This window comes from Camelus dromedarius, chromosome 25 (assembly GCF_036321535.1).
Source record: "Camelus dromedarius isolate mCamDro1 chromosome 25, mCamDro1.pat, whole genome shotgun sequence".
Classification (NCBI taxonomy): Eukaryota; Metazoa; Chordata; class Mammalia; order Artiodactyla; family Camelidae; genus Camelus; species Camelus dromedarius.
The window spans coordinates 29,226,545-29,369,586 of record NC_087460.1 but is presented as its reverse complement, the minus strand read 5'-3'; positions in this window follow the sequence as shown (position 1 = coordinate 29,369,586).

Genomic DNA, 143,042 nt, shown 5'->3' with positions numbered 1-143,042 from the left:
TCTGTCCAGGTGGAGGCACTAGATTCTACGTGCATTTCCAGCCCAACCCCCGCATTTCCCAGGAAGCCCGCACAGGGAGGGACCCGGGGAAAACACGCGAAGGGCTCCTAGGGGTTCCCGGGTGCTGCAGACAGAAGACGGAACCTCCCCACACTCAGAAATCCGGAACACGGCTGACAGTGTGGGGTAGGATTGGGGCCAACCTCCACACAGCTGCCTGGTGTCACAGGTTTTCCCTGGCAAGGGGAAGTCCGCTAATTAACTTCCCTGTCCAGGGAGAGGCACTAGATGCTACCAGAATTTCCAGCAAAACCCCCGCCTTTCCCCGACATCCCGCAATGTTAGGCACTGGGGAACACAAGCAAATGGCTCCTAGGAGATCCGGGGTGCTGCAGAAAGAAGACCGAAACTCCACAAACTCAGAATTCCGGACATGGATGACTGTGTGGGGGAGGTTTGTGCCGCCCTCCACGCAGCTGCCTGTTTTCACAGGAGTTCCCCGGCAGGGCTAATTCCGCTAAAAACCTCCCCAATCCAGGGAGAGGCACTAGATGCTACCTGCATTTCCAGCCCAACCCCAGCCTTTCCCCGGCAGCCCGCACAGAGAGGCACTCGGGGAAGACACGCGAATGGCTCCTAGGAGATCCCGGGTGCTGCAGAAAGAATACGGGACCTCCGCACACTCAGAATTCCGGAACACGTCTGACTGTGTGGGGAAGTTTTGGGGCCGCCCTCCACAAAGCTGCCTGGTGTCACATGTGTTCCCTGGCAGGGGGAATTCCGCTAATTACCTCCCCTCTCCAGGGGGAGGCACTAGATGCTACCTGCATTTCCAGCACAACCCCCGACTTTCCCCGGCAGCCCGCACTGGGAGGCACACGGGGAAGACACGCGAATGGCTCCTACGAGATCCCGGGTGCTGCAGACTGAAGATGGAACCTCCCCACACTCAGAATTCCGGGACACGGCTGACTGTGTGGGGGAGGTTTGGGGCCGCCCTCCACGAACTTGCCTGTTTTCAAAGGTGTTCCCTTCCAGGGGAATGTCCGCTAATTACCTCCTCGGTCCACGGGCAGGCAATAGATGCTACCTGCATTTCCAGCCCAATCCCCGAATTTCCCCTGCAGCCCGCAATGGGAGGCATTCGGGGAAGACACGCGAAGCGTTCCTAGGAGATCCCGGGTGCTGCAGACAGAAGACGGAACCTCCCCACACTCAGAATTCCGGAACACGGCTGACTGTGTGGCGGATGTTTGGGGCCGCCCTCCACGCATCTGCCTGTTTTCACTGGTGTTCCCTGGCAAGGGGTAGTCCGCTAATTACCTCCCCTGTCCAGGGGGAGGCACTAGATTGTACCTGCATTTCCAGCCCAACCTCCGCCATTCCCCGGCAGCTCGCAAAGTGAAGCACTCGGGGAAGACACGCGAAGGGCTCCAAGGAGATCCCGGGTGCTGCAGACTGAAGATGGAACCTCCCAACCCTCAGAATTCTGGAACACAGCTGACTGTGTGGGGGAGGTTTGGGGCTGCCCTCCACGCACCTGCCTGTTTTCAAAGGTGTTCCCTGGCAGGGGGAAGTCCGATAATTACCTCCCCTTTCCAGGGGGAGGCACTAGATGCTACCTGCATTTCCAGCCCAACCCCCGCATTTCCCTGGCAGTCCGCACTGGGAGGCACTCGGTGAAGACACGCGAATGGCTCCAAGGAGATCCCGGGTGCTGCAGACAGAAGACGGAACCTCCCCACAATCAGAATTCCGGAACACGGCTGATAGTGTGGGGGAGCTTTGGGGCCGCACTCCAAGCAGCTGCATGGTGTCACAGGTGTTCCCTGGATGGGGGAATTCTGCAAATTACCTCCCCTGTCCAGGGGGAGGCACTAGATGCTACCTGCATTTCCAGCCCAACCCCCGCTTTTCCCCGGAAGCCCGCACTGGGAGGGACTCGGGGAAGACACGCGAAGAGCTTTTAGGAGATCCCGGGTGCTGCAGCCAGAAGACGGAACCTCCCCACACTCAGAATTCCGGAACACGGCTGACAGTGTGGGGGAGGTGTGGGGCCGCCCTCCACGCAGGTGCCTTGTGTCATAGGTGTACGCTGGTAGGGGAAATACCGCTAATTACCTCCCCTGTCCAGGGGGAGGAACTAGATGCTACCTGCATTTCCAGCCCAACCCCCGCCTTTCCCCGGCAGCCCGCACTGGGAGGCACACGGGGAAGACACGCGAAGGGCTCCTAGGAGATCCCGGGTGCTGCAGACAGAAGACGGAACCTCCGCACACTGAGAATTCCGGAACACGGCTGACTGTGTGGGGTAGGTTTGGGGCCGCCTTCCACGCAGCTGCCTGTTTTCACAGGTGTTCCCTGGCAAGGGGAATTCCGCTAATTACCTCCCCTGTACAGGGGGAGGCACTAGATGGTACCTGCATTTCCAGCCCAACCCACGACATTCCCCGGCATCCCGCAAAGGGAGGCACTCGGGGAAGACACGCGAAGGGCTCCTAGGATATCCCGGGTGCTGCAGACAGAAGACGGATCCTCCACACACTCAGAATTCCGGAACACGTCTGACTGTGTGGGTGAGTTTTGGGGCCGCCCTCCACACAGCTGCCTGGTGTCACAGGTGTTCCCTGGCAGGGGGAAGTACGCTAATTACCTCCATTGTCCAGGGTCAGGCACTAGATGCTACCAGAATTTCCAGCAAAACCCCCGCCTTTCCCCGACATCCCGCAATGGGAGGCACTGGGGAACACACGAAAATGGCTCCTAGGAGATCCGGGGTGCTGCAGACAGAAGACCGAAACTTCACAAACTCAGAATTCCGGACATGGATGACTGTGTGGGGGAGGTTTGTGGCCGCCCTCCACGCAGCTGCCTGTTTTCACAGGAGTTCCCCGGCAGGGGGAATTCCGCTAAATACCTCCCCAATCCAGGGAGAGGCACTAGATGCTACCTGCATTTCCAGCCCAACCCCAGCGTTTCCCCGGAAGCCCGCACAGAGATGCACTCGGGGAAGACACGCGAATGGCTCCTAGAAGATCCCGGGTGCTGCAGAAAGAATACGGGTCCTCCGCACACTCCGAATTCCGGAACACGTCTGAGTGTGTGGGTGAGTTTTGTGGCCGACCTCCACACAGCTGCCTGGTGTCACAGGTGCTCCCTGGCAGGGAGAAGTCCGCTAATTACCTCCCCTGTCCAGGGGGAGGAACTAGATGCTACCTGCATTTCCAGCCCAACCCCCGCCTTTCCTCGGCAGCCCGCACTGGGAGGCACACGGGGAAGACACGCGAAGGGCTCCTAGGAGATCCCGGGTGCTGCAGACAGAAGACGGAACCTCCGCACACTGAGAATTCCGGAACACGGCTGACTGTGTGGGGTAGGTTTGGGGCAGCCTTCCACGCAGCTGCCTGTTTTCACAGGTGTTCCCTGGCAAGGGGAATTCCGCTAATTACCTCCCCTGTACAGGGGGAGGCACTAGATGGTACCTGCATTTCCAGCCCAACCCACGACATTCCCCGGCATCCCGCAAAGGGAGGCACTCGGGGAAGACACGCGAAGGGCTCCTAGGATATCCCGGGTGCTGCAGACAGAAGACGGATCCTCCACACACTCAGAATTCCGGAACACGTCTGACTGTGTGGGTGAGTTTTGGGGCCGCCCTCCACACAGCTGCCTGGTGTCACAGGTGTTCCCTGGCAGGGGGAAGTACGCTAATTACCTCCCGTGTCCAGGGTCAGGCACTAGATGCTACCAGAATTTCCAGCAAAACCCCCGCCTTTCCCCGACATCCCGCAATGGGAGGCACTGGGGAACACACGAAAATGGCTCCTAGGAGATCCGGGGTGCTGCAGACAGAAGACCGAAACTTCACAAACTCAGAATTCCGGACATGGATGACTGTGTGGGGGAGGTTTGTGGCCGCCCTCCACGCAGCTGCCTGTTTTCACAGGAGTTCCCCGGCAGGGGGAATTCCGCTAAATACCTCCCCAATCCAGGGAGAGGCACTAGATGCTACCTGCATTTCCAGCCCAACCCCAGCGTTTCCCCGGAAGCCCGCACAGAGAGGCACTCGGGGAAGACACGCGAATGGCTCCTAGAAGATCCCGGGTGCTGCAGAAAGAATACGGGTCCTCCGCACACTCCGAATTCCGGAACACGTCTGAGTGTGTGGGTGAGTTTTGTGGCCGACCTCCACACAGCTGCCTGGTGTCACAGGTGTTCCCTGGCAGGGAGAAGTCCGCTAATTACCTCCCCTGTCCAGGGGGAGGAACTAGATGCTACCTGCATTTCCAGCCCAACCCCCGCCGTTCCGCGGCAGCCCGCACTGGGAGGCTCTCGGGGAAGACACGCAAAAGGCTCCTAGGAGATCCCGGTTGCTGCGGACAGTAGACGGAACCTCCACACACTCAGAATTCTGGAACACGGCTGACTGTGTGGGGGAGGTTTGGGGCCGCCCTCCACGCAGCTGCCTGTTTTCACAGGTGTTCCCTAGCAGGGGGATTTCCGCTAATTACCTCCCCTGTCCAGGGGGAGGCACTAGATGCTACCTGCATTTTCAGCCCACCCCCAGGTTTTCCCCGGCAGCCCGCAAAGGGAGGCACTCGGGGAAGACACGCAAAGGGCTCCCAGGAGATCCCGGGTGCTGCAGACAGAAGACGGAACCTCCCCACACTCAGAATTCCGTAACACGTCTGACTGTGTGGGGGAGATTTGGGGCCGCCCTCCACACAGCTGCCTAGTGTCACAGGTGTTCCCTGGCAGGGGGAAATCCGCTAATTACCTCCCCTGTCCAGGGGGAGGCACTAGATGCTACCAGCATTTCCAGGAAAACCCCCGACTTTCCCCGACAGCCCGCAATGGGATGCACAGGGGAACACACCGAATGGCTCCTAGGAGATCCGGGGTGCTGCAGACATAAGACGGAAACTCCACAAACGCAGAATTCCGGACAAGGCTGACAGTATGGGGGAGTTTTGGGGCCGCCCTCCACGCATCTGCCTGTTTTCACAGGAGTTCCCTGGCAGGGGGAATTCCGCTAAATACCTCCCATGTCCAGTGGGACGCACTAGATGCTACCTGCATTTCCAGCCCAACCCCCGCATTTCCCCTGCAGCCCGCACTGGGAGGCACTCGGCGAAGACACGCGAAGGGCTCCAAGGAGATCCCGGGTGCTGCAGACAGAAGACGGAACCTCCCCACAATCAGAATTCCGGAACACGTCTGATAGTGTGGGGGAGCTTTGGGGCCGCACTCCAAGCAGCTGCATGGTGTCACAGGTGTTCCCTTGATGGGGGAATTCTGCAAATTACCTCCCCTGTCCAGGGGGAGGCACTAGATGCTACCTGCATTTCCAGCCCAACCCCCGCCTTTCCCCTGAAGCCCGCACTGGGAGGGACTCGGGGAAGACACGCGAAGAGCTTTTAGGAGATCCCGGGTGCTGCAGACAGAAGACGGAACCTCCCCACACTCAGAATTCCGGAACACGGCTGACAGTGTGGGGGAGGTGTGGGGCCGCCCTCCACGCAGGTGCCTGGTGTCATAGGTGTACGCTGGTAGGGGAAATACCGCTAATTACCTCCCCTGTCCAGGGGGAGGCACTAGATGCTACATGCATTTCCAGCCAAACCCCCGCCTTTCCCCCGCAGCCAGCACTGGGAGGCACTTAAGGAAGACTTGCGAATTGCTCCTAGGAGTTCCCGGGTGCTGCAGACCGAAGACGGAATCTCCCCACACTCAGAATTCTCGAACACGGCTGACTGTTTGGGGGAGGTTTGGGGCCGCCCTCCACGCAGCTGCCTGTTTTCACAGGTGTTCCCTGGCAGGAGGAAGTCCGCTAATTACCTCCCCTGTCCAGCGGCAGGCACTAATGCTACCTGCATTTCCAGCCCAACCCCCGAATTTTTCCGGCAGCCCGCACTGTGATGCACTCGGTGAAGACAAGCAATGGGCTCCTAGGAGATCCCGGGTGCTGCAGACAGAAGACAGATCCTCCCCACACTCAGAATTCCGGGACACGGCTGACTGAGTGGGGGAGGTTTGGTGCCGCCCCCCTCGCAGCTGCCTGTTTTCACAGGTGTTCCCTGGCAGGGGGATGTCCGCTAATTACCTCCTCTGTCCAGGTGGAGGCACTAGATGCTACGTGCATTTCCAGCCCAACCCCCGCATTTCCCAGGCAGCCCGCACTGGGAGGGACCCGGGGAAAACACGCGAAGGGCTCCTAGGGGTTCCCGGGTGCTGCAGACAGATGATGGAACCTCCCACCACTCAGAATTCCGGAACAAGGCTGATAGTGTTGGGGAGTATTCGGGCCGCACTCCACGCAGCTGCCTGGTGTCACAGGTTTTCCCTGGCAGGAGGAAGTTCGCTAATTACCTCCCCTGTCCAGGGGGAGGCAATAGATGCTACCCACATTTCCATCACAACCCCCGCATTTCCCCGGCAGCCCGCACTGGGAGGCACTAGGGGAAGACACGTGAAGGGCTCCTAGGAGATCCCGGGTGCTGCAGACCGAAGACGGAACCTCCCCACACTCAGAATTCCGGAACACAGCTGACAGTGTGGGGGAGTTTTGGGGCCGCACTCCAAGCAGCTGCATGGTGTCACAGGTGTTCCCTGGCTGGGGGAATTCTGCAAATTACCTCCCCTGTCCAGGGGGAGGCACTAGATGCTACGTGCATTTCCAGAAGAACCCCCGCCTTTCCCCGGCAGCCCGCACGGGGAGGCACTCAAGGAAGACACGCGAAGGGCTCCTAGGAGATCCCGGGAGCTGCAGATAGAAGACGGATCCTCCCCACACTCAGAATTCCGGAACACGGTTGACTGTGTGGCGGAGTTTTGGGGCCCGCCTCCACAAAGCTGCCTGGTGTCACAGGTGTTCCCTGGCAGGGGGAATTCCGCTAATTACCTCCCCTGTCCAGTGGGAGGCACTAGATGCTACCTGCATTTCCAGCCCAACCCCCACATTTCCCCGGCAGTCCGCACTGGGAGGCACTCGGGGAAGACACGCGAATGGCTCCTAGGAGATCCCGGGTGCTGCAGACAGATGAAGGAACCTCCCCACACTCAGAAATCCGGAACACGGCTGACAGTGTGGGGGAGGTTTGGGGCCGCCCTCCACGCAGCTGCCTGGTGTCACAGGTGTTCCCTGGCTGGGGGAAGTCCGCTAATTACCTCCCCTGTCCAGGGGGAGGCACTAGATGCTACGTGCAATTCCAGAAAAACCCCCGCTTTCCCCGTCAACCCGCACTGGGAGGCACTCAAGGAAGACACGCGAAGGGCTCCTAGGAGATCCCGGGTGCTGCAGACAGAAGACGGATCCTCCCCACACTCAGAATTCCGGAACACGACTGACAGTGTGTTGGAGTTTTGGTGCCGCCCTCCACGCAGCTGCCTGGTGTCACAGGTGTTCCCTGGCAGGGGGAATTCCGCTAATTACCTCCCCTGTCCAGTGGGAGGCACTAGATGCTACCTGCATTTCCAGCCCAACCCCCGCCTTTCCCCTTCAGCCCGCACTGGGGGGCACTCGGGGAAGACAGGCGAATGGCTCCTAGGAGATCCCGGGTGCTGCAGACAGATGAGGGAACCTCCCCACACTCAGAATACCGGAACACGGCTGACAGTGTGGGGGAGGTTTCGGGCCGCCCTCCACGAAGCTGCCTGGTGTCACAGGTGTTCCCTCGCTGTGGGAATTCTGCTAATTACCTCCCCTATACAGGGGGAGGCACTAGATGCTACCAGCATTTCCAGCCCAACCTCCACTTTGCCCGGCAGACCGCACTGGGAGGGACTCGGGGAAGAAACGCGAAGGGCTCCTAGGAGATCCCGGATTTTGCAGACAGATGACATACCCTCCCCACACTAAGAATGCCGGAACACGGCTGATATTGTGGGGGAGATATTTGGCCGCCCTCCACGCAGCTGCATGGTGTCACAGGTGTGCCCTGGCAGGGAGAAGTTCGCTAATTACCTCCCCTGTCCAGTGTGAGGCAATAGATGCTACCTGCATTTCCAGCCCAACCATCGTCTTTCCCGGGCAGCACGCACTGGGAGGGACTCGGGGAAGACACGCGAATGGCTCCTAGGACATCCCGGTTGCTGCAGACAGATGACGGAACCTCCCCACACTCAGAATTCCGGAACATAGCTGACAGTGTGGGGGAGGCTTTGGGCCGCCCTCCACGAAGCTGCCTGGTGTCACAGGTGTTCCCTGGCAGGGGGAATTCTGCTAATTACTTCCCCTGTCCAGGGGGAGACACTAGATGCTACCTGCATTTCCAGCACAACCCCCGCATTTCCCCGGAAGCCCGCACTGTGAGGCACTCGGGGAAGACAAGCAAAGGCTCCTAGGAGATCCCGGGTGCTGCAGACAGAAGATGAAACCTAACAACACTCAGAATTCCGGGACACGGCTGACTGTGTGGGGGATGTTTGGGGCCGCCCTCCACGCAGCTGCCTGTTTTCACAGGTGTTCCCTGGCAGGGGGAAGTCCGGTAATTACCTCCTCTGTCCAGGTGGAGGCACTAGAAGCTACGTGCTATTCCAGCCCAACCCCCGCATTTCCCAGGCAGCCCGCACTGGGAGGGACCCGGGGAAGACACGCGAAGGGCTCCTAGGAGATCCCGGTTGCTGCAGACAGAAGACGGAACCTCCCCACCCTCAGAATTACGGAACAAGGCTGATAGTGTGGGGGAGTTATCGGGCCGACCTCCACGCAGCTGCCTGGTGTCACAGGTGTTCCCTGGTCGGGGGAATTTCGCTAATTACCTCCCCTGTCCAGGGGGAGGCAATAGATGCTACGTGCATTTCCAGCACAACCCCCGCCTTTCCTGGGCAGCCCGCACTGGGAGGCACTAGGGGAAGACATGTGAAGGGCTCCTAGGTCAACCCGGGTCCTGCAGACCGAAGACGGAACCTCCCCACACTCAGAATTCCGGAACACGGCTGATAGTGTCGGGGAGCTTTGGGGCCGCACTCCAAGCAGCTGCTTGGTGTCACAGGTGTTCCCTCGCTGTGGGAATTCTGCTAATTACCTCCCCTATACAGGGGGAGGCACTAGATGCTACCAGAATTTCCAGCCCAACTTCCGCTTTGCCCGGCAGCCCGCACTGGGAGGGACTCGGGGAAGAAACGCGAAGGGCTCCTAGGAGATCCCGGATTTTGCAGACAGATGACATAACCTCCCCACACTCAGAATGCCGGAACACGGCTGATATTGTGGGGGAGATATTTGGCCGCCCTCCACGCAGCTGCCTGTTGTCACAAGTGTTCCCTGGCAGGGAGAAGTTCGCTAATTACCTCCCCTGTCCAGGGTGAGGCAATAGATGCTACCTGCATTTCCAGCCCAAACCCCGTCTTTCCCAGGCAGCCCTCACAGGAAGGCATTCGGGGAAGACACGCGAAGGGCTCCTAGGAGATCCCGGGTGCTGCAGACCGAAGACGGAACCTACTCACACTCAGAATTCCGGAACACGGCTGACATTGTGGGGGAGTTTTGGGGCCGCCCACCACGCAGCTGCCTGGTGTCACAGGTGTTCCCTGGCTGGAGGTATTCTTCTAATTTCCTCCCCTGTCCAGGGGGAGGCAATAGATGCTACCTGCATTTCAAGCCCAACCCCCGCCTTTCCCCGGCAGCCCGCACTGGTAGGCACTCGGGGAAGACACGCGAAGGGCTCCTAGGGATCCCGGGTGATGCAGACAGAAGACGGAACCTCCCTACACTCAGAATTCCTGAACACGGCTGACTGTGTGGGGGAGGATTGGGGCCGCCCTCCACAGACCTGCCTGGTGTCACAGGTGTTCCCTGGCAGGGGGAAGTCCGCTAATTACCTCCTCTGTCCAGTGGGAGGCACTAGATGCTACCTGCATTTCCAGCCCAACCCCCGCATTTCCCCGGCAGCCCGCACTGGGAGGCACTCGGGGAAGACCCGCGAAGGTCTCCTAGGAGATCCCGGGTGCTGCAGAAATAAGACGGAACCTCCCCACACTCATAATTCCGGAACACGTTTGACTGTGTGGGGGAGTTTTGGGGCCCCCCTCCACACAGCTGCCTGGTGTCACAGGTGTTCCCTGGCAGGGGGAAATCCGCTAATTACCTCCCCTGTCCAGGGGGAGGCACTAGATGCTACCTGCATTTCCAGAAAACCCCCGCCTTCCCCGAAAACCCGCAAAGGGAGGCACTCGGGGAAGACACGCGAATGGCTCCCAGGAGATCCCGGGTGCTGCAGACAGAAGACGGAACCTCCCCACACTCAGAATTATGGAACACGTCTGACTGTGTAGGGGAGATTTGGGGCCGCCCTCCACACAGCTGCCTGGTGTCACAGGTGTTCCCTGGCAGGGGGAATTGGGCTAATTACCTCCCCTTTCCAGAGGGAAGCACTAGATGCTACCTGCATTTCCAGCCCAACCCCCGCCTTTCCCCGGCAGCCCGCACTGGGAAGCACTCCGGGAAGACACGCGAAGGGATACTAGGAGATCCCGGGTGCTGCAGACAGAAGACGGAACCTCCCCACACTCAGAATTCCGGAACACGTTTGACTGTGTGGGTGAGTTTTGGTGCCCCCTTCCACAAGGCTGCCTGGTGACACAGGTGTTCCCTGGCAGGGCAAAGTCTGCTAATTACCTCCCTTGTCCAGTGGGAGGCACTAGATTCTACCTGCTTTTCCAGCAAAACCCCCGCCTTTCCCCGACAACCAGCAATGTGAGGCACTGGGGAACACACGCGAATGGCTCCTAGGAGATCCGGGGTGCTGCAGACAGAAGACGGAACATCCCCACACTCAGAATTCCGGAACACGGCTGACTGTGTGGGTGAGATTTCAGGCCGCCCTCCACACAGCTGCCTGGTGTCACAGGAGTTCCCTGGCAGGGGGAATTCCGCTAAATACCTCCCCTGTCCAGGGGTAGGCACTAGATGCTACCTGCATTTCCAGCCCAACCCCCTCCTTTCCCAGGCAGCCCGCACTGGAAAGACCCGGGGAAAACACGCGAAGGGCTCCTAGGAGATCCCTGGTGCTGGAGACAGATGATGGACCCTCCCAACACTCAGAATTCCGGAACACGGCTGATAGTGTGGGGGAGTTTTCGGGCCGCCCTCCACGCAGCTGCCAGGTGTCACAGGTGTTCCCTGTCAGGGGGAAGTTCGCTAATTACCTCCACTGTCCAGTGGGAGGCAATAGATGCTACCTCCATTTCCAGCCCAACCCCCGAATTTTCCCGGCAGTCCGCAGAGTGAGGCACTCGGAGAAGACACGCGAATGGCTCCTAGGAGATCCCGGGTGCTGCAGATAGATGAGGGAACCTCCCCACACTCAGAATTCCTGAACACGTCTGAGTGTGTGGGTGAGTTTTGTGGCCGACCTCCACACAGCTGCCTGGTGTCACAGGTGTTCCCTGGCAGGGGGAAGTCCGCTAATTACCTCCCCTGTTAGGGGGAGGCACTAGATGCTACCTGCATTTTCAGCCCACCCCCAGGTTTTCCCCGGCAGCCCGCAAAGGGAGGCACTCGGGGAAGACACGCAAAGGGCTCCCAGGAGATCCCGGGTGCTGCAGACAGAAGACGGAACCTCCCCACACTCAGAATTCCGTAACACGTCTGACTGTGTGGGGGACATTTGGGGCCGCCCTCCACACAGCTGCCTAGTGTCACAGATGTTCCCTGGCAGGGGGAAATCCGCTAATTACCTCCCCTGTCCAGGGGGAGGCACTAGATGCTACCAGCATTTCCAGGAAAACCCCCGACTTTCCCCGACAGCCCGCAATGGGAGGCACAGGGGAACACACCGAATGGCTCCTAGGAGATCCGGGGTGCTGCAGACATAAGACGGAAACTCCACAAACGCAGAATTCCGGACAAGGCTGACAGTGTGGGGGTGTTTTGGGGCCGCCCTCCACGCATCTGCCTGTTTTCACAGGAGTTCCCTGGCAGGGGGAATTCCGCTAAATACCTCCCATGTCCAGTGGGACGCACTAGATGCTACCTGCATTTCCAGCCCAACCCCCGCCTTTCCCCTGCAGCCCGCACTGGGAGGCACTCGGCGAAGACACGCGAAGGGCTCCAAGGAGATCCCGGGTGCTGCAGACCGAAGACGTAACCTCCCCACAATCAGAATTCCGGAACACGGTTGACTGTGTGGGGGAGTTTTGGGGCCCCTCTCCTCACAGCTGCCTTTTGTCACAGGTGTTCCCTGGCAGGGGGAAGTCCGCTAATTACCTCCCCTGTCCAGGGGGAGGCAATAGATGCTACCTCCATTTCCAGCACAACCCCCGCCTTTCCCCGGCAGCCCGCACTGAGAGGCACTCGGCGAAGACACGCGAAGGGCTCCAAGGAGATCCCGGGTGCTGCAGACCGAAGACGGAACCTCCCCACACTCAGAATTCCGGAACACGGCTGATAGTGTGGGGAGCTTTGGGGCCGCACTCCAAGCAGCTGCTTGGTGTCACAGGTGTTCCATGGCAGGGGGAATTCCGCTAATTAACTCCCATGTCCAGGGGGAGGCACTAGATGCTACCTGCATTTCCAGCCCAACCCCCGCATTTCCCCGGGAGCCCGCACTGGGAGGCACTCGGGGAAGACCAGCGAAGGTCTCCTAGGAGATCCCGGGTGCTGCAGAAATAAGACGGAACCTCCCCACACTCATAATTCCGGAACACGTTTGACTGTGTGGGGGAGTTTTGGGGCCCCCCTCCACACAGCTGCCTGGTTTCACAGGTGTTCCCTGGCAGGGGGAAATCCGCTAATTACCTCCCCTGTCCAGGGGGAGGCACTAGATGCTACCTGCATTTCCAGAAAACCCCCGCCTTCCCCGAAAACCCGCAAACGGTGGCACTCGGGGAAGACACGCGTATGGCTCCCAGGAGATCCCGGGTGCTGCAGACAGAAGACGGAACCTCCCCACACTCAGAATTCTGGAACACGTCTGACTGTGTAGGGGAGATTTGGGGCCGCCCTCCACACAGCTGCCTGGTGTCACAGGTGTTCCCTGGCAGGGGGAAGTGGGCTAATTACCTCCCCTTTCCAGAGGGAAGCACTAGATGCTACCTGCATTTCCAGCCCAACCCCAGTCTTTCCCCTGCAGCCCGCACAGTGTTGCACTCGGGGAAGATACGTGAATGGCTCCTAGGAGATCCCGGGTTCTGCAGACAGAAGACGGTACCTCCACACACTCAGAATTCCGGAACACGGCTGACCGTGTGGGGGAGGTTTGGGGCCGCCCTCCACGCAGCTGCCTGTTTTCACAGGTGTTCCCTGGCAGGGGGAAGTCCGCTAATTACCTCCCCTTTCCAGGGGGATGCACTAGATGCTACCTGCATTTCCAGCCCAACCCCCGCCTTTCCCCGGCAGCCCGCACTGGGAAGCACTCCGGGAAGACACGCGAAGGGATACTAGGAGATCTCGGGTGCTGCAGACAGAAGACGGAACCTCCCCACACTCAGAATTCCGGAACACGTTTGACTGTGTGGGTGAGTTTTGGTGCCCCCTTCCACACAGCTGCCTGGTGACACAGGTGTTCCCTGGCAGGGTAAAGTCTGCTAATTACCTCCCTTGTCCAGTGGGAGGCACTAGATTCTACCTGCTTTTCCAGCAAAATCCCCGCCTTTCCCCGACAACCAGCAATGTGAGGCACTGGGGAACACACGCGAATGGCTCCTAGGAGATCCGGGGTGCTGCAGACAGAAGACGGAACATCCCCACACTCAGAATTCCGGAACACGGCTGACTGTGTGGGTGAGATTTCAGGCCGCCCTCCACACAGCTGCCTGGTGTCACAGGAGTTCCCTGGCAGGGGGAATTCCGCTAAATACCTCCCCTGTCCAGGGGTAGGCACTAGATGCTACCTGCATTTCCAGCCCAACCCCCTCCTTTCCCAGGCAGCCCGCACTGGAAAGACCCGGGGAAAACACGCGAAGGGCTCCTAGGAGATCCCTGGTGCTGGAGACAGATGATGGAACCTCCCAACACTCAGAATTCTGGAACACGGCTAACTGTGTGGGGGAGTTTTGGGGCCGCCCTCCACGCAGCTGCCTGTTTTCACAGGTGTTCCCTAGCAGGGGGATTTCCGCTAATTACCTCCCCTGTCCAGGGGGAGGCACTAGATGCTACCTGCATTTTCAGCCCACCCCCAGGGTTTCCCCGGCAGCCCGCAAAGGGAGGCACTCGGGGAAGACACGCAAAGGGCTCCCAGGAGATCCCGGGTGCTGCAGACAGAAGACGGAACCTCCCCACACTCAGAATTCCGTAACACGTCTGACTGTGTGGGGGAGATTTGGGGCCGCCCTCCACACAGCTGCCTAGTGTCACAGGTGTTCCCTGGCAGGGGGAAATCCGCTAATTACCTCCCCTGTCCAGGGGGAGACACTAGATGCTACCAGCATTTCCAGGAAAACCCCCGACTTTCCCCGAAAGCCCGCAATGGGAGGCACAGGGGAACACACCGAATGGCTCCTAGGAGATCCGGGGTGCTGCAGACATAAGACGCAAACTCCACAAACGCAGAATTCCGGACTAGGCTGACAGTGTGGGGGAGTTTTGGGGCCCCCCTCCTCACAGCTGCCTTTTGTCACAGGTGTTCCCTGGCAGGGGGAAGTCCGCTAATTACCTCCCCTGTCCAGGGGGAGGCAATAGATGCTACCTGCATTTCCAGCCCTACCCCAGAATTTCCCTGGCAGCCCGCAAAGGGAGGCACTCGGGGAAGACACGCGAAGGGCTCCCAGGAGATCCCGGGTGCTGCAGACAGAAGACGGAACCTCCCCACACTCAGAATTCCGTAACACGTCTGACTGTGTGGGGGAGATTTGGGGCCGCCCTCCACACAGCTGCCTGGTGTCACAGGTGTTCCCTGGCTGGGGGAATTCCGCTAATTACCTCCCCAATCCAGGGGGAGGCACTAGATGCTAAATGCATTTCCAGCCCAACCCCCGACTTTTCCCGACAGTGCGCACTTTGAGGCACTCGGCGAAGACACGCGAAGGGCTCCAAGGAGATCCCGGGTGCTGCAGACCGAAGACGGAACCTCCCCAAACTCAGAATTCCGGAACACGGCTGATAGTTTGGGGGAGCTTTGGGGCCGCACCCCAAGCAGCTGCCTGGTGTCACAGGTGTTCCATGGCAGGGGGAAGTCCGCTAATTAACTCCCATGTCCAGGGGGAGGCACTAGATGCTACCTGGATTTCCAGCCCAACCCCCGCCGTTCCCCGGCATCCCGCACTGGGAGGCACTCGGGGAAGACACGCGAAATGCTCCTAGGAGATCCCTGGTGCTGCAGACAGAAGACCGAACCTCCACACACTCAGAATTCTGGAACACGGCTGAGTGTGTGGGGGAGGATTGGGGCCGCCCTCCACGCAGCTACCTGTTTTCACAGGTGTTCCCTTGCAGGGGGAAGTCCGCTAATTACCTCCCATGTCCAGGGGGAGGCACTAGATGCTACCTGCATTTTCAGCCCACCCCCAGGCTTTCCCCGGCAGCCCGCAAAGTGCGTCACTCGGGGAAGACACGCGAAGGGCTCCTAGGAGATCCCGGGTGCTGCAGACCGAAGACGGACCCTCCCCAAACTCAGAATTCTGGAACACGTTTGACTGTTTGGGGGAGTTTTGGGGCCCCCCTCCACACAGCTGCCTGGTGTCACAGGTGTTCCCTGGCAGGGGGAATTCCGCTAATTACTTCCCTGTCTATGGGGAGGCACTAGATGCTACCTGCATTTCCAGCCCAACCCCAGCCTTTCCCCGGCATCCCGCACTGGGAGGCACTCGGGGAAGACACGCGAAATGCTCCTAGGAGATCCCTGGTGCTGCAGACAGAAGACCGAACCTCCACACACTCAGAATTCTGGAACACGGCTGAGTGTGTGGGGGAGGATTGGGGCCGCCCTCCACGCAGCTACCTGTTTTCACAGGTGTTCCCTTGCAGGGGGAAGTCCGCTAATTACCTCCCATGTCCAGGGGGAGGCACTAGATGCTACCTGCATTTTCAGCCCACCCCCAGGCTTTCCCCGGCAGCCCGCACAGGGAGGCACTCGGGGAAGACACGCGAATGGCTCCTAGGAGATCCCGGGTGCTGCAGAGAGAAGACGGGACCTCCACACGCTCAGAATTCCGGAACACTTCTGACTGTGTGGGGAAGTTTTGGTGCCGCCCTCCACAAAGCTGCCTGGTGTCACAGGTGTTCCCTGGCTGGGGGAATTCCGCTAATTACCTCCCCAATCCAGGGGGAGGCACTAGATGCTAAATGCATTTCCAGCCCAACCCCCGAATTTCCCGACACTGCGCACTTTGAGGCACTCGGAGAAGACACGCGAATGGCTCCTAGGAGATCCCGGGTGCTGCAGACAGATGAGGGAACCTCCCCACACTCAGAATTCCGGAACACGGCTGACAGTGTGGGGGAGGTTTCTGGCCGCCCTCCACGAAGCTGCCTGGTGTCACAGGTGTTCCCTGGCAGGGGGAAGTACGCTAATTACCTCCCCTGTCCAGGGGGTGGCACTAGATGCTACCTGCATTTCCAGCACAACCCCCGCATTTCCCTGGCAGCCCGCACTGTGAGGCACTCGGGGAAGACAAGCAAAGGGCTCCTAGGAGATCCCGGGTGCTGCAGACAGAAGACGGAACCTCCCCACAATCAGAATTCCGGGACACGTCTGACTGTGTGGGGGAGGTTTGGGGCTGCCCTCCACGCAGCTGCCTCTTTTCACAGGATTTCCCTGGCAGGGGGAATTCCGCTAATTACCTCCCCTGTCCAGGGGGAGGCAATAGATGCTACCTGCATTTCCAGCCCTACCCCAGAATTTCCCCGGCAGCCCGCAAAGGGAGGCACTCGGCGAAGACACGCGAAGGGCTCCCAGGAGATCCCGGGTGCTGCAGACAGAAGACGGAACCTCCCCACACTCAGAATTCCGGAACACAGCTGACTGTGTGGGGGAGATTTGGGGCCGCCCTCCACACAGCTGCCTGGTGTCACAGGTGTTCCCTGGCTGGGGGAATTCCGCTAATTACCTCCCCAATCCAGGGGGAGGCACTAGATGCTAAATGCATTTCCAGCCCAACCCCCGACTTTTCCCGACAGTGCGCACTTTGAGGCACTCGGCGAAGACACGCGAAGGGCTCCAAGGAGATCCCGGGTGCTGCAGACCGAAGACGGAACCTCCCCACACTCAGAATTCCGGAACACGGCTGATAGTTTGGGGGAGCTTTGGGGCCGCACCCCAAGCAGCTGCCTGGTGTCACAGGTGTTCCATGGCAGGGGGAAGTCCGCTAATTAACTCCCATGTCCAGGGGGAGGCACTAGATGCTACCTGCATTTCCAGCCCAACCCCCGCCGTTCCCCGGCATCCCGCACTGGGAGGCACTCGGGGAAGACACGCGAAAGGCTCCTAGGAGATCCCTGGTGCTGCAGACAGAAGACCGAACCTCCACACACTCAGAATTCTGGAACACGGCTGAGTGTGTGGGGGAGGATTGGGGCCGCCCTCCACGCAGCTACCTGTTTTCACAGGTGTTCCCTTGCAGGGGGAAGTCCGCTAATTACCTCCCATGTCCAGGGGGAGGCACTAGATGCTACCTGCATTTTCAGCCCACCCCCAGGCTTTCCCCGGCAGCCCGCAAAGTGAGTCACTCGGGGAAGACACGCGAAGGACTCCCAGGAGATCCCGGGTGCTGCAGACAGAAGACGGACCCTCCCCAAACTCAGAATTCTGGAACACGTTTGACTGTGTGGGGGAGTTTTGGGGCCCCCCTCCACACAGCTGCCTGGTGTCACAGGTGTTCCCTGGCAGGGGGAATTCCGCTAATTAACTCCCCTGTCTAGGGGGAGGCACTAGATGCTACCTGCATTTCCAGCCCAACCCCAGCCTTTCCCTGGCAGGCCGCACAGGGAGGCACTCGGGGAAGACACGCGAATGGCTCCTAGGAGATCCCGGGTGCTGCAGAGAGAAGACGGGACCTCCACACGCTCAGAATTCCGGAACACTTCTGACTGTGTGGGGAAGTTTTTGGGCCGCCCTCCACAAAGCTGCCTGGTGTCACAGGTGTTCCCTGGCTGGGGGAATTCCGCTAATTACCTCCCCAATCCAGGGGGAGGCACTAGATGCTAAATGCATTTCCAGCCCAACCCCCGACTTTTCCCGACAGTGCGCACTTTTAGGCACTCGGAGAAGACACGCGAATGGCTCCTAGGAGATCCCGGGTGCTGCAGACAGATGAGGGAACCTCCCCACACTCAGAATTCCGGAACACGGCTGACAGTGTGGGGGAGGTTTCGGGCCGCCCTCCACGAAGCTGCCTGGTGTCACAGGTGTTCCCTGGCAGGGGGAAGTACGCTAATTACCTCCCCTGTCCAGGGGGTGGCACTAGATGCTACCTGCACTTCCAGCACAACCCCCGCATTTCCCTGGCAGCCCGCACTGTGAGGCACTCGGGGAAGACAAGCAAAGGGCTCCTAGGAGATCCCGGGTGCTGCAGACAGAAGACGGAACCTCCCCACAATCAGAATTCCGGGACACGTCTGACTGTGTGGGGGAGGTTTGGGGCCGCCCTCCACGCAGCTGCCTCTTTTCACAGGAGTTCCCTGGCAGGGGAAATTCCGCTAATTACCTCCCCTGTCCAGGGGGAGGCAATAGATGCTACCTGCATTTCCAGCCCTACCCCAGAATTTCCCCGGCAGCCCGCAAAGGGAGGCACTCGGGGAAGACACGCGAAGGGCTCCCAGGAGATCCCGGGTGCTGCAGACAGAAGACGGAACCTCCCCACACTCAGAATTCCGGAACACGGCTGACTGTGTGGGGGAGATTTGGGGCCGCCCTCCACACAGCTGCCTGGTGTCACAGGTGTTCCCTGGCTGGGGGAATTCCGCTAATTACCTCCCCAATCCAGGGGGAGGCACTAGATGCTAAATGCATTTCCAGCCCAACCCCCGACTTTTCCCGACAGTGCGCACTTTGAGGCCTTCGGAGAAGACACGCGAATGGCTCCTAGGAGATCCCGGGTGCTGCAGACAGATGAGGGAACCTCCCCACACTCAGAATTCCGGAACACGGCTGAAAGTGTGGGGGAGGTTTCGGGCCGCCCTCCACGAAGCTGCCTGGTGTCACAGGTGTTCCCTGGCAGGGGGAAATCCGCTAATTACCTCCCCTGTCCAGGGGTAGGCACTAGATGCTACCAGCATTTCCAGGAAAACCCCCGACTTTCCCCGACAGCCCGCAATGGGAGGCACAGGGGAACACACCGAATGGCTCCTAGGAGATCCGGGGTGCTGCAGACATAAGACGGAAACTCCACAAACGCAGAATTCCGGACAAGGCTGACAGTGTGGGGGAGTTTTGGGGCCGCCCTCCACGCATCTGCCTGTTTTCACAGGAGTTCCCTGGCAGGGGGAATTCCGCTAAATACCTCCCATGTCCAGTGGGACGCACTAGATGCTACCTGCATTTCCAGCCCAACCCCCGCCTTTCCCCTGCAGCCCGCACTGGGAGGCACTCGGCGAAGACACGCGAAGGGGTCCAAGGAGATCCCGGGTGCTGCAGACAGAAGACGGAACCTCCCCACAATCAGAATTCCGGAACACGGTTGAGTGTGTGGGGGAGTTTTGGGGCCCCCCTCCTCAGAGCTGCGTTTTGTCACAGGTGTTCCCTGGCAGGGGGAAGTCCGCTAATTACCTCCCCTGTCCAGGGGGAGGCACTAGATGCTACCAGCATTTCCAGCCCAACTTCCGCTTTGCCCGGCAGCCCGCACTGGGAGGGACTCGGGGAAGAAACGCGAAGGGCTCCTAGGAGATCCCGGATTTTGCAGACAGATGACATAACCTCCCCACACTCAGAATGCCGGAACACGGCTGATATTGTGGGGGAGATATTTGGCCGCCCACCACGCAGCTGCCTGTTGTCACAAGTGTTCCCTGGCAGGGAGAAGTTCGCTAATTACCTCCCCTGTCCAGGGTGAGGCAATAGATGCTACCTGCATTTCCAGCCCAAACCCCGTCTTTCCCAGGCAGCCCTCACAGGAAGGCATTCGGGGAAGACACGCGAAGGGCTCCTAGGAGATCCCGGGTGCTGCAGACCGAAGACGGAACCTACTCACACTCAGAATTCCGGAACAAGGCTGACATTGTGGGGGAGTTTTGGGGCCGCCCACCACGCAGCTGCCTGGTGTCACAGGTGTTCCCTGGCTGGAGGTATTCTTCTAATTTCCTCCCCTGTCCAGGGGGAGGCAATAGATGCTACCTGCATTTCAAGCCCAACCCCCGCCTTTCCCCGGCAGCCAGCACTGGTAGGCACTCGGGGAAGACACGCGAAGGGCTCCTAGGGATCCCGGGTGATGCAGACAGAAGACGGAACCTCCCTACACTCAGAATTCCGGAACACGGCTGACTGTGTGGGGGAGGATTGGGGCCGCCCTCCACAGAGCTGCCTGGTGTCACAGGTGTTCCCTGGCAGGGGGAAGTCCGCTAATTACCTCCTCTGTCCAGTGGGAGGCACTAGATGCTACCTGCATTTCCAGCCCAACCCCCGCATTTCCCCGGCAGCCCGCACTGGGAGGCACTCGGGGAAGACCCGCGAAGGTCTCCTAGGAGATCCCGGGTGCTGCAGAAATAAGACGGAACCTCCCCACACTCATAATTCCGGAACACGTTTGACTGTGTGGGGGAGTTTTGGGGCCCCCCTCCACACAGCTGCCTGGTGTCACAGGTGTTCCCTGGCAGGGGGAAATCCGCTAATTACCTCCCCTGTCCAGGGGGAGGCACTAGATGCTACCTGCATTTCCAGAAAACCCCCGCCTTCCCCGAAAACCCGCAAAGGGAGGCACTCGGGGAAGACACGCGAATGGCTCCCAGGAGATCCCGGGTGCTGCAGACAGAAGACGGAACCTCCCCACACTCAGAGTTATGGAACACGTCTGACTGTGTAGGGGAGATTTGGGGCCGCCCTCCACACAGCTGCCTGGTGTCACAGGTGTTCCCTGGCAGGGGGAATTGGGCTAATTACCTCCCCTTTCCAGAGGGAAGCACTAGATGCTACCTGCATTTCCAGCCCAACCCCCGCCTTTCCCCGGCAGCCCGCACTGGGAAGCACTCCGGGAAGACACGCGAAGGGATACTAGGAGATCCCGGGTGCTGCAGACAGAAGACGGAACCTCCCCACACTCAGAATTCCGGAACACGTTTGACTGTGTGGGTGAGTTTTGGTGCCCCCTTCCACAAGGCTGCCTGGTGACACAGGTGTTCCCTGGCAGGGCAAAGTCTGCTAATTACCTCCCTTGTCCAGTGGGAGGCACTAGATTCTACCTGCTTTTCCAGCAAAACCCCCGCCTTTCCCCGACAACCAGCAATGTGAGGCACTGGGGAACACACGCGAATGGCTCCTAGGAGATCCGGGGTGCTGCAGACAGAAGACGGAACATCCCCACACTCAGAATTCCGGAACACGGCTGACTGTGTGGGTGAGATTTCAGGCCGCCCTCCACACAGCTGCCTGGTGTCACAGGAGTTCCCTGGCAGGGGGAATTCCGCTAAATACCTCCCCTGTCCAGGGGTAGGCACTAGATGCTACCTGCATTTCCAGCCCAACCCCCTCCTTTCCCAGGCAGCCCGCACTGGAAAGACCCGGGGAAAACACGCGAAGGGCTCCTAGGAGATCCCTGGTGCTGGAGACAGATGATGGACCCTCCCAACACTCAGAATTCCGGAACACGGCTGATAGTGTGGGGGAGTTTTCGGGCCGCCCTCCACGCAGCTGCCAGGTGTCACAGGTGTTCCCTGTCAGGGGGAAGTTCGCTAATTACCTCCACTGTCCAGTGGGAGGCAATAGATGCTACCTCCATTTCCAGCCCAACCCCCGAATTTTCCTGGCAGTCCGCAGAGTGAGGCACTCGGAGAAGACACGCGAATGGCTCCTAGGAGATCCCGGGTGCTGCAGATAGATGAGGGAACCTCCCCACACTCAGAATTCCGGAACACGTCTGACTGTGTGGGTGAGTTTTGTGGCCGACCTCCACACAGCTGCCTGGTGTCACAGGTGTTCCCTGGCAGGGGGAAGTCCGCTAATTACCTCCCCTGTTAGGGGGAGGCACTAGATGCTACCTGCATTTTCAGCCCACCCCCAGGGTTTCCCCGGCAGCCCGCAAAGGGAGGCACTCGGGGAAGACACGCAAAGGGCTCCCAGGAGATCCCGGGTGCTGCAGACAGAAGACGGAACCTCCCCACACTCAGAATTCCGTAACACGTCTGACTGTGTGGGGGAGATTTGGGGCCGCCCTCCACACAGCTGCCTAGTGTCACAGATGTTCCCTGGCAGGGGGAAATCCGCTAATTACCTCCCCTGTCCAGGGGGAGGCACTAGATGCTACCAGCATTTCCAGGAAAACCCCCGACTTTCCCCGACAGCCCGCAATGGGAGGCACAGGGGAACACACCGAATGGCTCCTAGGAGATCCGGGGTGCTGCAGACATAAGACGGAAACTCCACAAACGCAGAATTCCGGACAAGGCTGACAGTGTGGGGGTGTTTTGGGGCCGCCCTCCACGCATCTGCCTGTTTTCACAGGAGTTCCCTGGCAGGGGGAATTCCGCTAAATACCTCCCATGTCCAGTGGGACGCACTAGATGCTACCTGCATTTCCAGCCCAACCCCCGCCTTTCCCCTGCAGCCCGCACTGGGAGGCACTCGGCGAAGACACGCGAAGTGCTCCAAGGAGATCCCGGGTGCTGCAGACCGAAGACGTAACCTCCCCACAATCAGAATTCCGGAACACGGTTGACTGTGTGGGGGAGTTTTGGGGCCCCTCTCCTCACAGCTGCCTTTTGTCACAGGTGTTCCCTGGCAGGGGGAAGTCCGCTAATTACCTCCCCTGTCCAGGGGGAGGCAATAGATGCTACCTCCATTTCCAGCACAACCCCCGCCTTTCCCCGGCAGCCCGCACTGAGAGGCACTCGGTGAAGACACGCGAAGGGCTCCAAGGAGATCCCGGGTGCTGCAGACCGAAGACGGAACCTCCCCACACTCAGAATTCCGGAACACGGCTGATAGTGTGGGGGAGCTTTGGGGCCGCACTCCAAGCAGCTGCTTGGTGTCACAGGTGTTCCATGGCAGGGGGAATTCCGCTAATTAACTCCCATGTCCAGGGGGAGGCACTAGATGCTACCTGCATTTCCAGCCCAACCCCCGCATTTCCCCGGGAGCCCGCACTGGGAGGCACTCGGGGAAGACCAGCGAAGGTCTCCTAGGAGATCCCGGGTGCTGCAGAAATAAGACGGAACCTCCCCACACTCATAATTCCGGAACACGTTTGACTGTGTGGGGGAGTTTTGGGGCCCCCCTCCACACAGCTGCCTGGTTTCACAGGTGTTCCCTGGCAGGGGGAAATCCGCTAATTACCTCCCCTGTCCAGGGGGAGGCACTAGATGCTACCAGCATTTCCAGGAAAACCCCCGACTTTCCCCGACAGCCCGCAATGGGAGGCACAGGGGAACACACCGAATGGCTCCTAGGAGATCCGGGGTGCTGCAGACATAAGACGGAAACTCCACAAACGCAGAATTCCGGACAAGGCTGACAGTGTGGGGGTGTTTTGGGGCCGCCCTCCACGCATCTGCCTGTTTTCACAGGAGTTCCCTGGCAGGGGGAATTCCGCTAAATACCTCCCATGTCCAGTGGGACGCACTAGATGCTACCTGCATTTCCAGCCCAACCCCCGCCTTTCCCCTGCAGCCCGCACTGGGAGGCACTCGGCGAAGACACGCGAAGGGCTCCAAGGAGATCCCGGGTGCTGCAGACCGAAGACGTAACCTCCCCACAATCAGAATTCCGGAACACGGTTGACTGTGTGGGGGAGTTTTGGGGCCCCTCTCCTCACAGCTGCCTTTTGTCACAGGTGTTCCCTGGCAGGGGGAAGTCCGCTAATTACCTCCCCTGTCCAGGGGGAGGCAATAGATGCTACCTCCATTTCCAGCACAACCCCCGCCTTTCCCCGGCAGCCCGCACTGAGAGGCACTCGGCGAAGACACGCGAAGGGCTCCAAGGAGATCCCGGGTGCTGCAGACCGAAGACGGAACCTCCCCACACTCAGAATTCCGGAACACGGCTGATAGTGTGGGGGAGCTTTGGGGCCGCACTCCAAGCAGCTGCTTGGTGTCACAGGTGTTCCATGGCAGGGGGAATTCCGCTAATTAACTCCCATGTCCAGGGGGAGGCACTAGATGCTACCTGCATTTCCAGCCCAACCCCCGCATTTCCCCGGGAGCCCGCACTGGGAGGCACTCGGGGAAGACCAGCGAAGGTCTCCTAGGAGATCCCGGGTGCTGCAGAAATAAGACGGAACCTCCCCACACTCATAATTCCGGAACACGTTTGACTGTGTGGGGGAGTTTTGGGGCCCCCCTCCACACAGCTGCCTGCTTTCACAGGTGTTCCCTGGCAGGGGGAAATCCGCTAATTACCTCCCCTGTCCAGGGGGAGGCACTAGATGCTACCTGCATTTCCAGAAAACCCCCGCCTTCCCCGAAAACCCGCAAAGGGTGGCACTCGGGGAAGACACGCGTATGGCTCCCAGGAGATCCCGGGTGCTGCAGACAGAAGACGGAACCTCCCCACACTCAGAATTCTGGAACACGTCTGACTGTGTAGGGGAGATTTGGGGCCGCCCTCCACACAGCTGCCTGGTGTCACAGGTGTTCCCTGGCAGGGGGAAGTGGGCTAATTACCTCCCCTTTCCAGAGGGAAGCACTAGATGCTACCTGCATTTCCAGCCCAACCCCAGTCTTTCCCCTGCAGCCCGCACAGTGTTGCACTCGGGGAAGATACGTGAATGGCTCCTAGGAGATCCCGGGTTCTGCAGACAGAAGACGGTACCTCCACACACTCAGAATTCCGGAACACGGCTGACCGTGTGGGGGAGTTTTGGGGCCGCCCTCCACGCAGCTGCCTGTTTTCACAGGTGTTCCCTGGCAGGGGGAAGTCCGCTAATTACCTCCCCTTTCCAGGGGGATGCACTAGATGCTACCTGCATTTCCAGCCCAACCCCCGCCTTTCCCCGGCAGCCCGCACTGGGAAGCACTCCGGGAAGACACGCGAAGGGATACTAGGAGATCCCGGGTGCTGCAGACAGAAGATGGAACCTCCCCACACTCAGAATTCCGGAACACGTTTGACTGTGTGGGTGAGTTTTGGTGCCCCCTTCCACACAGCTGCCTGGTGACACAGGTGTTCCCTGGCAGGGTAAAGTCTGCTAATTACCTCCCTTGTCCAGTGGGAGGCACTAGATTCTACCTGCTTTTCCAGCAAAATCCCCGCCTTTCCCCAACAACCAGCAATGTGAGGCACTGGGGAACACACGCGAATGGCTCCTAGGAGATCCGGGGTGCTGCAGACAGAAGACGGAACATCCCCACACTCAGAATTCCGGAACACGGCTGACTGTGTGGGTGAGATTTCAGGCCGCCCTCCACACAGCTGCCTGGTGTCACAGGAGTTCCCTGGCAGGGGGAATTCCGCTAAATACCTCCCCTGTCCAGGGGTAGGCCCTAGATGCTACCTGCATTTCCAGCCCAACCCCCTCCTTTCCCAGGCAGCCCGCACTGGAAAGACCCGGGGAAAACACGCGAAGGGCTCCTAGGAGATCCCTGGTGCTGGAGACAGATGATGGAACCTCCCAACACTCAGAATTCCGGAACACGGCTGATAGTGTGGGGGAGTTTTCGGGCCGCCCTCCACGCAGCTGCCTAGTGTCACAGGTGTTCCCTGGCAGGGGGAAGTCCGCTAATTACCTCCCCTGTCCAGGGGGAGGAACTAGATGCTACCTGCATTTCCAGCCCAACCCCCGCCGTTCCCCGGCAGCCCGCACTGGGAGGCTCTCGGGGAAGACAAGCAAAGGGCTCCCAGGAGATCCCGGGTGCTGCAGACAGAAGACGGAACCTCCCCACACTCAGAATTCTGGAACACGGCTTACTGTGTGGGGGAGTTTTGGGGCCGCCCTCCACGCAGCTGCCTGTTTTCACAGGTGTTCCCTAGCAGGGGGATTTCCGCTAATTACTTCCCCTGTCCAGGGGGAGGCACTAGATGCTACCTGCATTTTCAGCCCACCCCCAGGGTTTCCCCGGCAGCCCGCAAAGGGAGGCACTTGGGGAAGACACGCAAAGGGCTCCCAGGAGATCCCGGGTGCTGCAGACAGAAGACGGAACCTCCCCACACTCAGAATTCCGTAACACGTCTGACTGTGTGGGGGAGATTTGGGGCCGCCCTCCACACAGCTGCCTAGTGTCACAGGTGTTCCCTGGCAGGGGGAAATCCGCTAATTACCTCCCCTGTCCAGGGGGAGACACTAGATGCTACCAGCATTTCCAGGAAAACCCCCGACTTTCCCCGAAAGCCCGCAATGGGAGGCACAGGGGAACACACCGAATGGCTCCTAGGAGATCCGGGGTGCTGCAGACATAAGACGCAAACTCCACAAACGCAGAATTCCGGACAAGGCTGACAGTGTGGGGGAGTTTTGGGGCCCCCCTCCTCACAGCTGCCTTTTGTCACAGGTGTTCCCTGGCAGGGGGAAGTCCGCTAATTACCTCCCCTGTCCAGGGGGAGGCAATAGATGCTACCTGCATTTCCAGCCCTACCCCAGAATTTCCCTGGCAGCCCGCAAAGGGAGGCACTCGGGGAAGACACGCGAAGGGCTCCCAGGAGATCCCGGGTGCTGCAGACAGAAGACGTAACCTCCCCACACTCAGAATTCCGTAACACGTCTGACTGTGTGGGGGAGATTTGGGGCCGCCCTCCACACAGCTGCCTGGTGTCACAGGTGTTCCCTGGCTGGGGGAATTCCGCTAATTACCTCCCCAATCCAGGGGGAGGCACTAGATGCTAAATGCATTTCCAGCCCAACCCCCGACTTTTCCCGACAGTGCGCACTTTGAGGCACTCGGCGAAGACACGCGAAGGGCTCCAAGGAGATCCCGGGTGCTGCAGACCGAAGACGGAACCTCCCCACACTCAGAATTCCGGAACACGGCTGATAGTTTGGGGGAGCTTTGGGACCGCACCCCAAGCAGCTGCCTGGTGTCACAGGTGTTCCATGGCAGGGGGAAGTCCGCTAATTAACTCCCATGTCCAGGGGGAGGCACTAGATGCTACCTGCATTTCCAGCCCAACCCCCGCCGTTCCCCGGCATCCCGCACTGGGAGGCACTCGGGGAAGACACGCGAAAGGCTCCTAGGAGATCCCTGGTGCTGCAGACAGAAGACCGAACCTCCACACACTCAGAATTCTGGAACACGGCTGAGTGTGTGGGGGAGGATTGGGGCCGCCCTCCACGCAGCTACCTGTTTTCACAGGTGTTCCCTTGCAGGGGGAAGTCCGCTAATTACCTCCCATGTCCAGGGGGAGGCACTAGATGCTACCTGCATTTTCAGCCCACCCCCAGGCTTTCCCCGGCAGCCCGCAAAGTGCGTCACTCGGGGAAGACACGCGAAGGGCTCCTAGGAGATCCCGGGTGCTGCAGACAGAAGACGGACCCTCCCCAAACTCAGAATTCTGGAACACGTTTGACTGTTTGGGGGAGTTTTGGGGCCCCCCTCCACACAGCTGCCTGGTGTCACAGGTGTTCCCTGGCAGGGGGAATTCCGCTAATTACTTCCCTGTCTATGGGGAGGCACTAGATGCTACCTGCATTTCCAGCCCAACCCCAGCCTTTCCCCGGCAGCCCGCACAGGGAGGCACTCGGGGAAGACACGCGAATGGCTCCTAGGAGATCCCGGGTGCTGCAGAGAGAAGACGGGACCTCCACACGCTCAGAATTCCGGAACACTTCTGACTGTGTGGGGAAGTTTTGGTGCCGCCCTCCACAAAGCTGCCTGGTGTCACAGGTGTTCCCTGGCTGGGGGAATTCCGCTAATTACCTCCCCAATCCAGGGGGAGGCACTAGATGCTAAATGCATTTCCAGCCCAACCCCCGAATTTCCCGACACTGCGCACTTTGAGGCACTCGGAGAAGACACGCGAATGGCTCCTAGGAGATCCCGGGTGCTGCAGACAGATGAGGGAACCTCCCCACACTCAGAATTCCGGAACACGGCTGACAGTGTGGGGGAGGTTTCTGGCCGCCCTCCACGAAGCTGCCTGGTGTCACAGGTGTTCCCTGGCAGGGGGAAGTACGCTAATTACCTCCCCTGTCCAGGGGGTGGCACTAGATGCTACCTGCATTTCCAGCACAACCCCCGCATTTCCCTGGCAGCCCGCACTGTGAGGCACTCGGGGAAGACAAGCAAAGGGCTCCTAGGAGATCCCGGGTGCTGCAGACAGAAGACGGAACCTCCCCACAATCAGAATTCCGGGACACGTCTGACTGTGTGGGGGAGGTTTGGGGCTGCCCTCCACGCAGCTGCCTCTTTTCACAGGAGTTCCCTGGCAGGGGGAATTCCGCTAATTACCTCCCCTGTCCAGGGGGAGGCAATAGATGCTACCTGCATTTCCAGCCCTACCCCAGAATTTCCCCGGCAGCCCGCAAAGGGAGGCACTCGGCGAAGACACGCGAAGGGCTCCCAGGAGATCCCGGGTGCTGCAGACAGAAGACGGAACCTCCCCACACTCAGAATTCCGGAACACAGCTGACTGTGTGGGGGAGATTTGGGGCCGCCCTCCACACAGCTGCCTGGTGTCACAGGTGTTCCCTGGCTGGGGGAATTCCGCTAATTACCTCCCCAATCCAGGGGAAGGCACTAGATGCTAAATGCATTTCCAGCCCAACCCCCGTCTTTTCCCGACAGTGCGCACTTTGAGGCATTCGGCGAAGACACGCGAAGGGCTCCAAGGAGATCCCGGGTGCTGCAGACCGAAGACGGAACCTCCCCACACTCAGAATTCCGGAACACGGCTGATAGTTTGGGGGAGCTTTGGGGCCGCACCCCAAGCAGCTGCCTGGTGTCACAGGTGTTCCATGGCAGGGGGAAGTCCGCTAATTAACTCCCATGTCCAGGGGGAGGCACTAGATGCTACCTGCATTTCCAGCCCAACCCCCGCCGTTCCCCGGCATCCCGCACTGGGAGGCACTCGGGGAAGACACGCGAAGGACTCCTAGGAGATCCCGGGTGCTGCAGACAGAAGACGGACCCTCCCCAAACTCAGAATTCTGGAACACGTTTGACTGTGTGGCGGAGTTTTGGGGCCCCCCTCCACACAGCTGCCTGGTGTCACAGGTGTTCCCTGGCAGGGGGAATTCCGTTAATTAACTCCCCTGTCTAGGGGGAGGCACTAGATGCTACCTGCATTTCCAGCCCAACCCCAGCCTTTCCCCGGCAGCCCGCACAGGGAGGCACTCGGGGAAGACACGCGAATGGCTCCTAGGAGATCCCGGGTGCTGCAGAGAGAAGACGGGACCTCCACACGCTCAGAATTCCGGAACACTTCTGACTGTGTGGGGAAGTTTTGGGGCCGCCCTCCACAAAGCTGCCTGGTGTCACAGGTGTTCCCTGGCAGGGGGAAGTACGCTAATTACCTCCCCTGTCCAGGGGGTGGCACTAGATGCTACCTGCACTTCCAGCACAACCCCCGCATTTCCCTGGCAGCCCGCACTGTGAGGCACTCGGGGAAGACAAGCAAAGGGCTCCTAGGAGATCCCGGGTGCTGCAGACAGAAGACGGAACCTCCCCACAATCAGAATTCCGGGACACGTCTGACTGTGTGGGGGAGGTTTGGGGCCGCCCTCCACGCAGCTGCCTCTTTTCACAGGAGTTCCCTGGCAGGGGAAATTCCGCTAATTACCTCCCCTGTCCAGGGGGAGGCAATAGATGCTACCTGCATTTCCAGCCCTACCCCAGAATTTCCCCGGCAGCCCGCAAAGGGAGGCACTCGGGGAAGACACGCGAAGGGCTCCCAGGAGATCCCGGGTGCTGCAGACAGAAGACGGAACCTCCCCACACTCAGAATTCCGGAACACGGCTGACAGTGTGGGGGAGGTTTCGGGCCGCCCTCCACGAAGCTGCCTGGTGTCACAGGTGTTCCCTGGCTGGGGGAATTCCGCTAATTACCTCCCCAATCCAGGGGGAGGCACTAGATGCTAAATGCATTTCCAGCCCAACCCCCGACTTTTCCCGACAGTGCGCACTTTGAGGCCTTCGGAGAAGACACGCGAATGGCTCCTAGGAGATCCCGGGTGCTGCAGACAGATGAGGGAACCTCCCCACACTCAGAATTCCGGAACACGGCTGACAGTGTGGGGGAGGTTTCGGGCCGCCCTCCACGAAGCTGCCTGGTGTCACAGGTGTTCCCTGGCAGGGGGAAATCCGCTAATTACCTCCCCTGTCCAGGGGTAGGCACTAGATGCTACCAGCATTTCCAGGAAAACCCCCGACTTTCCCCGACAGCCCGCAATGGGAGGCACAGGGGAACACACCGAATGGCTCCTAGGAGATCCGGGGTGCTGCAGACATAAGACGGAAACTCCACAAACGCAGAATTCCGGACAAGGCTGACAGTGTGGGGGAGTTTTGGGGCCGCCCTCCACGCATCTGCCTGTTTTCACAGGAGTTCCCTGGCAGGGGGAATTCCGCTAAATACCTCCCATGTCCAGTGGGACGCACTAGATGCTACCTGCATTTCCAGCCCAACCCCCGCCTTTCCCCTGCAGCCCGCACTGGGAGGCACTCGGCGAAGACACGCGAAGGGGTCCAAGGAGATCCCGGGTGCTGCAGACAGAAGACGGAACCTCCCCACAATCAGAATTCCGGAACACGGTTGACTGTGTGGGGGAGTTTTGGGGCCCCCCTCCTCAGAGCTGCGTTTTGTCACAGGTGTTCCCTGGCAGGGGGAAGTCCGCTAATTACCTCCCCTGTCCAGGGGGAGGCACTAGATGCTACCTCCATTTCCAGCACAACCCCCGCCTTTCCCCGTCAGCCCGCACTGGGAGGCACTCGGCGAAGACACGCGAAGGGCTTCAAGGAGATCCCGGGTGCTGCAGACCGAAGACGGAACCTCCCCACACTCAGAATTCCGGAACACGGCTGATAGAGTGGGGGAGCTTTGGGGCCGCACTCCAAGAAGCTGCCTGGTGTCACAGGTGTTCCATGGCAGGGGGAAGTCCGCTAATTAACTCCCATGTCCAGGGGGAGGCACTAGATGCTACCTGCATTTCCAGCACAACCCCCGCATTTCCCTGGCAGCCCGCACTGTGAGGCACTCGGGGAAGACAAGCAAATGGCTCCTAGGAGATCCCGGGTGCTGCAGACAGAAGACGGAACCTCAACACAATCAGAATTCCGGGACACGTCTGACTGTGTGGGGGAGGTTTGGGGTCGCCCTCCACGCAGCTGCCGCTTTTCACAGGAGTTCCCTAGCGGGGGAATTCCGCTAATTACCTCCCCTGTCCAGGGGTAGGCAATAGATGCTACCTGGATTTCCAGCCCTACCCCAGAATTTCCCCGGCAGCCCGCAAAGGGAGGCACTCGGGGAAGACACGCGAAGGGCTCCCAGGAGATCCCGGGTGCTGCAGACAGAAGACGGAACCTCCCCACACTCAGAATTCCGGGACACGTCTGACTGTGTGGGGGAGGTTTGGGGCCGCCCTCCACACAGCTGCCTGGTGTCACAGGTGTTCCCTGGCTGGGGGAATTCCGCTAATTACCTCCCCAATCCAGGGGGAGGCACTAGATGCTAAATGCATTTCCAGCACAACCCCCGACTTTTCCCGACAGTGCGCACTTTGAGGCCCTCGGAGAAGACACGCGAATGGCTCCTAGGAGATCCCGGGTGCTGCAGACAGATGAGGGAACCTCCCCACACTCAGAATTCCGGAACACGGCTGACAGTGTGGGGGAGGTTTCGGACCGCCCTCCACGAAGCTGCCTGGTGTCACAGGTGTTCCCTGGCAGGGGGAAGTCCGCTAATTACCTCAACTGTCCAGGGGGTGGCACTAGATGCTACCTGCATTTCCAGCACAACCCCCGCATTTCCCTGGCAGCCCGCACTGTGAGGCACTCGGAGAAGACAAGCAAAGGGCTCCTAGGAGATCCCGGGTGCTGCAGACAGAAGACGGAACCTCCCAACAATCAGAATTCCGGGACACGTCTGACTGTGTGGGGGAGGTTTGGGGCCGCCATCCACGCAGCTGCCTCTTTTCACAGGAGTTCCCTGGCAGGGGGAAGTCCGCTAATTACCTCCCCTGTCCAGGGGGAGGCAATAGATGCTACCTGCATTTCCAGCCCAAACCCCGACTTTCCCCGGCAGCCCGCACTGGGAGGCACTCTGGGAAGACACGCAAAGGGCTCCCAGGAGATCCCGGGTGCTGCAGACAGAAGACGGAACCTCCCCACACTCAGAATTCCGTAACACGTCTGACTGTGTGTGGGAGATTTGGGGCGGCCCTCCACACAGCTGCCTGGTGTCACAGGTGTTCCCTGGCTGGGGGAATTCCGCTAATTACCTCCCCAATCCAGGGGGAGGCACTAGATGCTAAATGCATTTCCAGCCCAACCCCCGAATTTTCCCGACAGTGCGCACTTTGAGGCACTCGGAGAAGACACGCGAATTGCTCCTAGGAGATCCCGGGTGCTGCAGACAGATGAGGGAACCTCCCCACACTCAGAATTCCGGAACACGGCTGACAGTGTGGGGTAGGTTTCGGGCCGCCCTCCACGAAGCTGCCTGGTGTCACAGGTGTTCCCTGACAGGGGGAATTCCGCTAATTACCTCAACTGTCCAGGGGGTGGCACTAGATGCTACCTGCATTTCCAGCACAACCCCCGCATTTCCCTGGCAGCCCGCACTGTGAGGCACTCGGGGAAGACAAGCAAAGGGCTCCTAGGAGATCCCGGGTGCTGCAGACAGAAGACGGAACCTCCCCACAATCAGAATTCCGGGACACGTCTGAATGTGTGGGGGAGGTTTGGGGCCGCCCTCCACGCAGCTGCCTCTTTTCACAGGAGTTCCCTGGCAGGGGGAAGTCCGCTAATTACCTCCCCTGTCCAGGGGGTGGCAATAGATGCTACCTGCATTTCCAGCCCATCCCCCGACTTTCCCCGGCAGCCCGCACTGGGAGGCACTCGGGGAAGACACGCGAAGCGCTCCTAGGAGATCCCGGGTGCTGCAGACAGAAGACGGAACCTCCCCACACTGAGAATTCCGGAACACGGCTGACTGTGTGTGGGAGATTTGGGGCGGCCCTCCACACAGCTGCCTGGTGTCACAGGTGTTCCCTGGCTGGGGGAATTCCGCTAATTACCTCCCCAATCCAGGGGGAGGCACTAGATGCTAAATGCATTTCCAGCCCAACCCCCGAATTTTCCCGACAGTGCGCACTTTGAGGCACTCGGAGAAGACACGCGAATTGCTCCTAGGAGATCCCGGGTGCTGCAGACAGATGAGGGAACCTCCCCACACTCAGAATTCCGGAACACGGCTGACTGTGTGGGGGAGGTTTGGGGCCGCCCTCCAAGCAGCTGCCTGTTTTCACAGGTGTTCCCTGGCAAGAGGAAATCCGCTAATTACTTCCCCAGTCCAAGGGGAGGCACTAGATGGTACCTGCATTTCCAGCCCAACCCCCGCCATTCCCCGGCAGCCCGCACTGGGAAGTACTCGTGGAAGACACGCGAATGGCATCTAGGAGATCCCGGGTGCTGCAGACAGATGACGGAACCTCCCCACACTCAGAATTCCGGAACACGGCTGACAGTGTGGGGAAGGTTTGGGGCCGCCCTCCACGCAGCTGCCTGGTGTCACAGGTGTTCCCTTTCAGGGGGAAGTCCGCTAATTCCCTCCCCTGTCCAGGGGGAGGCAATAGATGCTACCTCCATTTCCAGCCCAACCCCCGAATTTTCCCGGCAGTCCGCAGAGTGACTCACTCAGAGAAGACACGCGAATGGCTCCTAGGAGATCCCGGGTGCTGCAGACAGATGATGGAACCTCCCAACACTCAGAATTCCGGAACACGGCTGATAGTGTGGGAGAGTTTTCGGGCCGCCCTCCACGCAGCTGCCTGGTGTCGCAGGTGTTCCCTTTCAGGGGGAAGTTCGCTAATTACCTCCCCTGTCCAGGGGGAGGCAATAGATGCTACCGCCATTTCCAGCACAACCCCCGCCTTTCCCCGGTAGCCCGCACTGGGAGGCACTAGGGCAAGACATGCGAAGGGCTCCTAGGAGATCCCGAGTGCTGCAGACCGAGACGGAACCTCCCCACACTCAGAATTACGGAACACGCCTGACAGTGTGGGGGAATTTTGGGGCCGCACTCCAAGAATCTGCCTGGTGTCACAGGTGTTCCCTGGCAGGGGGAAGTCCGCTAATTACCTCCCTGGTCCAGGGGGAGGCACTAGATGCTACCTGCATTTCCAGCACAACCCCCGCCTTTCCACGGCAGCCCGCAATGGGAGGCACTAGGGGAAGACACGCGAAGGGCTCCTAGGAGATCCCGGGTGCTGCAGACCGAAGACGGAACCTCGCCACAGTCAGAATTCCGGAACACGTCTGATAGTGTGGGGGAGCTTTGGGGCCGCACTCCAAGCAGCTGCCTGGTGTCACAGGTGTTCCATGGCAGGGGGAAGTCCGCTAAATAACTCCCCTGTCCGGGGGGAGGCACTAGATGCTACCTGCATTTCCAGCCCAACCCCCGCCGTTCCCCGGCAGCCCGCACTGGGAGGCACTCGAGGAAGACACGCGAAAGGCTCCTAGGAGATCCCGGGTGCTGCAGACAGAAGACGGAACCTCCACACACTCTGAATTCTGGAACACGGCTGACTGTTTGGGGCAGGATTGGGGCCGCCCTCCACGCAGCTGCCTGTTTTCACAGGTGTTCCCTTGCAGGTGGAAGTCCGCTAATTACCTCCCCTGTCCAGGGGGAGGCACTAGATGCTACCTGCATTTTCAGCACACTCCCAGGCTTTCCCCGGCAGCCCGCAATGGAAGGCACTGGGGAACACATCGAATGGCTCCTAGGAGATCCGGGGTGCTGCAGAAAGAAGACGGAACCTCCCCACACTCAGAATTCCGGAACATGGCTGACTGTGTGGGGGAGGTTTGGGGCCGCCCTCCAAGCAGCTGCCTGTTTTCACAGGTGTTCCCTGGCAAGAGGAAATCCGCTAATTACTTCCCCTGTCCAGGGGGAGGCACTAGATGGTACCTGCATTTCCAGCCCAACCCCCGCCATTCCCCGGCAGCCCGTAAAGTTAGGCACTCGGGGAAGACACGCGTAGGGCTCCTAGGAGATCCCGGGTGCTGTAGACAGAAGACGGATCCTCCCCAAACTCAGAATTCCGGAACACGTCTGACTGTGTGGGTGAGTATTGGGGCCGCCCTCCACAAAGCTGCCTGGTGTCACAGGTGTTCCCTGGCAGGGGGAAGTCCGCTAATTACCTCCCCTGTCCAGGGGGAGGCACTAGATGCTTCCTGCATTTCCAGCCCAACAACCGCCGTTCCCCGGAAGACCGCATTGGGATGCACTCGGGGAAGACACGCGAAAGGCTCCTAGTAGATCCCGGGTTCTGCAGACAGAAGACGGAACCACCCCACACTCAGAATTCTGGAACACGGCTGACTGTGTGGGGGAGGTTTGGGGCCGCCAACCACGCAGCTGCCTGTTTTCACAGAAGTTCCCTGGCAGGGGGAAGTCCGCTAATTACCTCCTCTGTCCAGGTGGAGGCACTAGATGCTACCTGCATTTCCAGCACAACCCCCGCCTTTCCAAGTAAGCCCGCACTGGGAAGGACTCGGGGAAGACACGCGAATGGCTTCTAGGAGATCCCGGGTGCTGCAGACAGATGACGGAACCTCCCCACACTCAGAATTCCGGAACACGGCTGACAGTGTGGGGAAGGTTTGGGGCCGCCCTCCACGCAACTGCCTGGTGTCACAGGTGTTCCCTGGCAGGGGGAAGTCCGCTAATTACCTCCCTTGTCCAGGGGGAGGCAATAGATGCTACCTTCATTTCCAGCCCAACCCCCGAATTTTCCCGGCAGTCCGCAGAGTGAGGCACTCGGAGAAGACACGCGAATGGCTCCTAGGAGATCCCGGGTGCTGCAGATAGATGAGGGAACCTCCCCACACTCAGAAATCCGGAACACGCCTGACAGTGTGGGGGAGGTTTAGGGCCGCCCTCCACGCAGCTGCCTGGTGTCGCAGGTGTTCCCTGTCAGGGGGAAGTTCGCTAATTACCTCCCCTGTCCAGGGGGAGGCAATAGATGCTACCTTCATTTCCAGCACAACCCCCGCCTTTCCCCGGTAGCCCGCACTGGTAGGCACTAGGGCAAGACATGCGAAGGGCTCCTAGGAGATCCCGAGTGCTGCAGACCGAAGACGGATCCTCCCCACACTCAGAATTACGGAACACGCCTGACAGTGTGGGGGAGTTTTGGGGCCGCACTCCAAGAAGCTGCCGGGTGTCACAGGTGTTCCCTGGCAGGGGGAAGTCCGCTAAGTACCTCCCCTGTCCAGGGGGAGGCAATAGATGCTACCTGCATTTCCAGCACAACCCCCGCCTTTCCCCGGCAGCCCGCAATGGGAGGCACTAGGGGAAGACACGCGAAGGGCTCCTAGGAGATCCCGGGTGCTGCAGACCGAAGACGGAACCTCGCCACACTCAGAATTCCGGAACACGGCTGATAGTGTGGGGGAGCTTTGGGGCCGCACTCCAAGCAGCTGCCTTGTGTCACAGGTGTTCCTTGGCAGGGGTAAGTCCGCTAAATAACTCCCCTGTCCGGGGGGAGGCACTAGATGCTACCTGCATTTCCAGCCCAACCCCCGCCGTTCCCCGGCAGCCCGCACTGGGAGGCACTCGGGGAAGACACGCGAAAGGCTCCTAGGAGATCCCGGGTGCTGCAGACAGAAGACAGAACCTCCACACACTCTGAATTCTGGAACACGGCTGACTGTGTGGGGGAGGATTGGGGCGGCCCTCCACGCAGCTGCCTGTTTTCACAGGTGTTCCCTTGCAGGGGGAAGTCCGTTAATTTCCTCCCCTGTCCAGGGGGAGGCACTAGATGCTACCTGCATTTTCAGCACACCCCCAGGCTTTCCCCGGCAGCCCGCAATGGGAGGCACTGGGGAACACACCGAATGGATCCTAGGAGATCCGGGGTCCTGCAGAAAGAAGACGGAAACTCCACAAACTCAGAATTCCGACATGGCTGACAGTGTGGGGGAGGTTTCGGGCCGCCCTCCACGCAGCTACCTGTATTCACAGGTGTTCCCTGGCAAGGGTAATTCCGCTAATTACCTACCCTGTACAGGGGGAGGCACTAGATGGTACCTGCATTTCCAGATCAACCCCCGGCATTCCCCGGCAGCCCGCAAAGGAAGGCACTCGGGGAAGACACCGAAGGGCTCCTAGGAGATCCCGGGTTCTGCAGACAGAAGACGGATCCTCCCCACACTCAGAATTCCGGAACACGTCTGACTGTGTGGGTGAGTTTTGGGGGCGCCATCCACACAGCTGCCTGGTGTCACAGGTGTTCCCTGGCAGGGGGAAGTCCGCTAAATACATCCCCTGTCCAGGGGGAGGCACTAGATTCTACCTGCATTTCCAGCCCAACACTCGCCGTTCCACAGCAGCCCGCACTGGGAGGCACTCGGGGAATACACGCGAAGGGCTCCTAGGCGATCCCGGGTGTTGCAGATAGATGAGGGAACCTCCCCACACTCAGAAATCCGGAACACGCCTGACAGTGTGGGGGAGGTTTAGGGCCGCCCTCCACGCAGCTGCCTGGTGTCGCAGGTGTTCCCTGTCAGGGGGAATTTCGCTAATTACCTCCCCTGTCCAGGGGGAGGCAATAGATGCTACCTTCATTTCCAGCACAACCCCCGCCTTTCCCCGGTAGCCCGCACTGATAGGCACTAGGGCAAGACATGCGAAGGGCTCCTAGGAGATCCCGAGTGCTGCAGACCGAAGACGGAACCTCGCCACACTCAGAATTCCGGAACACGGCTGATAGTGTGGGGGAGCTTTGGGGCCGCACTCCAAGCAGCTGCCTTGTGTCACAGGTGTTCCTTGGCAGGGGTAAGTCCGCTAAATAACTCCCCTGTCCGGGGGGAGGCACTAGATGCTACCTGCATTTCCAGCCCAACCCCCGCCGTTCCCCGGCAGCCCGCACTGGGAGGCACTCGGGGAAGACACGCGAAAGGCTCCTAGGAGATCCCGGGTGCTGCAGACAGAAGACAGAACCTCCACACACTCTGAATTCTGGAACACGGCTGACTGTGTGGGGGAGGATTGGGGCGGCCCTCCACGCAGCTGCCTGTTTTCACAGGTGTTCCCTTGCAGGGGGAAGTCCGTTAATTTCCTCCCCTGTCCAGGGGGAGGCACTAGATGCTACCTGCATTTTCAGCACACCCCCAGGCTTTCCCCGGCAGCCCGCAATGGGAGGCACTGGGGAACACACCGAATGGATCCTAGGAGATCCGGGGTCCTGCAGAAAGAAGACGGAAACTCCACAAACTCAGAATTCCGACATGGCTGACAGTGTGGGGGAGGTTTCGGGCCGCCCTCCACGCAGCTACCTGTATTCACAGGTGTTCCCTGGCAAGGGTAATTCCGCTAATTACCTACCCTGTACAGGGGGAGGCACTAGATGGTACCTGCATTTCCAGATCAACCCCCGGCATTCCCCGGCAGCCCGCAAAGGAAGGCACTCGGGGAAGACACCGAAGGGCTCCTAGGAGATCCCGGGTTCTGCAGACAGAAGACGGATCCTCCCCACACTCAGAATTCCGGAACACGTCTGACTGTGTGGGTGAGTTTTGGGGGCGCCATCCACACAGCTGCCTGGTGTCACAGGTGTTCCCTGGCAGGGGGAAGTCCGCTAAATACATCCCCTGTCCAGGGGGAGGCACTAGATTCTACCTGCATTTCCAGCCCAACACTCGCCGTTCCACAGCAGCCCGCACTGGGAGGCACTCGGGGAATACACGCGAAGGGCTCCTAGGCGATCCCGGGTGTTGCAGACAGATGAGGGAACCTCCCCACACTCAGAATACCGGAACACGGCTGTCAGTGTGGGGGAGTTTTGGGGCCGCACTCCAAGCAGCTCCCTGGTGTCACAGGTGTTCCCTGGCTGGGGGAATTCTGCAAATTACCTCCCCTGTCCAGGGGGAGGCCCTAGATGCTACCTGCATTTCCAGCACAACCCCCGCAATTCCCCGGCAACCCGCACAGTGAGGCACTCGGGGAAGACAAGCAAAAGGCTCCTAGGAGATTCCGGGTGCTGCAGACAGAAGACGGAACCTCCCCACACTCAGAATTCCGGGACACGGCTGACTGTGTGGTGGAGGTTTGGGGCCGCCCTCCACGCAGCTGCCAGTTTTCACAGGTGTTCCCTGGCAGGGGGAAGTCCGCTAATTACCTCCTAGGTCCAGGTGGAGGCACTAGATGCTACGTGTATTTCCAGCCCAACCCCCGCCTTTCCAAGGCAGCCCGCACTGGGAAGGACCCGGGGAAAACACGCGAAGGGCTCCTTGGAGTTCCCGGGTTCTGCAGACAGATGATGGAACCTCCCAACACTCAGAATTCCGGAACACGGCTGATAGTGTGGGAGAGTTTTCGGGCCGCCCTCCACGCAGCTGCCTGGTGTCGCAGGTGTTCCCTGTCAGGGGGAAGTTCGCTAATTACCTCCCATGTCCAGGGGGAGGCAATAGATGCTACCGCCATTTCCAGCACAACCCCCGCCTTTCCCCGGTAGCCCGCACTGGGAGGCAGTAGGGCAAGACATGCGAAGGGCTCCTAGGAGATCCCGGGTGCTGCAGACCGAAGACGGAACCTCCCCACACTCAGAATTACGGAACACGCCTGACAGTGTGGGGGAGTTTTGGGGCCATACTCCAGGAAGCTGCCTGGTGTCACAGGTGTTCCCTGGCAGGGGGAAGTCCGCTATTTACCTCCCCTGTCCAGGGGTAGGCAATAGATGCTACCTGCATTTCCAGCACAACCCCCGCCTTTCCCCGGCAGCACGCAATGGGAGGCACTAGGGGAAGACACGGGAAGGGCTCCTAGGAGATCCCGGGTGCTGCAGACAGAAGACGGACCCTCCCCACACTCAAAATTCCGGAACACGTTTGACTGTGTGGGGGAGGTTTGGGGCCCCCCTCCACAGAGCTGCCTGGAGTCACATGTGTTCCCTGGCAGGGGGAATTCCGCTAATTAACTCCCCTGTCTAGTGGGAGGCACTAGATGCTACCTGCATTTCCAGCCCAACCCCAGCCTTTCCCCCCAGCCCGCACAGGGAGGCACTCGGGGAAGACACGCGAATGGCTCCTAGGAGATCCCGGGTGCTGCAGAGAGAAGACGGGACCTCCACACGCTCAGAATTCCGGAACACTTCTGACTGTGTGGGGAAGTTTTGGGGCCGCCCTCCACAAAGCTGCCTGGTGTCACAGGTGTTCCCTGGATGGGGGAATTCCGCTAATTACCTCCCCTCTCCAGGGGGAGGCACTAGATGCTACCTGCATTTTCAGCCCAACCCCAACCTTTGCCAGGCAGCCCGCACTGGGAGGGACTCGGGGAAGACACGCGAAGGGCTCCTAGGAGATCCCGGAATCTGCAGACAGATGAGATAATCTCCCCACACTCAGAATGCCGGAACAAGGCTGATATTGTGGGGGAGATTTTTGGCCGCCCTCCACGCAGCTGCAAGGTGTCACATGTGTTCCCTGGCAGGGGGAATTCCGCTAATTACCTCCCCTGTCCAGGGGGAGTCACTAGATGCTACCTGCATTTCCAGCCCAACCCACGCTTTCCCCAGCAGCCCGCACTGGGAGTTACTCGGGGAAGACACGCGAAGGGCTCCTAGGAGATCCCGGGTGCTGCAGACAGATGACGGAATCTCCCCACACTCAGAATACCGGAACACGGCTGAAAGTGTGGGGGAGTTTTGGGGCCACACTCCACGCAGCTGCCTGGTGTCACAGGTGTTCCCTGTCTCGGGGAAGTCCGCTAATTACCTCCCCTGTCCTGGGGGAGGCACTAAATGCTACGTGCATTTCCAGCACAACCCCCGCCATTCCCCGGCATCCCGCACTGGCAGGCACTCAAGGAAGATACGCGAAGGGCTCCTAGGAGATCCCGGGTGCTGCAGACCGAAGACGGAACCTCCCCACACTCAGAATTCCGGAACACGGCTGACAGTGTGGGGGAAGTTAGGGGCCGCCCACCACGCAGGTGTCTGGTGTCATAGGTGTACCCTGGCTGGGGGAAGACCGCTAATTACCTCCCCTGTCCAGGGGGAGGCACTAGATGGTACCTGCATTTCCAGCCGAAGCCCCGCATTTCCCCAGCAGCGCGCACTTTGAGGGACTCGTGGAAGACACGCGAATGGCTCCTAGGATATCCCAGGTGCTGCAGACAGATGACGGAACCTCGCCAAACTCAGAATTCCGGGACACGGCTGACTGTGTGTGGGAAGTTTGGGGCCGCCCTCCACGCAGCTGCATGTATTCACAGGTGTTCCCTGGCAGGGGGAATTCCGCTAATTACCTCCCCTGTCCAGGGGGAGGCACTAGATGCTACCTGCATTTCCAGCACAACCCCCGCATTTCCCCGGCAGCCCGCACTATGAGGCACTCGGGGAATACAAGCAAAGGGCTCCTAGGAGATCCCGGGTGCTGCAGAGAGAAGACGGAACCTCCCCACACTCAGAATTCCGGGACACGGCTGACTGTGTGGGGGATGTTTGTGGCCGCCCTCCACGCAGCTGCCTGTTTTCACAGGTGTTCCCTGGCAGGGGGAAGTCCGCTAATTACCTCCCCTGTCCAGGGGGAGGCAATAGATGCTACCTCCATTTCCAGCACAACCCCCGCCTATCCCCGGCAGCCCGCACTGGGAGGCACTAGGGGAAGACATGCGAAGGGCTCCTAGGAGATCCCGGGTGCTGCAGACCGAAGACGGAACCTCCCCACACTCAGAATTCCGGAACACGGCTGATAGTGTGTGGGAGTTTTCGGGCCGCCCTCCACGCAGCTGCCTGGTGTCACAGGTGTTCCCTGGCAGGGGGAAGTCCGCTAATTACCTCCCCTGTCCAGGGGGAGGCAATAGATGCTACCTCCATTTCCAGCACAACCCCCGCCTATCCCCGGCAGCCCGCACTGGGAGGCACTAGGGGAAGACATGCGAAGGGCTCCTAGGTGATCCCGGGTGCTGCAGACAGAAGAAGGAACCTGCCCACACTCAGAATTCCGGAACACGGCTGATAGTGTGTGGGAGTTTTCGGGCCGCCCTCCACGCAGCTGCCTGGTGTCACAGGTGTTCCCTGGCAGGGGGAAGTTCGCTAATTACCTCCCCTGTCCAGGGGGAGGCAATAGATGCTACCTCCATTTCCAGCACAACCCCCGCCTATCCCCGGCAGCCCGCACTGGGAGGCACAAGGGGAAGACATGCGAAGGGCTCCTAGGAGATCCCGGGTGCTGCAGACCGAAGACGGAACCTCCCCACACTCAGAATTCCGGAACAAGCCTGATAGTGTGGGGAAACTTTGGGGAAGCACTCCAAGCAGCTGCCTGGTGTCACAGGTATTCCCTGGCTGGGGGAATTCTGCTAATTACCTCCCCAGTCCAGGGGGAGGCACTAGATGCTACCAGCATTTCCAGCCCCACCGCGCCTTTGCCCGGCAGACCGCACTGGGAGGGACTCGGGGAAGACACGCGAAGTGCTCCTATGAGATCCCGGGTGCTGCAGACCGAAGACGGAACCTCCTCACACTCAGAATTCCGGAACACGGCTGACAGTGTTGGGGAGATTTGGGGCCGCCCTCCACGCAGCTGCCTGGTGTCACAAGTGTTCCCTGGCTGGCGGTATTCTGCTAATTACCTCCCCAGTCCAGGGGGAGGCACTAGATGCTACCTGCATTTCAAGCCCAACCCCCGCCTTTCCCCGGCAGCCCGCACTGGGAATTACTCGGGGAAGACACGCGAAGGGCTCCTAGGAGATCCTGGGTGCTGTAGACAGAAGACGGAACCTCCCCACACTCATAATTCCGGAACAAGTCTGACTGTGTGTGTGAGTTTTGGGGCCGCCCTCCACACAGCTGCCTGGTGTCACAGGAGTTCCCTGGCAGGGGGAAGTCCGCTAATTACTTAGCCTGTCCAGGGGGAGTCACTAGATGCTACCTGCATTCCAGCCCAACCCCCGACTTTCCCCGGCAGCCCTCACTGGGAGTTACTCGGGGAAGACACGCGAAAGGCTCCTAGGAGATCCCGGGTGCTGCAGACAGATGACGGAACCTCCCCACACTCAGAATACCGGAACACGGCTGAAAGTGTGGGGGAGTTTTAGGGCCACCCTCCACGCAGCTGCCTGGTGTCACAGGTTTTCCCTGGCTGGGGGAAGTGCGCTAATTACCTCCCCTGTCCAGGGGGAGGCACTAAATGCTACGTGCATTTCCAGCACAACCCCCGCCATTCCCCTGCAGCCCGCACTGGCAGGCACTCAAGGAAGATACGCGAAGTGCTCCTAGGAGATCCCGGGTGCTGCAGACCGAAAACGGAACCTCCCCACACTCAGAATTCCGGAACACGGCTGACAGTGTGGGGGAGGTTTGGGGCCGCCCTCCACGCAGCTGCCTGTTTTCACAGGTGATCCCTGGCAGGGGGAAGTCCGCTAATTACCTCCTCTGTCCAGGGGGAGGCACTAGATGCTACGTGCATTTCCAGCCCAACCCCCGACTTTTCACGGCAGCCCGCACAGGGAGGGACCCGGGGAAGACACGCGAAGTGCTCCTAGGAGATCCCGGTTGCTGCAGACAGATGACGGAACCTCCCCACACTCAGAATTCCGGAACACGGCTGATAGTGTGGGGGAGCTTTGGGGCCGCACACCAAGCAGCTGCCTGGTGTCACAGGTGTTCCCTGGCTGGGGGAATTCTGCTAATTACCTCCCCTGTCCAGGGGGAGGCACTAGATGCTACCTGCATTTCCAGCCCAACCCCCGACTTTTCACGGCAGTCCGCACAGTGAGGCACTCGGAGAAGAGACGCGAATGGCTCCTAGGAGATCCCGGGTGCTGCAGACAGATGAGGGAACCTCCCCACACTCAGAATTCCGGAACACGCCTGACAGTGTGGGGGAGGTTTCGGGCCGCCCTCCACGAAGCTGCCTGGTGTCACAGGTGTTCCCTGGCAGGGGGAAGTCCGCTAATTATCTCCCCTGTCCTTGGGGAAGCACTAGATGCTACCTGCATTTCCAGCAAAACCCACGCTTTTCCCCGGCAGCCCGCACTGTGAGGCACTCGGGGAAGACAAGCAAAGGGCTCCTAGGCGATCCCGGTTGCTGCAGACAAAGGACGTAACCTCCCCACACTCTGTATTCCGGGACACGGCTGACTGTGTGGGGGAGGTTTGCGGCCGCCCACCACGAAGCTGCCTGGTGTCATAGGTGTTCCCTGGCAGAGGGAAGTCCGCTAATTTCCTCCCCTGTCCAGGGGGAGGCACTAGATGCTAAATGCATTTCCAGCCCAACCCCCGACTTTTCCCGGCAGGCCGCACTGTGAGGGACTCGGGAAAGACACGCGAAGGGCTCCTAGGAGATCCCGGATTCTGCAGACAGATGAGATAACCTGCCCACACTCAGAATTCCGGAACACGGCTGATAGTGTGGGGGAGATTTGGGGCCGCACTCCAAGCAGCTGCCTTGTGTCACAGGTGTTCCTTGGCAGGGGTAAGTCCGCTAAATAACTCCCCTGTCCGGGGGGAGGCACTAGATGCTACCTGCATTTCCAGCCCAACCCCCGCCGTTCCCCGGCAGCCCGCACTGGGAGGCACTCGGGGAAGACACGCGAAAGGCTCCTAGGAGATCCCGGGTGCTGCAGACAGAAGACAGAACCTCCACACTCTCTGAATTCTGGAACACGGCTGACTGTGTGGGGGAGGATTGGGGCGGCCCTCCACGCAGCTGCCTGTTTTCACAGGTGTTCCCTTGCAGGGGGAAGTCCGTTAATTACCTCCCCTGTCAAGGGGGAGGCACTAGATGCTACCTGCATTTTCAGCACACCCCCAGGCTTTCCCCGGCAGCCCGCAATGGGAGGCACTGGGGAACACACCGAATGGATCCTAGGAGATCCGGGGTCCTGCAGAAAGAAGACGGAAACTCCACAAACTCAGAATTCCGGACACGGCTGACAGTGTGGGGGAGGTTTCGGGCCGCCCTCCACGCAGCTACCTGTATTCACAGGTGTTCCCTGGCAAGGGTAATTCCGCTAATTACCTACCCTGTACAGGGGGAGGCACTAGATGGTACCTGCATTTCCAGATCAACCCCCGGCATTCCCCGGCAGCCCGCAAAGGAAGGCACTCGGGGAAGACACCGAAGGGCTCCTAGGAGATCCCGGGTTCTGCAGACAGAAGACGGATCCTCCCCACACTCAGAATTCCGGAACACGTCTGACTGTGTGGGTGAGTTTTGGGGGCGCCATCCACACAGCTGCCTGGTGTCACAGGTGTTCCCTGGCAGGGGGAATTTCGCTAAATACATCCCCTGTCCAGGGGGAGGCACTAGATTCTACCTGCATTTCCAGCCCAACACTCGCCGTTCCACAGCAGCCCGCACTGGGAGGCACTCGGGGAATACACGCGAAGGGCTCCTAGGCGATCCCGGGTGTTGCAGACAGATGAGGGAACCTCCCCACACTCAGAATACCGGAACACGGCTGACAGTGTGGGGGAGTTTTGGGGCCGCACTCCAAGCAGCTGCCTGGTGTCACAGGTGTTCCCTGGCTGGGGGAATTCTGCAAATTACCTCCCCTGTCCAGGGGGAGGCCCTAGATGCTACCTGCATTTCCAGCACAACCCCCGCAATTCCCCGGCAACCCGCACAGTGAGGCACTCGGGGAAGACAAGCAAAAGGCTCCTAGGAGATTCCGGGTGCTGCAGACAGAAGACGGAACCTCCCCAAACTCAGAATTCCGGGACACGGCTGACTGTGTGGTGGAGGTTTGGGGCCGCCCTCCACGCAGCTGCCAGTTTTCACAGGTGTTAACTGGCAGGGGGAAGTCCGCTAATTACCTCCTATGTCCAGGTGGAGGCACTAGATGCTACGTGTATTTCCAGCCCAACCCCCGCCTTTCCCCGGTATCCCGCACTGGGAGGCAGTAGGGCAAGACATGCGAAGGGCTCCTAGGAGATCCCGGGTGCTGCAGACCGAAGACGGAACCTCCCCACACTCAGAATTACGGAACACGCCTGACAGTGTGGGGGAGTTTTGGGGCCGCACTCCAGGAAGCTGCCTGGTGTCACAGGTGTTCCCTGGCAGGGGGAAGTCCGCTAATTACCTCCCCTGTCCAGGGGGAGGCAATAGATGCTACCTGCATTTCCAGCACAACCCCCGCCTTTCCCCGGCAGCCCGCAAAGTGAGGCACTCGGGGAAGACACGCGAATGGCTCCTAGGAGATCCCGGGAGCTGCAGACAGATGAGGGAACCTCCCCACACTCAGAATTCCGGAACACGGCTGACAGTGTGGGGGAGGTTTCGGGCCGCCCTCCACGAAGCTGCCTGGTGTCACAGGTGTTCCCTGGCAGGGGGAAGTCCGCTAATTACCTCCCCTGTCGAGGGGGAGGCACTAGATGCTACCTGCATTTCCAGCACAACCTCCGCATTTCCCCGGCAGCCCGCACTGTGAGGCACTCGGGGAAGACAAGCAAAAGGCTCCTAGGAGATCCCGGGTGCTGCAGACAGAAGACGGAACCTCCCCACACTCAGAATTCCTGGACACGGCTGACTGTGTGGTGGAGGTTTGGGGCCGCCCTCCACGCAGCTGCCTGTTTTCACAGGTGTTCCCTGGCAGGGGGAAGTCCGCTAATTACCTCCTCTGTCCAGGTGGAGGCACTAGATGCTACGTGCATTTCCAGCCCAACCCCCGCCTTTCCCAGGCAGCCCGCACTGGGAAGGACCCGGGGAAAACACGCGAAGGGGTCGTAGGAGATCCCGTGTGCTGCAGACAGATGATGGAACCTCCCAACACTCAGAATTCCGGAACACGTCTGATAGTGTGGGGAGTTTTCTGGCCGCCCTCCACGCAGCTGCCTGTTGTCACAGGTGTTCCCTGTCAGGGGGAAGTTCGCTAATTACCTCCCCTGTCCAGGGGGAGGCAATAGATTCTACCTCCATTTCCAGCACAACCCCCGCATTTCCCCGGCAGCCCGCACTGGGAGGAACTAGGGCAAGACACGCGAAGTGCTCCTAGGAGATCCCGAGTGCTGCAGACCGAAGACGGAACCTCCCCACATTCAGAATTCCGGAACACGGCTGACAGTGTGGGGGAGTTTTGGGGCCGCACTCCAAGCAGCTGCCTGGTGTCACAGGTGTTCCCTGGCTGGGGGAATTCTGCTAATTATCTCCCCTGTCCAGGGGAAGGCACTAGATGCTAACAGCATTTCCAGCCTCACCGCCGCCTTTGCCCTGCAGCCCGCACTGGGAGGGACTCGGGGAAGACACGCGAAGGGCTCCTAGGAGATCCCGGAATCTGCAGACAGATGAGATAATCTCCCCACACTCAGAATGCCGGAACAAGGCTGATATTGTGGGGGAGATTTTTGGCCGCCCTCCACGCAACTGCAAGGTGTCACATGTGTTCCCTGGCAGGGGGAATTCCGCTAATTACCTCCCCTGTCCAGGGGGAGTCACTAGATGCTACCTGCATTTCCAGCCCAACCCCCGCTTTCCCCAGCAGCCCGCACTGGGAGTTACTCGGGGAAGACACGCGAAGGGCACCTAGGAGATCCCGGGTGCTGCAGACAGATGACGGAACCTCCCCACACTCAGAATACCGGAACACGGCTGAAAGTGTGGGGGAGTTTTGGGGCCACACTTCACGCAGCTGCCTGGTGTCACAGGTGTTCCCTGTCTCGGGGAAGTCCGCTAATTACCTCCCCTGTCCTGGGGGAGGCACTAAATGCTACGTGCATTTCCAGCACAACCCCCGCCATTCCCCGGCATCCCGCACTGGCAGGCACTCAAGGAAGATACGCGAAGGGCTCCTAGGAGATCCCGGGTGCTGCAGACCGAAGACGGAACCTCCCCACACTCAGAATTCCGGAACACGGCTGACAGTGTGGGGGAAGTTAGGGGCCGCCCACCACGCAGGTGTCTGGTGTCATAGGTGTACCCTGGCAGGGGGAAGACCGCTAATTAACTCCCCTGTCCAGGGGGAGGCACTAGATGGTACCTGCATTTCCAGCCGAAGCCCCGCATTTCCCCGGCAGCGCGCACTTTGAGGGACTCGTGGAAGACACGCGAATGGCTCCTAGGATATCCCAGGTGCTGCAGACAGATGACGGAACCTCGCCAAACTCAGAATTCCGGGACACGGCTGACTGTGTGGGGGAAGTTTGGGGCCGCCCTCCACGCAGCTGCATGTATTCGCAGGTGTTCCCTGGCAGGGGGAATTCCGCTAATTACCTCCCCTGTCCAGGGGGAGGCACTAGATGCTACCTGCATTTCCAGCACAACCCCCGCATTTCCCCGGCAGCCCGCACTATGAGGCACTCGGGGAAGACAAGCAAAGGGCTCCTAGGAGATCCCGGGTGCTGCAGAGAGAAGACGGAACCTCCCCACACTCAGAATTCCGGGACACGGCTGACTGTGTGGGGGATGTTTGTGGCCGCCCTCCACGCAGCTGCCTGTTTTCACAGGTGTTCCCTGGCAGGGGGAAGTCCGCTAATTACCTCCTCTGTCCAGGTGGAGGCACTTGATGCTACGTGCAATTCCAGCCCAACCCCCGCCTTTCCCAGGCAGCCCGCACTGGGAGGGAACCGGGGAAAATACGCGAAAGGCTCCTAGGTGATCCCGGGTGCTGCAGACAGAAGAAGGAACCTGCCCACACTCAGAATTCCGGAACACGGCTCATAGTGTGTGGGAGTTTTCGGGCCGCCCTCCACGCAGCTGCCTGATGTCACAGGTGTTCCCTGGCAGGGGGAAGTTCGCTAATTACCTCCCCTGTCCAGGGGGAGGCAATAGATGCTACCTCCATTTCCAGCACAACCCCCGCCTATCCCCGGCAGCCCGCACTGGGAGGCACTAGGGGAAGACATGCGAAGGGCTCCTAGTAGATCCCGGGTGCTGCAGACCGAAGAAGGAACCTCCCCACACTCAGAATTCCGGAACAAGCCTGATAGTGTGGGGAAACTTTGGGGAAGCACTCCAAGCAGCTGCCTGGTGTCACAGGTGTTCCCTGGCTGGGGGAATTCTGCTAATTACCTCCCCAGTCCAGGGGGAGGCACTAGATGCTACCAGCATTTCCAGCCCCACCGCGCCTTTGCCCGGCAGACCGCACTGGGAGGGACTCGGGGAAGACACGCGAAGTGCTCCTAGGAGATCCCGGGTGCTGCAGACCGAAGACGGAACCTCCTCACACTCAGAATTCCGGAACACGGCTGACAGTGTTGGGGAGATTTGGGGCCGCCCTCCACGCAGCTGCCTGGTGTCACAAGTGTTCCCTGGCTGGCGGTATTCTGCTAATTACCTCCCCTGTCCAGGGGGAGGCACTAGATGCTACCTGCATTTTAAGCCCAACCCCCGCCTTTCCCCGGCAGCCCGCACTAGGAATTACTCGGGGAAGACACGCGAAGGGCTCCTAGGAGATCCCGGGTGCTGTAGACAGAAGACGGAACCTCCCCACACTCATAATTCCGGAACAAGTCTGACTGTGTGTGTGAGTTTTGGGGCCGCCCTCCACACAGCTGCCTGGTGTCACAGGAGTTCCCTGGCAGGGGGAAGTCCGCTAATTACTTAGCCTGTCCAGGGGGAGTCACTAGATGCTACCTGCATTCCAGCCCAACCCCCGCCTTTCCCCGGCAGCCCGCACTGGGAGTTACTCGGGGAAGACACGCGAAAGGCTCCTAGGAGATCCCGGGTGCTGCAGACCGAAAACGGAACCTCCCCACACTCAGAATTCCGGAACACGACTGATAGTGTGGGGGAGCTTTGGGGCCGCACACCAAGCAGCTGCCTGGTGTCACAGGTGTTCCCTGGCTGGGGGAATTCTGCTAATTACCTCCCCTGTCCAGGGGGAGGCACTAGATGCTACCTGCATTTCCAGCCCAACCCCCGACTTTTCACGGCAGTCCGCACAGTGAGGCACTCGGAGAAGAGACGCGAATGGCTCCTAGGAGATCCCGGGTGCTGCAGACAGATGAGGGAACCTCCCCACACTCAGAATTCCGGAACACGCCTGACAGTGTGGGGTGGTTTCGGGCCGCCCTCCACGAAGCTGCCTGGTGTCACAGGTGTTCCCTGGCAGGGGGAAGTCCGCTAATTATCTCCCCTGTCCTTGGGGAAGCACTAGATGCTACCTGCATTTCCAACAAAACCCACGCTTTTCCCCGGCAGCCCGCACTTTGAGGCACTCGGGGAAGACAAGCAAAGGGCTCCTAGGAGATCCCGGTTGCTGCAGACAGAGGACGTAACCTCCCCACACTCTGTATTCCGGGACACGGCTGACTGTGTGGGGGAGGTTTGCGGCCGCCCACCACGAAGCTGCCTGGTGTCATAGGTGTTCCCTGGCAGAGGGAAGTCCGCTAATTTCCTCCCCTGTCCAGGGGGAGGCACTAGATGCTAAATGCATTTCCAGCCCAACCCCCGACTTTTACCGGCAGTCCGCACTGTGAGGGACTCGGGGAATACACGCGAAGGGCTCCTAGGAGATCCCGGATTCTGCAGACAGATGAGATAACCTCCCCACACTCAGAATGCCGGAACACGGCTGATATTGTGGGGGAGGTTTGGGGCCGCCCTCCACACAGCTGCCTGGTGTCACAGGTGTTCCCTGGCAGGGGGAAGTCCGCTAATTACTTAGCCTGTCCAGGGGGAGTCACTAGATGCTACCTGCATTCCAGCCCAACCCCCGCTTTTCCCCGGCAGCCCGCAATGGGTGTTACTCGGGGAAGACACGCGAAAGGCTCCTAGGAGATCCCGGGTGCTGCAGACAGATGACGGAACCTCCCCACACTCAGAATACCGGAACACGGCTGAAAGTGTGGGGGAGTTTTAGGGCCACCCTCCACGCAGCTGCCTGGTGTCACAGGTTTTCCCTGGCTGGGGGAAGTGCGCTAATTACCTCCCCTGTCCAGGGGGAGGCACTAAATGCTACGTGCATTTCCAGCACAACCCCCGCCATTCCCCTGCAGCCCGCACTGGCAGGCACTCAAGGAAGATACGTGAAGTGCTCCTAGGAGATCCCGGGTGCTGCAGACCGAAAACGGAACCTCCCCACACTCAGAATTCCGGAACACGGCTGACAGTGTGGGGGAGGTTTGGGGCCGCCCTCCACGCAGCTGTCCGTTTTCACAGGTGATCCCTGGCAGGGGGAAGTCCGCTAATTACCTCCTCAGTCCAGGGGGAGGCACTAGATGCTACGTGCATTTCCAGCACAACCCCAGCCTTTCCCAGGCAGCCCGCACAGGGAGGGACCCGGGGAAGACACGCGAAGTGCTCCTAGGAGATCCCGGGTGCTGCAGACAGAGGACGGAACCTCCCCACACTCAGAATTCCGGAACACGGCTGATAGTGTGGGGGAGCTTTGGGGCCGCACACCAAGCAGCTGCCTGGTGTCACAGGTGTTCCCTGGCTGGGGGAATTCTGCTAATTACCTCCCCTGTCCAGGGGGAGGCACTAGATGCTACCTGCATTTCCAGCCCAACCCCCGACTTTTCACGGCAGTCCGCATAGTGAGGCACTCGGAGAAGAGACGCGAATGGCTCCTAGGAGATCCCGGGTGCTGCAGACAGATGAGGGAACCTCCCCACACTCAGAATTCCGGAACACGCCTGACAGTGTGGGGGAGGTTTCGGGCCGCCCTCCACAAAGCTGCCTGGTGTCACAGGTGTTCCCTGGCAGGGGGAAGTCCGCTAATTACCTCCCCTGTCCTTGGGGAGGCACTAGATGCTACCTGCATTTCCAGCAAAACCCACGCTTTTCCCCGGGAGCCCGCACTGTGAGGCACTCGGGGAAGACAAGCAAAGGGCTCCTAGGAGATCCCGGTTGCTGCAGACAGAGAACGTAACCTCCCCACACTCTGTATTCCGGGACACGGCTGACTGTGTGGGGGAGGTTTGCGGCCGCCCACCACGAAGCTGCCTGGTGTCATAGGTTTTCCCTGGCAGAGGGAAGTCCGCTAATTTCCTCCCCTGTCCAGGGGGAGGCACTAGATGCTAAATGCATTTCCAGCCCAACCCCCGACTTTTCCCGGCAGTCCGCACTGTGAGGGACTCGGGGAAGACACGCGAAGGGCTCCTAGGAGATCCCGGATTCTGCAGACAGATGAGATAACCTCCCTACTCTCAGAATGCCGGAACACGGCTGATATTGTGGGGGAGGTTTGGGGCCGCCCTCCACACAGCTGCAAGTTTTCACAGGTGTTCCCTGGCAGGGGGAAGTCCGCTAATTACCTCCTCTGTCCAGGTGGAGGCACTTGATGCTACGTGCAATTCCAGCCCAACCCCCGCCTTTCCCAGGCAGCCCGCACTGGGAGAGAACCGGGGAAAATACGCGAAGGGCTCCTAGGTGATCCCGGGTGCTGCAGACAGATGAAGGAACCTCCCCACACTCAGAATTCCGGAACACGGCTGATAGTGTGTGGGAGTTATCGGGCCGCCCTCCACGCAGCTGCCTGTTGTCACAGGTGTTCCCTGGCAGGCGGAAGTTCGCTAATTACCTCCCCTGTCCAGGGGGAGGCACTAGATGCTACCTGCATTTCAAGCCCAACCCCCGCCTTTCCCCGGCAGCCCTCACTGGGAGTTACTCGGGGAAGACATGCGAAGGGCTCCTAGGAGATCCCGGGTGCTGTAGACAGAAGACGGATCCTCCCCACACTCATAATTCCGGAAGAAGTCTGACTTTGTGTGTGAGTTTTGGGGCCGCCCTCCACACAGCTGCTTGGTGTCACAGGTGTTCCCTGGCAGGGGAAAGTCCGCTAATTACTTCCCCTGTCCAGGGGGAGTCACTAGATGCTACCTGCATTTCCAGCCCAACCCCCGCCTTTCCCCGGCAGCCCTCACTGGGAGTTACTCGGGGAAGACACGCGAAAGGATCCTAGGAGATCCAGGGTGCTGCAGACAGATGACGGAACCTCCCCACACTCAGAATTCCTGAACACGGCTGACAGTGTGGGGGAGGTTTCGGGCCGCCCTCCACGAAGCTGCCTGGTGTCACAGGTGTTCCCTGGCAGGGGGATGTCCGCTAATTACCTCCCCTGTCCAGGGGGAGGCACTAGATGCTACCTCCATTTCCAGCAAAACCCCCGCGTTTCCCCGGCAGCCCGCACTGTGAGGCACTCGGGGAAGACAAGCAAAAGGCTCCTAGGAGATCCCGGGTGCTGCAGACAGAGGACGGATCCTCCCCACACTCAGAATTCCGGGACACGGCTGACTGTGTGGGGGAGGTTTGGGGCCGCCCACCACGAAGCTGCCTGGTGTCATAGGTGTTCCCTGACAGGGGGAAGTCCGCTAATTACCTCCCCTGTCCAGGGGGAGGCACTAGATGCTAAATGCATTTCCAGCCCAACCCCCGAATTTTCCCGGCAGTCCGCATAGTGAGGCACTCGGGGAAGACACGTAAAGGGCTCCTAGGAGATCCCGGGTGCTGCAGACAGAAGAAGGAACCTCCCCACACTCAGAATTCCGGAACACGGCTGATAGTGTGGGGGAGTTTTCGGTCCGCCCTCCACGCAGCTGCCTGGTGTCACAGGTGTTCCCTGGTAGGGGGAAGTTTGCTAATTACCTCCCCTGTCCAGGGGGAGGCAATAGATGCTACCTCCATTTCCAGCACAAACCCCGCCTTTCCCCGGCAGCCCGCACTGGGAGGCATTAGAGGAAGACTGCGAAGGGCTCCTAGGAGATCCCGGGTGCTGCAGACCGAAGACGGAACCTCCCCACACTCAGAATTTCGGAACACGCCTGATAGTGTGGGGGAGCTATGGGGCCGCACTCCAAGGAGCTGCCTGGTGTCACAGGTTTTCCCTGGCTTCGGGAATTCTGCTAATTACCTCCCCTGTCCAGGGGGAGGCACTAGATGCTAACAGCATTTCCAGCCTCACCGCCGCCTTTGCCCTGCAGCCCGCAAAGGGAGGGACTCGGGGAAGACACGCGAAGGGCTCCTAGGAGATCCCGGAATCTGCAGACAGATGAGATAATCTCCCCACACTCAGAATGCCGGAACACGGCTGATATTGTGGGGGAGATTTTTGGCCGCCCTCCACGCAGCTGCAAGGTGTCACATGTGTTCCCTGGCAGGGGGAATTCCGCTAATTACCTCCCCTGTCCAGGGGGAGTCACTAGATGCTACCTGCATTTCCAGCCCAACCCCCGCTTTCCCCAGCAGCCCGCACTGGGAATTACTCGGGGAAGACACGCGAAGGGCTCCTAGGAGATCCCGGGTGCTGCAGACAGATGACGGAACCTCCCCACACTCAGAATACCGGAACGCGGCTGAAAGTGTGGGGGAGTTTTGGGGCCACCCTCCACGCAGCTGCCTGGTGTCACAGGTGTTCCCTGTCTCGGGGAAGTCCGCTAATTACCTCCCCTGTCCTGGGGGAGGCACTAAATGCTACGTGCATTTCCAGCACAACCCCCGCCATTCCCCGGCATCCCGTACTGGCAGGCACTCAAGGAAGATACGCGAAGGGCTCCTAGGAGATCCCGGGTGCTGCAGACCGAAGACGGAACCTACCCACACTCAGAATTCCGGAACACGGCTGACAGTGTGGGGGAAGTTAGGGGCCGCCCACCACGCAGGTGTCTGGTGTCATAGGTGTACCCTGGCAGGGGGAAGACCACTAATTAACTCCCCTGTCCAGGGGGAGGCACTAGATGGTACCTGCATTTCCAGCACAACCCCCGCATTTCCCCGGCAGCACGCACTTTGAGGGACTCGTGGAAGACACGCGAATGGCTCCTAGGATATCCCAGGTGCTGCAGACAGATGACGGAACCTCCTCAAACTCAGAATTCCGGGACACGGCTGACTGTGTGGGGGAAGTTTGGGGCCGCCCTCCACGCAGCTGCATGTTTTCACAGGTGTTCCCTGGCAGGGGGAATTCCGCTAATTACCTCCCCTGTCAAGGGGGAGGCACTAGATGCTACCTGCATTTCCAGCACAACCCCCGCATTTCCCCGGCAGCCCGCACTATGAGGCAGTCGGGGAAGACAAGCAAATGGCTCCTAGGAGATCCCGGGTTCTGCAGAGAAAAGACGGAACCTCCCCACACTCAGAATTCCGGGACACGGCTGACTGTGTGGGGGATGTTTGTGGCCGCCCTCCACGCAGCTGCATGTTTTCACAGGTGTTCCCTGGCAGGGGGAAGTCCGCTAATTACCTCCTCTGTCCAGGTGGAGGCACTTGATGCTACGTGCAATTCCAGCCCAACCCCCGCCTTTCCCAGGCAGCCCGCACTGGGAGGGAACCGGGGAAAATACGCGAAGGGCTCCTAGGTGATCCCGGGTGCTGCAGACAGAAGAAGGAACCTGCCCACACTCAGAATTCCTGAACACGGCTGATAGTGTATGGGAGTTTTCGGGCCGCCCTCCACGCAGCTGCCTGGTGTCACAGGTGTTCCCTGGCAGGGGGAAGTTCGCTAATTACCTCCCCTGTCCAGTGGGAGGCAATAGATGCTACGTGCATTTCCAGCAGAACCCCCGCCTATCCCCGGCAGCCCGCACTGGGAAGCACTAGGGGAAGACATGCGAAGGGCTCCTAGGAGATCCCGGGTGCTGCAGACCGAAGACGGAAACTCCCCACACTCAGAATTCCGGAACAAGCCTGATAGTGTGGGGAAACTTTGGGGAAGCACTCCAAGCAGCTGCCTGGTGTCACAGGTGTTCCCTGGCTGGGGGAATTCGGCTAATTACCTCCCCAGTCCAGGGGGAGGCACTAGATGCTACCAGCATTTCCAGCCCCACCGCGCCATTGCAAGGCAGCCCGCACTGGGAGGGACTCGGGGAAGACACGCGAAGGGCTCCTAGGAGATCCCGGGTGCTGCAGACCGAAGACGGAACCTCCTCACACTCAGAATTCCGGAACACGGCTGACAGTGTTGGGGAGATTTGGGGCCGCCCTCCATGCAGCTGCCTGGTGTCACAAGTGTTCCCTGGCAGGGGGAATTTCGCTAATTACCTCCCCTGTCCAGGGTGAGGCAATAGATGCTACCTGCATTTCCAGCCCATCACCCGTCTTTCCCGGGCAGCACGCAATAGGAGGGACTCGGGGAAGACACGCGAAGGGCTCCTAGGACATCCCAGTTGCTGTAGACAGATGACGGAACCTCCCCACACTCAGAATTCCTGAAAACGGCTGACAGTGTGGGGGAGGTTTCGGGCCGCCCTCCACGAAGCTGCCTGGTGTCACAGGTGTTCCCTGGCAGGGGGATGTCCGCTAATTACCTCCCCTGTCCAGGGGGAGGCACTAGATGCTACCTGCATTTCCAGCAAAACCCCCGCGTTTCCCCGGCAGCCCGCACAGGGAGGCACTAGGGGAAGACATGCGAAGGGCTCCTAGGAGATCCCGGGTGCTGCAGACCGAAGACAAAACCTCCCCACACTCAGAATTCCGGAACACGGCTGACAGTGTGGGGGAGTTTTGGGGCCGCCCTCCACGCAGCTGCCTGGTGTCACAGGTGTTCCCTGGCTGGCGGTATTCTGCTAATTACCTCCCCTGTCCAGGGGGAGGCACTAGATGCTACCTGCATTTCAAGCCCAACCCCCGCCTTTCCCCAGCAGCCCTCACTGGGAGTTACTCGGGGAAGACACGCGAAGGGCTCCTAGGAGATCCCGGGTGCTGTAGACAGAAGACGGAACCTCCCCACACTCATAATTCCGGAACAAGTCTGACTGTGTGTGTGAGTTTTGGGGCCGCCCTCCACACAGCTGCTTGGTGTCACAGGTGTTCCCTGGCCGGGGGAAGTCCGCTAATTACTTCCCCTGTCCAGGGGGAGTCACTAGATGCTACCTGCATTTCCAGCCCAACCCCCGCCTATCCCCGGCAGCCCTCACTGGGAGTTACTCGGGGAAGACACGCGAAAGGCTCCTAGGAGATCCAGGGTGCTGCAGACAGATGACGGAACCTCCCCACACTCAGAATTCCTGAACACGGCTGACAGTGTGGGGGAGGTTTCGGGCCGCCCTCCACGAAGCTGCCTGGTGTCACAGGTGTTCCCTGGCAGGGGGATGTCCGCTAATTACCTCCCCTGTCCAGGGGGAGGCACTAGATGCTACCTCCATTTCCAGCAAAACCCCAGCGTTTCCCCGGCAGCCAGCACTGTGAGGCACTCGGGGAAGACAAGCAAAGGGCTCCTAGGAGATCCCGGGTGCTGCAGACAGAGGACGGATCCTCCCCACACTCAGAATTCCGGGACACGGCTGACTGTGTGGGAGAGGTTTGGGGCCGCCCACCACGAAGCTGCCTGGTGTCATAGGTGTTCCCTGGCAGGGGGAAGTCCGCTAATTACCTCCCCTGTCCAGGGGGAGGCACTAGATGCTAAATGCATTTCCAGCCCAACCCCCGAATTTTCCCGGCAGTCCGCACAGTGAGGCACTCGGGGAAGACAAGCAAAGGGCTCCTAGGAGATCCCGGGTGCTGCAGACAGAAGAAGGAACCTCCCCACATTCAGAATTCCGGAACACGGCTGATAGTGTGGGGGAGTTTTCGGTCCGCCCTCCACGCAGCTGCCTGGTGTCACAGGTGTTCCCTGGCAGGGGGAAGTCCGCTAATTACTTCCCCTGTCCAGGGGGAGTCACTAGATGCTACCTGCATTTCCAGCCCAACCCCCGCCTATCCCCGGCAGCCCTCACTGGGAGTTACTCGGGGAAGACACGCGAAGGGCTCCTAGGAGATCCAGGGTGCTGCAGACAGATGACGGAACCTCCCCACACTCAGAATTCCTGAACACGGCTGACAGTGTGGGGGAGGTTTCGGGCCGCCCTCCACGAAGCTGCCTGGTGTCACAGGTGTTCCCTGGCAGGGGGATGTCCGCTAATTACCTCCCCTGTCCAGGGGGAGGCACTAGATGCTACCTCCATTTCCAGCAAAACCCCCGCGTTTCCCCGGCAGCCAGCACTGTGAGGCACTCGGGGAAGACAAGCAAAGGGCTCCTAGGAGATCCCGGGTGCTGCAGACAGAGGACGGATCCTCCCCACACTCAGAATTCCGGGACACGGCTGACTGTGTGGGGGAGGTTTGGGGCCGCCCACCACGAAGCTGCCTGGTGTCATCGGTGTTCCCTGGCAGGGGGAAGTCCGCTAATTACCTCCCCTGTCCAGGGGGAGGCACTAGATGCTAAATGCATTTCCAGCCCAACCCCCGAATTTTCCCGGCAGTCCGCACAGTGAGGCACTCGGGGAAGACAAGCAAAGGGCTCCTAGGAGATCCCGGGTGCTGCAGACAGAAGAAGGAACCTCCCCACACTCAGAATTCCGGAACACGGCTGATAGTGTGGGGGAGTTTTCGGTCCGCCCTCCACGCAGCTGCCTGGTGTCACAGGTGTTCCCTGGCAGGGGGAAGTTTGCTAATTACCTCCCCTGTCCAGGGGGCGGCAATAGATGCTACCTCCATTTCCAGCACAAACCCCGCCTTTCCCCGGCAGCCCGCACTGGGAGGCATTAGGGGAAGACTGCGAAGGGCTCCTAGGAGATCCCGGGTGCTGCAGACCGAAGACGGAACCTCCCCACACTCAGAATTTCGGAACACGCCTGATAGTGTGGGGGAGCTATGGGGCCGCACTCCAAGGAGCTGCCTGGTGTCACAGGTTTTCCCTGGCTTCGGGAATTCTGCTAATTACCTCCCCTGTCCAGGGGGAGGCACTAGATGCTAACAGCATTTCCAGCCTCACCGCCGCCTTTGCCCTGCAGCCCGCAAAGGGAGGGACTCGGGGAAGACACGCGAAGGGCTCCTAGGAGATCCCGGAATCTGCAGACAGATGAGATAATCTCCCCACACTCAGAATGCCGGAACACGGCTGATATTGTGGGGGAGATTTTTGGCCGCCCTCCACGCAGCTGCAAGGTGTCACATGTGTTCCCTGGCAGGGGGAATTCCGCTAATTACCTCCCCTGTCCAGGGGGAGTCACTAGATGCTACCTGCATTTCCAGCCCAACCCCCGCTTTCCCCAGCAGCCCGCACTGGGAATTACTCGGGTAAGACACGCGAAGGGCTCCTAGGAGATCCCGGGTGCTGCAGACAGATGACGGAACCTCCCCACACTCAGAATACCGGAACGCGGCTGAAAGTGTGGGGGAGTTTTGGAGCCACCCTCCACGCAGCTGCCTGGTGTCACAGGTGTTCCCTGTCTCGGGGAAGTCCGCTAATTACCTCCCCTGTCCTGGGTGAGGCACTAAATGCTACGTGCATTTCCAGCACAACCCCCGCCATTCCCCGGCATCCCGCACTGGCAGGCACTCAAGGAAGATACGCGAAGGGCTCCTAGGAGATCCCGGGTGCTGCAGATCGAAGATGGAACCTCCCCACACTCAGAATTCCGGAACACGGCTGCCAGTGTGGGGGAAGTTAGGGGCCGCCCACCACGCAGGTGTCTGGTGTCATAGGTGTACCCTGGCAGGGGGAAGACCGCTAATTAACTCCCCTGTCCAGGGGGAGGCACTAGATGGTACCTGCATTTCCAGCCGAAGCCCCGCATTTCCCCGGCAGCACGCACTTTGAGGGACTCGTGGAAGACACGCGAATGGCTCCTAGGATATCCCAGGTGCTGCAGACAGATGACGGAACCTCCCCAAACTCAGAATTCCGGGACACGGCTGACTGTGTGGGGGAAGTTTGGGGCCGCCCTCCACGCAGCTGCATGTTTTCACAGGTGTTCCCTGGGAGGGGGAAGTCCGCTAATTACCTCCTCTGTCCAGGTGGAGGCACTTGATGCTACGTGCAATTCCAGCCCAACCCCCGCCTTTCCCAGGCAGCCCGCACTGGGAGGGAACCGGGGAAAATACGCGAAGGTCTCCTAGGTAATCCCGGGTGCTGCAGACAGAAGAAGGAACCTGCCCACACTCAGAATTCCTGAACACGGCTGATAGTGTATGGGAGTTTTCGGGCCGCCCTCCACGCAGCTGCCTGGTGTCACAGGTGTTCCCTGGCAGGGGGAAGTTCGCTAATTACCTCCCCTGTCCAGTGGGAGGCAATAGATGCTACGTGCATTTCCAGCAGAACCCCCGCCTATCCCCGGCAGCCCGCACTGGGAGGCACTAGGGGAAGACATGCGAAGGGCTCCTAGGAGATCCCGGGTGCTGCAGACCGAAGACGGAACCTCCCCACACTCAGAATTCCGGAGCAAGCCTGATAGTGTGGGGAAACTTTGGGGAAGCACTCCAAGCAGCTGCCTGGTGTCACAGGTGTTCCCTGGCTGGGGGAATTCTGCTAATTACCTCCCCAGTCCAGGGGGAGGCACTAGATGCTACCAGCATTTCCAGCCCCACCGCGCCTTTGCCCGGCAGCCCGCACTGGGAGTTACTCGGGGAAGACACGCGAAGGGCTCCTAGGAGATCCCGGGTGCTGTAGACAGAAGACGGAACCTCCCCACACTCATAATTCCGGAACAAGTCTGACTGTGTGTGTGAGTTTTGGGGCCGCCCTCCACACAGCTGCCTGGTGTCACAGGTGTTCCCTGGCAGGGGGAAGTCCGCTAATTACTTAGCCTGTCCAGGGGGAGTCACTAGATGCTACCTGCATTCCAGCCCAACCCCCGCCTTTCCCAGGCAGCCCCCATTTGGATGGACTCGGGGAAGACACGCAAAGGGCTCCTAGGAGTTCCCGGGTGCTGCAGACAGATGACGGAACCTCCCCACACTCAGAAATCCGGAACACGGCCGATAGTGTGAGGGAGATTTCGGGCCGCCTCCAGCAGCTGCCTGGTGTCACAGGTGTTCCCTGGCAGGGGGAAGTCCGCTAATTATCTCCCCTGTCCAGGGGGAGGCACTAGATGCTACCTGCAATTCCAGAAAATCCCCCGCATTTCCCCGGCAGCCGCACTGTGAGGAACTCGGGGAAGACAAGCAAAGGGCTCCTAGGAGATCCCGGGTGCTGCAGACAGAAGACGGAACCTCCCCACACTCAGAATTCCGGGACACGGCTGGCTGTGTGGGGGAGGTTTTCATGCCGCCCTCCCCGCAGCTGCCTGTTTTCACAGGTGTTCCCTGGCAGGGGGAAGACCGCTAATTAACTCCCCTGTCCAGGGGGAGGCACTAGATGGTACCTGCATTTCCAGCCCAACCCCCGCCTTTGCCCGGCAGCACGCACTGGGAGGGACTCAGGGAAGACAAGCGAACGGCTCCTAGGAGATCCCGGATTCTGCAGACAGATGAGATAACCTCCCCACACTGAGAATGCCGGAACACGGCTGACTGTGTGGGGGATGTTTGGGGCCGCCCTCCACACACCTGACTGGGGTCACAGGTGTTCCCTGGCAGGGGGAAGTCCGCTAATTACTTCCCCTGTCCAGGGGGAGTCACTAGATGCTACCTGAATTTCCAGCCCAACCCCCGCCTTTCCCCGGCAGACCGCACTGGCAGGGACTCGGGGAAGACACGCGAAGGGTTCCTAGGAGATCCCGGATTCTGCAGACAGATGACATAACCTCCCCACACTCAGAATGCCGGAACAAGGCTGATATTGTGGGGGATTTTTTTTTCCGCCCTCCACGAATCTGCAAGGTGTCACATGTGTTCCCTGGCAGGGGGAATTCCGCTAATTACCTCCCCTGTCCAGGGTGAGGCACTAGATGCTACCTGCATTTCCAGCACAACCCCCGCTTTCCCAGGCAGCCCTCACAGGAGGGCACTCGGGGAAGACACGGGAAGGGCTCCTAGGAGATCCCGGGTGCTGCAGACCGAAGACGGAACCTCCTCACACACACAATTCCGGAACACGTCTGATAGTGTGGGGGAGTTTTGGGGCCGCCCTCCACGCAGCTACCTGGTGTCATAGGTGTTCCCTGGCTGGGGGTATTCTGCTAATTACCTCCCCTGTACAGGGTGAGGCACTAGATGCTAGTGCATTTCCAGCACAACCCCCGCATTTCCCCGGCAGCCCGCACTGGGAGGCACTAGGGGAAGACACGCGAATGGCTCCTAGGAGATCCCGGGTGCTGCAGACAGAAGACGACACCTCCACACACTCAGAATTCCGGAACAGGGCTGACTGTGTGGGGGAGGTTTGGGGCCGCCCTCCACGCAGCTGCCTGTTTTCACGGGTGTTCCCTGGCAAGGGGAAGTCCGCTAATTACCTCCCCTGTACAGGGTGAGGCAATAGATGCTACGTGCATTTCCAGCACAACCCCCGCATTTCCCCGGCAGCCCGCACTGGGAGGCACTAGGGGAAAACACGCGAAGGGCTCCCAGGAGATTCCGGGTGCTGCAGACCGAAGACGGAACCTCCCCACACTCAGAATTCCGGAACAGGGCTGTATGTGTGGGGGAGGTTTGGGGCCGCCCTCCACAAAGCTGCCTGGTGTCAAAGGTGTTCCCTGGCAGGGGGAAGTCCGCTAATTACCTCCCCTGTCCAGGGGGAGGCACTAGATGCTACCTGCATTTCCAGCCCAACCGCCGCATTTCCCCGGCAGCCCGCACTGGTAGGCACTCGGGGAAGACACGCGAAGGGCTCCTAGGAGATCCCGGGTGCTGCAGACAGAAGACGGAACCTCCCCACACTCAGAATTCGGGAACACGGCTGACTGTGTGGGGGAGATTTGGGGCCGCCCTCCACGCAGCTGACTGTTTTCACAGGTGTTCCCTGGCAGGGGGAAGTCCGCTAATTACCTCCCCTGTCCAGGGGGAGGCACAAGATGCTACTTGCATTTCCAGCCCAACCCCAGGCTTTCCCCGGAAGCCCGCAAAGAGAGGCACACGGGGAAGTCACGCGATGGGCTCCTAGGAGATCTTGGGTTCTGCAGACCGAAGACGTAACCTCCCCACACTCAGAATTCCGGAACACGTCTGACTGTGTGGGGGAGCTTTGGGGACGCCTTCCACACAGCTGCCTGGTGTCACAGATGTTCCCTGGCAGGGGGAAGTCCGCTAATTACCTCCACTGTCCAGGGTGAGGCACTAGATGCTACCTGCATTTTCAGCCCATCCCCCGCTTTCCCAGGCAGCCCTCACATTAAGGCACTCGGGGAAGACAACCGAAGGGCTCCTAGGAGATCCCGGGTGCTGCAGACCGAAGGCGGAACCTCCTCACACTCAGAATTCCGGAACAAGCCTGACAGTGTGGGGGATTTTTGGGGCCGCCCTCAACGCAGCTGCCTGGTGTCACTGGTGTTCCCTGGCTGGGGGCATTCTGGTAATTACCTCCCCTGTCCAGGGGGAGTCACTAGATGCTACCTGCATTTCCAGCCCAACCCCCGCCTTTCCCCGGCAGCCCTCACTGGGAGTTACTCGGGGAAGACACGCGAAAGGCTCCTAGGAGATCCAGGGTGCTGCAGACAGATGACGGAACCTCCCCACACTCAGAATTCCTGAACACGGCTGACAGTGTGGGGGAGGTTTCGGGCCGCCCTCCACGAAGCTGCCTGGTGTCACAGGTGTTCCCTGGCAGGGGGATGTCCGCTAATTACCTCCCCTGTCCAGGGGGAGGCACTAGATGCTACCTCCATTTCCAGCAAAACCCCCGCGTTTCCCCGGCAGCCCGCACTGTGAGGCACTCGGGGAAGACAAGCAAAGGGCTCCTAGGAGATCCCGGGTGCTGCAGACAGAGGACGGATCCTCCCCACACTCAGAATTCCGGGACACGGCTGACTGTGTGGGGGAGGTTTGGGGCCGCCCACCACGAAGCTGCCTTGTGTCATAGGTGTTCCCTGGCAGGGGGAAGTCCGCTAATTACCTCCCCTGTCCAGGGGGAGGCACTAGATGCTAAATGCATTTCCAGCCCAACCCCCGAATTTTCCCGGCAGTCCGCACAGTGAGGCACTCGGGGAAGACACGCAAAGGGCTCCTAGGAGATCCCGGGTGCTGCAGACAGAAGAAGGAACCTCCCCACACTCAGAATTCCGGAACACGGCTGATAGTGTGGGGGAGTTTTCGGTCCGCCCTCCACGCAGCTGCCTGGTGTCACAGGTGTTCCCTGGTAGGGGGAAGTTTGCTAATTACCTCCCCTGTCCAGGGGGAGGCAATAGATGCTACCTCCATTTCCAGCACAAACCCCGCCTTTCCCCGGCAGCCCGCACTGGGAGGCATTAGGGGAAGACTGCGAAGGGCTCCTAGGAGATCCCGGGTGCTGCAGACCGAAGACGGAACCTCCCCACACTCAGAATTTCGGAACACGCCTGATAGTGTGGGGGAGCTATGGGGCCGCACTCCAAGGAGATGCCTGGTGTCACAGGTTTTCCCTGGCTTCGGGAATTCTGCTAATTACCTCCCCTGTCCAGGGGGAGGCACTAGATGCTAACAGCATTTCCAGCCTCACCGCCGCCTTTGCCCTGCAGCCCGCACTGGGAGGGACTCGGGGAAGACACGCGAAGGGCTCCTAGGAGATCCCGGAATCTGCAGACAGATGAGATAATCTCCCCACACTCAGAATGCCGGAACACGGCTGATATTGTGGGGGAGATTTTTGGCCGCCCTCCACGCAGCTGCAAGGTGTCACATGTGTTCCCTGGCAAGGGGAATTCCGCTAATTAACTCCCCTGTCCAGGGGGAGTCACTAGATGCTACCTGCATTTCCAGCCCAACCCCCGCTTTCCCCAGCAGACCGCACTGGGAATTACTCGGGGAAGACACGCGAAGGGCTCCTAGGAGATCCCGGGTGCTGCAGACAGATGACGGAACCTCCCCACACTCAGAATACCGGAGCGCGGCTGAAAGTGTGGGGGAGTTTTGGGGCCACCCTCCACGCAGCTGCCTGGTGTCACAGGTGTTCCCTGTCTCGGGGAAGTCCGCTAATTACCTCCCCTGTCCTGGGGGAGGCACTAAATGCTACGTGCATTTCCAGCACAACCCCCGCCATTCCCCGGCATCCCGTACTGGCAGGCACTCAAGGAAGATACGCGAAGGGCTCCTAGGAGATCCCGGGTGCTGCAGACCGAAGACGGAACCTCCCCACACTCAGAATTCCGGAACACGGCTGACAGTGTGGGGGAAGTTAGGGGCCGCCCACCACGCAGGTGTCTGGTGTCATAGGTGTACCCTGGCAGGGGGAAGACCACTAATTAACTCCCCTGTCCAGGGGGAGGCACTAGATGGTACCTGCATTTCCAGCCGAAGCCCCGCATTTCCCCGGCAGCACGCACTTTGAGGGACTCGTGGAAGACACGCGAATGGCTCCTAGGATATCCCAGGTGCTGCAGACAGATGACGGAACCTCCTCAAACTCAGAATTCCGGGACACGGCTGACTGTGTGGGGGAAGTTTGGGGCCGCCCTCCACGCAGCTGCATGTTTTCACAGGTGTTCCCTGGCAGGGGGAATTCCGCTAATTACCTCCCCTGTCCAGGGGGAGGCACTAGATGCTACCTGCATTTCCAGCACAACCCCCGCATTTCCCCGGCAGCCCGCACTATGAGGCAGTCGGGGAAGACAAGCAAATGGCTCCTAGGAGATCCCGGGTTCTGCAGAGAGAAGACGGAACCTCCCCACACTCAGAATTCCGGGACACGGCTGACTGTGTGGGGGATGTTTGTGGCCGCCCTCCACGCAGCTGCATGTTTTCACAGGTGTTCCCTGGCAGGGGGAAGTCCGCTAATTACCTCCTCTGTCCAGGTGGAGGCACTTGATGCTACGTGCAATTCCAGCCCAACCCCCGCCTTTCCCAGGCAGCCCGCACTGGGAGGGAACCGGGGAAAATACGCGAAGGGCTCCTAGGAGATCCCGGGTGCTGCAGACAGAAGAAGGAACCTGCCCACACTCAGAATTCCTGAACACGGCTGATAGTGTATGGGAGTTTTCGGGCCGCCCTCCACGCAGCTGCCTGGTGTCACAGGTGTTCCCTGGCAGGGGGAAGTTCGCTAATTACCTCCCCTGTCCAGTGGGAGGCAATAGATGCTACGTGCATTTCCAGCAGAACCCCCGCCTATCCCCGGCAGCCCGCACTGGGAGGCACTAGGGGAAGACATGCGAAGGGCTCCTAGGAGATCCCGGGTGCTGCAGACCGAAGACGGAAACTCCCCACACTCAGTATTCCGGAACAAGCCTGATAGTGTGGGGAAACTTTGGGGAAGCACTCCAAGCAGCTGCCTGGTGTCACAGGTGTTCCCTGGCTGGGGGAATTCGGCTAATTACCTCCCCAGTTCAGGGGGAGGCACTAGATGCTACCAGCATTTCCAGCCCCACCGCGCCTTTGCAAGGCAGCCCGCACTGGGAGGGACTCGGGGAAGACACGCGAAGGGCTCCTAGGAGATCCCGGGTGCTGCAGACCGAAGACGGAACCTCCTCACACTCAGAATTCCGGAACACGGCTGACAGTGTTGGGGAGATTTGGGGCCGCCCTCCACGCAGCTGCCTGGTGTCACAAGTGTTCCCTGGCAGGGGGAATTTCGCTAATTACCTCCCCTGTCCAGGGTGAGGCAATAGATGCTACCTGCATTTCCAGCCCATCACCCGTCTTTCCCGGGCAGCACGCAATAGGAGGGACTCGGGGAAGACACGCGAAGGGCTCCTAGGACATCCCGGTTGCTGTAGACAGATGACGGAACCTCCCCACACTCAGAATTCCTGAAAACGGCTGACAGTGTGGGGGAGGTTTCGGGCCGCCCTCCACGAAGCTGCCTGGTGTCACAGGTGTTCCCTGGCAGGGGGATGTCCGCTAATTACCTCCCCTGTCCAGGGGGAGGCACTAGATGCTACCTGCATTTCCAGCAAAACCCCCGCGTTTCCCCGGCAGCCCGCACAGGGAGGCACTAGGGGAAGACATGCGAAGGGCTCCTAGGAGATCCCGGGTGCTGCAGACCGAAGACAGAACCTCCCCACACTCAGAATTCCGGAACACGGCTGACAGTGTGGGGGAGTTTTGGGGCCGCCCTCCACGCAGCTGCCTGGTGTCACAGGTGTTCCCTGGCTGGCGGTATTCTGCTAATTACCTCCCCTGTCCAGGGGGAGGCACTAGATGCTACCTGCATTTCAAGCCCAACACCCGCCTTTCCCCGGCAGCCCTCACTGGGAGTTACTCGGGGAAGACACGCGAAGGGCTCCTAGGAGATCCCGGGTGCTGCAGACAGAAGACGGAACCTCCCCACACTCATAATTCCGGAACAAGTCTGACTGTGTGTGTGAGTTTTGGGGCCGCCCTCCACACAGCTGCTTGGTGTCACAGGTGTTCCCTGGCAGGGGGAAGTCCGCTAATTACTTCCCCTGTCCAGGGGGAGTCACTAGATGCTACCTGCATTTCCAGCCCAACCCCCGCCTATCCCCGGCAGCCCTCACTGGGAGTTACTCGGGGAAGACACGCGAAAGGCTCCTAGGAGATCCAGGGTGCTGCAGACAGATGACGGAACCTCCCCACACTCAGAATTCCTGAACACGGCTGACAGTGTGGGGGAGGTTTCGGGCCGCCCTCCACGAAGCTGCCTGGTTTCACAGGTGTTCCCTGGCAGGGGGATGTCCGCTAATTACCTCCCCTGTCCAGGGGGAGGCACTAGATGCTACCTCCATTTCCAGCAAAACCCCCGCGTTTCCCCGGCAGCCAGCACTGTGAGGCACTCGGGGAAGACAAGCAAAGGGCTCCTAGGAGATCCCGGGTGCTGCAGACAGAGGACGGATCCTCCCCACACTCAGAATTCCGGGACACGGCTGACTGTGTGGGGGAGGTTTGGGGCCGCCCACCACGAAGCTGCCTGGTGTCATAGATGTTCCCTGGCAGGGGGAAGTCCGCTAATTACCTCCCCTGTCCAGGGGGAGGCACTAGATGCTAAATGCATTTCCAGCCCAACCCCCGAATTTTCCCGGCAGTCCGCACAGTGAGGCACTCGGGGAAGACAAGCAAAGGGCTCCTAGGAGATCCCGGGTGCTGCAGACAGAAGAAGGAACCTCCCCACACTCAGAATTCCGGAACACGGCTGATAGTGTGGGGGAGTTTTCGGTCCGCCCTCCACGCAGCTGCCTGGTGTCACAGGTGTTCCCTGGCAGGGGGAAGTTTGCTAATTACCTCCCCTGTCCAGGGGGAGGCAATAGATGCTACCTCCATTTCCAGCACAAACCCCGCCTTTCCCCGGCAGCCCGCACTGGGAGGCATTAGGGGAAGACTGCGAAGGGCTCCTAGGAGATCCCGGGTGCTGCAGACCGAAGACGGAACCTCCCCACACTCAGAATTTCGGAACACGCCTGATAGTGTGGGGGAGCTATGGGGCCGAACTCCAAGGAGCTGCCTGGTGTCACAGGTTTTCCCTGGCTTCGGGAATTCTGCTAATTACCTCCCCTGTCCAGGGGGAGGCACTAGATGCTAACAGCATTTCCAGCCTCACCGCCGCCTTTGCCCTGCAGCCCGCACTGGGAGGGACTCGGGGAAGACACGCGAAGGGCTCCTAGGAGATCCCGGAATCTGCAGACAGATGAGATAATCTCCCCACACTCAGAATGCCGGAACACGGCTGATATTGTGGGGGAGATTTTTGGCCGCCCTCCACGCAGCTGCAAGGTGTCACATGTGTTCCCTGGCAGGGGGAATTCCGCTAATTACCTCCCCTGTCCAGGGGGAGTCACTAGATGCTACCTGCATTTCCAGCCCAACCCCCGCTTTCCCCAGCAGCCCGCACTGGGAATTACTCGGGTAAGACACGCGAAGGGCTCCTAGGAGATCCCGGGTGCTGCAGACAGATGACGGAACCTCCCCACACTCAGAATACCGGAACGCGGCTGAAAGTGTGGGGGAGTTTTGGAGCCACCCTCCACGCAGCTGCCTGGTGTCACAGGTGTTCCCTGTCTCGGGGAAGTCCGCTAATTACCTCCCCTGTCCTGGGGGAGGCACTAAATGCTACGTGCATTTCCAGCACAACCCCCGCCATTCCCCGGCATCCCGCACTGGCAGGCACTCAAGGAAGATACGCGAAGGGCTCCTAGGAGATCCCGGGTGCTGCAGATCGAAGATGGAACCTCCCCACACTCAGAATTCCGGAACACGGCTGCCAGTGTGGGGGAAGTTAGGGGCCGCCCACCACGCAGGTGTCTGGTGTCATAGGTGTACCCTGGCAGGGGGAAGACCGCTAATTAACTCCCCTGTCCAGGGGGAGGCACTAGATGGTACCTGCATTTCCAGCCGAAGCCCCGCATTTCCCCGGCAGCACGCACTTTGAGGGACTCGTGGAAGACACGCGAATGGCTCCTAGGATATCCCAGGTGCTGCAGACAGATGACGGAACCTCCCCAAACTCAGAATTCCGGGACACGGCTGACTGTGTGGGGGAAGTTTGGGGCCGCCCTCCACGCAGCTGCATGTTTTCACAGGTGTTCCCTGGCAGGGGGAAGTCCGCTAATTACCTCCTCTGTCCAGGTGGAGGCACTTGATGCTACGTGCAATTCCAGCCCAACCCCCGCCTTTCCCATGCAGCCCGCACTGGGAGGGAACCGGGGAAAATACGCGAAGGGCTCCTAGGTGATCCCGGGTGCTGCAGACAGAAGAAGGAACCTGCCCACACTCAGAATTCCTGAACACGGCTGATAGTGTATGGGAGTTTTCGGGCCGCCCTCCACGCAGCTGCCTGGTGTCACAGGTGTTCCCTGGCAGGGGGAAGTTCGCTAATTACCTCCCCTGTCCAGTGGGAGGCAATAGATGCTACGTGCATTTCCAGCAGAACCCCCGCCTATCCCCGGCAGCCCGCACTGGGAGGCACTAGGGGAAGACATGCGAAGGGCTCCTAGGAGATCCCGGGTGCTGCAGACCGAAGACGGAACCTCCCCACACTCAGAATTCCGGAGCAAGCCTGATAGTGTGGGGAAACTTTGGGGAAGCACTCCAAGCAGCTGCCTGGTGTCACAGGTGTTCCCTGGCTGGGGGAATTCTGCTAATTACCTCCCCAGTCCAGGGGGAGGCACTAGATGCTACCAGCATTTCCAGCCCCACCGCGCCTTTGCCCGGCAGCCCGCACTGGGAGTTACTCGGGGAAGACACGCGAAGGGCTCCTAGGAGATCCCGGGTGCTGTAGACAGAAGACGGAACCTCCCCACACTCATAATTCCGGAACAAGTCTGACTGTGTGTGTGAGTTTTGGGGCCGCCCTCCACACAGCTGCCTGGTGTCACAGGTGTTCCCTGGCAGGGGGAAGTCCGCTAATTACTTAGCCTGTCCAGGGGGAGTCACTAGATGCTACCTGCATTCCAGCCCAACCCCCGCCTTTCCCAGGCAGCCCCCATTTGGATGGACTCGGGGAAGACACGCAAAGGGCTCCTAGGAGTTCCCGGGTGCTGCAGACAGATGACGGAACCTCCCCACACTCAGAAATCCGGAACACGGCCGATAGTGTGGGGGAGATTTCGGGCCGCCTCCAGCAGCTGCCTGGTGTCACAGGTGTTCCCTGGCAGGGGGAAGTCCGCTAATTATCTCCCCTGTCCAGGGGGAGGCACTAGATGCTACCTGCAATTCCAGAAAATCCCCCGCATTTCCCCGGCAGCCGCACTGTGAGGAACTCGGGGAAGACAAGCAAAGGGCTCCTAGGAGATCCCGGGTGCTGCAGACAGAAGACGGAACCTCCCCACACTCAGAATTCCGGGACACGGCTGGCTGTGTGGGGGAGGTTTTCATGCCGCCCTCCCCGCAGCTGCCTGTTTTCACAGGTGTTCCCTGGCAGGGGGAAGACCGCTAATTAACTCCCCTGTCCAGGGGGAGGCACTAGATGGTACCTGCATTTCCAGCCCAACCCCCGCCTTTGCCCGGCAGCACGCACTGGGAGGGACTCAGGGAAGACAAGCGAACGGCTCCTAGGAGATCCCGGATTCTGCAGACAGATGAGATAACCTCCCCACACTGAGAATGCCGGAACACGGCTGACTGTGTGGGGGATGTTTGGGGCCGCCCTCCACACACCTGACTGGGGTCACAGGTGTTCCCTGGCAGGGGGAAGTCCGCTAATTACTTCCCCTGTCCAGGGGGAGTCACTAGATGCTACCTGAATTTCCAGCCCAACCCCCGCCTTTCCCCGGCAGACCGCACTGGGAGGGACTCGGGGAAGACACGCGAAGGGTTCCTAGGAGATCCCGGATTCTGCAGACAGATGACATAACCTCCCCACACTCAGAATGCCGGAACAAGGCTGATATTGTGGGGGATTTTTTTTTCCGCCCTCCACGAATCTGCAAGGTGTCACATGTGTTCCCTGGCAGGGGGAATTCCGCTAATTACCTCCCCTGTCCAGGGTGAGGCACTAGATGCTACCTGCATTTCCAGCACAACCCCCGCTTTCCCAGGCAGCCCTCACAGGAGGGCACTCGGGGAAGACACGGGAAGGGCTCCTAGGAGATCCCGGGTGCTGCAGACCGAAGACGGAACCTCCTCACACACACAATTCCGGAACACGTCTGATAGTGTGGGGGAGTTTTGGGGCCGCCCTCCACGCAGCTACCTGGTGTCATAGGTGTTCCCTGGCTGGGGGTATTCTGCTAATTACCTCCCCTGTCCAGGGGGAGGCACTAGATGCTACCTGCATTTCCAGCCCAACTCCAGCCTTTCCCCTGCAGTCCGCACAGGGAGGCACTCGGGGAAGACACGCGAATGGCTCCTAGGAGATCCCGGGTGCTGCAGACCGAAGACGACACCTCCACACACTCAGAATTCCGGAACAGGGCTGACTGTGTGGGGGAGGTTTGGGGCCGCCCTCCACGCAGCTGCCTGTTTTCACGGGTGTTCCCTGGCAAGGGGAAGTCCGCTAATTACCTCCCCTGTACAGGGTGAGGCAATAGATGCTACGTGCATTTCCAGCACAACCCCCGCATTTCCCCGGCAGCCCGCACTGGGAGGCACTAGGGGAAGACACGCGAAGGGCTCCCAGGAGATCCCGGGTGCTGCAGACCGAAGACGGAACCTCCCCACACTCAGAATTCCGGAACAGGGCTGTATGTGTGGGGGAGGTTTGGGGCCGCCCTCCACAAAGCTGCCTGGTGTCAAAGGTGTTCCCTGGCAGGGGGAAGTCCGCTAATTACCTCCCCTGTCCAGGGGGAGGCACTAGATGCTACCTGCATTTCCAGCCCAACCGCCGCATTTCCCCGGCAGCCCGCACTGGTAGGCACTCGGGGAAGACACGCGAAGGGCTCCTAGGAGATCCCGGGTGCTGCAGACAGAAGACGGAACCTCCCTACACTCAGAATTCGGGAACACGGCTGACTGTGTGGTTGAGATTTGGGGCCGCCCTCCACGCAGCTGACTGTTTTCACAGGTGTTCCCTGGCAGGGGGAAGTCCGCTAATTACCTCCCCTGTCCAGGGGGAGGCACAAGATGCTACTTGCATTTCCAGCCCAACCCCAGGCTTTCCCCGGAAGCCCGCAAAGAGAGGCACACGGGGAAGTCACGCGAAGGGCTCCTAGGAGATCTTGGTTTCTGCAGACCGAAGACGTAACCTCCCCACACTCAGAATTCCGGAACACGTCTGACTGTGTGGGGGAGCTTTGGGGACGCCTTCCACACAGCTGCCTGGTGTCACAGATGTTCCCTGGCAGGGGGAAGTCCGCTAATTACCTCCACTGTCCAGGGTGAGGCACTAGATGCTACCTGCATTTTCAGCCCATCCCCCGCTTTCCCAGGCAGCCCTCACATTAAGGCACTCGGGGAAGACAACCGAAGGGCTCCTAGGAGATCCCGGGTGCTGCAGACCGAAGGCGGAACCTCCTCACACTCAGAATTCCGGAACAAGCCTGACAGTGTGGGGGATTTTTGGGGCCGCCCTCAACGCAGCTGCCTGGTGTCACTGGTTTTCCCTGGCTGGGGGCATTCTGGTAATTACCTCCCCTGTCCAGGGGGAGGCACTAGATACTACCTGCATTTCCAGCACAACCCCCGCCTTACCCCGGCAGCCCGCACTGGAATTTACTCGGGGAAGACACGCGAAAGGCTCCTAGGAGATCCCGGGTGCTGCAGACAGAAGACGGAACCTCCCCACACTCAGAATTCCGGTACACGTCTGACTGAGTGGGTGAGATTTCGGGCCGACCTCCAAACAGCTGCCTGGTGTCAAAGGTGTTCCCTGGCAGGGGGAAGTCCGCTAATTACTTCCCCGGTCCAGGGGGAGTCACTAGATGCTACCTACATTTCCAGCCCAACCCCCGGCTTTCCCCGGCAGACCGCACTGGGAGGGACTCGGGGAAGACACGCGAAGGGTTCCTAGGAGATCCCGGATTCTGCAGAGGGATGACATAACTTCCCCACACTCAGAATGCCGGAACAAGGCTGATATTGTGGGGGATTTTTTTTTCCGCCCTCCACGCATCTGCAAGGTGTCACATGTATTCCCTGGCAGGGGGAATTCCGCTAATTACCTCCCCTGTCCAGGGTGAGGCACTAGATGCTACCTGCATTTCCAGCACAACCCCCGCTTTCCCAGGCAGCCCTCACAGGAGGGCACTCGGGGAAGACACGGGAAGGGCTCCTAGGAGATCCCGGGTGCTGCAGACCGAAGTCGGAACCTCCTCACACTCAGAATTCCGGAACACGGCTGACAGTGTGGGGGAGTTTTGGGGCCGCCCTCCACGCAGTTGCCTGGTGTCATAGGTGTTCCCTGGCTGCGGGTATTCTGCTAATTACCTCCCCTGTCCAGGGGGAGGCACTAGATGCTACCTGCATTTGAAGCCCAACCCCCGCCTTTCCCCGGCAGCCCGCACTGTGAGGCACTCAAGGAAGACAGGCGAAGGGCTCCTAGGAGATCCCGGGTTCTGCAGACCGAAGACGGAACCTCCCCACACTCAGAATTCCGGAACAAGGCTGACAGTGTGGGGGAGGTTTGTGGCCGCCCTCCACGCAGCTGCCTGGTGTCACAGGTGTTCCCTGGCAGGGGGAAGTTCGCTAATTACCTCCCCTGTCCAGGGGGAGGCACTAGATGCTACCTGCATTTCAAGCCAAACCCCCGCCTTTCCCCGGCAGACCGCAATGGGAGTTACTCGGGGAAGACAAGTGAAGGGCTCCTAGGAGATCCCAGGTGCTGCAGACAGAAGACGGAACCTCCCCACACTCAGAATACCGGAACACGGCTGACAGTGTGGGTGAGTTTTGGGGCCGCCCTCCAAACAGCTGCCTGGTGTCAAAGGTGTTCCCTGGCAGGGGGAAGTCCGCTAATTACTTCCCCGGTCCAGGGGGAGTCACTAGATGCTACCTACATTTCCAGCCCAACCCCCGGCTTTCCCCGGCAGACCGCACTGGGAGGGACTCGGGGAAGACACGCGAAGGGTTCCTAGGAGATCCCGGATTCTGCAGAGAGATGACATAACTTCCCCACACTCAGAATGCCGGAACAAGGCTGATATTGTGGGGGAGTTTTTTGGTCGCCCTCCACGCAGCTGCAAGGTGTCACATGAGTTCCCTGGCAGGGGGAATTCCGCTAATTACCTCCCCTGTCCAGGGTGAGGCACTAGATGCTACCTGCATTTCCAGCCCAACCCCAGCTTTCCCAGGCAGCCCTCAAAGGAAGGCACTCGGGGAAGACACGCAAAGGGCTCCTAGGAGATCCCGGGTGCTGCAGACCGAAGGCGGAACCTCCCCACACTCAGAATTCCGGAACACGGCTGACAGTGTGGGGGACATTTGGGGCCGCCCTCCACGCAGCTGCCTGTTGTCGCAGGTGTTCCCTGGCTGGGGGTATTCTGCTAATTACCTCCCCTGTCCAGGGGGAGGCACTAGATGCTACCTGCATTTCCAGCACAACCCACGCCTTACCCCGGTAGCCCGCACTGGAAGTTAATCGGAGAAGACACGCGAAGGGCTCCTAGGAGATCCCGGGTGCTGCAGACAGAAGACGGAACCTCCCCACACTCAGAATTCCGGAACACGTCTGACTGTGTGGGTGAGATTTGGGGCCGCCCTCCACACAGCTGCCTGGTGTCACTGGTGTTCCCTGGCACGTGGAAGTCCGCTAATTACTTCCCCTGTCCAGGGGGAGTCACTAGATGCTACCTGCATTTCCAGCGCAACCCCCGGCTTTCCCCGGCAGACCGCACTGGGAGGGACTCGGGGAAGACACGCGAAGGGTTCCTAGGAGATCCCGGATTCTGCAGAGAGATGACATAACCTCCCCACACTCAGAATGCCGGAACAAGGCTGATATTGTGGGGGATATTTCTTTCCGCCCTCCACGCAGCTGCAAGATGTCACATGTGTTCCCTGGCAGGGGGAAATCCGCTAATTACCTCCCCTGTCCAGGGTGAGGCACTAGATGCTCCCTGCATTTCCAGCACAACCCCCGCTTTTCCAGGCAGCCCTCACAGGAGGGCACTCGGGGAAGACACGGGAAGGGCTCCTAGGAGATCCCGGGTGCTGCAGACCGAAGACGGAACCTCCCCACACTCAGAATTCCGGAAAAAGGCTGACAGTGTGGGGTAGGTTTCTGGCCGCCCTCCACGCAGGTGCCTGGTTTCACAAGTGTACCCTGGCTGGTTGAAGTTCGCTAATTACCTCCACTGTCCAGGGGGAGGCAATAGATGCTACCTGCATTTCCAGCACAACCCCCCCCTTTCCCCGGCAGCCCGCACTGGGAGGCACTAGGGGAAGACAAGCGAAGGGCTCCTAGGAGATCCCGGGTGCTGCAGACAGAAGACGGAACCTCCCCACACTCCGAATTCCGGAACACGGCTGACTGTGTGAGGGAGTTTTGGGGCCGCAGTCCACACAGCTGCATGGTGTCACAGGTGTTCCCTGGCAGGGGGAAGTCCGCTAATTACCTCCCCTGTCCAGGGGGAGGCAGTAGATGCTAAATGCATTTCCAGGCCAACCCCAGACTTTTCCCGGCAGTCCGCACTGGGAGGCACTCGGGGAAGACACGCGAAGGGCTCCTAGGTGATCCCGGGTGCTGCAGACCGAAGACGGAACCTCCCCACACTCAGAATTCCGGAACAAGTCTGACAGTGTGGTGGAAGTTTGGGGCCGCCCTCCACGCAGCTGCCTGGTGTCACAGGTGTTCCCTGGCAGGGGGAATTCCGCTAATTACCTCCGCTTTCCAGGGGGTGGCACTAGATGCTACCTGGATTTCCAGCCCAACCCCCCCATTTTCCCGGGAGACCGCACTGTGAGGGACTCGGGGAAGACACGCAAAGGGCTCCTAAGAAATCCCGGGTGCTGCAGAGAGATGACTTAACCTCCCCACACTCAGAATTCCGGAACAGGGCTGACTGTGTGGGGAAGGTTTGGGGCCGCCCTCCACGCAGCTGCCTGTTTCCACAGGTGTTCCCTGGGAAGGGGAAGTCCACTAATTACCTCCCCTGTCCAGGTGGAGGCACTAGATGCTACTTGCTTTTCCAGCCCAACCCCAGGCTTTCCCCGGAAGAACGCAAAGAGAGGCACACGGGGAAGTCACGCGAAGGGCTCCTAGGAGATCTCGGGTTCTGCAGACCGAAGACGGAACCTCCCCACACTCAGAATTCCGGAACAAGTCTGACTGTGTGGGGGAGCTTTGGGGATGCATTCCACACAGCTGCCTGGTGTCACCGATGTTCCCTGGCAGGGGGAAGTCCGCTAATTTCCTCCCCTATCCAGGGGGAGGCACTAGATGCCACCTGCATTTCCAGCCCCACCCCCGCCTTTCACCGGCAGCCCGCACTGGGAGGCACTCGGGGAAGACACGCGAATGGCTCCTAGGAGATCCCGGGTGCTGCAGACAGAAGACGGAACCTCCCCATTATCAGAATTCCGGAACACGGCTGACTGTTTGGGGGAGGTTTGGGGCGGCCCTCCACAGAGCTGCCTGGTGTCACAGGTGTTCCCTGGCAGGGGGAAGTCCGCTAAATTCCTCCCCTGTCCAGGGGGAGGCACTAGATGCTACCTGCATTTCCAGCACAACCGACGCCTTACCCCGGTAGCCCGCAATTGATGTTAATCGGAGAAGACACGCGAAGGGCTCCTAGGAGATCCCGGGTGCTGCAGACAGCAGACGGAACCTCCCCACACTCAGAATGCCGGAACAAGGCTGATATTGTGGGGGATATTTTTTTCCGCCCTCCACGCAGCTGCAAGGTGTCACATGTGTTCCCTTGCAGGGGGAATTCCGCTAATTACCTCCCCTGTCCAGGGTGAGGCACTAGATGCTCCCTGCATTTCCAGCACAACCCCCGCTTTCCCAGGCAGCCCTCACAGGAGGGCACTCGGGGAAGACACGGGAAGGGCTCCTAGGAGATCCCGGGTGCTGCAGACCGAAGACGGAACCTCCCCAAAATCAGAATTCCGGAACACGGCTGACAGTGTTGGGGAGTTTTGTGGCCGCCCTCCACGCAGGTGCCTGGTGTCACAGGTGTACCCTGGCAGGAGGAAGACAGCTAATTAACTCCCCTGTCCAGGGGGAGGCACTAGATGCGACGTGCATTTCCAGCCCAACCCCTGCATTTCCCTGGCAGCCAGCACTTGGAGGGACTCGGGGAAGACACGCGAAGGGCTCCTAGGATTTCCCGGGTGCTGCAGACAGATGACGGAACCTCCCCACACTCAGAATTCCGGAACACGACTGATAGTGTGGGGGAGATTTCGGGCCGCCCTCTACGCAGCTGCCTGGTGTCACAGGTGTTCCCTGGCTGGGGGAAGTTCGCTAATTACCTCCCCTGTCCAGGGGGAGGCAATAGATGCTACCTGCATTTCCAGCACAACCCCCCCCTTTCCCCTTCAGTCCGCACTGGGAGGCACTAGGGGAAGACAGGCGAAGGGCTCCTAGGAGATCCCGGGTGCTGCAGACAGAAGACGGAACCTCCCCACACTCAGAATTCCGGAACACGGCTGACTGTGTGAGGGAGTTTTGGGGCCGCAGTCCACACAGCTGCCTGCTGTCACAGGTGTTCCCTGGCTGGGGGAAGTTCGCTAATTACCTCCCCTGTCCAGGGGGAGGCAATAGATGCTACCTGCATTTCCAGCCCAACTCCCGCCTTTCCCCGGCAGCCCTCACAGGGAGGCACTCGGGGAAGACACGCGAAGGGCTCCTAGGTGATCCCGGTTGCTGCAGACCGAAGACGAAACCTCCCCACACTCAGAATTCCGGAACACGTCTGACAGTGTGGTGGAGGTTTGTGGCCGCCCTCCACGCAGCTGCCTGGTGTCACAGGTGTTCCCTGGCAGGGGGAATTCCACTAATTACCTCCCCTGTCCAGGGGGAGGCACTAGATACTAACTGAATTTCCAGCACAACCCCCGCTTTTCCCTGGGAGCCCGCAGTGTGAGGCATTCGGGGAAGACAAGCAAACTGCTCCTAGGAGTTACCGGGTGCTGCAGACATAAGACGGAACCTCCCCACACTCAGAATTCCGGGACACGGCTGACTGTGTGCGGGAGGTTTGCGGCCGCCTTCCAAGCAGCTGCCTGTTTTCACAGGTGTTCCCTGGCAGGGGGAAGTCCGCTAATTTCCTCCCCCGTCCAGGGGGAGGCACTAGATGCTACCTGCATTTCCAGCCCAACCCCAGCCTTTCCCCAGCAGCCCGCACTGGGAGGCACTCGGGGAAGACACGCGAAGGGCTCCTAATTGATCCCGGGTGCTGCAGACAGAAGACGGAACCTCCCCACACTCTGAAATCCGGAACACGGCTGACAGTGTGGGGTAGGATTGGGGCCAACCTCCACACAGCTGCCTGGTGTCACAGGTGTTCCCTGGCTGGGGGAATTCCGCTAATTATCTCCCCTGTCCAGGGGGAAGCACTAGATGCTACGTGCATTTCCAGCCCAACCCACGGCTTTCTCCGGCAGTCCGCACTGGGAGGCACTCAAGGAAGACACGCGAATGGCTCCCAGGAGATACCTTTTGCTACAGCCCGATGACGGAACCTCCCCACATTCAGAATTCCGGAACACGGCTGACAGTGTGGGGGAGGTTTGAGGCCGCCCTCCACGCAGCTGCCTGGTGTCACAAGTGTTCCCTGGCAGGGGGAAGTCCCCTAATTACCTCCCCTGTCCAGGTGGTGGCACTAGATGCTACCTGCATTTCCAGCCCAACCCCCGCCTTTCCCAGGCAGCCCGTACTGTGAGGCACTCGGGGAAGACAAGCAAATGGCTCCTAGGAGATCCCGGGTGCTGCAGACAGAAGACGGAACCTCCCCACACTCAGAATTCCGGGACCCGGCTGACTGTGTGCGGGAGGTTTGCGGCCGCCCTCCAAGCAGCTGCCTGTTTTCACAGGTGATCCGTAGCAGGGGGAAGTCCGCTAATTTCCTCCCCTGTCCAGGGGGAGGCACTAGATGCTACCTGCATTTCCAGCCCAACCCCAGCCTTTCCCCAGCAGCCCGCACTGGGAGGCACTCGGGGAAGACACGCGAAGGGCTCCTAATTGATCCCGGGTGCTGCAGACAGAAGAAGGAACCTCCCCACACTCAGAATTCCGGAACACGGCTGACAGTGTGGGGGAGGTTTGAGGCCGCCCTCCACGCAGCTGCCTGGTGTCACAGGTGTTCCCTGGCAGGGGGAATTCCCCTAATTAACTCCCCTGTCCAGGGGGTGGCACTAGATGCTACCTGCATTTCCAGCCCAACCCCCGCCTTTCCCAGGCAGCCCGTACTGTGAGGCACTCGGGGAAGACAAGCAAATGGCTCCTAGGAGATCCCGGGTGCTGCAGACAGAAGACGGAATCTCCCCACACTCATAATTCCGTGACACGGCTGACTGTATGGGGGAGGCTTGGGGCCGCCCTCCATGCAGCTGCATGTTTTCACAGGTGTTCCCTGGCAGGGGGAAGTCCGCTAATTACCTCCCCTGTCCAGGGGGATGCACTAGAAGCTACGTGCATTTCCAGGCCATCCCCTGCATTTCCCAGGCAGCCCGCACTGGGAGGGACTCGGGGAAGACACGCGAAGGGCTCCTAGGAAATCCCAGGTGCTGCAGATAGATGACGGATCCTCCCCACACTGAGAATTCCGGAACACGGCTGACAGTGTGGGGGAGATTTCGGGCCGCCCTCCACGCTGCTGCCTTTTGTCACAGGTGTTCCCTGGCAGGGGGATATTCGCTAATTACCTCCCATGTCCAATGGAGGCAATAGATGCTACCTCCATTTCCAGCACAACCCACGCCTTTCCCCGGCAGCCCGCACTGGTAGGCACTCGGGGAAGACACGCGAAGGGCTCCTAGGAGATCCCGGGTGCTGCAGACAGAAGACGGAACCCCACGCACTCAGAATTCTGGAACACGGCTTACTGTGTGGGGGAGGTGTGCGGCCGCCCTCCACCCAGCTGCCTGTTTTCACAGGTGTTCCCTGGCAGGGGGAAGTCCGCTAATTTCTCCCCTGTCCAGGGGCAGGCACTAGATGCTACCTGCATTTCCAGCCCAACCCCAGCCTTTCCCCGGCAGCCCGCACTGGGAGGCACTCGGGGAAGACACGCGAAGGGCTCCTAAGAGATCCCGGGTTCTGCAGACAGAAGACGGATCCTCCACACACTCAGAAAACCGGAACACGGCTGACAGTGTGGGGGAGGTTTGGGGCCACCATCCACGAAGCTGCCTGCTGTCACAGGTGTTCCCTGGCAGGGGGAATTCCGCTAATTACCTCCCCTGTCCAGGGGGAGGCACTAGATACTAACTGCATTTCCAGCACAACCCCCGCTTTTCCCTGGGAGCCCGCACTGTGAGGCACACGGGGAAGACAAGCAAACTGCTCCTAGGAGTTACCGGGTGCTGCAGACAGAAGACGGAACCTCCCCACACTCAGAATTCCGGGACCCGGCTGACTGTGTGCGGGAGGTTTGCGGCCGCCCTCCAAGCAGCTGCCTGTTTTCACAGGTGATCCGTGGCAGGGGGAAGTCCGCTAATTTCCTCCCCTGTCCAGGGGGAGGCACTAGATGCTACCTGCATTTCCAGCCCAACCCCAGCCTTTCCCCAGCAGCCCGCACTGGGAGGCACTCGGGGAAGACACGCGAAGGGCTCCTAATTGATCCCGGGTGCTGCAGACAGAAGAAGGAACCTCCCCACACTCAGAATTCCGGAACACGGCTGACAGTGTGGGGGAGGTTTGAGGCCGCCCTCCACGCAGTTGCCTGGTGTCACAGGTGTACAATGGCAGGGGGAAGACCGCTAATTAACTCCCCTATCCAGGTGGTGGCACTAGATGCTACCTGCATTTCCAGCCCAACCCCCGCCTTTCCCAGGCAGCCCGCACTGTGAGGCACTCGGGGAAGACAAGCAAATGGCTCCTAGGAGATCCCGGATGCTGCAGACAGAAGACGGAAGCTCCCCACACTCAAAATTCCGTGACACGGCTGACTGCGTGGGGGAGGTTTGGAGCCGCCCTCAATGAAGCTGCATGTTTTCACAGGTGTTCCCTGGCAGGGGGAAGTCCGCTAATTACCTCCCCTTTCCAGGGGGAGGCACTACAAGCTACGTGCATTTCCAGGCCAACCTCCGCCTTTCCCAGGCAGCCCGCACTTGGAGGGACTCGGGGAAGACACGCGAAGGGCTCCTAGGAGATCCCGGGTGCTGCAGACAGAAGACGGAACCTCCCCACACTCAGAATTCCGGAACACGGCTGACTGTGTGGGGGAGTTTTGGGGCCACCCTCCACAAAGCTGCCTGGTTTCACAGGTGTTCCCTGGCAGGGGGAAGTCCGCTAATTACCTCCCCTGTCCAGGGCGAGGCACTAGATGCTAAATGCATTTTCAGCCGAACCCCCGACTTTTCCCGGCCGTCCGCACTGGGAGGCACTCGGGGAAGACACGCGAAGGCTCCTAGGTGATCCTGGGTGCTGCAGACCGAAGACGGAACCTCCCCACACTCAGAATTCCGGAACACGGCTGACAGTGTGGGGGAGGTTTGGGGCCGCCCTCCACGCAGCTGCCTGGTGTCACAGGTGTTCCCTGGCAGGGGGAATTCCGCTAATTACCTCCCCTGTCCAGGGGGTGTCACTAGGCGCTACCTGCATTTCCAGCCAAAACCCCGCCTTTCACCGGGAGTCCGTACTGGGAGAGACTCGGGGAAGACACGCGAATGGCTCCTAGGAGATTCCGGGTGCTGCAGAGAGATGACGGATCCTCCCCACAGTGAGAATTCCGGAACACGGCTGAATGTGTGGGGGAGTTTCGGGCCGCCATCCACACAGCTGCCTGGTGTCACAGGTGTTCCCTGGTGGGGGAAGTTCGCTAATTACCTCCGCAGTCCAGGTGGAGGCAATAGATTCTACCTGCATTTCCAGGACAACCCCCGCCTTTCCCCGGCAGCCCGCACAGGGAGGGACTCGGGGAAGACACGCGAAGGTCTCCTAGGGGATCCCGGGTGCTGCAGACAGATGACGGAACCTCCCCACACTCAGAATTCCGGAACACGGCTGATAGTGTGGGGGAGATTTCGGGCCGCCCTCCACGCAGCTGCCTGGTGTCACAGGTGTTCCCTGGCTGGGGGAAGTTCGCTAATTACCTCCGCTGTCCTGGGGGAGGCAATAGATTCTACCTGCATTTCCAGCACAACCCCCGCCTTTCCCCGGCAGCCCGCACAGGGAGGCACTAGGGGAAGACACGCTAAGGGCTCCAAGGATATCCCGGTTGCTGCAGACAGAAGACGGTAGCTCCCCAGACTCAGAATTCCGGAACACGGCTGACTGTGTGGGGAAGTTTTGGGCCCGCCCTCCACAAAGCTGCCTGGTTTCACAGGTGTTCCCTGGCAGGGGGAAGTCCGCTAATTACCTCCCCAGTCCAGGGGGAGGCACTAGATGCTAAATGCATTTCCAGCCCAACCCCCGATTTTTCCCGGCAGTCCGCACTGTGAGGCACTCAAGGAAGACACGCGAAGGGATCTTAGGAGATCCCGGGTGCTGGAGACCGAAGACGGAACCTCCCCACCATCAGAATCCCGGAACACGGCTGATAGAGTGGGGGAGTTTTCGGGCCGCCCTCCACGCAGCTGACTGTTTTCACAGGAGTTCCCTGGCAGGATGAATTCCGCTAATTACTTCCCCTGTCCAGGGGGAGGCACTAGATGCTAAATGCATATCCAGCCCAACGACCTACTTTTCCCCGCAGTCCGCACTGGGAGGCACTCGGGGAAGACACGCGAAGGGCTCCTAGGAGATTCCGGGTGCTGCAGAGAGATGACGAATCCTCCCCATACTGAGAATTCCGGAACACGGCTGACAGTGTGGGGAAGTACTGGGGCCGCCCTCCACACAGCTGCATGGTGTCACAGGTTTTCCCTGACTGGGGGAATTCCGCTAATTACCTCCCTGGTCCAGGGGGAGGCACTAGATTCTACCTGCATTTCCAGCCCAACCCCCACCTTTCCCCGGCAGCCCGCAATGGGAGGGACTCGGGGAAAACACGCGAAGGGCTCCTAGGAGATACCGGGTGCTGCAGACAGAAAACGGAACCTCCCCACACTCAGAATTCCGGAACACGGCTGACAGTGTGGGGGAGATTTCGGGCCGCCCTCCACGCTGCTGCCTTTTGTCACAGGTGTTCCCTGGCAGGGGGATGTTCGCTAATTACCTCCCATGTCCAAGGGAGGCAATAGATGCTACCTCCATTTCCAGCACAACCCACGCCTTTCCCCGGCAGCCCGCACTGGTAGGCACTCGGGGAAGACACGCGAAGGGCTCCTAGGAGATCCCGGGTGCTGCAGACAGAAGACGGAACCCCACGCACTCAGAATTCTGGAACACGGCTTACTGTGTGGGGGAGGTGTGCGGCCGCCCTCCACCCAGCTGCCTGTTTTCACAGGTGTTCCCTGGCAGGGGGAAGTCCGCTAATTTCTCCCCTGTCCAGGGGCAGGCACTAGATGCTACCTGCATTTCCAGCCCAACCCCAGCCTTTCCCCGGCAGCCCGCACTGGGAGGCACTCGGGGAAGACACGCGAAGGGCTCCTAAGAGATCCCGGGTTCTGCAGACAGAAGACGGAACCTCCACACACTCAGAAAACCGGAACACGGCTGACAGTGTGGGGGAGGTTTGGGGCCACCATCCACGAAGCTGCCTGCTGTCACAGGTGTTCCCTGGCAGGGGGAATTCCGCTAATTACCTCCCCTGTCCAGGGGGAGGCACTAGACACTAACTGCATTTCCAGCACAACCCCCGCTTTTCCCTGGGAGCCCGCACTGTGAGGCACACGGGGAAGACAAGCAAACTGCTCCTAGGAGTTACCGGGTGCTGCAGACAGAAGACGGAACCTCCCCACACTCAGAATTCCGGGACCCGGCTGACTGTGTGCGGGAGGTTTGCGGCCGCCCTCCAAGCAGCTGCCTGTTTTCACAGGTGATCCGTGGCAGGGGGAAGTCCGCTAATTTCCTCCCCTGTCCAGGGGGAGGCACTAGATGCTACCTGCATTTCCAGCCCAACCCCAGCCTTTCCCCAGCAGCCCGCACTGGGAGGCACTCTGGGAAGACACGCGAAGGGCTCCTAATTGATCCCGGGTGCTGCAGACAGAAGAAGGAACCTCCCCACACTCAGAATTCCGGAACACGGCTGACAGTGTGGGGGAGGTTTGAGGCCGCCCTCCACGCAGTTGCCTGGTGTCACAGGTGTACAATGGCAGGGGGAAGACCGCTAATTAACTCCCCTATCCAGGTGGTGGCACTAGATGCTACCTGCATTTCCAGCCCAACCCCCGCCTTTCCCAGGCAGCCCGCACTGTGAGGCACTCGGGGAAGACAAGCAAATGGCTCCTAGGAGATCCCGGATGCTGCAGACAGAAGACGGAAGCTCCCCACACTCAAAATTCCGTGACACGGCTGACTGCGTGGGGGAGGTTTGGAGCCGCCCTCAATGAAGCTGCATGTTTTCACAGGTGTTCCCTGGCAGGGGGAAGTCCGCTAATTACCTCCCCTTTCCAGGGGGAGGCACTACAAGCTACGTGCATTTCCAGGCCAACCTCCGCCTTTCCCAGGCAGCCCGCACTTGGAGGGACTCGGGGAAGACACGCGAAGGGCTCCTAGGAGATCCCGGGTGCTGCAGACAGAAGACGGAACCTCCCCACACTCAGAATTCCGGAACACGGCTGACTGTGTGGGGGAGTTTTGGGGCCACCCTCCACAAAGCTGCCTGGTTTCACAGGTGTTCCCTGGCAGGGGGAAGTCCGCTAATTACCTCCCCTGTCCAGGGCGAGGCACTAGATGCTAAATGCATTTCCAGCCGAACCCCCGACTTTTCCCGGCCGTCCGCACTGGGAGGCACTCGGGGAAGACACGCGAAGGCTCCTAGGTGATCCTGGGTGCTGCAGACCGAAGACGGAACCTCCCCACACTCAGAATTCCGGAACACGGCTGACAGTGTGGGGGAGGTTTGGGGCCGCCCTCCACGCAGCTGCCTGGTGTCACAGGTGTTCCCTGGCAGGGGGAATTCCGCTAATTACCTCCCCTGTCCAGGGGGTGTCACTAGGCGCTACCTGCATTTCCAGCCAAAACCCCGCCTTTCACCGGGAGTCCGTACTGGGAGAGACTCGGGGAAGACACGCGAATGGCTACTAGGAGATTCCGGGTGCTGCAGAGAGATGACGGATCCTCCCCACAGTGAGAATTCCGGAACACGGCTGAATGTGTGGGGGAGTTTCGGGCCGCCATCCACACAGCTGCCTGGTGTCACAGGTGTTCCCTGGTGGGGGAAGTTCGCTAATTACCTCCGCAGTCCAGGTGGAGGCAATAGATTCTACCTGCATTTCCAGGACAACCCCCGCCTTTCCCCGGCAGCCCGCGCAGGGAGGGACTCGGGGAAGACACGCTAAGGGCTCCAAGGATATCCCGGTTGCTGCAGACAGAAGACGGTAGCTCCCCAGACTCAGAATTCCGGAACACGGCTGACTGTGTGGGGAAGTTTTGGGCCCGTCCTCCACAAAGCTGCCTGGTTTCACAGGTGTTCCCTGGCAGGGGGAAGTCCGCTAATTACCTCCCCAGTCCAGGGGGAGGCACTAGATGCTAAATGCATTTCCAGCCCAACCCCCGATTTTTCCCGGCAGTCCGCACTGTGAGGCACTCAAGGAAGACACGCGAAGGGATCTTAGGAGATCCCGGGTGCTGGAGACCGAAGACGGAACCTCCCCACCATCAGAATCCCGGAACACGGCTGATAGAGTGGGGGAGTTTTCGGGCCGCCCTCCACGCAGCTGACTGTTTTCACAGGAGTTCCCTGGCAGGATGAATTCCGCTAATTACTTCCCCTGTCCAGGGGGAGGCACTAGATGCTAAATGCATATCCAGCCCAACGACCTACTTTTCCCCGCAGTCCGCACTGGGAGGCACTCGGGGAAGACACGCGAAGGGCTCCTAGGAGATTCCGGGTGCTGCAGAGAGATGACGAATCCTCCCCATACTGAGAATTCCGGAACACGGCTGACAGTGTGGGGAAGTACTGGGGCCGCCCTCCACACAGCTGCATGGTGTCACAGGTTTTCCCTGACTGGGGGAATTCCGCTAATTACCTCCCTGGTCCAGGGGGAGGCACTAGATTCTACCTGCATTTCCAGCCCAACCCCCACCTTTCCCCGGCAGCCCGCAATGGGAGGGACTCGGGGAAAACACGCGAAGGGCTCCTAGGAGATACCGGGTGCTGCAGACAGAAAACGGAACCTCCCCACACTCAGAATTCCGGAACACGGCTCACTGTGTGGGGGAGATTTGGGGCCGCCCTCCACACAGCTGCCTGATGTCACAGGTGTTCCCTTGTGGGGGAAGTCCGCTAATTACCTCCCTTGTCCAGGGGGAGTCACTAGAAGCTACCTGCATTTCCAGCCCAACCCCCGAATTTCCCCGGCAGCCCGCACTGGGAGTTACCCGGGAAAGACACGCGAAGGGCTCCTAGGATATCCCGGGTGCTGCAGACTGAAGACGGGACCTCCACACACTCAGAATTCCGGAACATGGCTGACTGTGTGGGGGAGGTTTGGGGCCGCCCTCCACGCAGCTGCCTGGTGTCACAGGTTTTCCCTGGCTGGGAGAATTTCGCTAAATACCTCCGCTGTCCAGGGGGAGGCAATAAATTCTACCTGCATTTCCAGCACAACCCCCGCCTTTCCCCGGCAGCCCGCACAGGGAGGCACTACGGGAAGACATGAGAAAGGCTCCTAGCAGATCCCAGGTGCTGCAGACAGAAGACGGAACCTCCCCACCATCAGAAATCCGGAACACGGCTGACAGTGTGGGGGAGTATTCGGGCCGCCCTCCACGCAGCTGACTGTTTTCACAGGAGTTCCCTGGTAGGATGAATTCCGCTAATTACCTCCCCTGTCCAGGGAGAGGCACTAGAGCTACCTACATTTCCAGCCCAATCCCAGCCTTTTCCCGGCAGCCCGCACAGGAAGGCCCTCGGGGAAGACACGCGAAGGGCTCCTAGGATATCCCGGGTGCTGCAGACTGAAGACGGGACCTCCACACACTCAGAATTCCGGAACATGGCTGACTGTGTGGGGGAGGTTTTGGGCCGCCCTCCACGCAGCTGCCTGGTGTCACAGGTGTTCCCTGGCTGGGAGAATTTCGCTAAATACCTCCGCTGTCCAGGGGGAGGCAATAGATTCTACCTGCATTTCCAGCAAAACCCCCGCCTTTCCCCGGCAGCCCGCGCAGGGAGGGACTCGGGGAAGACACGCTAAGGGCTCCAAGGATATCCCGGTTGCTGCAGACAGAAGACGGTAGCTCCCCAGACTCAGAATTCCGGAACACGGCTGACTGTGTGGGGAAGTTTTGGGCCCGTCCTCCACAAAGCTGCCTGGTTTCACAGGTGTTCCCTGGCAGGGGGAAGTCCGCTAATTACCTCCCCAGTCCAGGGGGAGGCACTAGATGCTAAATGCATTTCCAGCCCAACCCCCGATTTTTCCCGGCAGTCCGCACTGTGAGGCACTCAAGGAAGACACGCGAAGGGATCTTAGGAGATCCCGGGTGCTGGAGACCGAAGACGGAACCTCCCCACCATCAGAATCCCGGAACACGGCTGATAGAGTGGGGGAGTTTTCGGGCCGCCCTCCACGCAGCTGACTGTTTTCACAGGAGTTCCCTGGCAGGATGAATTCCGCTAATTACTTCCCCTGTCCAGGGGGAGGCACTAGATGCTAAATGCATATCCAGCCCAACGACCTACTTTTCCCCGCAGTCCGCACTGGGAGGCACTCGGGGAAGACACGCGAAGGGCTCCTAGGAGATTCCGGGTGCTGCAGAGAGATGACGGATCCTCCCCACACTGAGAATTCCGGAACACGGCTGACACTGTGGGGGAGTACTGGGGCCGCCATCCACGCAGCTGCATGGTTTCACAGGAGTTCCCTGACTGCGGGAATTCCGCTAATTACCTCCCCTGTCCAGGGGGAGGCACTAGATTCTACCTGCATTTCCAGCCCAACCCCCGCCTTTCCCCAGCAGCCCGCAATGGGAGGGACTCGGGGAAAATACGTGAAGTGCTCCTAGGAGATCCCGGGTACTGCAGACAGAAGACGGAACCTCCCCACAATCAGAATTTAGAAACACGGCTGACTGTGTGGGGGAGTTTTGGGGCCGCCTTCCACAAAGCTGCCTGTTGTCACAGGTGTTCCCTGTTGGGGGAAGTCCGCTAATTACCTCCCTTGTCCAGGGGGAGTCACTAGATGCTACCTGCATTTCCAGCCCAACCCCCGCAGTTCCCCGGCAGCCCGCACGGGGAGTTACTAGGGAAAGACAAGCGAAGTGCTCTTAGGAGATCCCGGGTGCTGCAGACAGATGACGGAACATCCCCACACTCAGAATCCCGGAACACGGCTGACAGTGTGTGGGAGGTTTGGGGCCACCATCAACGCAGCTCCCTGGTGTCACAGGAGTTCACTGGCTGGGGGAAGTCCGCTAATTACCTCCCCTGTCCAGGGGGAGGCACTAGAGCTACCTACATTTCCAGCCAAATCCCAGCCTTTCCCCGGCAGCCCGCACAGGAAGGCCCTCGGGGATGACACGCGAAGGGCTCCTAGGATATCCCGGGTGCTGCAGACTGAAGACGGGACCTCCACACACTCAGAATTCCGGAACATGGCTGACTGTGTGGGGGAGGTTTGGGGCCGCCCTCCACGCAGCTGCCTGGTGTCACAGGTGTTCCCAGGCAGGGGGAATTCCGCTAATTACCTCCCTTGTTCAGGGGGAGGCACTAGATGCTAAATGCATTTCCAGCCCAACCCCCGACTTTTCCCGGCAGCCCGCAATGGGAGGGACTCGGGGAAGACATGCGAAGGGCTCCTAGGAGATCCCGGGTGCTGCAGACAGATGACGGAACCTCCCCACACTCAGAAATCCGGAACACGGCTGATAGTGTGGGGGAGATTTCGGGCCGCCCTCCACGCAGCTGCCTGGTGTCACAGGTGTTCCCTGGCTGGGGGAAGTTCGCTAATTACCTCCGCTGTCCTGGGGGAGGTAATAGATTCTACCTGCAATTCCAGCACAACCCCCGCCTTTCCCCGGCAGCCCGCACAGGGAGGCACTAGGGGAAGACATGCTAAGGGCTCCTAGGAGATCCCGGGTGCTGCAGACAGAAGACGGAACCTCCCCACACTCAGAATTCCGGAACACGGCTGACTGTGTGGGGGAGTTTTGGGCCCGCCTTCTACAAAGCTGCCTGGTTTCACAGGTGTTCCCTGGCAGGGGGAAGTCCGCTAATTACCTCCCCAGTCCAGGGGGAGGCACTAGATGCTAAATGCATTTCCAGCCCAACCCCCGATTTTTCCCGGCAGTCCGCACTGGGAGGCACTCAAGGAAGACACGCGAAGGGATCCTAGGAGATCCTGGGTGCTGGAGACCGAAGACGGAACCTCCCCACCATCAGAAATCCGGAACACGGCTGACAGTGTGGGGGAGTATTCGGGCCGCCCTCCACGCAGCTGACTGTTTTCACAGGAGTTCCCTGGTAGGATGAATTCCGCTAATTACCTCCCCTGTCCAGGGAGAGGCACTAGAGCTACCTATATTTCCAGCCCAATCCCAGCCTTTCCCCGGCAGCCCGCACAGGAAGGCCCTTTGGGAAGACACGCGAAGGGCTCCTAGGATATCCCGGGTGCTGCAGACTGAAGACGGGACCTCCACACACTCACAATTCCGGGACATGGCTGACTGTGTGGGGGAGGTTTGGGGCCGCCCTCCACGCAGCTGCCTGGTGTCACAGGTGTTCCCTGGCTGGGAGAATTTCGCTAAATACCTCCGCTGTCCAGGGGGAGGCAATAAATTCTACCTGTATTTCCAGCACAACCCCCGCCTTTCCCCGGCAGCCCGCACAGGGAGGCACTACGGGAAGACATGCCAAAGGCTCCTAGCAGATCCCGGGCGCTGCAGACAGAAGACGGAACCTCCCCACACTCAGAATTCCGGAACACGGCTGACAGTGTGGGGGAGGTTTGGGGCCACCCTCCAAGCAGCACCCTGGTGTCCCAGGTGTTCCCTGGCTGGGCGAATTCCGCTAATTACCTCTCCTGTCCAGGGGGAGGCATAAGATGCTACGTACATTTCCAGCCCAACCCCCGTATTTCCCCGGAAGCCCGCACTGGAGGCACTCAAGGAAGAGAGGCGAAGTGCTCCTAGGAGATCCCGAGTGCTGTAGACTGAAGACGGAACCTCCCCAACATCAGAATTCCGGGACACGGCTCACTGTGTGGGGGAGGTTTGGGGCCGCCCTCCACGCAGCTGCATGTTTTCACAGGTTTTCCCTGGCAGGGGGAAGTCCGCTAATTACCTCCCCTGTCCAGGGGGAGGCACTAGAAACTACGTGCATTTCCAGCCCAACACCAGCATTTCCCAGGCAGACCGCACAGGGAGAGACTCGGGGAAGACACGCGAATGGCTCCTAGGTGATCCCGGGTGCTGCAGACAGATGACGGTACCTCCCCAAACTGAGAATTCCGGAACACGGCTGACTATGTGGGGGAGGTTTGGGGCCGCCCCCCTCGAAGCTGACTGGTGTCACAGGTGATCCCTGGCAGGGGGAATTTCGCTAATTACCTCCCCTGTCCCGGGGGAGGCACTAGATGCTACCTGCATTTCCAGCCCAACCCCCGCCTTTCCCCGGCAGCCCGCACTGGGAGGCACTCGGGGAAGACACGCGAATGTCTCCTAGGTGATCCCGGGTGCAGCACACAGATGACGGAACCTCCCCACACTCAGAATTCCGGAAGACGGCTGACTGTGTGGGGGAGGTTTGGGGCCGCACTCCACGCAGCTGACTGGTGTCACAGGTGTTCCCTGGCAGGGGGAAGTCCGCTAATTACCTCCCCTGTCCAGGGGGAGGCACTAGATGCTACCTGCATTTCCAGCCAAACCCCCGTATTTCCCCGGCAGCTCGCACTGGGAGGCACTCGGTTAACACACGCGAAGGGCTCCTTGGAGATCCCGGGTGCTGCAGACCGAAGACGGAACCTCCCCACACTCAGAATTCCGGAACACGTCTGACTGTGTGGGGGAGGTTTGGGGCCGCCCCCCTCGCAGCTGCCTGTTGTCACACGTGTTCCCTGGCAGGGGGAATTCCGCTAATTACCTCCCCTGTCCCGGGGGAGGCACTAGATGCTACCTGCATTTTCAGCCCAACCCCCGCCTTTCCCCGGCAGCCCGCACTGGGAGGCACTCGGGGAAGACACGCGAAGGGCTCCTAGGTGATCCCGGGTGCAGCAGACAGATGACGGAACCTCCCCACACTCAGAATTCCGGAAGACGGCTGACTGTGTGGGGGAGGTTTGGGGCCGCCCTCCACGCAGCTGACTGGTGTCACAGGTGTTCCCTGGCAGGGGGAAGTCCGCTAATTACCTCCCCTTTCCAGGGGGAGGCACTACAAGCTACGTGCATTTCCAGGCCAACCTCCGCCTTTCCCAGGCAGCCCGCACTTGGAGGGACTCGGGGAAGACACGCGAAGGGCTCCTAGGAGATCCCGGGTGCTGCAGACAGAAGACGGAACCTCCCCACACTCAGAATTCCGGAACACGGCTGACTGTGTGGGGGAGTTTTGGGGCCACCCTCCACAAAGCTGCCTGGTTTCACAGGTGTTCCCTGGCAGGGGGAAGTCCGCTAATTACCTCCCCTGTCCAGGGCGAGGCACTAGATGCTAAATGCATTTCCAGCCGAACCCCCGACTTTTCCCGGCCGTCCGCACTGGGAGGCACTCGGGGAAGACACGCGAAGGCTCCTAGGTGATCCTGGGTGCTGCAGACCGAAGACGGAACCTCCCCACACTCAGAATTCCGGAACACGTCTGACAGTGTGGGGGAGGTTTGGGGCCGCCCTCCACGCAGCTGCCTGGTGTCACAGGTGTTCCCTGGCAGGGGGAATTCCGCTAATTACCTCCCCTGTCCAGGGGGTGTCACTAGGCGCTACCTGCATTTCCAGCCAAAACCCCGCCTTTCACCGGGAGTCCGTACTGGGAGAGACTCGGGGAAGACACGCGAATGGCTACTAGGAGATTCCGGGTGCTGCAGAGAGATGACGGATCCTCCCCACAGTGAGAATTCCGGAACACGGCTGAATGTGTGGGGGAGTATTCGGGCCGCCCTCCACGCAGGTGACTGTTTTCACAGGAGTTCCCTGGTAGGATGAATTCCGCTAATTACCTCCCCTGTCCAGGGAGAGGCACTAGAGCTACCTACATTTCCAGCCCAATCCCAGCCTTTTCCCGGCAGCCCGCACAGGAAGGCCCTCGGGGAAGACACGCGAAGGGCTCCTATGATATCCCGGGTGCTGCAGACTGAAGACGGGACCTCCACACACTCAGAATTCCGGAACATGGCTGACTGTGTGGGGGAGGTTTGGGGCCGCCCTCCACGCAGCTGCCTGGTGTCACAGGTGTTCCCTGGCTGGGAGAATTTCGCTAAATACCTCCGCTGTCCAGGGGGAGGCAATAAATTCTACCTGCATTTCCAGCAAAACCCCCGCCTTTCCCCGGCAGCCCGCACAGGGAGGCACTACGGGAAGACATGCGAAAGGCTCCTAGCAGATCCCGGGTGCTGCAGACAGAAGACGGAACCTCCCCACCATCAGAAATCCGGAACACGGCTGACTGTGTGGGGGAATTTTGGGGCCGTCCTCCACAAAGCTGCCTGGTTTCACAGGTGTTCCCTGGCAGGGGGAAGTCCGCTAATTACCTCCCTTGTTCAGGGGGAGGCACTAGATGCTAAATGCATTTCCAGCCCAACCCCCGACTTTTCCCGGCAGTCCGCACTGGGAGGCACTCGGGGAAGACACGCGAAGGGCTCCTAGGAGATTCCGGGTGCTGCAGAGAGATGACGGATCCTCCCCACACTGAGAATTCCGGAACACGGCTGACACTGTGGGGGAGTACTGGGGCCGCCATCCACGCAGCTGCATGGTTTCACAGGAGTTCCCTGACTGCGGGAATTCCGCTAATTACCTCCCCTGTCCAGGGGGAGGCACTAGATTCTACCTGCATTTCCAGCCCAACCCCCGCCTTTCCCCAGCAGCCCGCAATGGGAGGGACTCGGGGAAAATACGTGAAGTGCTCCTAGGAGATCCCGGGTACTGCAGACAGAAGACGGAACCTCCCCACAATCAGAATTTAGAAACACGGCTGACTGTGTGGGGGAGTTTTGGGGCCGCCTTCCACAAAGCTGCCTGTTGTCACAGGTTTTCCCTGTTGGGGGAAGTCCGCTAATTACCTCCCTTGTCCAGGGGGAGTCACTAGATGCTACCTGCATTTCCAGCCCAACCCCCGCAGTTCCCCGGCAGCCCGCACGGGGAGTTACTAGGGAAAGACAAGCGAAGTGCTCTTAGGAGATCCCGGGTGCTGCAGACAGATGACGGAACATCCCCACACTCAGAATTCCGGAACACGGCTGACAGTGTGTGGGAGGTTTGGGGCCACCATCAACGCAGCTCCCTGGTGTCACAGGAGTTCACTGGCTGGGGGAAGTCCGCTAATTACCTCCCCTGTCCAGGGGGAGGCACTAGAGCTACCTACATTTCCAGCCAAATCCCAGCCTTTCCCCGGCAGCCCGCACAGGAAGGCCCTCGGGGATGACACGCGAAGGGCTCCTAGGATATCCCGGGTGCTGCAGACTGAAGACGGGACCTCCACACACTCAGAATTCCGGAACATGGCTGACTGTGTGGGGGAGGTTTGGGGCCGCCCTCCACGCAGCTGCCTGGTGTCACAGGTGTTCCCAGGCAGGGGGAATTCCGCTAATTACCTCCCTTGTTCAGGGGGAGGCACTAGATGCTAAATGCATTTCCAGCCCAACCCCCGACTTTTCCCGGCAGCCCGCAATGGGAGGGACTCGGGGAAGACATGCGAAGGGCTCCTAGGAGATCCCGGGTGCTGCAGACAGATGACGGAACCTCCCCACACTCAGAAATCCGGAACACGGCTGATAGTGTGGGGGAGATTTCGGGCCGCCCTCCACGCAGCTGCCTGGTGTCACAGGTGTTCCCTGGCTGGGGGAAGTTCGCTAATTACCTCCGCTGTCCTGGGGGAGGTAATAGATTCTACCTGCAATTCCAGCACAACCCCCGCCTTTCCCCGGCAGCCCGCACAGGGAGGCACTAGGGGAAGACATGCTAAGGGCTCCTAGGAGATCCCGGGTGCTGCAGACAGAAGACGGAACCTCCCCACACTCAGAATTCCGGAACACGGCTGACTGTGTGGGGGAGTTTTGGGCCCGCCCTCTACAAAGCTGCCTGGTTTCACAGGTGTTCCCTGGCAGGGGGAAGTCCGCTAATTACCTCCCCAGTCCAGGGGGAGGCACTAGATGCTAAATGCATTTCCAGCCCAACCCCCGATTTTTCCCGGCAGTCCGCACTGGGAGGCACTCAAGGAAGACACGCGAAGGGATCCTAGGAGATCCTGGGTGCTGGAGACAGAAGACGGAACCTCCCCACCATCAGAAATCCGGAACACGGCTGACAGTGTGGGGGAGTATTCGGGCCGCCCTCCACGCAGCTGACTGTTTTCACAGGAGTTCCCTGGTAGGATGAATTCCGCTAATTACCTCCCCTGTCCAGGGAGAGGCACTAGAGCTACCTATATTTCCAGCCCAATCCCAGCCTTTCCCCGGCAGCCCGCACAGGAAGGCCCTTTGGGAAGACACGCGAAGGGCTCCTAGGATATCCCGGGTGCTGCAGACTGAAGACGGGACCTCCACACACTCACAATTCCGGGACATGGCTGACTGTGTGGGGGAGGTTTGGGGCCGCCCTCCACGCAGCTGCCTGGTGTCACAGGTGTTCCCTGGCTGGGAGAATTTCGCTAAATACCTCCGCTGTCCAGGGGGAGGCAATAAATTCTACCTGTATTTCCAGCACAACCCCCGCCTTTCCCCGGCAGCCCGCACAGGGAGGCACTACGGGAAGACATGCGAAAGGCTCCTAGCAGATCCCGGGCGCTGCAGACAGAAGACGGAACCTCCCCACACTCAGAATTCCGGAACACGGCTGACAGTGTGGGGGAGGTTTGGGGCCACCCTCCAAGCAGCACCCTGGTGTCCCAGGTGTTCCCTGGCTGGGCGAATTCCGCTAATTACCTCTCCTGTCCAGGGGGAGGCACAAGATGCTACGTACATTTCCAGCCCAACCCCCGTATTTCCCCGGAAGCCCGCACTGGAGGCACTCAAGGAAGAGAGGCGAAGTGCTCCTAGGAGATCCCGAGTGCTGTAGACTGAAGACGGAACCTCCCCAACATCAGAATTCCGGGACACGGCTCACTGTGTGGGGGAGGTTTGGGGCCGCCCTCCACGCAGCTGCATGTTTTCACAGGTTTTCCCTGGCAGGGGGAAGTCCGCTAATTACCTCCCCTGTCCAGGGGGAGGCACTAGAAACTACGTGCATTTCCAGCCCAACACCAGCATTTCCCAGGCAGACCGCACAGGGAGAGACTCGGGGAAGACACGCGAATGGCTCCTAGGTGATCCCGGGTGCTGCAGACAGATGACGGTACCTCCCCAAACTGAGAATTCCGGAACACGGCTGACTATGTGGGGGAGGTTTGGGGCCGCCCCCCTCGAAGCTGACTGGTGTCACAGGTGATCCCTGGCAGGGGGAATTTCGCTAATTACCTCCCCTGTCCCGGGGGAGGCACTAGATGCTACCTGCATTTCCAGCCCAACCCCCGCCTTTCCCCGGCAGCCCGCACTGGGAGGCACTCGGGGAAGACACGCGAATGTCTCCTAGGTGATCCCGGGTGCAGCACACAGATGACGGAACCTCCCCACACTCAGAATTCCGGAAGACGGCTGACTGTGTGGGGGAGGTTTGGGGCCGCACTCCACGCAGCTGACTGGTGTCACAGGTGTTCCCTGGCAGGGGGAAGTCCGCTAATTACCTCCCCTGTCCAGGGGGAGGCACTAGATGCTACCTGCATTTCCAGCCAAACCCCCGTATTTCCCCGGCAGCTCGCACTGGGAGGCACTCGGTTAACACACGCGAAGGGCTCCTTGGAGATCACGGGTGCTGCAGACCGAAGACGGAACCTCCCCACACTCAGAATTCCGGAACACGTCTGACTGTGTGGGGGAGGTTTGGGGCCGCCCCCCTCGCAGCTGCCTGTTGTCACACGTGTTCCCTGGCAGGGGGAAGTCCGCTAATTACCTCCACTGTCCCGGGGGAGGCACTAGATGCTACCTGCATTTTCAGCCCAACCCCCGCCTTTCCCCGGCAGCCCGCACTGGGAGGCACTCGGGGAAGACACGCGAAGGGCTCCTAGGTGATCCCGGGTGCAGCAGACAGATGACGGAACCTCCCCACACTCAGAATTCCGGAAGACGGCTGACTGTGTGGGGGAGGTTTGGGGCCGCCCTCCACGCAGCTGACTGGTGTCACAGGTGTTCCCTGGCAGGGGGAAGTCCGCTAATTACCTCCCCTGTCCAGGGGGAGGCACTAGATGCTACCTGCATTTCCAGACCAAACCCCGCCTTTCGCCGACAGCCCGCACTGGGAGGGACACGGGGAAGACACGCGAAGGGCTCCTAGGAGATCCCGGGTGCTGCAGACCGAAGACGGAACCTCCCCACACTCAGAATTCCGGAACACGTCTGACTGTGTGGGGGAGGTTTGGGGCCGCCCCCTCGCAGCTGCCTGTTGTCACAGGTGTTCCCTCTCAGGGGGAAGTCCGCTAATTACCTCCCCTGTCCAGGGGGAGGCACTAGATGCTACCTGCATTTCCAGCACAACCCCCGCATTTCCCCGGCAGCCCGCAATGGGAGGGACTCGGGGAAGACACGCGAATGGTTCCTAGGTGATCCCGGGTGCTGCAGACAGATGACGGTAACTCCCCACACTCAGAATTCCGGAACACGGCTGACTGTGTGGGGGAGGTTTGGGGCCACACCCCACGCAGCTGACTGGTGCCACAGGTGTTCCCTGGCAGGGGGAAGTCCGCTAATTACCTCCCCTCTCCAGCTGGAGGCACTAGATGTTACCTGCATTTCCAGCCCAACCCCCGTATTTCCCCGGCAGCCCGCACTGGGAGGCACTCGGTTAAGACACGCGAAGGGCTCCTAGGTGATCCCGGGTGCTGCAGACCGAAGACGGAACCTCCCCACACTCAGAATTCCGTAACACGCCTGACTGTGTGGGGGAGGTTTGGGGCCGCCCCCCACGCAGCTGACTGGTGCCACAGGTGTTCCCTGGCAGGGGGAAGTCCGCTAATTACCTCCCCTCTCCAGCTGGAGGCACTAGATGTTACAGCATTTCCAGCCCAACCCCCGCCTTTCCCCTGCAGCCCGCACTGGGAGGCACACGGGTAAGACACGCGAAGGGCTCCTAGGAGATCCCGGGTGCTGCAGTCCGAAGACGGAACCTCCCGACACTCAGAATTCTGGAACACGTCTGACTGAGTGGGGGAGGTTTGGGGCCGCCCCCCTCGCAGCTGCCTGTTGTCACAGGTGTTCCCTGGCAGGGGGAAGTCCGCTAATTACCTCCCCTGTCCAGGGGGAGGCACTAGATGCTACCTGCATTTCCAGCCCAACCCCCGCCTTTCCCCGGCAGCCCGCAATGGGAGGGACTCGGGGAAGACACGCGAATGGTTCCTAGGTGATCCCGGGTGATGCAGACAGATAACGGTAACTCCCCACACTCAAAATTCCGGAACACGGCTGACTGTGTGGGGGAGGTTTGGGGCCGCCCTCCACGCAGCTGACTGGTGTCACAGGTGTTCCCTGGCAGGGGGAAGTCCGCTAATTACCTCCCCTGTCCAGGGGGAGGCACTAGATGCTACCTGCATTTCCAGGCCAAACCCCACCTTTCGCCGACAGCCCGCACTGGGAGGGACACGGGGAAGACACGCGAAGGGCTCCTAGGAGATCCCGGGTGCTGCAGACCGAAGACGGAACCTCCCCACACTCAGAATTCCGGAACACGTCTGACTGTGTGGGGGAGGTTTGGGGCCGCCCCCCTCGCAGCTGCCTGTTGTCACAGGTTTTCCCTGGCAGGGGGAAGTCCGCTAATTACCTCCCCTGTCCAGGGGGAGGCACTAGATGCTACCTGCATTTCCAGCCCAACCCCCGCCTTTCCCCGGCAGCCCGCAATGGGAGGGACTCGGGTAAGACACGCGAAGGGCTCCTAGGAGATCCCGGGTGCTGCAGTCCGAAGACGGAACCTCCCGACACTCAGAATTCCGGAACACGTCTGACTGTGTGGGGGAGGTTTGGGGCCGCCCCCCTCGCAGCTGCCTGTTGTCACAGGTGTTCCCAGGCAGGGGGAAGTCCGCTAATTACCTCCCCTGTCCAGGGGGAGGCACTAGATGCTACCTGGATTTCCAGCCCAACCCCTGCCTTTCCCCGTCAGCCCGCAATGGGAGGGACTCGGTGAAGACACGCGAATGGTTCCTAGGTGATCCCGGGTGATGCAGACAGATAACGGTAACTCCCCACACTCAAAATTCCGGAACACGGCTGACTGTGTGGGGGAGGTTTGGGGCCGCCCTCCACGCAGCTGACTGGTGTCACAGGTGTTCCCTGGCAGGGGGAAGTCCGCTAATTACCTCCCCTGTCCAGGGGGAGGCACTAGATGCTACCTGCATTTCCAGGCCAAACCCCACCTTTCGCCGACAGCCCGCACTGGGAGGGACACGGGGAAGACACGCGAAGGGCTCCTAGGAGATCCCGGGTGCTGCAGACCGAAGACGGAACCTCCCCACACTCAGAATTCCGGAACACGTCTGACTGTGTGGGGGAGGTTTGGGGCCGCCCCCCTCGCAGCTGCCTGTTGTCACAGGTTTTCCCTGGCAGGGGGAAGTCCGCTAATTACCTCCCCTGTCCAGGGGGAGGCACTAGATGCTACCTGCATTTCCAGCCCAACCCCCGCCTTTCCCCGGCAGCCCGCAATGGGAGGGACTCGGGGAAGACACGCGAATGGTTCCTAGGTGATCCCGGGTGCTGCAGACAGATGACGGTAACTCCCCACACTCAGAATTCCGGAAGACGGCTGACTGTGTGGGGGAGGTTTGGGGCCGCCCTCAACGCAGCTGACTTGTGTCACAGGTGTTCCCTGGCAGGGGGAAGTCCGCTAATTTCCTCCCCTGTCCAGGGGGAGGCACTAGATGCTACCTGCATTTCCATGCCAATCCCCGCATTTCGCCGACAGCCCGCACTGGGAGGGACACGGGGAAACACGCGAAGGGCTCCTAGGAGATCCCGGGTGCTGCAGACCGAAGACGGAACCTCCCCACACTCAGAATTCCGGAACACGTCTGACTGTGTGGGGGAGGTTTGGGGCCGCCCCCCTCGCAGCTGCCTGTTGTCACAGGTGTTCCCTGGCAGGGGGAATTCCGCTAATTACCTCCCCTGTCCAGGGGGAGGCACAAGATGCTACCTGCATTTCCAGCCCAATCCCCGCCTTTCCCCTGCAGCCCGCACTGGGAGGCACACGGGTAAGACACGCGAATGGTTCCTAGGAGATCCCGGGTGCTGCAGTCCGAAGACGGAACCTCCCCACACTCAGAATTCCGGAACACGTCTGACTGTGTGGGGGAGGTTTGGGGCCGCCCCCCTCGCAGCTGCCTGTTGTCACAGGTGTTCCCTGGCAGGGGGAAGTCCGCTAATTACCTCCCCTGTCCAGAGGGAGGCACTAGATGCTACCTGCATTTCCAGCCCAACCCCCGGCTTTCCCCGGCAGCCCGCAATGGGAGGGACTCGGGGAAGACACGCGAATGGTTCCTAGGTGATCCCGTGTGCTGCAGACGGAAGACGGAACCTCCCCACACTCAGAATTCCGGAACACGACTGACTGTGTGGGGGAGGTTTGGGGCCGCCCCCCACGAAGCTGACTGGTGCCACAGGTGTTCCCTGGCAGGGGGAAGTCCTCTAATTACCTCCCCTCTCCAGCTGGAGGCACTAGATGTTACCTGCATTTCCAGCCCAACCCCCGTATTTCCCCGGATGCCCGCACTGGGAGGCAATCGGTTAAGACACGCGAAGGGATCCTAGGTGATCCCGGGTGCTGCAGACCGAAGACGGAACCTCCCCACACTCAGAATTCCGGAAAACAACTGCCTGTGTGCAGGAGGTTTGGGGCCGCCCCCCTCGCAGCTCACTGGTGTCACAGGTGTTCCCTGGCAGGGGGAAGTCCGCTAATTACCTCCCCTGTCCAGGGGGAGGCACTAGATGCTACCTGCATTTCCAGGCCAAACCCCGGCTTTCGCCGACAGCCCACACTGGGAGGGACACGGGGAAGACACGCGAAGGGCTCCTAGGAGATCCCGGGTGCTGCAGACCGAAGACGGAACCTCCCCACACTCAGAATTCCGGAACACGTCTGACTGTGTGGGGGAGTTTTGGGACCGCCCCCCTCGCAGCTGCCTGTTGTCACAGGTGTTCCCTGGCAGGGGGAAGTCCGCTAATTACCTCCCCTGTCCAGGGGGAGGCACTAGATGCTACCTGCATTTCCAGCCCAACCCCCGCATTTCCCCGGCAGCCCGCAATGGGAGGGACTCGGGGAAGACACGCGAATGGTTCCTAGGTGATCCCGGGTGCTGCAGACAGATGACGGTAACTCCCCACACTCAGAATTCCGGAACACGGCTGACTGTGTGGGGGAGGTTTGGGGTCACCACCCACGCAGCTGACTGGTGCCACAGGTGTTCCCTGGCAGGGGGAAGTCCGCTAATTACCTCCCCTCTCCAGCTGGAGGCACTAGATGTTACCTGCATTTCCAGCCCAACCCCCGTATTTCCCCGGAGCCCGCACTGGGAGGCACTCGGTTAAGACACGCGAAGGGCTCCTAGGTGATCCCGGGTGCTGCAGACCGAAGACGGAACCTCCCCACACTCAGAATTCCGGAACACGCCTGACTGTGTGGGGGAGGTTTGGGGCCGCCCTCCACGCAGCTGCCTGGTGTCACAGGTGTTCCCTGGCAGGGGGAAGTCCGCTAATTACCTCCCCTGTCCAGGGGGAGGCACAAAATGCTACCTGCATTTCCAGCCCAACCCCCGCCTTTCCCCTGCAGCCCGCACTGGGAGGCACTCGGGGAAGACACGCGAAGGGCTCCTAGGTGATCCCGGGTGCAGCAGACAGATGACGGAACCTCCCCACACTCAGAATTCCGGAAGACGGCTGACTGTGTGGGGGAGGTTTGGGGCCGCCCTCCACGCAGCTGACTGGTGTCACAGGTGTTCCCTGGCAGGGGGAAGTCCGCTAATTACCTCCCCTGTCCAGGGGGAGGCACTAGATGCTACCTGCATTTGCAGGCCAAACCCCGCCTTTCGCCGACAGCCCGCACTGGGAGGGACACGGGGAAGACACGCGAAGGGCTCCTAGGAGATCCCGGGTGCTGCAGACCGAACACGGAACCTCCCCACACTCAGAATTCCGGAACACGTCTGACTGTGTGGGGAAGTTTGGGGCCGCCCCCCTCGCAGCTGCCTGTTGTCACAGGTGTTCCCTTGCAGGGGGAAGTCCGCTAATTACCTCCCCTCTCCAGGGGGAGGCACTAGATGCTACCTGCATTTCCAGCCCAACCCTCGCCTTTCCCCGGCAGCCCGCAATGGGAGGGACTCGGGGAAGACACGCGAATGGTTCCTAGGTGATCCCGGGTGCTGCAGACAGATGACGGTAACTCCCCACACTCAGAATTCCGGAACACGGCTGACTGTGTGGGGGAGTTTTGGGGCCACCCCCCACGCAGCTGACTGTTGCCACAGGTGTTCCCTGGCAGGTGGAAGTCCGCTAATTGCCTCCCCTCTCCAGCTGGAGGCACTAGATGTTACCTGCATTTCCAGCCCAACCCCCGTATTTCCCCGGCAGCCCGCACTGGGAGGCACTCGGTTAAGACACGCGAATGGCTCCTAGGTGATCCCGGGTGCTGCAGACAGATGACGGAACCTCCCCAAACTCAGAATTCCGGAAAACGGCTGACTGTGTGGGGGAGGTTTGGGGCCGTCCCCCTCGCAGCTGACTGGTGTCACAGGTGTTCCCTGGCAGGGGGAAGTCCGCTAATTACCTCCCCTGTCCAGGGGGAGGCACTAGATGCTACCTGCATTTCCAGCCCAGCCCCCGCCTTACCCCGGCAGCCCGCACTGGGAGGCACTCGGGGAAGACACGCGAAGGGCTCCTATGTGATCCCGGGTGCAGCAGACAGATGACGGAACCTCTCCACACTCAGAATTCCGGAAGACGGCTGACTGTGTGGGGGAGGTTTGGGGCCGCCCTCCACGCAGCTGCCTGGTGTCACAGGTGTTCCCTGGCAGGGGGAAGTCCGCTAATTACCTCCCCTGTCCAGGGGGAGGCACTAGATGCTACCTGCATTTCCAGGCCAAACCACGCCTTTCGCCGACAGCCCGCACTGGGAGGGACACGGGGAAGACACGCGAAGGGCTCCTAGGAGATCCCGGGTGCTGCAGACCGAAGACGGAACCTCCCCACACTCAGAATTCCGGAACACGTCTGACTGTGTGGGGGAGGTTTTGGGCCGCCCCCCTAGCAGCTGCCTGTTGTCACAGGTGTTCCCTGGCAGGGGGAAGTCCGCTAATTACCTCCCCTGTCCAGGGGGAGGCACTAGATGCTACCTGCATTTCCAGCCCAACCCCCGCCATTCCCCGGCAGCCCGCAATGGGACGGACTCGGGGAAGACACGCGAATGGTTCCTAGGTGATCCCGAGTGCTGCAGACAGATGACGCTAACTCCCCATACTCAGAATTCCGGAACACGGCTGACTGTGTTGGGGAGGTTTGGGGCCACCCCCCACGCAGCTGACTGGTGCCACAGGTGTTCCCTGGCAGGGGGAAGTCCGCTAATTACCTCCCCTCTCCAGCTGGAGGCACTAGATGTTACGTGCATTTCCAGCCCCACCCCCGTATTTCCCCGGCAGCCCGCATTGGGAGGCACTCGGTTAAGACACGCGAATGGCTCCTAGGTGATACCGGGTGCTGCAGACAGATGACGGTACCTCCCCAAACTCAGAATTCCGGAACACGGCTGACTATGTGGGGGAGGTTTGGGGCCGCCCCCCTCGCAGCTGACTGGTGTCACAGGTGTTCCCTGGCAGGGGGAATTCCGCTAATTACCTCCCCTGTCCCGGGGGAGGCACTAGATGCTACCTGCATTTCCAGCCCAACCCCCGCCTTTCCCCGGCAGCCCGCGCAGGGAGGCACTCGGGGAAGACACACGAAGGGCTCCTAGGTGATCCCGGGTGCAGCAGACAGATGACGGAACCTCCCCACACTCAGAATTCCGGAAGACGGCTGACTGTGTGGGGGAGGTTTGGGGCCGCCCTCCACGCAGCTGACTGGTGTCACAGGTGTTCCCTGGCAGGGGGAAGTCCGCTAATTACCTCCCCTGTCCAGGGGGAGGCACTAGATGCTACCTGCATTTCCAGGCCAAACCCCGCCTTTCGCCGACAGCCCGCACTGGGAGGGACACGGGGAAGACACGCGAAGGGCTCCTAGGAGATCCCGGGTGCTGCAGACCGAAGACGGAACCTCCCCACACTCAGAATTCCGGAACACGTCTGACTGTGTGGGGGAGATTTGGGGCCGCCCCCCTCGCAGCTGCCTGTTGTCACAGGTGTTCCCTGGCAGGGGGAAGTCCGCTAATTACCTCCCCTGTCCAGGGGGAGGCACTAGATGCTACCTGCATTTCCAGCCCAACCCCCGCCTTTCCCCGGCAGCCCGCACTGGGAGGCACTCGGGGAAGACACGCGAAGGGCTCCTAGGTGATCCCGGGTGCAGCAGACAGATGACGGAACCTCCCCACACTCAGAATTCCGGAAGACGGCTGACTGTGTGGGGGAGGTTTGGGGCCGCCCTCCACGCAGCTGACTGGTGTCACAGGTGTTCCCTGGCAGGGGGAAGTCCGCTAATTACCTCCCCTGTCCAGGGGGAGGCACTAGATGCTACCTGCATTTCCAGGCCAAACCCCGCCTTTCGCCGACAGCCCGCACTGGGAGGGACACGGGGAAGACACGCGAAGGGCTCCTAGGAGATCCCGGGTGCTGCAGACCGAAGACGGAACCTCCCCACACTCAGAATTCCGGAACACGTCTGACTGTGTGGGGGAGGTTTGGGGCCGCCCCCCTCGAAGCTGCCTGTTGTCACAGGTGTTCCCTGGCAGGGGGAAGTCCGCTAATTTCCTCCCCTCTCCAGCTGGAGGCACTAGATGTTACCTGCATTTCCAGCCCAACCCCCGTATTTCCCCGGCAGCCCGCACTGGGATGCACTCGGTTAAGACACGCGAAGGGCTCCTAGGAGATCCCGGGTGCTGCAGACCGAAGACGGAACCTCCCCACACTCAGAATTCCGGAACACGTCTGACTGTGTGGGGGAGGTTTGGGGCCGCCCTCCACGCAGCTGCCTGGTGTCACAGGTGTTCCCTGGCAGGGGGAAGTCCGCTAATTACCTCCCCTGTCCAGGGGGAGGCACTAGATGCTACCTGCATTTCCAGCCCAACCCCCGCCTTACCCTGGCAGCCCGCAGTGGGAGGGACTCGGGGAAGACACGCGAATGGCTCCTAGATGATCCCGGGTGCTGCAGACAGATGACGGTACCTCCCCAAACTCAGAATTCCGGAAAACGGCTGACTGTGTGGGGGAGGTTTGGGGCCGACCCCCTCGCAGCTGACTGGTGTCACAGGTGTTCCCTGGCAGGGGGAAGTCCGCTAATTACCTCCCCTGTCCAGGGGGAGGCACTAGATTCTACCTGCATTTCCAGCCCAACCCCCGCCTTACCGTGGCAGCCCGCAGTGGGAGGGACTCGGGGAAGACACGCGAATTGCTCCTAGGTGATCCCGGGTGCTGCAGACAGATGACGGTACCTCCCCAATCTCAGAATTCCGGAAAAAGGCTGACTGTGTGGGGTAGGTTTGGGGCCGACCCCCTCGCAGCTGACTGGTGTCACATGTGTTCCCTGGCAGGGGGAATTCCGCTAATTACCTCCCCTGTCCAGGGGGAGGCACTAGATGCTACCTGCATTTCCAGCCCAACCCCCGCCTTTCCCCGGCAGCCCGCACTGGGAGGCACTCGGTTAAGACACGCGAATGGCTCCTAGGTGATCCCGGGTGCTGCAGACAGATGACGGTACCTCCCCAAACTCAGAATTCCGGAACACGGCTGACTATGTGGGGGAGGTTTGGGGCCGCCCCCCTCGCAGCTGACTGGTGTCACAGGTGTTCCCTGGCAGGGGGAATTCCGCTAATTACCTCCCCTGTCCCGGGGGAGGCACTAGATGCTACCTGCATTTCCAGCCCAACCCCCGCCTTTCCCCGGCAGCCCGCACTGGGAGGCACTCGGGGAAGACACGCGATGGGCTCCTAGGTGATCCCTTTTGCAGCAGACAGATGACGGAACCTCCCCACACTCAGAATTCCGGAACACGTCTGACTGTGTGGGGGAGGTTTTGGGCCGCCCCCCTCGAAGCTGCCTGTTGTCACAGGTGTTCCCTGGCAGGGGGAAGTCCGCTAATTACCTCCCCTGTCCAGGGGGAGGCACTAGATGCTACCTGCATTTCCAGCCCAACCCCCGCCATTCCCCGGCAGCCCGCAATGGGAGGGACTCGGGGAAGACACGCGAATGGTTCCTAGGTGATCCCGAGTGCTGCAGACAGATGACGCTAACTCCCCATACTCAGAATTCCGGAACACGTCTGACTGTGTGGGGGAGGTTTGGGGCCACCCCCCACGCAGCTGACTGGTGCCACAGGTGTTCCCTGGCAGGGGGAAGTCCGCTAATTACCTCCCCTGTCCAGGGGGAGGCACTAGATGCTACCTACATTTCCAGGCCAAACCCCGCCTTTCGCCGACAGCCCGCACTGGGAGGGACACGGGGAAGACACGCGAAGGGCTCCTAGGAGATCCCGGGTGCTGCAGACCGAACACGGAACCTCCCCACACTCAGAATTCCGGAACACGTCTGACTGTGTGGGGGAGGTTTGTGGCCGCCCCCCTCTCAGCTGCCTGTTGTCACAGGTGTTCCCTGGCAGGGGGAAGTCCGCTAATTACCTCCCCTGTCCAGGGGGAGGCACTAGATGCTACCTGCATTTCCAGCCCAACCCCCGCCTTTCCCCGGCAGCCCGCAATGGGAGGGACTCGGGGAAGACACGCGAATTGTTCCTAGGTGATCCCGGGTGCTGCAGACAGATGACGGTAACTCCCCACACTCAGAATTCCGGAACACGGCTGACTGTGTGGGGGAAGTTTGGGGCCACCCCCCACGCAGCTGACTGGTGCCACAGGTGTTCCCTGGCAGGGGGAAGTCCGCTAATTACCTCCCCTCTCCAGCTGGAGGCACTAGATGTTACCTGCATTTCCAGCCCAACCCCCGTATTTCCCCGGCAGCCCGCACTGGGAGGCACTCGGTTAAGACACGCGAAGGGCTCCTAGGTGATCCCGGGTGCTGCAGACCGAAGACGGAACCTCCCCACACTCAGAAATCCGGAACACGTCTGACTGTGTGGGGGAGGTTTGGGGCCGCCCTCCACGCAGCTGCCTGGTGTCACAGGTGTTCCCTGGCAGGGGGAAGTCCGCTAAATACCTCTCCTGTCCAGGGGGTGGCACTAGATGCTACCTGCATTTCCAGCCCAACCCCCGCCTTACCCTGGCAGCGCGCAATGGGAGGGACTCGGGGAAGACACGCGAATGGCTCCTAGGTGATCCCGGGTGCTGCAGACAGATGACGGTACCTCCCCAAACTCAGAATTCCGGAAAACGGCTGACTGTGTGGGGGAGGTTTGGGGCCGACCCCCTCGCAGCTGACTGGTGTCACAGGTGTTCCCTGGCAGGGGGAAGTCCGCTAATTACCTCCCCTGTCCAGGGGGAGGCACTAGATGCTACCTGCATTTCCAGCCCAACCCCCGCCTTTCCCCTGCAGCCCGCAATGGGAGGGACTCGGGGAAGACACGCGAATGGTTTCTAGGTGATCCCGGGTGCTGCAGACAGATGACGGTAACTCCCCACACTCAGAATTCCGGAACACGGCTGACTGAGTGGGGGAGGTTTGGGGCCACCCCCAACGCAGCTGACTGGTGCCACAGGTGTTCCCTGGCAGGGGGAAGTCCGCTAATTACCTCCCCGCTCCAGCTGGAGGCACTAGATGTTACCTGCATTTCCAGGCCAAACCCCGCCTTTCGCCGACAGCCCGCACTGGGAGGGACACGGGGAAGACACGCGAATGTCTCCTAGGAGATCCCGGGTGCTGCAGACAGATGACGGTACCTCCCCAAACTCAGAATTCCGGAACACGGCTGACTATGTGGGGGAGGTTTGGGGCCGCCCCCCTCGCAGCTGACTTGTGTCACAGGTGTTCCCTGGCAGGGGGAATTCCGCTAATTACCTCCCCTGTCCCGGGGGAGGCACTAGATGCTACCTGCATTTCCAGCCCAACCCCCGCCTTTCCCCGGCAGCCCGCACTGGGAGGCACTCGGGGAAGACACGCGAAGGGCTCCTAGGTGATCCCGGGTGCAGCAGACAGATGATGGAACCTCCCCACACTCAGAATTCCGGAAGACGGCTGACTGTGTGGGGGAGGTTTGGGGCCGCCCTCCACGCAGCTGACTGGTGTCACAGGTGTTCCCTGGCAGGGGGAATTCCGCTAATTACCTCCCCTGTCCAGGGGGAGGCACTAGATGCTACCTGCATTTCCAGGCCAAACCACGCCTTTCGCCGACAGCCCGCACTGGGAGGGACACGGGGAAGGCACGCGAAGGGCTCCTAGGAGATCCCGGGTGCTGCAGACCGAAGACGGAACCTCCCCACACTCAGAATTTCGGAACACGTCTGACTGTGTGGGGGAGGTTTGGGGCCGCCCCCCTCGCAGCTGCCTGTTGTCACAGGTGTTCCCTGGCAGGGAGAATTCCGCTAATTACCTCCCCTGTCCAGGGGGAGGCAAAAGATGCTACCTGCATTTCCAGCCCAACCCCCGCCTTTCCCCTGCAGCCCGCACTGGGAGGCACTCGGGTAAGACACGCGAAGGGCTCCTAGGAGATCCCGGGTGCTGCAGTCCGAAGACGGAACTTCCCCACACTCAGAATTCCGGAACACGTCTGACTGTGTGGGGGAGGTTTGGGGCCGCCCCCCTCGCAGCTGCCTGTTGTCACAGGTGTTCCCTGGCAGGGGGAAGTCCGCTAATTACCTCCCCTGTCCAGGGGGAGGCACTAGATGCTACCTGCATTTCCAGCCCAACCCCCGCCTTTCCCCGGCAGCCCGCAATGTGAGGGACTCGGGGAAGACACGCGAATGGTTCCTAGGTGATCCAGGGTGCTGCAGACAGATGACGGTAACTCCCCACACTCAGAATTCCGGAACACGGCTGACTGTGAGGGGGAGGTTTGGGGCCGCCCTCCTCGCAGCTGACTGGTGTCACAGATGTTCCCTGGCAGGGGGAATTCCGCTAATTACCTCCCCTGTCCAGGGGGAGGCACTAGATGCTACCTGCTTTTCCAGGCCAAACCCCGCCTTTCGCCGACAGCCCGCACTGGGAGGGACACGGGGAAGACACGCGAAAGGCTCCTAGGAAATCCCGGGTGCTGCAGACCGAAGACGGAACCTCCCCACACTCAGAAATACGGAACAAGTCTGACTGTGTGGGGGAGGTTTGGGGCCGCCCCCCTCGCAGCTGCCTGTTGTCACAGGTGTTCCCTGGCAGGGGGAAGTCCGCTAATTACCTCCCCTGTCCAGGGGGAGGCACTAGATGCTACCTGCATTTCCAGCCCAACCCCCGCTTTCCCCGGCAGCCCGCACTGGGAGGCACTCGGGGAAGACACACGAAGGGCTCCTAGGTGATCCCGGGTGCAGCAGACAGATGACGGAACCTCCCCAAACTCAGAATTCCGGAACACGGCTGACTGTGTGGGCGAGGTTTGGGGCCACCCCCCACGCAGCTGACTGGTGCCACAGGTGTTCCCTGGCAGGGGGAAGTCCGCTAATTACCTCCCCTCTCCAGCTGGAGGCACTAGATGTTACCTGCATTTCCAGCCCAACCCCCGTATTTCCCCGGCAGCCCGCACTGGAAGGCACTCGGTTAAGACACGCGAATGGCTCCTAGGTGATCCCGGGTGCTGCAGACCGAAGACGGGACCTCCCCACACTCAGAATTCCGGAACACGTCTGACTGTGTGGGGGAGGTTTGGGGCCGCCCTCCACGCAGCTGCCTGGTGTCACAGGTGTTCCCTGGCAGGTGGAAGTCCGCTAATTACCTCCCCTGTCCAGGGGGTGGCACTAGATGCTACCTGCATTTCCAGCCCAACCCCCGCCTTACCCTGGCAGCCCGCAATGGGAGGGACTCGGGGAAGACACGCGAATGGCTCCTAGGTGATCCCGGGTGCTGCAGACAGATGACGGTACCTCCCCAAACTCAGAATTCCGGAAAACGGCTGACTGTGTGGGGGAAGTTTGGGGCCGACCCCCTCGCAGCTGACTGGTGTCACAGGTGTTCCCTGGCAGGGGGAAGTCCGCTAATTACCTCCCCTGTCCTGGGGGAGGCACTAGATGCTACCTGCATTTCCAGCCCAACCCCCGCCTTTCCCCGGCAGCCCGCACTGGGAGGCACTCGGGGAAGACACGCGAAGGGCTCCTATGTGATCCCGGGTGCAGCAGACAGATGACGGAACCTCCCCACACTCAGAATTCCGGAAGACGACTGACTGTGTGGGGGAGGTTTGGGGCCGCCCTCCACGAAGCTGACTGGTTTCACAGGTGTTCCCTGGCAGGGGGAATTCCGCTAATTACCTCCCCTGTCCAGGGGGAGGCACTAGATTCTACCTGCATTTCCAGCCCAACCCCCGCCTTTCCCCGGCAGCCCGCAATGGGAGGGACTCGGGGAAGACATGCGAATGGTTCCTAGGTGATCCCGGGTGCTGCAGACAGATGACGGTAACTCCCCACACTCAGAATTCCGGAACACGGCTGACTGTGTGGGGGAGGTTTGGGGCCACCCCCAACGCAGCTGACTGGTGCCACAGGTGTTCCCTGGCAGGGGGAAGTCCGCTAATTACCTCCCCGATCCAGCTGGAGGCACTAGATGTTACCTGCATTTCCAGCCCAACCCCCGTATTTCCCCGGCAGCCCGCACTGGGAGGCACTCGGTTAAGACACGCGAAGGGCTCCTAGGTGATCCCGGGTGCTGCAGACCGAAGACGGAACCTCCCCACACTCAGAATTCCGGAACACGCCTGACTGTGTAGGGGAGGTTTGGGGCCGCCCTCCACGCAGCTGACTGGTGCCACAGGTGTTCCCTGGCAGGGGGAAGTCCGCTAATTACCTCCCCTGTCCAGGGGGAGGCACTAGATGTTACCTGCATTTCCAGCCCAACCCCCGCCTTTCCCCTGCAGCCCGCACTGGGAGGCACTCGGGTAAGACACGCGAAGGGCTCCTAGGAGATCCCGGGTGCTGCAGTCCGAAGACGGAACCTCCCCACACTCAGAATTCCGGAACAAGTCTGACTGTGTGGGGGAGGTTTGGGGCCGCCCCCCTCGCAGCTGCCTGTTGTCACAGGTGTTCCCTGGCAGGGGGAAGTCCGCTAATTACCTCCCCTGTCCAGGGGGAGGCACTAGATGCTACCTGCATTTCCAGCCCAACCCCCGCATTTCCCCGGCAGCCCGCAATGGTAGGGACTCGGGGAAGACACGCGAATGGTACCTAGGTGATCCCGGGTGCTGCAGACCGAAGACGGAACCTCCCCACACTCAGAATTCCGGAACACGTCTGACTGTGTGGGGGAGGTTTGGGGCCGCCCTCCTCGCAGCTGACTGTTGTCACAGGTGTTCCCTGGCAGGGGGAATTCCGCTAATTACCTCCCCTGTCCAGGGGGAGGCAAAAGATGCTACCTGCATTTCCAGCCCAACCCCCGCCTTTCCCCTGCAGCCCGCACTGGGAGGCACTCGGGTAAGACACGCGAAGGGCTCCTAGGAGATCCCGGGTGCTGCAGTCCGAAGACGGAACCTCCCCACACTCAGAATTCCGGAACACGTCTGACTGTGTGGGGGAGTTTTGGGGCCGCCCCCCTCGCAGCTGCCTGTTGTCACAGGTGTTCCCTGGCAGGGGGAAGTCCGCTAATTACCTCCCCTGTCCAGGGGGAGGCACTAGATGCTACCTGCATTTCCAGCCCAACCCCCGCCTTTCCCCGGCAGCCCGCAATGGGAGGGACTCGGGGAAGACACGCGAATGGTTCCTAGGTGATCCAGGGTGCTGCAGACAGATGACGGTAACTCCCCACACTCAGAATTCCGGAACACGGCTGACTGTGTGGGGGAGGTTTGGGGCCGCCCTCCACGCAGCTGACTGGTGTCACAGATGTTCCCTGGCAGGGGGAATTCCGCTAATTACCTCCCCTGTCCAGGGGGAGGCACTAGATGCTACCTGCTTTTCCAGGCCAAACCCCGCCTTTCGCCGACAGCCCGCACTGGGAGGGACACGGGGAAGACACGCGAAAGGCTCCTAGGAAATCCCGGGTGCTGCAGACCGAAGACGGAACCTCCCCACACTCAGAAATACGGAACAAGTCTGACTGTGTGGGGGAGGTTTGGGGCCGCCCCCCTCGCAGCTGCCTGTTGTCACAGGTGTTCCCTGGCAGGGGGAAGTCCGCTAATCACCTCCCCTGTCCAGGGGGAGGCACTAGATGCTACCTGCATTTCCAGCCCAACCCCCGCCTTTCCCCGGCAGCCCGCACTGGGAGGCACTCGGGGAAGACACACGAAGGGCTCCTAGGTGATCCCGGGTGCAGCAGACAGATGACGGAACCTCCCCAAACTCAGAATTCCGGAACACGGCTGACTGTGTGGGCGAGGTTTGGGGCCACCCCCCACGCAGCTGACTGGTGCCACAGGTGTTCCCTGGCAGGGGGAAGTCCGCTAATTACCTCCCCTCTCCAGCTGGAGGCACTAGATGTTACCTGCATTTCCAGCCCAACCCCCGTATTTCCCCGGCAGCCCGCACTGGGAGGCACTCGGTTAAGACACGCGAATGGCTCCTAGGTGATCCCGGGTGCTGCAGACAGATGACGGTACCTCCAAAACTCAGAATTCCGGAACACGGCTGACTATGTGGGGGAGGTTTGGGGCCGCCCCCCTCGCAGCTGACTGGTGTCACAGGTGTTCCCTGGCAGGGGGAATTCCGCTAATTACCTCCCCTGTCCCGGGGGAGGCACTAGATGCTACCTGCATTTCCAGCCCAACCCCCGCCTTTCCCCGGCAGCCCGCACTGGGAGGCACTCGGGGAAGACACGCGAAGGGCTCCTATGTGATCCCGGGTGCAGCAGACAGATGACGGAACCTCCCCACACTCAGAATTCCGGAAGACGGCTGACTGTGTGGGGGAGGTTTGGGGCCGCCCCCCACGCAGCTGACTGGTGCCACAGGTGTTCCCTGGCAGGGGGAAGTCCGCTAATTACCTCCCCTCTCCAGCTGGAGGCACTAGATGTTACCTGCATTTCCAGCCCAACCCCCGTATTTCCCCGGCAGCCCGCACTGGAAGGCACTCGGTTAAGACACGCGAATGGCTCCTAGGTGATCCCGGGTGCTGCAGACCGAAGACGGAACCTCCCCACACTCAGAATTCCGGAACACGTCTGACTGTGTGGGGGAGGTTTGGGGCCGCCCTCCACGCAGCTGCCTGGTGTCACAGGTGTTCCCTGGCAGGGGGAAGTCCGCTAATTACCTCCCCTGTCCAGGGGGTGGCACTAGATGCTACCTGCATTTCCAGCCCAACCCCCGCCTTACCCTGGCAGCCCGCAATGGGAGGGACTCGGGGAAGACACGCGAATGGCTCCTAGGTGATCCCGGGTGCTGCAGACAGATGACGGTACCTCCCCAAACTCAGAATTCCGGAAAACGGCTGACTGTGTGGGGGAAGTTTGGGGCCGACCCCCTCGCAGCTGACTGGTGTCACAGGTGTTCCCTGGCAGGGGGAAGTCCGCTAATTACCTCCCCTGTCCTGGGGGAGGCACTAGATGCTACCTGCATTTCCAGCCCAACCCCCGCCTTTCCCCGGCAGCCCGCACTGGGAGGCACTCGGGGAAGACACGCGAAGGGCTCCTATGTGATCCCGGGTGCAGCAGACAGATGACGGAACCTCCCCACACTCAGAATTCCGGAAGACGGCTGACTGTGTGGGGGAGGTTTGGGGCCGCCCTCCACGCAGCTGACTGGTTTCACAGGTGTTCCCTGGCAGGGGGAATTCCGCTAATTACCTCCCCTGTCCAGGGGGAGGCACTAGATTCTACCTGCATTTCCAGCCCAACCCCCGCCTTTCCCCGGCAGCCCGCAATGGGAGGGACTCGGGGAAGACACGCGAATGGTTCCTAGGTGATCCCGGGTGCTGCAGACAGATGACGGTAACTCCCCACACTCAGAATTCCGGAACACGGCTGACTGTGTGGGGGAGGTTTGGGGCCACCCCCAACGCAGCTGACTGGTGCCACAGGTGTTCCCTGGCAGGGGGAAGTCCGCTAATTACCTCCCCGATCCAGCTGGAGGCACTAGATGTTACCTGCATTTCCAGCCCAACCCCCGTATTTCCCCGGCAGCCCGCACTGGGAGGCACTCGGTTAAGACACGCGAAGGGCTCCTAGGTGATCCCGGGTGCTGCAGACCGAAGACGGAACCTCCCCACACTCAGAATTCCGGAACACGCCTGACTGTGTAGGGGAGTTTTGGGGCCGCCCTCCACGCAGCTGACTGGTGCCACAGGTGTTCCCTGGCAGGGGGAAGTCCGCTAATTACCTCCCCTGTCCAGGGGGAGGCACTAGATGCTACCTGCATTTCCAGCCCAACCCCCGCCTTTCCCCTGCAGGACGCACTGGGAGGCACTCGGGTAAGACACGCGAAGGGCTCCTAGGAGATCCCGGGTGCTGCAGTCCGAAGACGGAACCTCCCCACACTCAGAATTCCGGAACAAGTCTGACTGTGTGGGGGAGGTTTGGGGCCGCCCCCCTCGCAGCTGCCTGTTGTCACAGGTGTTCCCTGGCAGGGGGAAGTCCGCTAATTACCTCCCCTGTCCAGGGGGAGGCACTAGATGCTACCTGCATTTCCAGCCCAACCCCCGCATTTCCCCGGCAGCCCGCAATGGGAGGGACTCGGGGAAGACACGCGAATGGTACCTAGGTGATCCCGGGTGCTGCAATCAGATGACGGTAACTCCCCAAACTCAGAATTCCGGAACACGGCTGACTGTGTGGGGGAGGTTTGGGGCCGCCCCCCACGCAGCTGACTGGTGCCACAGGTGTTCCCTGGCAGGGGGAAGTCCGCTAATTACCTCCCCTGTCCAGGGGGAGGCACTAGATGCTACCTGCATTTCCAGCCCAACCCCCGCCTTTCCCCGGCAGCCCGCACTGGGAGGCACTCGGGGAAGACACGCGAAGGGCTCCTAGGTGATCCCGGGTGCAGCAGACAGATGACGGAACCTCCCCACACTCAGAATTCCGAAAGACGGCTGACTGTGTGGGGGAGGTTTGGGGCCGCCCTCCACGCAGCTGACTGGTGTCACAGGTGTTCCCTGGCAGGGGGAAGTCCGCTAATTACCTCCCCTGTCCAGGGGGAGGCACTAGATGCTACCTGCATTTCCAGGCCAAACCCCGCCTTTCGCCGACAGCCCGCACTGGGAGGGACAAGGGGAAGACACGCGAAGGTCTCCTAGGAGATCCCGGGTGCTGCAGACTGATGACGGTACCTCCCCAAACTCAGAATTCCGGAACACGACTGACTATGTGGGGGAGGTTTGGGGCCGCCCCCCTCGCAGCTGACTGGTGTCACAGGTGTTCCCTGGCAGGGGGAATTCCGCTAATTACCTCCCCTGTCCCGGGGGAGGCACTAGATGCTACCTGCATTTCCAGCCCAACCCCCGCCTTTCCCCGGCAGCCCGCACTCGGAGGCACTCGGGGAAGACACGCGAAGGGCTCCTAGGTGATCCCGGGTGCAGCAGACAGATGACGGAACCTCCCCACACTCAGAATTCCGGAAGACGGCAGACTGTGTGGGGGAGGTTTGGGGCCGCCCTCCACGCAGCTGACTGGTTTCACAGGTGTTCCCTGGCAGGGGGAATTCCGCTAATTACCTCCCCTGTCCAGGGGGAGGCACTAGATGCTACCTGCATTTCCAGCCCAACCCCCGCCTTTCCCCGTCAGCCCGCACTGGGAGGCACTCGGGGAAGACACGCGAAGGGCTCCTAGGTGATCCCGGGTGCAGCAGACAGATGACGGAACCTCCCCACACTCATAATTCCGGAAGACGGCTGACTGTGTGCGGGAGGTTTGGGGCCGCCCTCCACGCAGCTGACTGGTGTCACAGGTGTTCCCTGGCAGGGGGAAGTCCGCTAATTACCTCCCCTGTCCAGGGGGATACACTAGATGCTACCTGCATTTCCAGGCCAAACCCCGCCTTTCGCCGACAGCCCGCACTGGGAGGGACACGGGGAAGACACGCGAAGGGCTCCTAGGAGATCCCGGGTGCTGCAGACCGAAGACGGAACCTCCCCACACTCAGAATTCCGGAACACGTCTGACTGTGTGGGGGAGGTTTTGGGCCGCCCCCCTCGCAGCTGCCTGTTGTCACAGGTGTTCCCTGGCAGGGGGAAGTCCGCTAATTACCTCCCCTGTCCAGGGGGAGGCACTAGATGCTACCTGCATTTCCAGCCCAACCCCCGCCTTTCCCCGGCAGCCCGCAATGGGAGGGACTCGGGGAAGACACGCGAATTGTTCCTAGGTGATCCCGAGTGCTGCAGACAGATGACGCTAACTCCCCATACTCAGAATTCCGGAACACGGCTGACTGTGTGGGGGAGGTTTGGGGCCACCCCCCACGCAGCTGACTGGTGCCACAGGTGTTCCCTGGCAGTGGGTAGTCCGCTAATTACCTCCCCTCTCCAGCTGGAGACACTAGATGTTACATGCATTTCCAGCCCAACCCCCGTATTTCCCCGGCAGCCCGCACTGGGAGGCACTCGGTTAAGACACGCGAATGGCTCCTAGGTGATCCCGGGTGCTGCAGACAGATGACGGTACCTCCCCAAACTCAGAATTCCGGAACACGGCTGACTATGTGGGGGAGGTTTGGGGCCGCCCCCCTCGCAGCTGACTGGTGTCACAGGTGTTCCCTGGCAGGGGGAAGTCCGCTAATTACCTCCCCTGTCCCGGGGGAGGCACTAGATGCTACCTGCATTTCCAGCCCAAACCCCGCCTTTCCCCGGCAGCCCGCACTGGGAGGCACTCGGGGAAGACACGCGAAGGGCTCCTAGGTGATCCCGGGTGCAGCAGACACATGACGGAACCTCCCCACACTCAGAATTCCGGAAGACGGCTGACTGTGTGGGGGAGGTTTGGGGCCGCCCCCCACGCAGCTGACTGGTGCCACAGGTGTTCCCTGGCAGGGGGAAGTCCGCTAATTACCTCCCCTCTCCAGCTGGAGGCACTAGATGTTACCTGCATTTCCAGCACAACCCCCGTATTTCCCCGGCAGCCCGCACTGGAAGGCACTCGGTTAAGACACGCGAAGGGCTCCTAGGTGATCCCGGGTGCTGCAGACCGAAGACGGAACCTCCCCACACTCAGAATTCCGGAACACGTCTGACTGTGTGGGGGAGGTTTGGGGCCGCCCTCCACGCAGCTGCCTGGTGTCACAGGTGTTCCCTGGCAGGGGGAAGTCCGCTAATTACCTCCCCTGTCCAGGGGGTGGCACTAGATGCTACCTGCATTTCCAGCCCAACCCCCGACTTACCCTGGCAGCCCGCAATGGGAGGGACTCGGGGAAGACACGCGAATGGCTCCTAGGTGATCCCGGGTGCTGCAGACAGATGACGGTACCTCCCCAAACTCAGAATTCCGGAAAACGGCTGACTGTGTGGGGGAAGTTTGGGGCCGACCCCCTCGCAGCTGACTGGTGTCACAGGTGTTCCCTGGCAGGGGGAAGTCCGCTAATTACCTCCCCTGTCCTGGGGGAGGCACTAGATGCTACCTGCATTTCCAGCCCAACCCCCGCCTTTCCCCGGCAGCCCGCACTGGGAGGCACTCGGGGAAGACACGCGAAGGGCTCCTATGTGATCCCGGGTGCAGCAGACAGATGACGGAACCTCCCCACACTCAGAATTCCGGAAGACGGCTGACTGTGTGGGGGAGGTTTGGGGCCGCCCTCCACGCAGCTGACTGGTTTCACAGGTGTTCCCTGGCAGGGGGAATTCCGCTAATTACCTCCCCTGTCCAGGGGGAGGCACTAGATTCTACCTGCATTTCCAGCCCAACCCCCGCCTTTCCCCGGCAGCCCGCAATGGGAGGGACTCGGGGAAGACACGCGAATGGTTCCTAGGTGATCCCGGGTGCTGCAGACAGATGACGGTAACTCCCCACACTCAGAATTCCGGAACACGGCTGACTGTGTGGGGGAGGTTTGGGGCCACCCCCAACGCAGCTGACTGGTGCCACAGGTGTTCCCTGGCAGGGGGAAGTCCGCTAATTACCTCCCCGATCCAGCTGGAGGCACTAGATGTTACCTGCATTTCCAGCCCAACCCCCGTATTTCCCCGGCAGCCCGCACTGGGAGGCACTCGGTTAAGACACGCGAAGGGCTCCTAGGTGATCCCGGGTGCTGCAGACCGAAGACGGAACCTCCCCACACTCAGAATTCCGGAAGACTCCTGACTGTGTAGGGGAGGTTTGGGGCCGCCCTCCACGCAGCTGACTGGTGCCACAGGTGTTCCCTGGTAGGGGGAAGTCCGCTAATTACCTCCCCTGTCCAGGGGGAGGCACTAGATGTTACCTGCATTTCCAGCCCAACCCCCGCCTTTCCCCTGCAGCCCGCACTGGGAGGCACTCGGGTAAGACACGCGAAGGGCTCCTAGGAGATCCCGGGTGCTGCAGTCCGAAGACGGAACCTCCCCACACTCAGAATTCCGGAAGACGGCAGACTGTGTGGGGGAGGTTTGGGGCCGCCCCCCTCGCAGCTGCCTGTTGTCACAGGTGTTCCCTGGCAGGGGGAATTCCGCTAATTACCTCCCCTGTCCCGGGGGAGGCACTAGATGCTACCTGCATTTCCAGCCCAACCCCCGCCTTTCCCCGTCAGCCCGCACTGGGAGGCACTCGGGGAAGACACGCGAAGGGCTCCTAGGTGATCCCGGGTGCAGCAGACAGATGACGGAACCTCCCCACACTCATAATTCCGGAAGACGGCTGACTGTGTGCGGGAGGTTTGGGGCCGCCCTCCACGCAGCTGACTGGTGTCACAGGTGTTCCCTGGCAGGGGGAAGTCCGCTAATTACCTCCCCTGTCCAGGGGGATACAGTAGATGCTACCTGCATTTCCAGGCCAAACCCCGCCTTTCGCCGACAGCCCGCACTGGGAGGGACACGGGGAAGACACGCGAAGGGCTCCTAGGAGATCCCGGGTGCTGCAGACCGAAGACGGAACCTCCCCACACTCAGAATTCCGGAACACGTCTGACTGTGTGGGGGAGGTTTTGGGCTGCCCCCCTCGCAGCTGCCTGTTGTCACAGGTGTTCCCTGGCAGGGGGAAGTCCGCTAATTACCTCCCCTGTCCAGGGGGAGGCACTAGATGCTACCTGCATTTCCAGCCCAACCCCCGCCTTTCCCCGGCAGCCCGCAATGGGAGGGACTCGGGGAAGACACGCGAATTGTTCCTAGGTGATCCCGAGTGCTGCAGACAGATGACGCTAACTCCCCATACTCAGAATTCCGGAACACGGCTGACTGTGTGGGGGAGGTTTGGGGCCACCCCCCACGCAGCTGACTGGTGCCATAGGTGTTCCCTGGCAGTGGGAAGTCCGCTGATTACCTCCCCTCTCCAGCTGGAGACACTAGATGTTACATGCATTTCCAGCCCAACCCCCGTATTTCCCCGGCAGCCCGCACTGGGAGGCACTCGGTTAAGACACGCGAATGGCTCCTAGGTGATCCCGGGTGCTGCAGACAGATGACGGTACCTCCCCAAACTCAGAATTCCGGAACACGGCTGACTATGTGGGGGAGGTTTGGGGCCGCCCCCCTCGCAGCTGACTGGTGTCACAGGTGTTCCCTGGCAGGGGGAAGTCCGCTAATTACCTCCCCTGTCCCGGGGGAGGCACTAGATGCTACCTGCATTTCCAGCCCAAACCCCGCCTTTCCCCGGCAGCCCGCACTGGGAGGCACTCGGGGAAGACACGCGAAGTGCTCCTAGGTGATCCCGGGTGCAGCAGACACATGACGGAACCTCCCCACACTCAGAATTCCGGAAGACGGCTGACTGTGTGGGGGAGGTTTGGGGCCGCCCTCCACGCAGCTGACTGGTGTCACAGGTGTTCCCTGGCAGGGGGAAGTCCGCTAATTACCTCCCCTGTCCAGGGGGAGGCACTAGATGCTACCTGCATTTCCAGGCCAAACCCCGCCTTTCGCCGACAGCCCGCACTGGGAGGGACACGGGGAAGACACGCGAAGGGCTCCTAGGAGATCCCGGGTGCTGCAGACCGAAGACGGAACCTCCCCACACTCAGAATTCCGGAACACGTCTGACTGTGTGGGGGAGGTTTGGGGCCGCCCCCCTCGCAGCTGCCTGTTGTCACAGGTGTTCCCTGGCAGGGGGAAGTCCGCTAATTACCTCCCCTGTCCAGGGGGAGGCACTAGATGCTACCTGCATTTCCAGGCCAACCCCCGCCTTACCCTGGCAGCCCGCAGTGGGAGGGACTCGGGGAAGACACGCGAATGGCTCCTAGGTGATCCCGGGTGCAGCAGACAGATGACGGTACCTCCCCAAACTCAGAATTCCGGAAAACGGCTGACTGTGTGGGGGAGGTTTGGGGCCGTCCCCCTCGCAGCTGACTGGTGTCACAGGTGTTCCCTGGCAGGGGGAAGTCCGCTAATTACCTCCCCTGTCCAGGGGGAGGCACTAGATGCTACCTGCATTTCCAGCCCAACCCCCGCCTTTCCCTGGCAGCCCGCAATGGGAGGGAATCGGGGAAGACACGCGAATGGTTCCTAGGTGATCCCGGGTGCTGCAGACAGATGACGGTAACTCCCCACACTCAGAATTCCGGAACACGGCTGACTATGTGGGGGAGGTTTGGGGCCGCCCCCCTCGCAGCTGACTGGTGTCACAGGTGTTCCCTGGCAGGGGGAATTCCGCTAATTACCTCCCCTGTCCCGGGGGAGGCACTAGATGCTACCTGCATTTCCAGCCCAACCCCCGCCTTTCCCCGGCAGCCCGCACTGGGAGGCACTCGGGGAAGACACGCGAAGGGCTCCTAGGTGATCCCGGGTGCAGCAGACAGATGACGGAACCTCCCCACACTCAGAATTCCGGAAGACGGCTGACTGTGTGGGGGAGATTTCGGGCCGCCCTCCACGCAGCTGACTGGTGTCACAGGTGTTCCCTGGCAGGGGGAAGTCCGCTAATTACCTCCCCTGTCCAGGGGGAGGCACTAGATGCTACCTGCATTTCCAGGCCAAACCCCGCCTTTCGCCGACAGCCCGCACTGGGAGGGACACGGGGAAGACACGCGAAGGGCTCCTAGGAGATCCCGGGTGCTGCAGACCGAAGACGGAACCTCCCCACACTCAGAATTCCGGAACACGCCTGACTGTGTGGGGGAGGTTTGGGGCCGCCCTCCACGCAGCTGCCTGGTGTCACAGGTGTTCCCTGGCAGGGGGAAGTCCGCTAATTACCTCCACTTTCCAGGGGGAGGCACAAGATGCTACCTGCATTTCCAGCCCAATCCCCGCTTTTCCCCTGCAGCCCGCACGGGGAGGCACTCGGGTAAGACACGCGAAGGGCTCCTAGGTGATCCCGGGTGCTGCAGACCGAAGACGGAACCTCCCCCACTCAGAATTCCGGAACACGTCTGACTGTGTGGGGTAGGTTTGGGGCCGCCCCCCTCGCAGCTGCCTGGTGTCACAGGTGTTCCCTGGCAGGGGTAAGTCCGCTAATTACCTCCCCTGTCCAGGGGGAGGCACTAGATGCTACCTGCATTTCCAGCCCAACCCCCGCCGTACCCTGGCAGCCCACAATGTGAGGGACTCGGGGAAGACACGCGTATGGTTCCTAGGTGATCCCGGGTGCTGCAGACAGATGACGGTAACTCCCCACACTCAGAATTCCGGAACATGTCTGACTGTGTGGGGGAGGTTTGGGGCCGCCCCCCACGCAGCTGACTGGTGCCACAGGTGTTCCCTGACAGGGGGAAGTCCGCTAATTACCTCCCCTCTCCAGCTGGAGGCACTAGATGTTACCTGCATTTCCAGCCCAACCCCCGCATTTCCCCTGCAGCCCGCAGTGGGAGGCACTCGGGGAAGACACGCGAATGGTTCCTAGGTGATCCCGTGTGCTGCAGACAGATGACGGTAACTCCCCACACTCAGAATTCCGGAACACGGCTGACTGTGTGGGGGAGGTTTGGGGCCGCCCTCCACGCAGCTGACTGGTGTCACAGATGTTCCCTGGCAGGGGGAATTCCGCTAATTACCTCCCCTGTCCAGGGGGAGGCACTAGATGCTACCTGCATTTCCAGGCCAAACCCCGCCTTTCGCCGACAGCCCGCACTGGGAGGGACACGGGGAAGACACGCGAAGGGCTCCTAGGAAATCCCGGGTGCTGCAGACCGAAGACGGGACCTCCCCACACTCAGAATTACGGAACAAGTCTGACTGTGTGGGGGAGGTTTGGGGCCGCCCCCCTCGCAGCTGCCTGTTGTCACAGGTGTTCCCTGGCAGGGGGAAGTCCGCTAATTACCTCCCCTGTCCAGGGGGAGGCACTAGATGCTACCTGCATTTCCAGCCCAACCCCCGCCTTTCCCCGGCAGCCCGCACTGGGAGGCACTCGGAGAAGACACACGAAGGGCTCCTAGGTGATCCCGGGTTCAGCAGACAGATGACGGAACCTCCCCAAACTCAGAATTCCGGAACACGGCTGACTGTGTGGGGGAGGTTTGTTGCCACCCCCCTCGCAGCTGACTGGTGCCACAGGTGTTCCCTGGCAGGGGGAAGTCCGCTAATTACCTCCCCTCTCCATCTGGAGGCACTAGATGTTACCTGCATTTCCAGCCCAACCCCCGTATTTCTCCGGCAGCCCGCAATGGGAGGCACTCGGTTAAGACACGCGAAAGGCTCCTAGGTGATCCCGGGTGCTTCAGACAGATGACGGTACCTCCCCAAACTCAGAATTCCGGAACACGGCTGACTATGTGGGGGAGGTTTGGGGCCGCCCCCCTCGCAGCTGACTGGTGTCACAGGTGATCCCTGGCAGGGGGAATTCCGCTAATTACCTCCCCTGTCCCGGGGGAGGCACTAGATGCTACCTGCATTTCCAGCCCAACCCCCGCCTTTCCCCGGCAGCCCGCACTGGGAGGCATTCGGGGAAGACACGCGAAGGGCTCCTAGGTGATCCCGGGTGCAGCAGACAGATGACGGAACCTCCCCACACTCAGAATTCCGGAAGACGGCTGACTGTGTGGGGGAGGTTTGGGGCCGCCCTCCACGCAGCTGACTGGTGTCACAGGTGTTCCCTGGCAGGGGGAAGTCCGCTAATTACCTCCCCTGTCCAGGGGGAGGCACTAGATGCTACCTGCATTTCCAGGCCAAACCCCGCCTTTCGCCGACAGCCCGCACTGGGAGGGACACGGGGAAGACACGCGAAGGGCTCCTAGGAGATCCCGGGTGCTGCAGACCGAAGACGGAACCTCCCCACACTCAGAATTCCGGAACACGTCTGACTGTGTGGGGGAGGTTTGGGGCCGCCCCCCTCGCAGCTGCCTGTTGTCACAGGTGTTCCCTGGCAGGGGGAAGTCCGCTAATTACCTCCCCTGTCCAGGGGGAGGCACTAGATGCTACCTGCATTTCCAGCCCAACCCCCGCCTTTCCCCGGCAGCCCGCAATGGGAGGGACTCCGGGAAGACACGCGAATGGTTCCTAGGTGATCCCGGGTGCTGCAGACAGATGACGGTAACTCCCCACACTCAGAATTCCGGAACACGGCTGACTGTGTGGGGGAGGTTTGGGGCCGCCCTCCAAGCAGCTGACTGGTGCCACAGGTGTTCCCTGGCAGGGGGAAGTCCGCTAATTACCTCCCCTCTCCAGCTGGAGGCACTAGATGTTACCTGCATTTCCAGCCCAACCCCCGTATTTCCCCGGCAGCCCGCACTGGAAGGCACTCGGTTAAGACACGCGAAGGGCTCCTAGGTGATCCCGGGTGCTGCAGACCGAAGACGGAACCTCCCCACACTCAGAATTCCGGAACACGTCTGACTGTGTGGGGGAGGTTTGGGGCCGCCCTCCACGCAGCTGCCTGTTGTCACAGGTGTTCCCTGGCAGGGGGAAGTCTGCTAATTACCTCCCCTGTCCAGGGGGTGGCACTAGATGCTACCTGCATTTCCAGCCCAACCCCCGCATTACCCTGGCAGCCCGCAATGGGAGGGACTCGGGGAAGACACGCGAATGGCTCCTAGGTGATCCCGGGTGCTGCAGACAGATGACGGTACCTCCCCAAACTCAGAATTTCGGAAAACGGCTGACTGTGTGGGGTAGGTTTGGGGCCGACCCCCTCGCAGGTGACTGGTGTCACAGGTGTTCCCTGGCAGGGGGAAGTCCGCTAATTACCTCCCCTGTCCCGGGGGAGGCACTAGATGCTACCTGCATTTCCAGCCCAACCCCCGCCTTTCCCCGGCAGCCCGCACTGGGAGGCACTCGGGGAAGACACGCGAAGGGCTCCTAGGTGATCCCGGGTGCAGCAGACAGATGACGGAACCTCCCCACACTCAGAATTCCGGAAGACGGCTGACTGTGTGGGGGAGGTTTGGGGCCGCCCACCACGCAGCTGACTGGTTTCACAGGTGTTCCCTGGCAGGGGGAATTCCGCTAATTACCTCCCCTGTCCAGGGGGAGGCACTAGATGCTACCTGCATTTCCAGGCCAACCCCCGCCTTTCCCCGGCAGCCCGCAATGGGAGGCACTCGGGGAAGACACGCGAAGGGCTCCTAGGTGATCCCGGGTGCAGCAGACAGATGACGGAACCTCCCCACACTCAGAATTCCGGAAGACGGCTGACTGTGTGGGGGAGGTTTGGGGCCGCCCTCCACGCAGCTGACTGGTGTCACAGGTGTTCCCTGGCAGGGGGAAGTCCGCTAATTACCTCCCCTGTCCAGGGGGATTCACTAGATGCTACCTGCATTTCCAGGCCAAACCCCGCCTTTCGCCGACAGCCCGCACTGGGAGGGACAAGGGGAAGACACGCGAAGGTCTCCTAGGAGATCCCGGGTGCTGCAGACTGATGACGGTACCTCCCCAAACTCAGAATTCCGGAACACGACTGACTATGTGGGGGAGGTTTGGGGCCGCCCCCCTCGCAGCTGACTTGTGTCACAGGTGTTCCCTGGCAGGGGGAATTCCGCTAATTACCTCCCCTGTCCCGGGGGAGGCACTAGATGCTACCTGCATTTCCAGCCCAACCCCCGCCTTTCCCCGGCAGCCCGCACTGGGAGGCAATCGGGGAAGACACGCGAAGGGCTCCTAGGTGATCCCGGGTGCAGCAGACAGATGACGGAACCTCCCCACACTCAGAATTCCGGAAGACGGCTGACTGTGTGGGGGAGATTTCGGGCCGCCCTCCACGAAGCTGACTGGTTTCACAGGTGTTCCCTGGCAGGGGGAATTCCGCTAATTACCTCCCCTGTCCAGGGGGAGGCACTAGATGCTACCTGCATTTCCAGCCCAACCCCCGCCTTTCCCCGGCAGCCCGCAATGGGAGGGACTCGGGGAAGACACGCGAATGGTTCCTAGGTGATCCCGGTTGCTGCAGACAGATGACGGTAACTCCCCACACTCAGAATTCCGGAAGACGGCTGACTGTGTGGGGGAGGTTTGGGGCCGCCCTCCACGCAGGTGACTGGTGCCACAGGTGTTCCCTGGCAGGGGGAAGTCCGCTAATTACCTCCCCGCTCCAGCTGGAGGCACTAGATGTTACCTGCATTTCCAGCCCAACCCCCGTATTTCCCCGGCAGCCCGCAATGGGAGGCACTCGGTTAAGACACGCGAAGGGCTCCTAGGTGATCCCGGGTGCTGCAGACCGAAGACGGAACCTCCCCACACTCAGAATTCCGGAACACGCCTGACTGTGTGGGGGAGGTTTGGGGATGCCCTCCACGCAGCTGCCTGGTGTCACAGGTGTTCCCTGGCAGGGGGAAGTCCGCTAATTACCTCCCCTGTCCAGGGGGAGGCACAAGATGCTACCTGCATTTCCAGCCCAACCCCCGCCTTTCCCCTGCAGCCCGCACGGGGAGGCACTCGGGTAAGACACGCGAAGGGCTCCTAGGTGATCCCGGGTGCTGCAGACCGAAGACGGAACCTCCCCACACTCAGAATTCCGGAACACGTCTAACTGTGTGGGGGAGGTTTGGGGCCGCCCCCCTCGCAGCTACCTGGTGTCACAGGTGTTCCCTGGCAGGGGGAAGTCCGCTAATTACCTCCCCTGTCCAGGGTTAGGCACTAGATGCTACCTGCATTTCCAGCCCAACCCCCGCCTTACCCTAGCAGCCCACAATGTGAGGGACTCGGGGAAAACACGCGAATGGTTCCTAGGTGATCCCGGGTGCTGCAGACAGATGACGGTAACTCCCCACACTCAGAAATCCGGAACATGGATGACTGTGTGGGGGAGGTTTGGGGCCGCCCCCCACGCAGCTGACTGGTGCCACAGGTGTTCCCTGGCAGGGGGAAGTCCGCTAATTACCTCCCCTGTCCAGGGGGAGGCACTAGATGTTACGTGCATTTCCAGCACAACCCCCGCCTTTCCCCTGCAGCCCGCACTGGGAGGCACTCGGGTAAGATACGCGAAGGGAACCTAGGAGATCCCGGGTGCTGCAGTCCGAAGACGGAACCTCCCCACACTCAGAATTCCGGAACAAGTCTGACTGTGTGGTGGAGGTTTGGGGCCGCCCCCCTCGCAGCTGCCTGTTGTCACAGGTGTTCCCTAGCAGGGGGAAGTCCGCTAATTACCTCCCCTGTCCAGGGGGAGGCACTAGATGCTACCTGCATTTCCAGCCCAACCCCTGCATTTCCCCGGCATCTCGCAATGGGAGGGACTCGGGGAAGACACGCGAAGGGCTCCTAGGTGATCCCGGGTGCAGCAGACAGATGACGGAACCTCCCCACACTCAGAATTCCGGAACACGTCTGACTGTGTGGGGGAGGTTTGGGGCCGCCCCCCTCGCAGCTGCCTGTTGTCACAGGTGTTCCCTGGCAGGGGGAATTCCGCTAATTACCTCCCCTGTCCAGGGGGAGGCACATGATGCTACCTGCATTTCCAGCCCAACCCCCGCCTTTCCCCTGCACCCCGCACTGGGAGGCACTCGGGTAAGACACGCGAAGGGCTCCTAGGAGATCCCGGGTGCTGCAGTCCGAAGACGGAACCTCCCCACACTCAGAATTCCGGAACACGTCTGACTGTGTGGGGGAGGTTTGGGGCCGCCCCCCTCGCAGCTGCCTGTTGTCACAGGTGTTCCCTGGCAGGGGGAAGTCCGCTAATTACCTCCCCTGTCCAGGGGGAGGCACTAGATGCTACCTGCATTTCCAGCCCAACCCCCGCTTTCCCGGGCAGCCCGCACTGGGAGGCACTCGGGGAAGACACGCGAAGGGCTCCTAGGTGATCCCGGGAGCTGCAGACCGAAGACGGAACCTCCCCACACTCAGAATTCCGGAACACGTCTGACTGTGTGGGGGAGGTTTGGGGCCGCCCTCCACGCAGCTGCCTGGTGTCACAGGTGTTCCCTGGCAGGGGGAAGTCCGCTAATTACCTCCCCTGTCCTGGGGGAGGCACTAGATGCTACCTGCATTTCCAGCCCAACCCCCGCCTTTCCCCGGCAGCCCGCACTGGGAGGCACTCGGGGAAGACACGCGAAGGGCTCCTAGGTGATCCCGGGTTCAGCAGACAGATGACGGAACCTCCCCACACTCAGAATTCCGGAAGACGGCTGACTGTGTGGGGGAGGTTTGGGGCCGTCCTCCACGCAGCTGCCTGGTGTCACAGGTGTTCCCTGGCAGGGGGAAGTCCGCTAATTACCTCCCCTGTCCAGGGGGAGGCACAAGATGCTACCTGCATTTCCAGCCCAACCCACGCCTTTCCCCTGCAGCCCGCACTGGGAGGCACTCAGGGAAGACACGCGAAGGCCTCCTTGGTGATCCCGGGTGCAGCAGACAGATGACGGAACCTCCCCACACTCAGAATTCCGGAAGACGGCTGACTGTGTGGGGGAGGTTTGGGGCCGTCCTCCACGCAGCTGCCTGGTGTCACAGGTGTTCCCTGGCAGGGGGAAGTCCGCTAATTACCTCCCCTCTCCAGGGGGAGGCACAAGATGCTACCTGCATTTCCAGCCCAACCCCCGCCTTTCCCCTGCAGCCCGCACTGGGAGGCACTCGGGTAAGACACGCGAATGGTTCCTAGGTGATCCCGGGTGCTGCAGACAGATGACGGTAACTCCCCACACTCAGAATTCCGGAACACGGCTGACTGTGTTGGGGAGGTTTGGGGCCGCCCCCCTCGCAGCTGACTGGTGTCACAGGTGTTCCCTGGCAGGGGGAAGTCCGCTAATTACCTCCCCTGTCCAGGGGGAGGCACTAGATGCTACCTGCATTTCCAGGCCAAACCCCGCCTTTCGCCGATAGCCCGCACTGGGAGGGAAACGGGGAAGACACGCGAAGGGCTCCTAGGAAATCCCGGGTGCTGCAGACCGAAGACGGAACCTCCCCACACTCAGAATTCCGGAACAAGTCTGACTGTGTGGGGGAGGATTGGGGCCGCCCCCCTCGCAGCTGCCTGTTGTCACAGGTGTTCCCTGGCAGGGGGAAGTCCGCTAATTACCTCCCCTTTCCAGAGGGAAGCACTAGATGCTACCTGCATTTCCAGCCCAACCCCCGCCTTTCCCCGGCAGCCCGCAATGGGAGGGACTCGGGGAAGACACGCGAATGGTTCCTAGGTGATCCCGGGTACTGCAGACAGATGACGGTAACTCCCCACACTCAGAATTCCGGAACACGTCTGACTGTGTGGGGGAGGTTTGGGGCCGCCCCCCACGAAGCTGACTGGTGCCACAGGTGTTCCCTGGCAGGGGGAAGTCCGCTAATTACCTCCCCTCTCCAGCTGGAGGCACTAGATGTTACCTGCATTTCCAGCCCAACCCCCGTATTTCCCCGGATGCCCGCACTGGGAGGCACTCGGTTAAGACACGCGAAGGGCTCCTAGGTGATCCCGGGTGCTGCAGACCGAAGACGGAACCTCCCCACACTCAGAATTCCGGAACACGCCTGACTGTGTGGGGGAAGTTTGGGGCCGCCCTCCACGCAGCTGCCTGGTGTCACAGGTGTTCCCTGGCAGGGGGAAGTCCGCTAATTACCTCCCCTGTCCAGGGGGAGGCACAAGATTCTACCTTCATTTTCAGCCCATCCCCCGCCTTTCCCCTGCAGCCCGCACTGGGATGCACTCGGGTAAGACACGCGAAGGGCTCATAGGTGATCCCGGGTGCTGCAGACCAAAGACGGAACCTCCCCACACTCAGAATTCCGGAACACGTCTGACTGTGTGGGGGAGGTTTGAGGCCGCCTCCACGCAGCTGCCTGGTGTCACAGGTGTTCCCTGGCAGGGGGAAGTCCGCTAATTACCTCCCCTGTCCAGGGGGAGGCACTAGATGCTACCTGCATTTCCAGCCCAACCCCTGCCTTACCCTGGCAGCCCGCAATGGGAGGGACTCGGGGAAGTCACGCGAATGGCTCCTAGGTGATCACGGGTGCTGCAGACAGATGACGGTACCTCCCCAAACTCAGAATTCCGGAAAACGGCTGACTGTGTGCGGGAGGTTTGGGGCCGCAACCCTCGCAGCTGACTGGTGTCAAAGGTGTTCCCTGGCAGGGGGAAGTCCGCTAATTACCTCCCCTGTCCAGGGGGAGGCACTAGATGCTACCTGCTTTTCCAGCCCAACCCCCGCCTTACCCCGGGAGCCCGCAATGGGATGGACTCGGGGAAGACTCGCGAATGGCTCCTAGGTGATCCCGGGTGCTGCAGACAGATGACGGTACCTCCCCAAACTCAGAATTCCGGAACACGGCTGACTATGTGGGGGAGGTTTGGGGCCGCCCCCCTCGCAGCTGACTGGTGTCACAGGTGTTCCCTGGCAGGGGGAATTCCGCTAATTACCTCCCCTGTCCCGGGGGAGGCACTAGATTCTACCTGCATTTCCAGCCCAACCCCCGCCTTTCCCCGGCAGCCCGCACTGGGAGGCACTCGGGGAAGACACGCGAATGGTTCCTAGGTGATCCCGGGTGCTGCAGACAGATGACGGTAACTCCCCACACTCAGAATTCCGGAACACGGCTGACTGTGTGGGGGAGGTTTGGGGCCACCCCTCACGCAGCTGACTGGTGTCACAGGTGATCCCTGGCAGGGGGAAGTCCGCTAATTACCTCCCCTGTCCAGGGGGAGGCACTAGATGCTACCTGCATTTCCAGCCCAACCCCCGCCTTTCCCCGGCAGCCCGCACTGGGAGGCACTCGGGGAAGACACGCGAAGGGCTCCTAGGTGATCACGGGTGCAGCAGACAGATGACGGAACCTCCCCACACTCAGAATTCCGGAAGACGGCTGACTGTGTGGGGGAGGTTTGGGGCCGCCCCCCACGCAGCTGACTGGTGCCACAGTGGTTCCCTGGCAGGGGGAAGTCCGCTAATTACCTCCCCTCTCCAGCTGGAGGCACTAGATGTTACCTGCATTTCCAGCCCAACCACCGTATTTCCCCGGCAGCCCGCAGTGGGAAGCACTCGGTTAAGACACGCGAATGTCTCCTAGGTGTTCCCGGGTGCTGCAGACAGATGACGGTACCTCCCCAAACTCAGAATTCCGGAACACGTCTGACTGTGTTGGGGAGGTTTGAGGCCGCCCCCCTCGCAGCTACCTGTATTCACAGGTGTTCCCTGGCAGGGGGAAGTCCGCTAATTACCTCCCCTGTCCAGGGGGAGGCACTAGATGCTACCTGCATTTCCAGCCCAACCCCCGCCTTTCCCCGGCAGCTCGCACAGGGAGGCACTCGGGGAAGACACGCGAAGGGCTCCTAGGTGATCCCGGGTGCAGCAGACAGATGACGGTAACTCCCCACACTCAGAATTCCGGAACAGGGCTGACTGTGTGGGGGAGGTTTGGAGCCACCCCCCACGCAGCTGACTGGTGCCACAGGTGTTCCCTGGCAGGGGGAAGTCCTCTAATTAACTCCCCTGTCCAGGGGGAGGCACAAGATACTACCTGCATTTCCAGCCCAACCCATGCCTTTCCCCTGCAGCCCGCATTGGGAGGCACTCGGGTAAGACACGCGAATGGTTCCTAGGTGATCCCGGGTGCTGAAGACCGAAGACGGAACCTCCCCACACTCAGAATTCCGGAACAAGTCTGACTGTGTGGGGGAGGATTGGGGCCGCCCCCCTCGCAGCTGCCTGGTGTCACAGGTGTTCCCTGGCAGGGGGAAGTCCGCTAATTACCTCCCCTTTCCAGGGGGAGGCACTAGATGCTACCTGCATTTCCAGCGCAACCCCCGCCTTTCCCCGGCAGCCCGCAATGGGAGGGACTCGGGGAAGACACGCGAATGGTTCCTAGGTGATCCCGGGTGCTGCAGACAGATGACGGTAACTCCCCACACTCAGAATTCCGGAACACGTCTGACTGTGTGGGGGAGGTTTGGGGCCGCCCCCCACGAAGCTGACTGGTGCCACAGGTGTTCCCTGGCAGGGGGAAGTCCGCTAATTACCTCCCCTCTCCAGCTGGAGGCACTAGATGTTACCTGCATTTCCAGCCCAACCCCCGTATTTCCCCGGATGCCCGCACTGGGAGGCACTCGGTTAAGACACGCGAAGGGCTCCTAGGTGATCCCGGGTGCTGCAGACCGAAGACGGAACCTCCCCACACTCAGAATTCCGGAACACGCCTGACTGTGTGGGGGAAGTTTGGGGCCGCCCTCCACGCAGCTGCCTGGTGTCACAGGTGTTCCCTGGCAGGGGGAAGTCCGCTAATTACCTCCCCTGTCCAGGGGGAGGCACAAGATTCTACCTTCATTTTCAGCCCATCCCCCGCATTTCCCCTGCAGCCCGCACTGGGAGGCACTCGGGTAAGACACGCGAAGGGCTCCTAGGTGATCCCGGGTGCTGCAGACCAAAGACGGAACCTCCCCACACTCAGAATTCCGGAACACGTCTGACTGTGTGGGGGAGGTTTGAGGCCGCCTCCACGCAGCTGCCTGGTGTCACAGGTGTTCCCTGGCAGGGGGAAGTCCGCTAATTACCTCCCCTGTCCAGGGGGAGGCACTAGATGCTACCTGCTTTTCCAGCACAACCCCCGCCTTACCCCGGCAGCCCGCAATGGGATGGACTCGGGGAAGACTCGCGAATGGCTCCTAGGTGATCCCGGGTGCTGCAGACAGATGACGGTACCTCCCCAAACTCAGAATTCCGGAACACGGCTGACTATGTGGGGGAGGTTTGGGGCCGCCCCCCTCGCAGCTGACTGGTGTCACAGGTGTTCCCTGGCAGGGGGAATTCCGCTAATTACCTCCCCTGTCCCGGGGGAGGCACTAGATTCTACCTGCATTTTCAGCCCAACCCTCGCTTTTCCCCTGAAGCCCGCACTGGGAGGCACTCGGGTAAGACACGCGAAGGGCTCCTAGGTGATCCCGGGTTCTGCAGACCAAAGACGGAACCTCCCCACACTCAGAATTCCGGAACACGTCTGACTGTGTGGGGGAGGTTTGGGGCCGCCCTCCACGCACCTGCCTGGTGTCACAGGTGTTCCCTGGCAGGGGGAAGTCCGCTAATTACCTCCCTGTCCAGGGGGAGGCACTAGATGCAACCTGCATTTCCAGCCCAACCCCCGCCTTACCCCGGCAGCCCGCAATGGGATGGACTCGGGGAAGACTCGCGAATGGCTCCTAGGTGATCCCAGGTGCTGCAGATAGATGACTGTACCTCCCCAAACTCAGAATTCCGGAACACGGCTGACTATGTGGGGGAGGTTTGGGGCCGCCCCCCTCGCAGCTGACTGGTGTCACAGGTGTTCCCTGGCAGGGGGAATTCCGCTAATTACCTCCCCTGTCCAGGGGGAGGCACTAGATGCTACCTGCATTTCCAGGCCAAACCCCGCCTTTCGCCGACAGCCCGCACTGGGAGGGACACGGGGAAGACACGCGAAGGGCTCCTAGGAGATCCCGGGTGCTGCAGACCGAAGACGGAACCTCCCCACACTCAGAATTCCGGAACACGTCTGACTGTGTGGGGGAGGTTTGGGGCCGCCCCCCTCGCAGCTGCCTGTTGTCACAGGTGTTCCCTGGCAGGGGGAAGTCCGCTAATTACCTCCCCTGTCCAGGGGGAGGCACTAGATGCTACCTGCATTTCCAGCCCAACCCCCGCATTTCCCCGGCAGCCCGCACTGGGAGGCACTCGGGGAAGACACGCGAAGGGCTCCTAGGTGATCCCGGGTGCAGCAGACAGATGACGGAACCTCCCCACACTCAGAATTCCGGAAGACGGCTGACTGTGTGGGGGAGGTTTGGGGCCGCCCTCCACGCAGCTGCCTGGTGTCACAGGTGTTCCCTGGCAGGGGGAATTCCGCTAATTAACTCCCCTGTCCAGGGGGAGGCACAAGATACTACCTGCATTTCCAGCCCAACCCATGCCTTTCCCCTGCAGCCCGCATTGGGAGGCACTCGGGTAAGACACGCGAAGGGCTTCTAGGTGATCCCGGGTGCTGCAGACCGAAGACGGAACCTCCCCACACTCAGAATTCCGGAACACGTCTGACTGTGTGGGGGAGGTTTGGGGCCGCCCTCCACGCAGCTGCCTGGTGTCACAGGTGTTCCCTGGCAGGGGGAAGTCCGCTAATTACCTCCCCTGTCCAGGGGGAGGCACTAGATGCTACCTGCATTTCCAGCCCAACCCCCGCCTTTCCCCGGCAGCCCGCACTGGGAGGCACTCGGGGAAGACACGCGAAGGGCTCCTAGGTGATCCCGGGTGCAGCAGACAGATGACGGAATCTCCCCACACTCAGAATTCCGGAAGACGGCTGACTGTGTGGGGGAGGTTTGGGGCCGCCCTCCACGCAGCTGCCTGGTGTCACAGGTGTTCCCTGGCAGGGGGAATTCCGCTAATTAACTCCCCTGTCCAGGGGGAGGCACAAGATGCTACCTGCATTTCCAGCCCAACCCCCGCCTTTCCTCTGCAGCCCGCACTGGGAGGCACTCGGGTAAGACACGCGAAGGGCTCCTAGGTGATCCCAGGTGCTGCAGACCGAAGACGGAACCTCCCCACACTCAGAATTCCGGAACACGTCTGACTCTGTGGGGGAGGTTTGGGGCCGCCCTCCACGCAGCTGCCTGGTGTCACAGGTGTTCCCTGGCAGGGGGAAGTCCGCTAATTACCTCCCCTGTCCAGGGGGAGGCACTAGAAGCTACCTGCATTTCCAGCCCAACCCCCGCCTTTCCCCGGCAGCCCGCACTGGGAGGCACTCGGGGAAGACACGCGAAGGGCTCCTAGGTGATCCCTGGTTCAGCAGACAGATGACGGAACCTCCCCACACTCAGAATTCCGGAAGACGGCTGACTGTGTGGGGGAGGTTTGGGGCCGTCCTCCACGCAGCTGCCTGGTGTCACAGGTGTTCCCTGGCAGGGGGAAGTCCGCTAATTACCTCCGCTGTCCAGGGGGAGGCACAAGATGCTACCTGCATTTCCAGCCCAACCCACGCCTTTCCCCTGCAGCCCGCACTGGGAGGCACTCAGGGAAGACACTCGAAGGCCTCCTAGGTGATCCCGGGTGCAGCAGACAGATGACGGAACCTCCCCACACTCAGAATTCCGGAAGACGGCTGACTGTGTGGGGGAGGTTTGGGGCCGTCCTCCACGAAGCTGCCTGGTGTCACAGGTGTTCCCTGGCAGGGGGAAGTCCGCTAATTACCTCCCCTGTCCAAGGGGAGGCACAAGATGCTACCTGCATTTCCAGCCCAACCCCCGCATTTCCCCTGCAGCCCGCACTGGGAGGCACTCGGGTAAGACACGCGAATGGTTCCTAGGTGATCCCGGGTGCTGCAGACAGATGACGGTAACTCCCCACACTCAGAATTCCGGAACACGGCTGACTGTGTGGGGGAGGTTTTGGGCCGCCCCCCACGCAGCTGACTGGTGCCACAGGTGTTCCCTGGCAGGGGGAAGTCCGCTAATTACCTCCCCTCTCCAGCTGGAGGCACTAGATGTTACCTGCATTTCCAGCCCAACCCCCGCCTTACCCCTGCAGCCCGCACTGGGAGGCACTCGGGTAAGACACGCGAAGGGCTCCTAGGAGATCCCGGGTGCTGCAGTCCGAAGACGGAACCTCCCCACACTCAGAATTCCGGAACACGTCTGACTGTGTGGGGGAGGTTTGGGGCCGCCCCCCTCGCAGCTGCCTGTTGTCACAGGTGTTCCCTGGCAGGGGGAAGTCCGCTAATTACCTCCCCTGTCCAGGGGGAGGCACTAGATGCTACCTGCATTTCCAGCCCAACCCCCGCCTTTCCCCGGCAGCCCGCAATGGGAGGGACTCGGGGAAGACACGCGAATGGTTCCTAGGTTATCCCGGGTGCTGCAGACAGATGACGGTAACTCCCCACACTCAGAATTCCGGAACACGGCTGACTGTGTGGGGGAGGTTTGGGGCCGCCCCCCACGCAGCTGAGTGGTGCCACAGGTGTTCCCTGGCAGGGGGAAGTCCGCTAATTACCTCCCCTCTCCAGCTGGAGGCACTAGATGTTACCTGCATTTCCAGCCCAACCCCCGTATTTCCCCGGCAGCCCGCACTGGGAGGCACTCGGTTAAGACACGCGAAGGGCTCCTAGGTGATCCCGGGTGCTGCAGACCGAAGACGGAACCTCCCCACACTCAGAATTCCGGAACACGCCCGACTGTGTGGGGGAGGTTTGGGGCCGCCCTCCACGCAACTGACTGGTGTCACAGGTGTTCCCTGGCAGAGGGAAGTCCGCTAATTACCTCCCCTGTCCAGGGGGAGGCACAAGATGCTACCTGCATTTCCAGCCCAACCCCCGCCTTTCCCCTGCAGCCCGCACTGGGAGGCACTCGGGTAAGACACGCGAAGGGCTCCTAGGTGATCCCGGGTGCTGCAGACCGAAGAGGGAACCTCCCCACACTCAGAATTCCGGAACACGTCTGACTGTGTGGGGAAGTTTGGGGCCGCCCTCCACGCAGCTGCCTGGTGTCACAGTTGTTCCCTGGCAGGGGGAAGTCCGCTAATTACCTCCCCTGTCCAGGGGGAGGCACTAGATGCTACCTGCATTTCCAGCCCAACCCCCGCCTTTCCCCGGCATCCCGCACTGGGAAGCACTCGGGGAAGACACGCGAAGGGCTCCTAGGTGATCCCGGGTGAAGCAGACAGATGACGGAACCTCCCCACACTCAGAATTCCGGAAGACGGCTGACTGTGTGGGGGAGGTTTGGGGCCGCCCTCCACACAGCTGACTGGTGTCACAGGTGTTCCCTGGCAGGGGGAAGTCCGCTAATTACCTCCCCTGTCCAGGGGGAGGCACTAGATGTTACCTGCATTTCCAGCCCAACCCCCGTATTTCCCCAGCAGCCCGCACTGGGAGGCACTCGGTTAAGACACGCGAATGGCTCCTAGGTGATCCCGGGTGCTGCAGACCGAAGACGGAACCTCCCCACACTCCGAATTCCGGAACACGCCTGACTGTGTGGGGGAGGTTTGGGGCCGCCCTCCACGCAGCTGCCTGGTGTCACAGGTGTTCCCTGGCAGGGGGAAGTCCGCTAATTACCTCCCCTGTCCAGGGGGAGGCACAAGATGCTACCTGCATTTCCAGCCCAACCCCCGCCTTTCCCCTGCAGCCCGCACTGGAAGGCACTCGGGTAAGACACGCGAAGGGCTCCTAGGTGATCCCGGGTGCTGCAGACCGAAGACGGAACCTCCCCACACTCAGAATTCCGGAACACGTCTGACTGTGTGGGGGAGGTTTGGGGCCGCCCTCCACGCAGCTGCCTGGTGTCACAGGTGTTCCCTGGCAGGGGGAAGTCCGCTAATTACCTCCCCTGTCCAGGGGGAGGCACTAGATGCTACCTGAATTTCCAGCCCAACCCCCGCCTTTCCCCGGCAGCCCGCACTGGGAGGCACTCGGGGAAGACACGCGAAGGGCTCCTAGGTGATCCCGGGTGCAGCAGACAGATGACGGAACCTCCCCACACTCAGAATTCCGGAAGACGGCTGACTGTGTGGGGGAGGTTTGGGGCCGACCTCCACGCAGCTGACTGGTGTCACAGGTGTTCCCTGGCAGGGGGAAGTCCGCTAATTACCTCCCCTGTCCAGGGGGAGGCACTAGATGCTACCTGCATTTCCAGCCCAAACCCCGCATTTCGCCGACAGCCCGCACTGGGAGGGACACGGGGAAGACACGCGAAGGGCTCCTAGGAGATCCCGTGTGCTGCAGACCGAAGACGGAACCTCCCCACACTCAGAATTCCGGAACACGTCTGACTGTGTGGGGGAGGTTTGGGGCCGCCCCCCTCGCAGCTGCCTGTTGTCACAGGTGTTCCCTGGCAGGGGGAAGTCCGCTAATTACCTCCCCTGTCCAGGGGGAGGCACTAGATGCTACCTGCATTTCCAGCCCAACCCCCGCCTTTCCCCGGCAGCCCGCAATGGGAGGGACTCGGGGAAGACACGCGAATGGTTCCTAGGTGATCCCGGGTGCTGCAGACAGATGACGGTAACTCCCCACACTCAGAATTCCGGAACACGGCTGACTGTGTGGGGGAGATTTGGGCCCCCCCCCACGCAGCTGACTGGTGCCACAGGTGTTCCCTGGCAGGGGGAAGTCCGCTAATTACCTCCCCTCTCCAGCTGGAGGCACTAGATGTTACCTGCATTTCCAGCCCAACCCCCGTATTTCCCCGGCAGCCCGCACTGGGAGGCACTCGGTTAAGACACGCAAAGGGCTCCTAGGTGATCCCGGGTGCTGCAGACCGAAGACGGAACCTCCCCACACTCAGAATTCCGGAACACGCCTGACTGTGTGGGGGAGGTTTGGGGCCGCCCTCCACGCAGCTGCCTGGTGTCACAGGTGTTCCCTGGCAGGGGAAGTCCGCTAATTACCTCCCCTGTCCAGGGGGAGGCACAAGATGCTACCTGCATTTCCAGCCCAACCCCCGCCTTTCCCCTGCAGCCCGCACTGGGAGGCACTCGGGTAAGACACGCGAAGGGCTCCTACGTGATCCCGGGTGCTGCAGACCGAAGACGGAACCTCCCCACACTCAGAATTCCGGAACACGTCTGACTGTGTGGGGGACGTTTGGGGCCGCCCTCCACGCAGCTGCCTGGTGTCACAGGTGTTCCCTGGCAGGGGGAAGTCCGCTAATTACCTCCCCTGTCCAGGGGGAGGCACTAGATGCTACCTGCATTTCCAGCCCAACCCCCGCCTTTCCCTGGCAGCCCGCACTGGGAGGCACTCGGGGAAGACACGCGAAGGGCTCCTAGGTGATCCCGGGTGCAGCAGACAGATGACGGAACCTCCCCACACTCAGAATTCCGGAAGACGGCTGACTGTGTGGGGGAGGTTTGGGGCCGACCTCCACGCAGCTGACTGGTGTCACAGGTGTTCCCTGGCAGGGGGAAGTCCGCTAATTACCTCCCCTGTCCAGGGGGAGGCACTAGATGCTACCTGCATTTCCAGCCCAAACCCCGCATTTCGCCGACAGCCCGCACTGGGAGGGACACGGGGAAGACACGCGAAGGGCTCCTAGGAGATCCCGTGTGCTGCAGACCGAAGACGGAACCTCCCCACACTCAGAATTCCGGAACACGTCTGACTGTGTGGGGGAGGTTTGGGGCCGCCCCCCTCGCAGCTGCCTGGTGTCACAGGTGTTCCCTGGCAGGGGGAAGTCCGCTAATTACCTCCCCTGTCCAGGGGGAGGCACTAGATGCTACCTGCATTTCCAGCCCAACCCCCGCCTTTCCCCGGCAGCCCGCAATGGGAGGGACTCGGGGAAGACACGCGAATGGTTCCTAGGTGATCCCGGGTGCTGCAGACAGATGACGGTAACTCCCCACACTCAGAATTCCGGAACACGGCTGACTGTGTGGGGGAGATTTGGGGCCCCCCCCACGCAGCTGACTGGTGCCACAGGTGTTCCCTGGCAGGGGGAAGTCCGCTAATTACCTCCCCTCTCCAGCTGGAGGCACTAGATGTTACCTGCATTTCCAGCCCAACCCCCGTATTTCCCCGGCAGCCCGCACTGGGAGGCACTCGGTTAAGACACGCAAAGGGCTCCTAGGTGATCCCGGGTGCTGCAGACCGAAGACGGAACCTCCCCACACTCAGAATTCCGGAACACGCCTGACTGTGTGGGGGAGGTTTGGGGCCGCCCTCCACGCAGCTGCCTGGTGTCACAGGTGTTCCCTGGCAGGGGGAAGTCCGCTAATTACCTCCCCTGTCCAGGGGGAGGCACAAGATGCTACCTGCATTTCCAGCCCAACCCCCGCCTTTCCCCTGCAGCCCGCACTGGGAGGCACTCGGGTAAGACACGCGAAGGGCTCCTACGTGATCCCGGGTGCTGCAGACCGAAGACGGAACCTCCCCACACTCAGTATTCCGGAACACGTCTGACTGTGTGGGGGACGTTTGGGGCCGCCCTCCACGCAGCTGCCTGGTGTCACAGGTGTTCCCTGGCAGGGGGAAGTCCGCTAATTACCTCCCCTGTCCAGGGGGAGGCACTAGATGCTACCTGCATTTCCAGCCCAACCCCCGCCTTTCCCCGGCAGCCCGCACTGGGAGGCACTCGGGGAAGACACGCGAAGGGCTCCTAGGAGATCCCGGGTGCTGCAGACCGAAGACGGAACCTCCCCACACTCAGAATTCCGGAACACGTCTGACTGTGTGGGGGAGGTTTGGGGCCGCCCTCCACGAAGCTGCCTGGTGTCACAGGTGTTCCCTGGCAGGGGGAAGTCCGCTAATTACCTCCCCTGTCCAGGGGGAGGCACTAGATGCTACCTGCATTTCCAGCCCAACCCCCGCCTTTCCCCGGCAGCCCGCAATGGGAGGGACTCGGGAAGACACGCGAATGGTTCCTAGGTGATCCCGGGTGCTGCAGACAGATGACGGTAACTCCCCACACTTAGAATTCCGGAAGACGGCTGACTGTGTGGGGGAGGTTTGGGGCCGCCCCCCACGCAGCTGACTGGTGCCACAGGTGTTCCCTGGCAGGGGGAAGTCCGCTAATTACCTCCCCTCTCCAGCTGGAGGCACTAGATGTTACCTGCATTTCCAGCCCAACCCCCGTATTTCCCCAGCAGCCCGCACTGGGAGGCACTCGGTTAAGACACGCAAAGGGCTCCTAGGTGATCCCGGGTGCAGCAGACAGATGACGGAACCTCCCCACACTCAGAATTCCGGAAGACGGCTGACTGTGTGGGGGAGGTTTGGGGCCGTCCTCCACGCAGCTGCCTGGTGTCACAGGTGTTCCCTGGCAGGGGGAATTCCGCTAATTACCTCCCCTGTCCAAGGGGAGGCACAAGATGCTACCTGCATTTCCAGCCCAACCCCCGCCTTTCCCCTGCAGCCCGCACTGGGAGGCACTCGGGTAAGACACGCGAATGGTTCCTAGGTGATCCCGGGTGCTGCAGACAGATGACGGTAACTCCCCACACTCAGAATTCCGGAACACGGCTGACTGTGTGGGGGAGGTTTGGGGCCGCCCCCCACGCAGCTGACTGGTGCCACAGGTGTTCCCTGGCAGGGGGAAGTCCGCTAATTACCTCCCCTCTCCAGCTGGAGGCACTAGATGTTACCTGCATTTCCAGCCCAACCCCCGCCTTTCCCCTGCAGCCCGCACTGGGAGGCACTCGGGTAAGACACGCGAAGGGCTCCTAGGAGATCCCGGGTGCTGCAGTCCGAAGACGGAACCTCCCCACACTCAGAATTCCGGAACACGTCTGACTGTGTGGGGGAGGTTTGGGGCCGCCCTCCACGCAGCTGCCTGGTGTCACAGGTGTTCCCTGGCAGGGGGAAGTCCGCTAAATACCTCCCCTGTCCAGGGGGAGGCACTAGATGCTACCTGAATTTCCAGCCCAACCCCCGCCTTTCCCCGGCAGCCCGCACTGGGAGGCACTCGGGGAAGACACGCGAAGGGCTCCTAGGTGATCCCGGGTGCAGCAGACAGATGACGGAACCTCCCCACACTCAGAATTCCGGAAGACGGCTGACTGTGTGGGGGAGGTTTGGGGCCGCCCTCCACGCAGCTGACTGGTGTCACAGGTGTTCCCTGGCAGGGGGAAGTCCGCTAATTACCTCCCCTGTCCAGGGGGAGGCACTAGATGCTACCTGCATTTCCAGCCCAAACCCCGCATTTCGCCGACAGCCCGCACTGGGAGGGACAAGGGAAAGACACGCGAAGGGCTCCTAGGAGATCCCGTGTGCTGCAGACCGAAGACGGAACCTCCCCACACTCAGAATTCCGGAACACGTCTGACTGTGTGGGGGAGGTTTGGGGCCGCCCCCCTCGCAGCTGCCTGTTGTCACAGGTGTTCCCTGGCAGGGGGAAGTCCGCTAATTACCTCCCCTGTCCAGGGGGAGGCACTAGATGCTACCTGCATTTCCAGCCCAACCCCCGCCTTTCCCCGGCAGCCCGCAATGGGAGGGTCTCGGGGAAGACACGCGAATGGTTCCTAGGTGATCCCGGGTGCTGCAGACAGATGACGGTAACTCCCCACACTCATAATTCCGGAACACGGCTGACTGTGTGGGGGAGATTTGGGGCCCCCCCCACGCAGCTGACTGGTGCCACAGGTGTTCCCTGGCAGGGGGAAGTCCGCTAATTACCTCCCCTCTCCAGCTGGAGGCACTAGATGTTACCTGCATTTCCAGCCCTACCCCCGTATTTCCCCGGCAGCCCGCACTGGGAGGCACTCGGTTAAGACACGCAAAGGGCTCCTAGGTGATCCCGGGTGCTGCAGACCGAAGACGGAACCTCCCCACACTCAGAATTCCGGAACACGCCTGACTGTGTGGGGGAGGTTTGGGGCCGCCCTCCACGCAGCTGCCTGGTGTCACAGGTGTTCCCTGGCAGGGGGAAGTCCGCTAATTACCTCCCCTGTCCAGGGGGAGGCACAAGATGCTACCTGCATTTCCAGCCCAACCCCCGCATTTCCCCTGCAGCCCGCACTGGGAGGCACTCGGGTAAGACACGCGAAGGGCTCCTACGTGATCCCGGGTGCTGCAGACCGAAGACGGAACCTCCCCACACTCAGAATTCCGGAACACGTCTGACTGTGTGGGGGACGTTTGGGGCCGCCCTCCACGCAGCTGCCTGGTGTCACAGGTGTTCCCTGGCAGGGGGAAGTCCGCTAATTACCTCCCCTGTCCAGGGGGAGGCACTAGATGCTACCTGCATTTCCAGCCCAACCCCCGCCTTTCCCCGGCAGCCCGCACTGGGAGGCACTCGGGGAAGACACGCGAATGGTTCCTAGGAGATCCCGGGTGCTGCAGACAGATGACGGTAACTCCCCACACTCAGAATTCCGGAAGACGGCTGACTGTGTGGGGGAGGTTTGGGGCCGCCCCCCACGCAGCTGACTGGTGCCACAGGTGTTCCCTGGCAGGGGGAAGTCCGCTAATTACCTCCCCTCTCCAGCTGGAGGCACTAGATGTTACCTGCATTTCCAGCCCAACCCCCGTATTTCCCCAGCAGCCCGCACTGGGAGGCACTCGGTTAAGACACGCAAAGGGCTCCTAGGTGATCCCGGGTGCTGCAGACCGAAGACGGAACCTCCCCACACTCAGAATTCTGGAACAAGTCTGACTGTGTGGGGGAGGTTTGGGGCCGCCCTCCACGCAGCTGCCTGGTGTCACAGGTGTTCCCTGGCAGGGGGAAGTCCGCTAATTACCTCCCCTGTCCAGGGGGAGGCACTAGATGCTACCTGCATTTCCAGCCCAACCCCCGCCTTTCCCCGGCAGCCCGCAATGGGAGGGACTCGGGGAAGACACGCGAATGGTTCCTAGGTGATCCCGGGTGCTGCAGACAGATGACGGTAACTCCCCACACTCAGAATTCCGGAACACGGCTGACTGTGTGGGGGAGATTTGGGGCCCCCCCCACGCAGCTGACTGGTGCCACAGGTGTTCCCTGGCAGGGGGAAGTCCGCTAATTACCTCCCCTCTCCAGCTGGAGGCACTAGATGTTACCTGCATTTCCAGCCCAACCCCCGTATTTCCCCGGCAGCCCGCACTGGGAGGCACTCGGTTAAGACACGCAAAGGGCTCCTAGGTGATCCCGGGTGCTGCAGACCGAAGACGGAACCTCCCCACACTCAGAATTCCGGAACACGCCTGACTGTGTGGGGGAGGTTTGGGGCCGCCCTCCACGCAGCTGCCTGGTGTCACAGGTGTTCCCTGGCAGGGGGAAGTCCGCTAATTACCTCCCCTGTCCAGGGGGAGGCACAAGATGCTACCTGCATTTCCAGCCCAACCCCCGCCTTTCCCCTGCAGCCCGCACTGGGAGGCACTCGGGTAAGACACGCGAAGGGCTCCTACGTGATCCCGGGTGCTGCAGACCGAAGACGGAACCTCCCCACACTCAGAATTCCGGAACACGCCTGACTGTGTGGGGGAGGTTTGGGGCCGCCCTCCACGCAGCTGCCTGGTGTCACAGGTGTTCCCTGGCAGGGGGAAGTCCGCTAATTACCTCCCCTGTCCAGGGGGAGGCACAAGATGCTACCTGCATTTCCAGCCCAACCCCCGCATTTCCCCTGCAGCCCGCACTGGGAGGCACTCGGGTAAGAC